The sequence below is a fragment of the Ceratotherium simum genome, chromosome 10, assembly GCF_057802395.1.
Source record: "Ceratotherium simum simum isolate JZ-2026a chromosome 10, ASM5780239v1, whole genome shotgun sequence".
In the NCBI taxonomy this organism is placed as follows: domain Eukaryota; kingdom Metazoa; phylum Chordata; class Mammalia; order Perissodactyla; family Rhinocerotidae; genus Ceratotherium; species Ceratotherium simum.
Window position 1 is genome coordinate 74,100,257 of NC_141909.1, and position 144,179 is coordinate 74,244,435.

Sequence of the window (144,179 nt, forward strand, 5' to 3'; positions counted from 1 at the left end):
AATGTTTCACTTGCTTTCACCCCAACAGTTAACACAAGATCCCCATCGAGAGCAAAGCCCCTCCCTGCCCCTGAGTGTTTCTGAGCATTCTCCCATGCTCCATGAGCTTGTGAAACAACTGAGTTGGATTTCAAGAGGAGGCAGTGGTATTCTTTCTTTGTTCCAAGCTCCCTAGTGTCCCGGCCCTCTCCTCCCCACAGAGTGCCACATCTGCAGGCCGGTGACCAATGGCCATGTCCACGAGTGCTGTGGCTCCCCCAGCACCCTGCCAGCTCTGCTGGTCACTCATGGGCTCTCAGTCTCCCACTTCACTGACACAAGTCGTGGACTTCTGGCCAGCACTGCCTACAAAATGAGTGGAAATACTGAGTCATGACTGAGCTGCAACAGTGGAACCAGCATAGATGGGAGCTATCATCCTGTGGCAGAGACTCTTGTCTCCCAGCATCTTTTCTCCTCTTTTTCCATAGTAATACAATCCATAATTTTTGCAGTGCAAAATAAAGACCACACTTTCCAGCTTCTCCTGCAGTTAAATGTAAAAGCACATGTCTAAGTTCTGGCCAATGAGCTACAAGTGAAAATGGAGGAGAAGGATCATGCCCTTCTTTTCTTCTCTCTCCTTTCTGTTGGTGAGAATGTAGATGCAATGGCTGGAGCTCCAGCAATAATCTTGAGCCATGAGATAACCTGGAGAATGGAAACTATGCATGCAGAAACAAGCAAACAAAAGCAAATTTGGGTTCTCTTGACGCTATGAGATAAAATCTAGCTCTGAACTAACTGCCTCTGGGCTTACAGAACATAACAGAGAAATAATCTTCTTTCTTGCTGAAGTCACTATTACATGTATGCACAGTCAATTTTAATGCTAACTATACGCTACAAATATAGAGCTAGCCAGAGTCAAAATAGTGACTAGATGAATTAATTTTTCATCTTCTGGGTCCTCTTTTATGATCTTTTTCCCAGAACTCACTGTCATCTGATGCCATCTGTCCACCTCTGCACCAATGCCTTCCACTAAAGCACCCATGCTCTGCAGTTTTTCTAATCACTCATCTTCTGTCCAGACTTACCAATCCTACATCCCATTCCCTCAGGTTCTGGCAGCTGACTGTCTAGGTAATGTGATAATTGAATTTACGCTAAGTTGTTCATGGGAAATCATGGGGGGTTTTATTCTAATACAGCATTCTAACTGGGGCTTGGGTGACCAGACCCAAGGAATGACTAATGTGGCACCCTGGCAGGTAACCATGGTAAGCATTTTTAGACAGGCAGGCTTTTTGACATTCGATATAAGAAATACAGTTGTGCAATCTGTCAGTCAGCTCCAGGTTTACACACTTTGCATGTCAGATTCAATTAGGATTCCCAGATACTTATCTCAACTTTCTCCTCACAGTGCTGTCTTGGGTAAAACCATACCGATGGTCTTCAAGATAAGATACATGCAGCCGGGGTGAGAGGAAGTGTGAAAGGTAACAGTTTGAAAACTTTTCAAGTTTCCAGAAATGATATTCTTTTGATTTTCCTACCATGGAAATTGGAAACAGTGTTTGAAAAAGACCCCCACTTCCAACATAACAATGTGTGTGGGAAAGTCTTAGGCTCCCCCATAATCTCCGTCAGCCAGTCCTCAACTGCCCCAAATAAGCGCACAGAAACAGTGTGCCCCGTATGGAAACACCGCTTCCAGACAAGTCCCGTGGCTCCCGTCCTGCTAACAAAATTGTGACCCCATCGCCCTTCCATTTCGAAATTACGGGGCTACCACTGATTGACAATATCATGTTTCTTACTTCTTCAAACCATCAAAGCCAAATCTACTAATTATTTGTGAGAACAGTAATGATTTGTTGTTATTTCAGTAATTTATATTAATGGGCTTTTCTCTAACTTCCTATAACTCATAGCTAGCTAACAGTCAGGAAAGTATCTAATAAGGAAATACAGGAGACCGCCTGAGTCATCGAATACTGCCTAAATAAACATCCCTTTTTTTTTAGCCTCTATTGGCATCACTTCTAGTAGAAATACAGTAATTTGAGCCTGTGTCCTGGACCCCAAAGCAACAGCTTATGATCCACGTGTAATTGTAAACCGACTTCCTTGAAGATAGCTGTGCCTTGAAATTCGAGGCTGGCCTTGGAAAGGGGGGAAGCAAGTAACCTCATGGTGATCTCTTATCTTGCCTTTCAGCACCCCTTATCTTACCATCCTCTTCCTTCTCCCTCTCTCCTTCCTCCCACTACTATTTGCAACAGTGGACCCCTGGCAGGAAATGAGTTTAAAAAAAAAAAACTATCAAAATATCTTATTACCCACAATAAAAAAAAAAAAACTCCTTACTTTCCCCCTCTTCTTATTTTCACTTTAAGAAATGTCTCCCACCCAGCAAAACTAGCAATTCAGTGTAAGTGTAAAATAAAAACATTATTTTTTACAGGCAAAGCATATTTCCCAGATACATGGACTCAGGCAAAACTAGGGAGTAAACTCAGAGAGGGATGTAGGAGAGAATGATCCAGTAAGGGGAGGGCTGAGGACTAACCACAAAGCCGGCTGGGGAGGCAGTAACTCAGAGGGAGCAGGGCGGAGGGCTCTGAAAGCAAGGTTACCAGGAAAAGGGGGAAATTTAAAAATGTGAATGATCAGACGGAGCATTTGGGGAGAAGAGAGGCTAACATACTACACAAGGGAGGCCATGAGGCAATCTGAGACTTCCACAAAAACACAGAGCTGTACTATAAAGACACTGTCGTTATGGTGTAAGTCTTGGCTCTGCCATGTAGCTATTTGTAGAACTATGACGTATTTGTAGAATTATGATCTTCTCAAGTGTATTGAGAGGGTGAAAGAAGAGAAGTAAACGTAATGTAAAGAGGAGTAAATGTTTATCTGTCAGGGAAGAAACTATTAAAGAATGTCTAATATTGAATAAGTAAATATATGAATATATAAAAAATGCCCCTTACTATATCACTGTGGTTGCTTTTTTACGCCTTTACGTCCTAGGCTCTCCAAGTTAGAGATCAAAGACCCAGACACAGAGCTTGGAGTGGGAGCACACTTGTTGAGAGCAGCGCCCTCCGAGGCCCTGTTCCGGAGGAGAAGTCATCTTGTGACATGACCTCCACAATTAACTGGGAAATCTTGATGTGGGAGACAAGACAGAGTGGATGAAACAATTAGAGAATGGTGTCAATTGGAGATAATTAACAATGGAGTCATGCTATAAATCAGTCCTTGAAATAACAACGTACATGCCTAAAAATAGAGCTCAGGTGAGTAAGGAACTGGGTGGGTAGAGAGGTGTAGGAACTGGAAAGGTCCAATGAGGGCTGTGTGAGTCACACCAACCTCAGAGAGAGTTTCCAGAACCGCTGAAGGCAATTGTTTTGGCCAGAACTTCATCCCCTTAAGATCTCTTGAGAATCTTCCATTTCAAGGCATTCAGCCCTGGTTAAAAGGAAAAGGACTCTTGCGTGTGCCCCTTCTTCTCCACGAGTGAGCGGGAAAGCTGCTCAGGTTACTGAGTAGGAATGACCCTCACCTCTCCTCTGTGCTCGCCGCCAGAGAGCCTGGGGTTTTCTTCTTCAGCAAAATCCTTTGGGATGCAAGGAGAGGAAGGAAAGAGACACGCTCCCGCTGAGAAGCTGTGAGGAAATAAGTGAAAATAAAATAAGGTTCTAATCTTACTTCTAAGCCATATTATTCATATTTAATGTATATTTCTAATCTTTTTGCAAAATGAGCAATAATTTAGATGCACTAAAGTCAATATTTAATTACCCATGAGTTCAACATAATTTGTCCCTTTGCAAATGTAAAATTCTCACCATTAGGAAGAAAAATCCAGTCTAAAGTGAGTAAGATTTTGCCTCTAATTCTAGATTTTAAATAAAGGTTGCCTTTAAACATGGTTTGAATTGTTGGGTTCATCAATTTATAACTTTGTGTTAAATGAGATAGAGAGAAAATGCCCAGCACACTGGCTGGCAATGGGGTGTGATGCTCAATAAATGTTAATTTATTATTTTTAAGAAAACTGTATAATTAAACTATAATCTGCAGTAATACAGATTCAGTGAGAATTCCAAATTTTTCATTAACTCACCTCGTGTTTTTCCATTTAGATGAGTTTAAAATGTACGGTGGGAACTATCTGAAAATATTCACAGTTTGTAAATTATACTGGACCATCCCTAAGACGCTTATCTCAAAATTCTGTACTAGAACTAAAATTCTCCTTTGTGTACTTTAGTAACCATAATACCTCAGCCCAGATCTCAGATTTGCAAATTATAATTATCTCACTATGTCAAACAGGTCTTCATTGACTGACGAAACTATTCTGCTTCTCCAAAGCAGGGATATTTTGTGCATATGTAGTAGAAGTCTGTGTGTCATTCATTTTTAAAGAAACTGCTGCTGCCTCAGTTGATCTCTGTAGGGGTTTTAACAGCCCTTGTCTGTCAGACTTTCTTTATTAAGTGGTTAGCATCTCTGGCCACTTGCAGGACATCATTGGCATTATCCAATAGAAGGGCTCTTGATATAAGTTAAATGTAGGTACACCAAATCATTTTAAATGCCACAGAACTTTCAAACAAATCGTCTAGTTGCTCCTTTGCAAAATGAAGGATTCTTTTATGAAGCCAATAATCACTTCCCAATGCACGGGTTTTGCAAATCTGGAATTTAATCCATCGGATTTACTTAAAACAGGTAGACCCTTCTTTATTTACTACTCTGAGTTGGTCCTTTGGCTTAATTTTAACTTAAAGAATAAAAGAATCAAGACTAGATTGCTCCAATCATACTCTGGTTTTGGCACGGTTGATGATTAACATGTAAAGAGCAATTTGGTATAAATGGAAGGGAATGTAGGGTACGGAGGTGAGCTGGGGCTGTGCCTCGGAGCAGTGAGGTCAAGATTCCAGCACAGCCAAAGTTAGAATACCTTTCATTTTCCTTTTATTTTTACCAGGCTGTTTGGGAGATTACATCCTACAAAAACAAATAAATGGAAAAAAAAAACAACAATATTGCACATAGCTGAAAACATAGGAATAAATCTACAACTGATTCTGTTCACGGAGTAGTAGCAACAGGAGTGGATAAATCCAGCACAAAGAGATATGTAGGCAGAGCAAGGAAATATCTCAGTTGATGTTGTAAAACAAAACCACAGAGATGGAAAAGGACAAAATTAGTTGAAGAAGTGTGTTTTCCTAACCTGGAGAATAGAAAACCAAAAATAAGACCTCCTTCCTATCAAGAAGGGCCGGACGATGTGCTTTACATTGATCCTTTGTGCCCCCCACTCGCAGGCTTCTGTCTTGAGTTGCCGCCATCCAATCCTCCAGGGAGAAAAAGAATCCCGCTTTGTCCCTGCCAGACCTTCAAAGCAAACGCAGCCCTTTGTTTCAGAGCTCCTTCACCTTCACGAAATGCTGATACCGTTTCTACAAATCAGAGGATATCTGATGGTGGGAGCGGGTGCACGTTTTGCAGAAAAAGGATTTTCCTTCCTGCAACCAAAACAGAATACATTTTAAATCATCTCCCCTGGGATAAAGACTGCTGTGTTGGTGGCCTAGACTCTATATGCTTGAAGGGCTCCTTTCTGGGACTCTGCCGAGCAATGTAAGAATTAGGGGAAAACAATCTATCCCACCCAAAGGCTCTGCCCCTCTAGCTATCTAAATTTTTCTCAAGATTTCAGCTGAATGTTCTTTAAGGTGATACATTTTCAGACAGAAACCTCTAATTCTGACTGCTCAGCTCAATCAACCTCTTTGAACTTCCCTTTCGGGTTCCCTAAATCCTCAGTGTGCTTTACTGCTTGAAATTGAGTGAGAGGACATTTCAGGGGGACCAGTAAAAAATAATAGGAGGGTTCTGTGCTGTTATAGTTTAAAAGAATGCTGTTTTCAGAAATTGTGAACAAGAGCACTATTATAAGCATTTAATTATTTCTATGAATACATTACAAACTCCTCCATCACTAGAATGTAATAACTAAAAACAGCCTTATAATGAAATTTAAATGAATTTCATTCCATGAGAATGAGACTTTAAAATCAGCCAGGCAAACAATGGCATTTATTTTTTTCCTGTTGGCTCCTCAAAACTGTTGCTCCGTCAAAACCCAAGAGGAATGTTGTTCCTGTCACGTAAGATGTGGTATTAACATAACTTTCATCATAGTTCCGAGACCCCTGTTATGTAATGTTCCAGGGCAACTCCAACTACTTCAAGGGTATTGTGAAATCCCTAAACAAAACAAACCAAAACAAAAAAAACTAAAAGTTTAATACACTTCAACTGAAAAAATAGGTGGTGTGGCATGAAGGATTTTTGGAGGGGGAAGCATCAGTCACCAATTACATAAATATATGTGCTCTACTGTGTACACAGTTAAAATGTAAATCTTTGCTAATTGCCAAGAGCCCAAAGGCCTGGGGTCTAAAGAGTGCCAGACAGAGCTTTAAATATCAAAAAGTAAGCAAGTAAATGAACATTTAAAAAAACTTCAACTTTGACTATTTAAGAGTTAATTATGTAGTTTATGGACCTTTTATTTTTCTTCCTGATTATACCTAGACCTTGGGCAATTGTTCCTTAGGATCTTCCCAAGATACTGGGTTTGAGAAGAGAGAGGATATGGGAGTCAAATTCAGGTAACTGTTCTGTCTCGGGTAAAAATGTTAAATGGAAATATATATATATGTTGTGACATGGCCTTATGATGGACCAATATGTGGCCATGATATTTACAGAGTTGTGATGCAGGCAAAGTGTTTTTGTTCATGAAAAACAAAGGCAAGATTCCAAATTTTATATGTAGTATGGAATTTATAAATATTCCAAATATGTAAAAGAAATGTAGAAAACAAGACTAATGGGGAGGTAGGGGTAGCAGTTAGGGTTAGGGTTATGGGTGGAATTTGTTTTACTGGCTTTATATCTTTTCACATTTTTCTAATGAGGATGTATTACTCTTGTATTTGTGATTTTTAACAAAGTTTTAAAAGACAAATTCATTTCTATGCCTTTTCTGGAGTCCGTCATTCTTAATTAACTCTTTTGTTATTTTTGCAAAGGTTGGAGTTAAAGAAGCCCTTTAGGTCTTGGTATAAATAGAGATTCCAAAGGATGGTTGTTGTCACGACCAGTTTCACCTAAAGTGTGGATCAGTTGCTAACTTACGCAGGGTCTGTGTAGACCAGTGCACAGTACAGTGTATGTATCTGTTAAATGGCTGTCATGATTATTAAGGGTTACCTTTTAATGAGCAAAGAAAAGATACTCTTTTTATTACGCCAGGAAAAACCAGATGGCTTAGAGTCTAGTGAACAACAGCTTAAAAGGGAACACAGGCAGAAAACAGAGGACAGTTCCAAAAGAGAGAAACGGTGTTCATTTCAGGAGAAGCTGAGCAAAGAAGAGACCTCTTCTTTGGGTCAGAGTTTATCTGGGAACTCTGCCAAAACTGGGACCAGAATCGACGGCCCAGCAGAAACACTGCTGTGGCATTCGGGAAGAACAGCTCGGCCTAGTGAAGAAGCGGACAGAGAAGAGTGGGACTTTGCAGGAGTCAGGCAGAAATCAGGATGACGCTAGATAAAAACAGACCTGACTTTTGAGGCTGGACAGAGCTCTCCACACCGTGGGATCTGAATCACCTGAACCAAACCAGGCTCTATGTTATTACCTATAACCACCTGCCCATGGACAGATTGTACCCTTGTCAATTATTACCTGGAGGAAAGTGATTTTCATCACCACACTCGAAAAGACTGGCCTGCGTGTGTGTTGCTAGCATGATGGTGACCTTTCAGGGAGAAAAGCACGGGGAGGGTGAGAGACTTTTGGCCAAGGGCAGAAAGAAGAATTTCAGGCTCTTCAGGAGATGAAAGCAAGGGCACAGAGGTCTGTGCTGCTGCACCGCGCTCCTGGACACCCCTGCCGCGAGCAGCAGTGCTAATTAAATTGGCATTCCTTATCGCCACTGCTGTAGTTCCTTGGGAACATTCCTATTTTGATATATAAGTTTGTCCCTGTAATAATATCCCTGTCTTTTTGGTAATTCTTTCCCTTATGTGACCACCTGCTGTGCCGCTGAAGGGGGGCAATTGGTCTGGTCCTGTCGACTCTACCTTAAAACATATCCTGCATCCAACCGCTTGTCTTCCTCTGCTCCCTCCCACCGAGATAGTCCAAGTCACCATCTTTTTTTTACCTAGATTATGGTAAAAATCTCCAGATGGATCTCCCTGCTTCTCCTCATGCCCCTCTATAATGCTTTCTCCATATAGCAACCAGAGCAGTTTATAAACCTGAGTCAAATGCTGACACTGTTGTGCCTGAATCCTCTGCGGTTTCCCCTTGCATTAACATCAAGCCACACTCTTTGCTGGGCCTCCAGAAACCTGCATGAACCCCTTATATCCAACGTCTCTAATTTCATCCCCTGCCACCTCTCCCACGTGCATCAGGCTCAGGCTACATCAACCCTCTCCCTGTTGCTTGAACTCACCAAGCCTGTCCCTGTCTGAGCATGTTGGCACTATGCTGGTCCCCTTGCTTGGAAAACTCTTACTCCTACTTTTTTTTTTTTTAGTTTGATTTTGTCCCAGATATTCATAATAACTACAAGTTTCCAAATACAATTACCATCCATAAAGACCATGTAAAATCACAACATTGTGCTAGGCAAAGTGACCACAGTACTTCGCAACCATGTCAAAGTCTGCAAGAGTGTACAGTGAGGGGGGGGTCAGGGGTCTGACCAGCCAGAGACTGGCCCTCCAAGAGACCTCTATGGTGACATCTCCTTGGTAACTTTGCTAAAACCCAGGTTCTGGACTTCAGTTTTCCCTCTACTTTTTATGTGGCTTTCTTCTTGCCACCAGGACTTAGCACAAATGTCCCTCCTCAGAGAGGCCTTCTCAACCACCCAATCTAAGTTAATCCATCTTCCTGTCACTTCGTCCCATCTCCCTGTGTCATTTTATTCATAGCACTTAACACAATCTGAAGTGGCCATACTTATTTCAGCTGTTGTATATTAGTTTTCCAGGGTTGCCATAATCAAGTACCACAGGTTAGGTGGCTTAAACAATAGAAATTTTTTTTCTATTTTTATTGGGGTATAATTGACATACAGCACTGTACATGTTTTTTTTTTTTTTTAATAATTTTATTTATTTATTTATTTTCCCCCCAGAGCCCCAGTAGATAGTTGTATGTCATAGTTGCACAGCCTTCTAGTTGCTGTATGTGGGACGCGGCCTCAGCATGGCCGGAGAAGCGGTGTGTAGGTGCGCGCCCGGGATCCGAACCCGGGCCGCCAGCAGCGGAGCGCGTGCACTTAACTGCTAAGCCACCGGGCCGGCCCAGCACTGTACATGTTTAAGGTGTACAGCATAATGATTTGACTTACATATATTGTCAACAGAACTTTATTTTCTCACTGTTCTAGAGGCTGTAATCCAAGATCAAGGTATGGGCAGGTTTGGTTTCCTCTGAGGTCTCTCTCCTTGGCTTGCAGATGGTGGCAGCTGTGTCCTTACATGGTATTCCCACTATGCATGCACTCCTACTGTCACTCTGTGTGTCCTAATTTCCTCTTCTTATAAGGTCACCAGTCAGATTGCAATAGGACCACGCCCTAAGAGCTTCATTTTTAACTTAAGCTCCTCTTTAAAGGCGCTATCTCCAGATGCAGTCTGAGGTCCTGAATGTTAGGACTTCAACATACGATCTTTGAGAGGAACACAATTTAGCCCATGGCAATTGTTTATTTGCTTCTCTGGTTAGCTAACATTTTTTGTGCCCCCACACTAGAGTTTCAGCATCACAAGAGCAGGGATTTGTCATTTGTTCACAGCTGTAGCTCTGATGCTAACACCATGTCATTTCATAGGAGGTGCCAAGGGTTTGTACTAAAGCAGTGAACAGTCAGAGGTTTTCCATAATTTTTTATTTATGCAAGTACTTTCCCCCATGTATCCCATTTTTATGAAAGATTTTAATCACCTAAACTGCATCTATTAGGTTTTTATTAATATATTTCCCCATGAGATAATCAATGCCATCACTTTCCAGCCCAAATCCAAGAAATCTGACATTTAAGTTCCCTGAGCAGCATTATTGGTCATAAACATACAATTTCTATTAATCTTTTTAAAAGCATTGAAAGTACCTCAAGAATTCCTCCCTCCTCTTTTCCTCATCACCATCTTTTCAGATCCCCTGCATGAAGAAACCCAAGCTGGAAACCTGGTGGATAAACCATAATGGGTTTGCTACCGTAAGTTCCTCTGATTCTATGAAGCACTAGAATTCATTGGCTGATCAAGACCTAAAAACGTCACCCTCCACCCAGGATCATGTTTTCCTTTACTTGTCTATGTGGGTAAAGCAAATTCCAGACCCACAGCCAGTCAGGTTAGCTGAGTTTAAAAACAAAGGCTGAAAGGAGACCATCTGCTTTAGATAAAGAATCCGTGGTGAATTGTCTCATAAAAAATGATCTGTTCCAAAAACGGTAAGTCCCTATCCTTGACATGGAAGCTTTGTCTTATCTTGCATTCAGCAAAAAGTTTTTACAAGAGTGAAAATAAACACACTGATGGTGCTATAAATAAAGGGTGAATAGGGAACCAGCTCAACAGCATCCCAACCCACTACAAGCACAGGGACTCCATCAGCGGGCAGCCATTCTGAGAACCACAGCACACCTCTGACAATGCAGGCACCCGCGGCTTATAATTAAGAATTTTAATTTCATGCTTAGCCTCGTAAGAATCATTGCTAACAACATTTGTTTGTAAACTTGAGACTTCATGCATTTGATTTACTACGGGAACTAGCACAAAATAGTGCGCGCCCAGGTAAAGAACATACACATACTCGAATATAATTGGAGTTTAAATTTTTGGAAGAAAAAAATTCCACCTCCAACAACAACCATAGCCTCCCCAAAGTATTTTTATAACTGTTATTTGACATATTCCAAAGGAATAACCTTATTCAGAGTAAACTAGTCTGTTAATTTAATGACTGTACAGCATAAGCCCCAAAGAACCACCAGCTGAGGGGAAAAGCACATTCAGGCTTCCAATAGAATCATCCTTCGCTTTGTTCAATGTGCAGCTTGGAAGAAAATTTGAATTTGAAATTTGACGAACACTTCTTTTGAACACATTAAAAAAAATGAGCTTTGGGCCGCTTGCTTACTTCCTAACGGGATGGAGCTTGCAAGAAAAAGAAGGGCAAAAAGTCATGAGATCTGTTCAGGCCTCCAAGCATTTTATAGCATCAGGAGATGTGTTTAAGCTTGCCATCATTTTAAACTAATAAATATTAGTGGTATGATTCATCTTTAAATAAACGGTAAAATTTGATTTTGATTTCTTTTACTATTTCATGATGCAGAGCTACCTGTAATCATATTTGTACAGAAAGTAGGAACACCCTTCCAGGAATAAGACAAACCCAAGAGTGGATTTGATGGATAAATTATATCCTTAAAGAAAGTAAACTCAAAGTCCAGCATTTTATTAAGCCAATAACTTATTTCTGGGTCCCTAAAGCTACTTATCTGTTTTTGCTGTTTATGGAAGAAAAGTGTATATACATAAGCTAAGGAAAATGAAGCTTATGTTCTTCTAAGGTTTTAACTCAACTCTGCATTAGTGAGTTCGTGCAAACCATCACATGGTACCTTTTCTAACTGTTCCCTGGCCTTCTCCTTAATCCTTCTCAGAATTAAGCAGACCTGAGTATGAATCCCAGTGACCTGGAGAAAGTTCTCTAACCTCTGAGCTCTTTTCTTCATCTGTAAAAATGGGCATAATGAAGGGACCTCATGAGGTCGTTGCGAAGGTTACATGAAATGAAGTATGTAAAGCCCCAAATGACGCCTGACACATGAGGTCACCTGGGGAGGGCTAGTGCAGTCCTGCTGCCCTTCTGCCACCACTTCTCTTCCTTGCTATTCTCCTCTTGTCTTTTCCTTCTCTTGTCCTTACCTTCTATAGCCTTAAAACATGCAGATATGTGGTAGAGTCAGGAAGGTTTATGGGGAGATAGTCCATGTTCTTTGCCCATTCTGATACCTGATTAAAGCCCCATGCAGTATGAAAAATTGCAAGTAAAAGATCTTCACAAGTTCATTCATGTCCATGACTTTGCAATTGGTGTAATTCCCCTTGGGAAAGCTAACTAAACAGCCCAGGCATAATTTACGAATGCAAGTGTTGAAAGCTACGAGGAGATGGAGAGGGGCGTGACACTTGCCCTGGAGAAGCAGAGCTGCCAAGGGAAGTCGCTGCCATCCTCTGCCTCTTGCTCAGGGTATGGCCTCTGTGCTTGTTGCTCCTTTTTCTCTGTTAACTTACTCTTTTGCAAACTTTACATCTGGGTGCACTGCTTCTGACTCTTCTGTTTCTGTTCTAAGTTTGACTTGTATTCTACATAGCACATAGAAGTATTTGGGGTGAAGGATGCTCTGAGCTCCCTAGGATTTAGGGAAAAGATGACTTTGCTAAAAGATAACAAACAATGGAGATTCTCAATGAGTACTCCTCATCATGCACGCTGTGAACATCACCAAGTGCATCTTTGTTCAGATTGCTGCCATGTTTTGAAGTACTTGCAAAATAAAGTATTTTAGGGAAATCCCACATGTTAGATTCTCTATGAGTAGGGAATAATCTTTTTTGTCAACTTTGAAGTTGGTTTAGAACCCATGTGTGTTTTAATTTTCAAGCTAAATCTGAGTGTTTGTGATTTCAGTTCTGTGTAAAGGTGGTAAGACACAAATTGCACTAAGTAGAGTTACGAACTACGCTTCTGGAGTTTTAACAAATGAGCAAAGGAGTTTTAACAAATGAGCAAATGACTTTGCTACTCTCTCTTCCATGGGATCCCAATCTCACTGAAGTACTTATATTCCTACTTTAATGTCACTTGGGTATAAGATCAGGGATGGAAAAGTGACAAAGGAGAAAACAATAGCAGGAAACGTACAGAGGAATATTCATGAAAAACCTACTCACAAAATAGAAAATTCCTCTCCTAATTCCCAAAGAATTTTGAAACTGTCAGAACTGGCCATACCCAGGAGCCAGGGACAAGCTTTGTTTACAAATCAGAAACACAGTAAATCCCCATTGACTCTATTTTCCTTGCTTACCCAAAACAATCCGACAAATCTTGTAAAGCAATATTTTCCCAACAGGGGGATGCCAGAAGAGTCCTAAGAGATGCACAGCCCAGCTGCTGAGCCTCCTTAGTTTCTTCAGCTTAACAATCCAACACATAGCATTTATTGAGCAACTGCTTTGTGCTGGGCTCCGGCGGCACACCAGGTAAGGTTAGGATTTTAGATGTTTATGCACGATACTTCCTTTAAGTGAGGAACCTTCTGCTCCCTAGCTCTTCACTTGGCTGGCTCCTTCTTTTCATTTAGGTCTCAGCTCAAATGTCATCTGTTCCAAGACCTTCTCTGACCATCCACCCTAGCGCTGTCCCTGGCCCCTTGCATCTTGTCACTCTTCATTTCATTACCTCGTTTTATTTGTATTTTCTTTAAAGACGTATGACTGCCTAAAATTATCTTGTATGTTCATTTGTTTATTTTTTGGGCTTGTTAGCTGTCTCTCCAACTAAAATACAAGCCGCATGAGAGCTGGGCCTTTTCTGTCCTGATCATGCGCCCCTAGGTGCCTGACACATAGTAGGCAAATGGAGGCAAAAGCAGAGCACATACCTGCTAAGACAGTGTCTTCAAGGGGTGCCACATGGCCAAGGCTGTCCCCAACGTCTTCACTTGGTCCTTCTGAGGCTGGAACTATGATGGCGGTTTGGGGAGGGTCATGGACTACCTCTGGGAGGGCACTGACTGTCAAAGGATGAGTAGGAGTTGGCCAGGTGATGACGCAGGGGAAAGATACACCAGGCAGGAGGAACAGCCCATGCAAAGGCACCGACCCCTGAAAGAATTTAGCAAATTCTCAGATTTGCAAGTTTTTTGGTGTAACTGAAGCAGGCACTGAAAGGTAAAAACATCAAAAAAGTGGGAGAGAAAGAGAGAAAGCAGAGACCAAATACTGAGGGAGACAAACTAAGGTATTTGGGATGTGACTGAAAGATTTTTAAGGAGGCAAAAAATATAGTGACAAAGACCCATCAGTGGCTTTTGAATGAATCAAACCCAGGTCCAAGTCCCAGTTCTACTACTTACATGCTTTGTGACCTACTGTCTGTGCCATCTCTAAGATGGCGAATAGTAGGATCCACCCCACACATTTGCTGTGAAGATTAAGGCGTGCAAAATTATTTCGCCCTATGCTAGGCACATGCAAGTGTGCAATCGCTTTAGCTTTGATGATGATTACTGGGGACAACATGATTATTTATACAGTTTAGAAAGAGCCCTCTGGAATCAGTGCAGAACAGATGTGATAAGCTTTCAGATTTCGTGAACTGAAAAACAGTTCGTTTGTTTTTTTAAAACTTTATTGAAGTATAGTTGAAGGATAATAAACTGTACATTTTAAGTATACAATTTGATGAAACATTTTTAGGAATATTTAGAGACTAACATAGGAATGCTAACTCATAAAAAAAATAATAATGATGATGATGACCTACTATCAACCATTTCAAAAGAAATTATTTTAATGCCAAAAACCTAGGAAGAATGTTCTCTCCAAACAAAAGGCGCACATTTAAATTAGAAAACATTGCTTCATGAAAAACTCACAGCGTTATTTTCAACTTTTTTCACAGATCAATGAAAGCTCTATCCTGCATTGGCATTTTGGAAACTCTGACATTCAGACTTTGTTAGAGGATATGAGCCTGGATGCAAAGAGGCAATCTGGTGGCAGATGGTCCCAGGAAGAATTTGTGAAGAAATGAACTAATGTTGTGGAATGGATACGGAGATGGGGGTGACAGATTCAAGAAATATTAAGAAGGTAGAATTAGTAGGAGTTGGATATTGGGGGTGAGTGATGGGAAAAAGTCAAGGACGGACCATGGGAAGAAGGAGGTACAGGGTTTTGGTGAAGAAGCATGTGATGCTTGGGTTTGTAATGCGTTAACTTTGGAGTTCCCATGAGACATCGTGTTAGAGGTCTAATGGGCAGTTGGGATATATGGATATGGAGCCCAGGAGAGCAATCTATACTTGAGATACAAACTTGGACACCATCAGCTTCACTGAGGTATTTGAAGCCACTGGAATAGACTGTGTGCAGAGAGAGGAGGGAGAACAGGGGAAGAAGAGCCCTTGGCATTTTTTAAAGCCTCCCAGGGAATTTCAATGAGCAGCCACGGCAGAGAAGCACTGTAGGAGAATGCAGGTGAGATGTTAAACTTTGATAGGAACACCTCATATTTGTAGAGGGATTTAGAGTTTACAGAATTATTTTGCCTATATTATCTTATTGAACTTTTGCAATCATACTCTGAGGTAAGAAGTATACCCAGGTAGGGAAACAAAAGGCCAAAACCAACATTTAAGGATCAGATATAGTATAGAAAGTAGTGAAGAAGATGGAAAGGAGCAAAGAGGTAGTTGGAAACCTGGAAAGGGTGGTATTATAGAAAACTGTGTGTGGTTTTTAAAAAGATAGTGATAGTGGGCGTTTCCAGAGTGCCCTATATCTGTCAGGCATTGTGCCAAGTGCTGTACAAACTCTCTTTCATTGGACGTCACGACAACCCTATGAAGAAGATACTATTATTAACCGTATTTCACAGTTGAGATGCTCACATTTTACACAGATCAAGTAAACTTGTCCACAGCGCTGAGTGGTGAAGTTGGAATCCAATCCCCCGAGGTCTAACGCCAGACCCATCCAAGAGCAAGGGCGTGGTCAGTTGCATCAAAGATTTGGAGAACTGGGCAAGGATGATCAGGCCTGAAGTGTGTGGATGGTATCTGGCAGCTAAAAGTCTTAGTTTGAGAGTCTGGGTGAAGTGTGAGGGAAAGCAAGAAGGACAAATGCCATATTGAAGTGGATAGGGCAGCCATGGGTGGTCTGGAGCAATGTGCATCGCCCAGCCGCAAGAGGCACCACTCGCCTCCATTACGATAGGAATCACTCCTTCTGGAGTGATGAGGTGTACAACCTGCACAGCCCCACGCAGCAGCCCTGAGTGAGGGTTAAATGGAGGATATGGGATGCACTCCCATATACCTTAAAGAAGCTGATGTTAAGGGAGGAACAAGATAGGGCAGGAGTTAGAGAAGAACACTGAGAAATGAGAGTGCCTTTTGTTTTTTTTAAGATGGGAAAGATCTCAGCATATTTCCATGGGAACGAAAAGTGTGCCTGGGATAGTCCCAGCTTCCCTGCGTAATTATCCACAGCACCCCCTTTCCTCTAACTTTTCCTGTTTGGGACAACAGAGAGAGAAGGGTTGTTTGTTACAAGGTTCTGGACACAGAAGAAGTGGCTCCTGGGCAGGTAGCGGGCTGAGTCTTGGAAGGATGGACATAGGGCTTCCCCTGAAGCAGGAGGGTGATGAGGTAAAAGTAAGTGTGAATGCTACTGGTTAGGGGCTGGGTACAAATTTGTAAGATTTCTTACTTGACCCCTTTTCTCTGTGAAATAAGTGGCCATGAGGTCAGAGTTTAAGGTTCCCATTCTATGTTCAATTTGTTTTACTCTGTTAGCCACGAGATCAACCTTTTCATAAATGTGGTTCCCTTGGTCTCCATAACAAAAGGCAGACAGTGTGGATAGATCTGAGCAGAGCATGAACAAAGAGCTGAAAACACACGCCCCAAGAGGAGTTGGTTTAGTTGTGTTACTATCGCATCTGAAAACGTTAGCGTAGCAGAATAATAGAGTGAGACAAATCCACACCACTAAGGCTCGAAGCGTCTGTCACTGTACCCCACTTCATTGTAATAGTAACATATTATTGAGAGCTTATTATGTGCTAGAAAGAGTTCTGTTTTAAATTTATGTATTTTAATGTAGTATTCTAAATATATGCACTTTTCTACTTTTATGTGTCCTTTTTTTTATAGATGAGAAAATTGAGTAACTCACCCAAGTTTACACATCTAATAAATGGCAGAGCCAGGAATTAAATCCAGGGCCCACACTCATAACCAATATATGTTATTTTTCCCTCTCTCTCTCACTATAATCTGTTGATTTAAGTTCATTTCAGGCCTTCTCTTTTATCTGTGGCATTAAGTCAAAGGTTGTCATTGTGATAAATTAACCACGTCTGAAACCCCCCCAAAAAGATGAGACGATAATCTGATAGGGAGGCTCCTGGTGTGCTGGACTAGACGCCCAGTTAAACAGGGTAATCAGTTCTTTGATTGTTGTTACCCCTGAGAGACAGTTAGGCCCTGGCTCCTCTGCGAAGCCTCTAATGGGCAAGCTGGAGGAGGCACATGCTGACTTGATTATTCAGTTTAGGAAACATAGTCTTGAAATTCAGCCGTATGGGCAGTTGTCCAATAAGGCCTGACTCGAGAACGGAATCAGTGAGGACAGAAGCCACTCTCTGGCTCCAGCCATTCTCCACCTATGGCGACCTCCCTGTCAGTGTGATACATTGGAAGCCTTCAAGAGCAAACAAGGCTTTGGAGAAATCTCTCCTTGATTCTTTATTCTGCTCTCTCAAATATTAATATAATATGCAATATGTTTATTGACAGACAGTGCCACTCTCTGCTTTGGTGAATAGAAAAACGCAATTTGAACAGTGTGGAATAATTATGGATCAATCAATCAATCAAAAAACTAGTGTCAAAAAAATGACTATGGTAGGGGTTAACGTGGTACAAAAGAAATAGAATTTACAGTTCATGCCACAAGACTAGTGTGAAGGAGAGTTCTCTTGCTTACACTGATGGAAATATAATGCTTATATAGGATTTTTTTTAAAAGTTGGATAAAGTTTTATTACTTTTAGAATTAAAAACTTAGTTTTCATTGAATAACCCTATGATGGTGGGCTGATTTCTACAACAATGAAAACCAAGAGTAATGTGTTTTATGACACCAATTTGATAATACATTTTATACTTATTTGGCATATTTGTCATGACAATACAAAATTATGTAACAAATTCAACAACAACATAATGCCCCTAGGAATCATTCTGTCTTTTTGTTCCTTGGAACATCTTAGAGGAAACTCATTCTCATGTGCATTTGAAAATTACAGAGAAAACGTGGCTGCTTCTCAAGAAGTTTCTATTTCCTCATTTGTTAAAAAAGATGGAGATGATATCATCTTTAAGTTTCCTTTCAGTTTTAGTGTGGGCAAAGGTGGGGTCAGGTCAGGAAGAAAGGCATCATGGGACATCAGCAGGAGGCAAAACACAAGTATGATTTTTCTGGTGGCCTGTGAAGACTTAGACTGCCTAACTCAAGTCGTCATATGTTTTCAAAAAACATGTTATCATTAAAAAATGTAACTCTTGTTTTTTCAAAAGTGAACTCCAGCCTTCACACAAAAATTGTCTTCCTTTCGGTTAGCATGTTCCCTTAGTCATGGGAGAGCAATTGAGCTAAGCCTTGCATATCATTTCTGTGTTAATAAGGCATACTTCTAGGTCTGAAGATAACATTGAATGGTAATCTCTGACTTTACAGAATCACAAAACTGGGAAGGGAATGTAAAAGTTTCATCTCTTTAATGCACTCATTGACAAGACTTTTTGGGTGCTATTCATTCACTATGTTAAGCTCTGGGGATACAAAGATGACTAAAACCCAGCGCTGGTCCTGAAGGAGTTTACACGTAGTTGGAGACCTGTGGCACAAACAGATGGAGAGGTGGATACAGCCTAAAAGATGAATAACAAAGCTGCCAGTCTAGGAAAACTGGTGTTGCCTCCTCCATTGCTATGTGGTAGCTCAAGGGCTGTATTATGTCAGTAGATTATTTGTAAATAAGAAAATAATTTCTGAATTTTATCAGATTGATATTTGTGCTAAAATGACCCTTAAAACTCCAAGGCCGAGACAGGTAGTCTAGAGTTGGAGATCAAGCTCCCGAACGAGCGAGCTCCTGGGGGAACCAGCAGGTCAGTGCAGAAGGGCTGCTGCTGGCCTCACGCCGCCCCCAGCGTCACGCCCATACCCAGCAGGCGGCCGGATGCACTCATCGAATGTGGGGAACTCCCAGGCTGCAGAGCAGGCCTCCCAGGCTTAGTCCCACACTGGCCCCAGCCTTTACTGCGCTGGCTGCACTGTTTCTGCTTGCTCAGGGTCAGTCCTTCAAATATGTTTGTTTCTTATGCACAGAAAAAAGGCTCAATCTGATAGAAATCATCAAAATGCAAAATAAACAACTATGAAGTACAGGGTTTTTAATTTAACCTAATAAATTAGTATACATAGGCAGGGATACCTCCAAAATTTCTTAACATGAGGGGTTTTCTATCTGGTTGGAATGTGTGTGTGTGTGCTTGTGCATGTGTATATATGAATGTTGGCATGGGTGTGTTGCTGAAGCTATGCGCTTGCATAGCAAACATTTGTTTTTACTTGAATTGTATCTTTACTTGGAGGAGAGAAGAGTTGATGAGATTATCGGAGGGGGCTCAGACCTCCCCCCTCACCACTGTGCATTGCCGCCGTATCAAGGGCATAAGTATATACAGTATTATAAACATGTAGATATAGCTATAGATACATGTAAGGGCTGGGGGGAGGTGGGTGGTAAAGTTGGTATTCTCAATCATAGATAACATTCTAAGAAGGTAAACTTTTTTAGAAAATAATTTGGCTGTGTAGTTCAAGAGCCACGGGAACGCTCACAGACTTTGACTCAGTGATAACGGGACACTCTCTGACTCTAGAAAGTGTCCGTTTCTAGACGCTCACTTAAACAAGTAATTCAAAATGCAGAAAGACTTAAATGCACAAAGAGTGAACAATTGCAAGCAATCTTTGTGTCCTCCAAATAGAAAATGATTGTGTAAATGGTAGTACATTGATGCAATGGAATAGTATGCAGCCTTTAAAAATAAAGAGTAGGAAGATTATGTAGCCATTTGTAAACATGCACATTTTTTATGTTTAAAAAGTGAATTTTTTTTTTATTGATGTTTTAATGGTTTCTAACATTGTGAAATTTTGGGTTGTACATTTTTGTTTGTCCATCACCACATATATGACTCCCTTCACCCCTTGTGCCCACCCCCCACCCCCCACCCCCACTGCCCTGGTAACCACAGTCCAGTTTTCTCTGTCCATGTGTTGGTTTATATTTCACATATGAGTGAGATCATGCAGTGTTTGTCTTTCTCTTTCTGGCTTATTTCACTTAACATAATACGCTCCAGGCCCATCCATGTTGTTGCAAATGGGACGATTTTGTCTTTTTTTATGGCTGAGTAGTATTCCATTGTATATATATACCACATTTTCTTAATCCAATCGTCAGTCGAGGGACACTTAGGTTGCTTCCACTTCTTGGCTATGGTGAATAATGCTGCCATGAACATAGGGGTGCATAAGCCTCTTTGGATTGTTGATTTCAGGTGCGTTGGATAGATTCCCAGTAGTGGGATGGCTGGATCATAGGGCATCTCTATTTTTAATTCTTTGAGGAATCTCCATACCATTTTCCATAGAGGCTGCACCAATTTGCATTCCCACCAGCTGTGTATGAGGGTTCCTGTTTCTCCACATCCTCTCCAACATTTGTTGTTTTTTGTCTTGGTGATTATAGCCATTCTAACGGGCGTGAGGTGGTATCTTAGTGTTGTTTTGATTTGCATTTCCCTGATGATTAGTGATGTTGAGCATCTTTTCATGTGCCTATTGGCCATCTGTATATCTTCCTTGGAGAAGTGTCTGTTCATTTCCTCTGCCCATTTTGATCGGGTTGTTTGTTTTTTTGTTGTTCAATTGTGTGAGTTCTTTATATATTATGGAGATCAACCCCTTGTCAGATGTATGTTTTGCAAATATTCTCTCCCAGCTTGTTGGTTGTTTGTTCATCTTGATTCTGGTTTCATTTGTCTTATAAAAGCTCTTTAATCTGATAAAGTCCCACTTGTTTATTTTTTCTTTAGTTTCCCTAGTCTGGGTAGGCATGTCATCCAAAAAGATTCCTTTAAAACCAATGTCAAATAGTGTGTTGCCTATATTTTCTTCTATGAGTTTTATAGTTTCAGGTCTCACCTTCAGGTCTTTGATCCATTTTGAGTTAATTTTTGTGAATGGCGATAGCACATGGTCCACTTTCATTCTTTTGCATGTGGCTGTCCAGTTTTCCCGACACCATTTATTGAAGAGACTTTCCTTTCTCCATTGCATGTTCTTAGCACCTTTGTCGAAAATTAGCTGTCCGTATATGTGTGGTTTTATTTCTGGGCTTTCAATTCTGTTCCATTGATCTGTGTGTCTGTTTTTGTACCAGTACCATGCTGTTTTGATTACTATTGCTTTGTAGTATGTTTTGAAGTCAGGAATTGTGATGCCTCCTGCTTTGTTCTTTTTCTTTAGGATTTCTTTAGCTATTCGGGGTCTTTTGTTGCCCCATATAAATTTTAGTATTCTTTTTTCTATTTCTGTGAAGAATGTCATTGGGATTCTGATTGGGATTGTATTGAATCTGTAGATTGCTTTAGGTAATATAGACATTTTAACTATGTTTATTCTTCCAATCCACGTGCATTTTTATTTAATATTTAAAAGAAAAATTTATGTATACCATAAATATGTGAAATCAGGTACACAAAAAATCTAAGAGGAAATGTATAAAAAAATGAAAATAGTTTTTCTAATTTCCAGAATTTCTATCATATTGGTATTACTCTTTATTTTAAAAATAAAAGAGAAAACACATACTGGATTGAATACATATTATGTAGTAGACTAAAAGTCCTCCTCATTTTTGTAGAATTTTGTTGGCAGGAGAGGGATAAGGGAACAAGCCCTGTATTAGGGGTCAGCATGCTCTGCCATTTAACTCATGTATTTCCTGATCTGCAAAATGAAGAGTTAGGGTTTGATCATCTCCAAGACCGCCTAAAAGTTTTTAAATTATGTGAGTCCAAGAGGTCATACAACATGACAACTAACCCAAAATATACACACAAAAGGTTACTACTAGAGTTCAGAGACCTTTTTCCATCCTTCTATAAAAACAAATCTTATGATGACACTCCTGTTTCAAGCCTTTTGATGGCTCCCATTTGCTGTCAGAGTAACCTCAAACTTCTTAGCCTAAATTGCAAAGCCTTTGGTGATTGGCCTCCAGTTTCTCTCTCCTGCCCTTTTCTTATCCCACCCCTGCCCCCAATCCCAAGCAGCAATCTGAGCTTCAGCCCACACCCCCCTCAAGGCTCCCCTCCAGCTTCTAGTCTAGATCTTGGCCCATGTGTTCTCTTCCTGACCACTCCGCCTACTCAACTGGCTGTCACTTTTTTCAACCTCAAGGCTGAATTTACTTTATTTCCTATGTGCTTTCAAAGTGCCCAGTACTGATTCCAATGGTGGCATTTATCAACTCATCGCATGGTATTTTAATTTTCACCTTACCTACCTCTGTCTCTTACTGGACTCTGAGCAAAGAAAGAAACGTCTTGAGATAAGATACTTGGGCTGTATCAGAGGAGAGGTTAATGTCTTGGTTACTAAATAAATACATCAGCGTGGGGGAGGAGAGAGCAGTATGACACGATTATTCCTTAAACCACTGTTCCTGTGGCCATAGTCACCTTTATAAATCACAGTAGTTTCAGGTTGTCACTCTTATCATAAAGGACACTTGACTAGGGAAAAGGAGGGAAGCTGGGCTTGAAGGAATTTGGCTTACAGTGTTTCTCAGTGATGGCTGCACATGAGAATTACTTGGGGAAGCTTTGAAAAATACCAGTCTCAGGTCCAGCCCTGCAGAGTCTGATTTAGTTGTTCTGGGGTAGGGTTCAGGCATCCATCTTTTTAAATGGCTCCTGGTGATCCTTATGGGAAGCGGGTTGAGAATCTCTGGTCAGGGGAGTATAGGGTTAAAGGGGCTGGACATATCTGCAGTGTGTGCATATGGGGGCTCTTCAGGAGTAAAAACAGGTCAGCCAATGTGTCCTATCTCTTCCCTTGCCTTACACAATTTAATTCCATTCTTCATATCTTAACCTCTTTCAGAGCACAATTCTCAAATCCACAAACGTACATACATTCATTCTGCTCTGGTGACAGTAAAGGCTAAAGGAGGAAAGTCCATTACTAAACCAGTAAGCAGATTATCTCTAGTCTCAAGAGAAAGGGGCTTGGCCAATTGTGTTAGGGAATTCACACTTCTTGAGACTCTTTCTATGTTAAGGGTCTTCACATAAGTATTAGGGGGCTGCACATAGATTTTCTTATAAGAAAGAAATATAGCATAATTTTATAAAGTAAGCCTTTGAAGTGACTCTTACACTGGAACCAAAGAGGGCCAGGCCAGCCTTGGACAAAACCGCATGGAGATGGCAAAGTGCTCTTTCTTCCACTTTCTGGGCAGTGCGTGGTGTATCCATGACCTTTGCTCCCACCCCCACCCCCCAGGCATTATTACAGACCTTTCTCTGCCTCTTGTGGCATTTTCCTACTCCCAGATCTTTAACAAATGACAATGGACGATGTAATGAGATAATCAGCCGAGGTAGTATCTGAATAAAGGTTACTGGTCTCATAGAAAATAATGCTTCTATCTAGTGTGAAATCATGAATCTCCTTGAGAACACCCTTAAGGAATGATCCTAATACAGAGGAATCATTTCAGACCCCTTACACGGCAGATAGGTGATATGTAATTTTTAATTTTCATTGAGATATAACTTATGTATCATAAAATTCACCCATTTTGCAATATTCAAAAGGTGGAAGCAACCCACGTATCCATTAATGGGTGAATGGATAAACAAAATGTGGTATATACATGCAATGAAATATTATTCAGTCTTAAAAAGGAAGAAAATTCTGACACATGCCACAACATGGATGAAACTTGGAAGACATTATGTTAAGTGAAATAAGCCAGTCACAAAAGGACAAATACTGTATGATTCTGCTTATAAAGGTATCTAGAGTAGTCAAATTAAAAGAGACAGAATGTAGAATGGTGGTTGCCAGGGGCTAGAGGGAAGCAGGGAGGAATGGGGAGTTGCCCATTGGGTAGGGAGTTTCAGTTTTGCAAGAAGAAGGAGTTCTGTGGATGGATGGTGGTGATGGTAGTACAACAAAGTGAATGTACTTAATGCCACTGAATTGTGTACCTAAAAAAGGTTAAGATGGTAAATTTTATATTATGCATATTTTATCATAACTTAAAAAAATAAATTTACCCATTTAAAGTGTACAATTCAATGGTTTCTAGTATATTTACAGAGTTGTGCAACCATTGCCATAATCTAATTTTAGGCCATTTTCATCACTCACCAGCTCCCCGCCCCCCCCAAAAAAAACCCCTAATACCCATGAACAGTCACTTGGGGGAGATATTTTTAACAGGTCATGGATGTCATGTGCTATTCTTCGGGAACTTGATGCTCATAGACTCTAAGAAGGGACCTGAGAAATTTCGTCTAACCTCCTCAGCTGAAGAAAATGAGGCTCAGAGAGGCAAAGTGTCTTGGCAAAGTTCACACAGCTAATTCGTGACAGAGCCAAGTCTTTTGATTTCCTGTGAAGTTATTTTTCCTAATACAAAAATGCTGTGTCACTCCCTTTCTTCATATTGATGCTGATAATAGATTAACAGTCTCAAGAAGATGTTACCCTTCCCTGCTGTGGACAGCTGGGCTCTTTCTCCAGCCTCCCACCTCACCTGCCTGGTTGGGAAGCAGAGAGTAAAAAGAGGAGAGTGGAAAAATCTGCAGCTGTGTTCAATAACGCTCTCTCAGGTCTTCACTCTGTTGCTGTGGGTGCCGTCCAGTCGATTCCACTCCTAGCGACACTGTGTACCGAGCCCTGCCCGTGTGTCTGTGCCATCCTCTCACCTTCTGGCGCTGCATCAGACAGTGCGCTGCTGCTATTCACAGGCTTTGCACGGCCAGGGGCAGAGCTTTCAGCATCACAGCAGCACGCAGCCGCCACAGTATGACAGCCAATAGACAGTGGTGTGGTTCCCTGACCGAGAAAGAACCCAGGCCATGGTGGTGAGAGCCCCAAATCTTAACCGCTAGACCACCAGGGCTGGCTTAATTCTGTTAGGAGAGTTATCATGAGTTTTATTGAGAATAATGTCTCAGCTTCTCTTAAGAGAGTGATTGGAAACACAGCTAGGTGCAGTGACTACTTTTGAAAGATATGGCCTTTTGTAGTGGTGGCAGGGGTAACTGGCAGCAAATAGCAACATCGTGTGTCAGAAATGCCAAGGTCTTGGGCTGGCGGTGGTCATTGCATCGCTTGCCATACGGCTGTTGGAAAGCAGCAGAGGAAGTGTGAGTTGATGTTTCTATTAGTCCTGCCATCTTATGTTTCTTGCCTTTCTACTTACAGTAGCACTTAGGCCCAGCAGAGCCTTGGCCAGGACAGTCACTGGGTAAAGTGGGGTTAGAGGAGGAGTTGGGGACTAACTTTGTGAGTGAAAGCCTTCAAAATGTGTTCCAAAATTCTTTCTGAACTCATCGGTCAAGTGAAGCATTTTCAATTGCCCTTATTTCCTGGAGGTCTGGTGGGAAGGGCTCTGTGGTTACTAAACAGGGAGAATGAGCAACCGAGTACCAGAGGCCATGGAAAGTCATGAGCTATGGACTCAGAAATATCTAGACAAAGTCCTGAAGCCTAATCGTGGTGAGATTTGGGCCTCTTTTTCCCTCTGTCCTTTGGTTTCTCTAGGAATTTGATCCATCCTCCTCCTCCCTGGTTACTACCCTAACTCCCAACAGGATGATGTAGCCCCCAAGGAGTGCCTGGAATTTCTCCAGCCAGGCTACTCGAGAGTCAGGGACTCTAAACGTCCTGTGAATGTCCATCCTGATGAGACAAACCAGACTGCAGAGCTTGCTGTTGGGAATTACATAGGCATCCAGACAATGAGTTCCCCGAGGACAGTGCCTGGATTATTCATTTTTAAACTCCTGGTGCCTAGCAGAGTGCCGGGCACATTTGTTTGCTGAATGAGTAGTGACATTTCATATCAAATGATGCATTATTATTTACAAAGTAATTTATTTCCCAAGCATGAACTCACCCTTACATCTGCCCCTGCTTTACTCCTGGAAGGTAGGCAAGACTGTTTTACAGATGAGGTCACATAGCTGTACGTTGGAGAGGTGCCTTCCAGACTGCAAATCCGTTGGCATTTTTATCCAGGTGTCTTATTGAGACTGCCCTTTCTAAAATACTCTGCCAAAGAGCTGAGAGATGTGAATAGGGATTCAGATGGACGTCGTGGTTTCTGCATTTTGTTCCTAAATCTGGGGTAGACATATTCTTCCTCTGAGTCTCTCACTAATGGTATTATTTGGTGCTATTTGCTAGTCACTGCCGGTGTATAGGTTTTCAATTACAGTTTGAGTTAAACAGAATTTAGGGGCTAGCCTGGTGAACTGGTGAATCCCCATATGGTTTGTAGTAGCTATTTCCTAATATAGATTTGGCATGATACACTATTGTATCTAATATAGTTTTTGGTAATTTCAATTAACTAGATTGTAGCTTTATGGCTCCAGGTCTTCAAGAAACACATGTCCAAACATTCTCCCTGCTTAATGAGATCCTTGTTCCTGTTGAACTTCTATGACCTTATTGGAAATCAATGATTGCTTCTGATCCTCCAAATGTAATGTTGAGGAGACCTAGATGAAATCACTATACAAAATGCTTTGAGATTGCAGGATGTGGAGAGCGTGCTGTCATTAAAATGAATGGCTCTGTTTGGAGGTAAACCATTTTTCAACTCTGTGTGTATATCGCGCATGAGGGAATTTCTCTGTGCAGAATAATTTTCCCCAAATAATTCGCACGATCACAGCGCTCCTGGCAGCAGGTATCACCTAACTCCATGGCGGCAGCTTGACTAAAGCGAGCTTTCCTTTCCTAGCAACTGTTGCTACGAGGGGCGTGGCTTCGGAGTGGGGCCAGGACGCGCTAGGTGGCCCGCTGCCCCCACCGCGTGGACTACATTTCCCGTGATGCTCGAGGGTGGTCTCCGTAGTGACGCACTTGGTGTCTGCGGAGGGGGGAGGGCGGGGGTGGTGGTTGCAAGGGGTGGCCGTGCTCTAACCGTGTCGCCGACTCGCGCTCAGGCAGCTGCCGCCGCCGCGGCTGCCGCCATGTTGGCTTGAGGCGATGACAGGAGGCGGCTGCGGCGTTTGGGACTGAAACGTGGAGGAGGAGGAGAGACAAAGCTCTGAGAGGAAACCACTCTCGGGCTGAGGAGCGGGAGGCCCCGGCGTCTTCCGGGGACCAGCCGAAGTCGGCGTCGCGGGGAGCTCGCGAGGCAGGGGAGGGGAGGGGAGGGGAGGAGAAGGCGGAGACGGGGGAGGCGGAGGCAGGAGAGCAGAGCCGGGAAGCCGGAGACGATGCGCCCCGAGCCCCGCTGCTGCCCGGAGGCGCCCGCGGCCTGAGCTCCGAGGGGCCGTGGGGTCTCCTACCCGGCCCGAGCTCCCCGCGCCCCGCGCTCGCCGCCTGGACTCTGCGCCCCGGGCTTTCGCTTTGGCTTCCAAGCAGTTAAATGCCCTTGAGCGCGGCTTTCCGCGGCCCGGCTCTCCGCCCCGGCCGCGCGACTTGAGCCTTCTCCCGGCGCCGTCGGCCCGCCGGCCCCCGCGCCTGCCACTCACTGCTCACGCGTCCATGTGTAGCTACATAGTTATCTATGTACATCCACACTCGGGCATTTTCCTCCTGCTTAATGAGGACTTGACTCGGGAGCGAGTGTGAATCATTGCCGGGCTGGGAAAGGAGGAAGGCGGATTTAACCCCCTCCCACCCCGCTCCATGTCCGTGTGTCACTCGGCTCGGTCCACCTGGCGCGGCAGGTCCTGGAGCTGCTGCTGCTGCTGCTGACGACGACGACGACGACGACGGGGGCTGCTGCTGCCGTCCCGGGAGTTCCCTCCGGCTCCGGCCACACTGCTTCTGGGGGTTGTTCCTCTTCGCACAGAACCTCGGCCCGGCGGCACTTTGACTCCGAAATAACTTATTATTTTCGTTAAGGTTGATTTCTGTGGCTTGAAGACTTCTGCTCTTTTTTGTTTGTTGTTGTTGTTGTATTTTTTTGCGTACACATCTGGGTATATATCAACCGGCAAGATGTCCAGTAATGTCCCGGCGGATATGGTGAGTGAAGGATAAGTTACGACACCTTTGATTTAATTGTGGTTTCCAATCTTATTTAATCAGAAAGGATGCAGGCGTGGGGTGAAGGTTTGCGGGGCGCTGTTGAAAAGCCACGGTGCTAGGAGATTTGGAGAAGTTGGAGGTTCTGGTTTCCTCCGTTTCGAAAGTACTGCTTTTAGTATGGGTTTTCTCATTTGGTTGTATGTTCTAAGTCATTAAAGACAGTGGAGAAGTAGGGACAGTGTAGCAAGGTAGCTTGAAGTGGAGAGAATATCTCCCTCTTTGCTAGAAGCCTCTGAACACTTGTATCTTAAAGCTTCTGAAGACGTCAGTGAGAGTGGGCAGAGCTGAGGACGGGTGTCCCCGCTGGATCCGGAGGTAGACAGGAAAACGGGAATCTTGCTCTGTGACACTGACGAGATCGTTAATGCAGTGGGTACGAACTTGATATTTTCAAGAACCGGACATGTATCGCTTCAAGAAAAAGTCTACTAGAATTTGCTCTGAGCTTTTTGAAATGTCTGGATGAACAAGTATGGCAACAGAAAGATTAAGATGTTTTGGAATTTTCACAAATCTAGGCTGACCGTATAGTGGCACTTTTTATGAATATTCCAGGACTTTTAGTACCAAATATTTAGCGGTATTACATCATTGGACGTTTAAAAGCTAATAAAACGCATTATGGAGCCTTGATCCTTGATTGTTGAGAACTTGAAACAAAAAGTACTCCTGTTTATTAACGCTTTTCTTTAAAGGTTGAGGTTGTCAGTTGACTAACAGTAACCGTGTAGGCTTACAGTGCCGAGAGGTGGGTTTGTGTGAGTGTGAAATCGCACTTTGCAGTCCTAGGGACAAACATAATGCAATTAACAGGAAGAGGAAACAATTCTTGCTTAGGAAAGAATTAAAGTTAACGTAGTTATGCTCACATTAAGTTAACATTTGAGTGTCGTGTGTTCCAGTGAAAAAGCGAAATTAAACTTTGCTGATGATTAAATTTTAAAATGTCGGATGTTTCTATAGGTGTGAACCTCATTTGTAGACTTCAAAGTGAAAAAAATTTAAATGACTCTAAATGGCATATTTTGACCTTGGTTTAAAGACATTTTGCTTATGTTTGATTTTCCATTTAATGTGCTATTTAAATGCAATGGAACAGTAATGTTCTGTCTCTTGGGTGGCCACACAGCAACCTTACACCCTCCTCACTGAGTCTTAAAACTCGTGCATTGCCCCTTTAGTTTTCCCTTCTCTCCTGGTGTGCACACGCATAAGAATAGTCTCCTGCCCGCTTAAGCATAGCTGGACGTGGTTTCCTCTGCTGTGCTCTTGAAGTTGCCTGGAGAGGTCTCTGGACTGAGCTGGGAAATGCTATTTCCCCTGTATGATGGATGCTCTGTGGGCTCATCACCTCCAGCAAAGATTTGCTGTCTATAAAGCCTCCATTTTCTATCACCATGCACACTGCAAGATATGTTCACCCTCAGTGCTATTTATTCTGTCACAGAAGTTGTAATGAAATAGATGTGTCTTTAAAACAGTGCCACTGCTTTCCTTAGGCCCAGTGATGAAGAAAAGCTGGAATGTGCGTAGCGTCAGTCACAAATTGCAGTGATTTGGGGAATGCTGTTTCCAAGTCAGAGAGAAGGTTTGGAAGCTAATGTTCAGATCAGGGGACCAGGAAGTAGTGGCAAGGTTTTATTAATAGCTGCAGTTATAAAATATAACTTTCTGTTTTAGACTGTATTTTAAGGCCTTGATGATTCTGTGGTGCTTTGAGATCCCTTGATTAAAGGTGATATACAAGGGCAAAGCAGTATTATGTAATAAACATATAATGCCCTGATGATGCTATTTCAGAGTGTGTCTAAGGTACAGCTCAGATTAGATTGTTCCTAGTATTTTTTATGTCTCGTTTTCTAGCTGTTCAACTTGTTGGAGGTCTCGAAGTTTTTTTCCTATGCTAAAGCCTTTTAAACCTTCATTTGCTCTTACTTACATTGCATTTTTGCTTATGAAGTGCCTTCGTTTGATATGTGCCTAAGATTCCCAGCTTTTTGAAATATAACATGATAAATATTGGTTAAAAGTTGTCAATTAAATGCTTAATATTGTTAAACTCTTCATATCAGTAATGGACAATAAATCTGCATTTACATTCATGACTTAAAGTGAGAACAATTTTACCACTCATTGAATCTCGAAAAGCCTCAGCCTCGCCACCCCCACCTCTTTCCACTCTGACATTTCCCTTGCAGCGTAACTCTAAGTTGGTCAGGATATATACTCTTGCAAGTATGAATTCATACATTTTTGCTAGGTGCAGTAAAATTTTTAAGTTTCTAAGTGATGACAGCTAGTATGTGTTATTCAGAAAGAAATGTTATGTTCTTTTACATGTTAATAATGCTTTTATTAATATAGGAAAATCTTATTTGGGAGATGAGGTGGGGCAGTGAAGTTATAACCCCTGCCGTGTTTTCATTAGAGATAATTCATTCTTGAGCTACAGTAATTGCTAAATCAATAGATTTTTTTCGGTAAAGTCTTCTTGTGGCAATGATTGTGACTCACTTTAAAATCGATTTTTTAGCATCTTTGTTTGTTTGGTAAATATAACTCACATTTAAAGTTTATTTTTAAACATTATGTTTTTTTGTTTACCATAAGGAGTCTCATTTTTTTATAATCCAAATTTATCAAATAGATCTTTTTGGAGGGGGAGTGGCACCCCTAGTGAATGGATTTGCTATACTCTTAAAAAATAATAATTTGCAGTTGATACTTTTCCAATTAACATTCTGTAAATATGTCCTATAAATAATATAAATGTATTGACATAAAATACTGGCTTTTCCTTTGCTAAGAGTGATTGAGTTTAAACTAAGAAATTTACTAAGATTCCAGTGTAATAACTTATTTGTGAAAAAAATCTGAAAATATCTGAGCAGAATATCGTTATAATACATTGTATTTAAATGATTCATTTCCTTTATTTTTTTCTCAGCCCAAAACATAGTTCATGATAGGGCAATATTCATTATTTATAGTTGTAGCATGAATTATGTTAATGACTGTAGGTCTTCTGAAAGAAAATGTTTATTCTTTCTGTTAGTAATAAGGCCTGAGGCTGGGTAGATAAGGTGGTAATTTTGTTTTCTGGATTGGGAAAATTATCAAGAAATAAATGATTGTATTTATAAAATTATTATACAAAACATTTGAGGTACTATTTAGAGCTTTGGATTGAAATTAAACTTTATGATATCTATAAAATTGAAAACGCTACTTAAGAGAGAAATTGACAATTAGTATGAGAATAATGGCAAAGCAGTTTTGGTATTTGAAACATTTTAGATGATAAAACATTTGAAGAAAAGCCCTGTATCTTTTTAAACTGTTAGTGTAGAAATTGTAGCAGATGTAACAGTTTTTAGTCTAGGGTTGGATGAGATAATGATCATCTGAGTTTTTTCAGTGCTTAATATTTTTATTGTTGGGTTATATCTCTGCCATTTGTGGAAGAAATATTGGAGCCCTCTGGTGGACAGGAAATTACTAAAATGAATTTCCTTTCAAAGTAAACTTTTATCACTTTTCCAAATTAAAGTAAAATGACAGATGTAGAGTATACCAAGGGAAAATGTCATGCTAGAAAAAGGTCCAGAGAACAGAAATTTTTTTGTGAGGAAGATCTGCCCTGAGCTAACATCCGTTGCCAATCTTCCACTTTTTGCTGAGCAAGATTGGCCCTGAGCTAACATCTGTGCCAGTCTTCCTCTGTTTTGTATATGGGATGCCCCCACAGCATGGCTTGATGAGAGCTGTGTGTAGGTCCAAGCCTGGGATCCGAAGCTGTGAACCCCGGGCTACCGAAGAGGAGCCCTCGAACTTAACCACTACACTACCGGGCCGGCCCCTAGAAAATTTTTAACTTTGAAAAAAGAGTATGTTAAGATCTAGTGCCCAAAATTTTCTCTTTACTTACAGCTCCTTTTAATTTTTCTCTTGCTAGAGCTCTTATTTCAAGTCTAAGTTGGGAGATTTTATGAAGCTAAAGGGTAGATAAGTACCATTTACATATATGTGTGTGACTTGATGAACAGCTTAGTAAAGAATATATCTCTAATGGAATGTTTCTCTAAATTGTTTTACTTGAATGTATCTTATATTTGGTGTTCTGAATTAGACATTTTTATTAAGAAAACAAATGACAAATTATTTCCCTCAGCTTTGACTGTCTTTTCCTTTCTAGCTCTGTACCCTAGTCCAGCTCATGTCCCTGTCCTGTGAAATTAGTTTTTAGTTCATTCTAGCTCAGGATCTTTCCTTCCTGTGAACCATTTTCTGTCAGTGTGTTTGAGATTCTTCTTATACGATGTCAAATGTATATGGATATGTGTCCTCTATTTGTTATATCTCCCGTAATTTCTAAAACAGAGTAGACATTTAAAAACTGATGAGTGATTTTCTTGACTTGTGAAGCTTTATCATCTTTGTTACATATGGAAAAAGTAAATATTGTTCCATACTGCTACTACTGATAATAGTAATAGTGTTAAATATGAAGCCTGTGATGTCTGCCTCTGTTACTACTTTGAATATGAAATATATATTTTTAATATTAAGGCTTGAAGTTATTTTAAATTAGTGGATGAAGTACTGATGGCTGCTAGTTTTCATAATATGGAATAGTAAATGTATTTTAGGAGACTGAAGTATATGCTTCTTAAGTATGCTCTTTAAAAATTCCTTTCATTCTGGGGGGAAAAACTGAAAGTGACTGTAGAGTTCATCGTAACTGGAATCCCTGGGTAATAAGTTATTCTGAATCAATAAATTTTCTGAATACATGAAGGTTGTTTTTGGATATATCCCAATCTAATAATTTTGGATTACTGTCCTATGTTTAAGGATAATATGCTATGCATAATTTAACTTATTTTTGGTAACTTTAGAGCCATCTTTTGAATAATATAATAATAATAACTGATTCAGCTCAGTGAGTGTTCATTGAGTACTTCTGTGTAATGTAGTATCATTATTCTATAAGCTACAACTCTCATACTCTCAGCACCTCATATAGGTTGTGAAGCTTTATGCCCCTTTACTAGATCAGTACTTTACAAAGTGAGTCTGTTGAGATGCGAAAATAAAAATATTAGAACTTCTATTTGTCTGTTTTGTGCTCAAAAAAGGGGGAGGAATTGAGCTTTTGTATTAATATATGGATTGGCTCTGAGTCCTTTCTAGGTCCACAGTCAGATGGTTACAATGAATGTGGTTTGCTGAGGGAAGACGTGGGAATTCTGTAAGGTAGAGGCCAACAGCAGCACCATGAGTTTCTCCAAGTGTTTGCTGTTTTTCTGTTATAGTATATTATATAGTTACTTTAAAAAATAGTTTTTAAAAAAACCTATGATACTTTGTATTGAGATGAGGAGCAGAGGTTCACTGTCAAAGTATTTAAAAGAGGTGTAGTACTCAAAGCTGAATTACACACTTTTATTTTACAGAAGATGAATGATTCCAGATGCCGATCTTTTCCGTGATAACAAGAAGCTATCTCTAGTATGCTACCTAGCAGATATTTTTGAGAAAAGCAACACTAAGTTGTTTCTTCAAGGCAAAATTGACATTTTAACCAATAAATGAGAAAGTACCTCCTTTTCAGAAGAAACTAATGTTATGGAGGGAACATTCTGGAAACATGTTTCGATATTTCCAGTATGTTGAAAAATCTTCCTTACAGAGAATTTCAGTGGACTTTGGACCCATTTATTGGAAGCATAAAAAGCAACACATTTTACTTAGTTTGCAAAAATATATGACTAACATCAGGAAAAATAAAATTTTAATAACATTGACATCAGATAACTGACTTTTAACAAAAACTTGTGCATATTTGATAATAGAATAGAAAAATAATATGATTTAGTAAACCAGTAAGTGACGTGTTCTTCTATATGGATCTATGCATCTTTGTGAACTAGGTTTTTCAGTTATGACTTATGACACCTCTTAAAACCAAGTGTTAAAATACGTTGAATTCACAAATTGGGAAACCAAGATTTTAAAAAATAAATAGGCATATTCAATAACAATGTTCTCAATACATTAATAGTAGTAGTATTTTTAATGAGTGCAAGATTAAAACAAATTAATCTTTAAAATAGTTAAAATTAAAACAATATTTTAATCTTTTAATTTGTTTTAGTATATGTTTATAATATATATAAAATATATGATTTATAAATGAATATACATGTATTGGAAGTATATGCTCAAATATTTTATAGTTGGGATGTTCAATCAAAAAAATTTAGAAGCCATTGCACAAGATGACTTCAGATTTCTGAGCATTTTAAGTTCTTGTGTTTGATATTTCTAGTTTTTCTGTCTCCTGCCTTGTTGGGCAATTATATTTTTCTGTGGTCAGTATGCCTACCTAGCCCTCTCTGAATATTTACACTTATTGATTCTAATTTGCTATGGGTTTGGAAACCAGATTTTCAAAAAGTTTTTTAGACTAAAGTGTGTTAAAAATTAGCCAATGGTGTTTGAGTAGGATTTTCAGGAGTTGCCCTATAATAAAGTACATGATCTTTATTCCATGGACTTGCTCATGTCTGTTTTGGTTGCTTAGAGTTCTGTTTACTCAAGGGGCTTATTTTCTGGCTCTTAGCTGTGTTTTCTAGAGATGTAGATTGTTGATAGTGAAGAACTAGGTAGTTTACTAAAAAAATAAAATTACATATATAGCTTTATTTTGAGCTCATAGGGGAGAGAAGCTAATATTTGTTGTGTACTTGCTATTTACCAGGCAGTTGCTTGGCGTTTTACATAACAGTTCATTTAATCCTCACAGTGACCCTGGATAAATATAGTTGGTATGTGGATAAAGAAACTGCTACTGCCCACCAGGTGGAGACCACCAGGAGTGCATCTGTAGTGAATCAAGTTAGGTTTATCGACTTGGCTGCAGCAGGGAAGAGCAGATGCCTGAGAGACCATGCAGAGTTGCAGTAAGGCGGAATGCAAGAAGTTTTTCGTAGGGTTGGGCTGTGTTGAATGATTCTGCTGAGAGACCAGGGGAAGTGGAGACTAGCTCTGGATTGAATGCTATGGTACAGGAAGTGGAGGGGGCTTAGTAATTGGATCTCTCAGTAGTCTTTGTTTGGGAGGCAGGAGAAGTGAAGGGGGCCGGGGGAGATTATTAGTCATTGTGGAGCTGTAGTGTGGCCCAGGGAGAAATTTCGTTACCTGTTGGTCTTCTGTTGGCCTTCTCTGTGTCTTTTAGAGACATCCCAATGTGATAACCAGCAGAGCTGATTTTTACTTTCTCACAACCTAGGTTCAGAGAGGGTAAGGAACGTGTTTGAGGTCATGTAGCTGTTACCGCCAACGTGGGCCTTCTGCTCGCCGCAAGACATGCCAGTAGTCAAGAGGCAAGGTGGTAGGAGAAAAAGGACTTTTTTTTATTACAGCTTGCTAGCAAGAGGGAAGATGGCCGACTCATGTCCAAAAGAACCATCTTAAGGGGGCATGAAATCTTACAGCAGTTATATAGGCCATTGGGTTATTGGGGAGGGGCTTAGGAATGTTGACCTTCTGGTGTTACAGACTGGGAGTGCCACGCCAGATCTTTCAGTTTTCACTGATGATGGCTGTTAGCATAGATTCTCTGTTCGGGGGTCATCACATTCCTAAGGAACTCAAAAAAGCAGTTATCATCTTATCGCAGCTGGGAGGTACATGCACAAGCAGGGGTTGTAAAATCTACAGAGCAGTTAGATTTCTTGGAGGGTGCATATCCAGCTGGGTTAGTTTGTCAGAGGTCATTCAAAGTTACAATAGAGTTTTTCTTTTCTACAATATGGCTTCCCTTATGTCAACTTTTGTCTTGAGCCGGTATCATAGCTGGTAAAAAGTAGAGCTAGGGTAGGAATTGGGGTCTGATGGCACTAGATAAACATACTAAACCCTTTCCCGCTACCATACCTGAGCAAACATTGCTAAATCCCTCAGGCACACTTTCCCTAGCAGAATGCCTGATGTTCCTTCCCACCACCTTGCTCCAGGCCGTCACTGCTGATGGGTCTGACGGGTCTGAGCTATCTGAGCTATCGTGGTAGAAGAGAGATGACACCTATTTATCTATCTTTGCAAAATACTGTGCAACCTCTGTGTTGGAATGATTTTAATGAAGGTGGATTGTCTTATTAATTGCTAAAATTAAAGGGAGTTTTCTTTAAACTTGTTGGAACCTTGAATCCTCTTCTATGTATATTATACAATAGAATTTTTTTCTATAAACTTGCCACTTTGAATGCTGAAACTATTATTGCTTTATATATGTAACACATAGATTGATTTGTAATGGATTTAGTGCTTTCAGGGTATTTTGTTTTTGTCTTCATACTATACCTGCTTATGTGTGATGCAGATTCTCTATTCATTGATTCAAATCTGATAGCATTTTTTTTATGGTCTAAATAAAATACATACGTGGGCAATTGTCTATGACTAGATTTTGAGAAGAAAATGTTCTTTCTGCTGAAGAAAATTGTCCAAGTTAGGCATTTTATCTTTTGTTGATGAACTTAAATTAAGATGGCAATTCGTTGTGTCTAGACAAAATGTTCTCTCATGATATATGTTTAATTTTCTTTACTTTCATAAAATTAGTGTTTTTGCCTTAGAAAAATATTCCGGTTTTTGTAGCCTGCTTTTTTCATTTAGTCATATATCATGAACACTATCCATACAAATAAGTGTAGAACCATATTATAATTTTGAGCTGATTCTGATAGATGTACATAAGTTGTTTAGCTAATTCCATATTTATGGGCATATAAAAGCTATTATAAACAATGATATAATGTATATTTTAAAACACATCTCTGTGCCTTGTCTGATTATTTTCTTAGGATAAAATTCTTAGGAATGTACCTAGTATGTGTTAAATATGTGTTAAAAATGTGGGGGTTGGGGGGAAGGATACATATTTACTAATTTTAAAGCATCCTTGAATTTCTGGATAAACCTAACTTTTCCATTATGAATTATCCTATCTAGCATAGTATGAATATGCTAGATTATATTTCATTTATGTTTGCATTTTTGTTCATGAAAAAGATTGACTAGTAATTTTAATTTTTTGTAGAGTCTGACAGATTTATGCTGACTTCATAAAATGAGCTGGGAAATGTTTTTTATTCTCTGGATGAGTTTGTGAAGATTGATTTTATTCCATCCATAAATGCTTGGAAGAATTTGCTGGTGAAGCCATCTGGTGTTTTCTTGTGGGGATTACTGATTCTGTTTCCTCAATAATTATAGGACTGTTCACATTTTCTATTTCTTCTTTGTCAGTTTTGACAATTTTGCTTTTCAAGGGTTTTGTTCATTTTATCTAAATTTTCCCATTTGGCTTAAAATTTTTCAAAATATTCTTTTATTATCTTTTTGATGTTTATAGTATCTGTAATTATACCTGCTTTTTTTTTTTTTTTTTTTTTGGTGAGGAAGATTGTCCCTGAGCTAACATCTGTGCTAGTCTTCCTCTGTTTTGTACATGGGATGCCACTACAGCATGGCTTGATGAGTGGTGTGCGGGTCCGTGCCTGGGATCCGAACCCGGGCCGCCAGCAGCTGAGCGCACGCACTTAACCGCTAAGCCACGGGGCTGGCCCTATAATGTACTTTTCTTTTGGCTTCTCTTTCCATCCTTTTCCTTGAAACCTTTTTTGTCTTTACACTCAAGATGAATCTCTTTAAGCATCAGATAGTTGGGTTTTATTTTATTAAGTTTGATAATCTGTATTGTTTTATATTTAATGTAATTACGTATTACATTATTTGGGTTTAAATTGACCATTTTACTATTTGTTTTCTACTTGTACCATCAGTGCTTTAGAACTTTCACCCCTCAATTCTTTTGGATTAATCAAATATTTATCTTATTCCATATCTCCTTTCTTAGCTTGTTTGTTTTAAATTCTTTTATTATCTCCTTACTGGGTTGGGTAACCTAGAGGTTATGATGTACATCTTTGACTAATTGAGCCTATCATACGTTACTTCCTTTACCACTTCCAGGAAAGTGAAAAGGCATTATAATATTTTAAGCTAATTTACCTCTCTTCCACACTTTGCTTTATTTTAAACCCCCAAAGACATCATTGTTGTTGTTGTTGAGATAATAATAATGGTAATAGTAGTAGCAGTAATAATAATGTTGTTGTTTCAACTAGCCATCACTCATTTCAGTGTGTCCTCATATTTACCCTTTCTGGAAGTCTTTATTTCTTCCTGTTTTACTGCATTTGCCTCTGGGTGATTTTCCCTTTAGTATTACTTTTAGTGCAGGTCTTTGGGTAATGAATCCCCTGTATTTGTTGCCTGAAAATGTATTTATTTCACCTTCATTTTTTTAAAAAATAGATCTCTTAACACCTTGAAGTTACTTTATAACTTTTGGCTCCCACTGTTTCTGTTAAGTCAGCTTTTGGTCTTACTGTTGCTCTTTTGAAGTTATTTTGTTTTGCTTTGGCTGTTTTTAAGATTTTATCTTTGTCTCTGGTTTTCAGCAGTTTTACTATTATGCGCTTATGCATGGCTTTTGTTGTAGTTATTCTGTGTGGAGTTTTTAGAGCATATTGAGTGTATGGCTTGCTGTCTTTTGTCACTTTGGGATTTTTCTTAGCTGGTATTCTTTAAATACTGTTTCTGTCCAATTCTCTCCTTTCCTTTTGGGACTACAGTTACATGTATGTTAGGTCATTTCACAGTTTCCATTCTTTTTTCCCCCTCTCTGTATCAGTTTTGATATTTTTTACTGATCTATCTTCAAGTTCACTTATCATATCTTCTCTGTCCAGTATCCAGTTATACCCAATTATTGAGTTCTTAATTACAGTTTTTATATTTTCAGTCCTAAAAATTTACACACATTCAAGTTCTCACAATGTTTTTGTCTATTTTCTTTTTTTGTTGTTGTTTTTTTTGGTGAGGAAGAGTTGCCCTGAGCTAACACCTGTTGCCATTCTTCCTCTTTTTGCTTGAGGAAGAATGGTCCTGAGCTAACATCTGTGCCCATCTTCCTCTATTTTATACCACAGCACGGCTTGATGAGCAGTATATGTCGGCGCCTGGGATCCGAACCCACAAACCTGGACCGCTGAAGCGGAGTGCACTGAACTTAACCACTATGCCACCAGGCCGGCCCCGATCTATTTTCTTGAGTATGTTAATCATTTTTGTAATGTTCCTGTCTGACTCTAATGCCTAGATCACCCTTGAGTCTATTTCTGTTATCTGGTTTATCTGGTTTTTAATCATTTGATGCTTTTTCCTAGGATGCCTGGTCTTGTTTTATTAACATTGTGATGAAAAATTATAAAGGATCTGCATGATATTGTCTTTCTCCAGATAGGATTTAATATTCTCTGGCAGGCAGTTAGAAAAACATTGATCACTTTGATTCATCAGTGATTGAAATGACACGAGGCTGAATGCAGGGCAATCAGGAATTTCAAATAGTCTCATTCCTAGTGCATAGCCCTTTTAAGGTCTCACTTGAAAGTTTGGAGTATTTACTAAGATGTCTCTTCATTGGCAAGTCCTGAATTTCAAGTACTGAGAGGCTGTTGAAAGCTCTGCTTAGCTTTCTAACCTCTTTGCAGCATTTTTTTTTGCTGGGTTTTTCTGCATTTCAGTCCATGTTGTTTATGATTCAGCACATTCCTGGAGGACAAAAATTGAGCAGAATGTTGGGCTCATTCTTTGAGGTTCCTTCTTATCTGGGTTCCTCAATTCCTGGCTACCGTGGTGGTAGAGAATTCCAGTTTTTGTCTTTCCAGCCCAGTGATACTGGTACAAGCTCCAGGATGCTGCTTTCTGCTTGATCTTTGTGTCCTATACTGGTAATTGGCAGATACCTCAAGGGGAGGAAGTGGGGATCTTCTCAGTGTGTTTACCTTCTCTGTGGGCTCTTGGCTCCTAATGTCCCAACTCTCTTGGTTGCTCTGTTTGTTCAAATAGCTGGGGGTTTTGTTTGTTTGTTTGTTTTGTATTTTATCTCACTATTATAGTTGTTTTCAGTGGGAAATTTGGTCTGATATTGCTGTTCCCTCATAGCTTGACCTAACTGTCCTTTCTTTTTGTGCTTTAGTTTCATTTTTTTTTTTTGCTCTTTTGGCTGTCGGATCGCTGGTTCTCTCTCTGTCTCTCTTCTAATAGTAGCTAAGAATAGCTAAAATTAATTAAATACTTAACTATGTTACTTACCATGGCACCATCAGCCAAGCAGTTGCTTAAATCAGACATCTAGGAATCATCCTTGATTGCTACCTTTCCCTCATCCCCTGAATTCAGTCCATTTCAAAATGTATGTGGAATCCATCAACTTCTCTTCGTCTCCATATTATCATCCTGTTGCAAGCACTCTCTCTCTCCTGGACTACGCCATTAGTCTTGGAACTGATTCTTCTACTTCCATTCACGTTCCCCGGTAATACATTTTCCAAAAATAGCTTAAGTGATTTTATCGGACATTAATTGGGTTATTTTTCCCTCTGTAAAACAGAAAACTTCAGCAGCTTTCCACTGAAGAATAAATTCCCCTAGAATAAAATCTCAAATCCTTACCATAGCCCTCCAGGGTCCTGCGTCATCCAGCTCCTGCCTGTCTCTGTGATCTTATCCCATTTGGCTTACTGTGCTTCTGTTATGCTGGGTTCCTCTCGGTTCCTCAGACAGGCCACAAGCTCTTTCCCACAGCTGGGCTGAGCCTTTGCACATTATCAGCCCCTTTGCCTAAAACGCTTGTCAGTATATGTCTATACCCTCTCTATATGGGTAATGCCTTCTTAGCTTTTCTGCCCTCAGAGACGCTTTTTCTGACCACATCTAAAGTTCAATTCCCTCACTCCCTTGGTTTCTGTCTCAGTAAAGGAAAAGTCTGAGGAAAGTGAGGCTTAATGATGTTTGGTAATTTTCCTGAAGCCAGCCAGCTAGGTGGGCTTTTTTTGTGTTCTTGGATGTTTTTATTTTTTAACTTTTTGACCATTCTTTACCTTCCTTATGTGATATTCTCTTCACTATGTCTTAAAGCTAACGGCTGTGGTTATACTTATATTCTGGTGTTTCAATTTTGGCTTCTTGCCTTTGCTTAACATTTAATAATAGCCAAAATGTCACAAAAGGAATTAGAAATTTGTAATGGAAGTTGAGAAAGTTTTAATAGGACTTAAATGCTTGAAGTGGTGGATTTGCTATGTGGCTGTGAAGTACTATGAGTGATTTTTCCAGCTATAAAATCTCTCTATTTTGTGACTGTAAATAGACTTTGTTACAATTAATTACATATATTTGATTATAATTAATTACATATATGTATTAAATGCATGTTTGAAGAAAACATTTTTGAGCTTTCCATACTTAAAGGACTGTTTATACAGATTTTTAATTTTGGAACTCAAAATAATCAGTAAAATTTCCGTGTTAGGTATCATTTTATATCCATAGTTATTAGTCTACATGTAATAATCCTGCTCTTTTAATTTCTTTGCGTTGTTCATTCAGTCAGTCAACAAGTATTTGTTGAGCACATGCTATGTGCCAGGCTCTGGTGTACAGTGGTGAATGAAACAGACAAAATTCCCCTCGTAATGGAGCTTACATTTAAGTAGTAGGGAGATAGAGAATAAAATAAATGAGTAAAATATATGGTATATTAGATTTTGATAAGTACTACAGAGAAAAATAAAGCAGGAAAGGGGATTGGAGAGTGCTGAGAGAGTATGCCTGTGTTGTTCGATTTTAAATAGTGTGATCAGGGAAGAGTTCACTAATATGTTGACATTTGTGCCAGGGTCTGAAGGAGATGGGGAGCAAGCCATGCAGATATCTTGGGGAATCGCCTTCCAGACAGAGGGAATATGCCTCATTTGATTTGTTTTTCAGTTTCTTTCAGTATTTCTTCTGCCAGTCCTTCCCTTGAATTTTTGTGTTTCTTGTGGTTTTTGTTTTCTGCCCTTCTGTGTGATCTAAGGGATCACTATCCTATCTTCCTCACTAATTTGTGCAACAAACATTTATTGGATGCCAGTGCACCAGATAGATCCTGTCAGAAATCAGAGCCAATCAGTTTTCTCTAATGTCTCTCAAATCAGTTTCCCCAACTTTATCTCCACTGCCTTCAACCAGGTCTTCATCCAGATGTTGTTCCCCTTTATCCACTACTATCTGCCTTTCACCCTTTTCCCAGGTTTGTGTTTTGAAAGTACAGATCTCATCATTTGACTATTCTACTTAATAATGGCTACCTATCACTTATAGGCCAATCCAGGCCAAAATCCACAGATGGTGGCATTAAGGCTCTCAGCAGTTAGACTGCAGTCCAGCCTCATCTCCTGCTGTTCCACCCTTGTATGTTATGTACCTGGCGTTTGAGTTGTAATGAATGCTCTGCCTGCCCACAGGTCTTTCCGTTGACTTTTATGCTTCTCTCTTTCATCCTGCTGATTAGCCTTCCCTTTCTGCTTAGAATGCACCTCTCCTTTCCCTTCTTGCTCCATTTGCAGCTACGACTTGTTCTCAATTGCTGTGTTAATTCCTTGGTAATGCCTTATAACTTTGTCAGGCACTTAGTCACTATAAGTATAGCACACGCTGGGAGCCCCAAACCAAAAGTGATAGTTGAGGCAAAGCTGTCTCGTGGGAGGGACCAAGGGAAAATAGAGTGGCAGGATGGCTTTTCCTTCAAGGGTTGCCAGCAGTGTAAAGCACTAGGCCCAGAGGGACAGAGCTAACTTAAATCCTCTTTAGGTCCAAGCATCTCTCATTCTGACAGCCCAGAGATTTGTGCGTAGTGGTGAGTCTCAGCATTACTTACCGCACCATTATGACCCCAGATGAACCAGGCCAACTCTGCGGAAAAGCTAGGTAATAGGATTGGAATTCTAGTTAATGGGTCTGGAATTCAGAGCTAGGCCCCTTAATCAGTTACTCTCTCATGAATGTTATTATCTCTACTCTAGCACGTGTAAGTATTTTTATTCGTTTCCTCCACTAGACAGATGATGTGCTCTTTGAGGACAGGGAGAGGGTTTATCTCACTCATCTTTCTATACCCCTGTACCTAGCACAGCGCCTATTACATAGAGAACACTCAGTGAATGTTGAAATAGCACTACGGCTTTGTCCAGTAGAACTTTCTGCAATGATTGAAATGTTCTCTATCTGTGCTGTCCAGTAAGGTAGCCACTAGCTCCATGTGGCTATTGAGCACTTGCAGAGTGGCTAGTGTGACTGAGAAACTGAAATTTTTAATTTTAATTAATTTAAATATAAATAGCTACATGTGGCTAATGGCTATTATATTGGACAGTGCAGTTATATGGTTTACAAAATTAATTCTTTCAGTGGACTGAAGAGATCTCTGATTTTTTTTTTTTTCTTGTAAGGAAGATCAGCCCTGAGCTAACATCCATGCTAATCCTCCTCTTTTTGCTGAGGAAGACTGGCTCTGAGCTAACATCTGTTGCCAATCCTCCTCCTTTTTTGTTCCCCCAAAGCCCCAGTAGATAGTTGTATGTTGTAGTTGCACATCCTTCTAGTTGCTGTATGTGGGATGTGGCCTCAGCATGGCCAGAGAAGCGGAGCGTTGGTGTGCGCCTGGGATCCGAACCCGGGCCGCCAGTAGCGGAGCGCGTGCACTTAACCGCTAAGCCACGGGGCCGGCCCGAGATCTCTGATTTTTTTTTGGCTTGTATGTCAAATGGTCCCAGATTGCTAAGCTTTTGGTTTTGCTTTTTGTGATTTTTCTGCTCTCTCAATGTCAGCATCCATGTGTTGCTACTATCATTATGTATACTGTTATTGGCCTTTCTTATAACTTTTCGGATTTTAGTCTACATGACATAGAAAGACATGTAATCAAGCTTATAGAATTGTCTTTAAAAAAAGCTAATATTAGAGGAACCTGCAAGTCATCTTTGATGTCTCTTTAACCCCAGTAAGAATGTGAAATTAGCCCTTAGGAAAGAAGAGAGGGCTAAAAATATAGATTAGTGTGGTCATTCAGTTGAAAAAAAAATATCAATATGAGATTACATGAATTCACCAAGAGAGTGGGGACAGCCCAAAAGTACAACACTTCTATTTAGAGATAGGACAATTTAAAAAGTGAGAAAAGGAACAGAGTTATAGGAAAATTAAAAAAAAAAAAAAGTTTGATTATCCTGAAAGCCATGCCAGGAGAGACTCGAGGAGAGAGAGTGGTAGCTACAGCAGCTGTTGCCGGGAGGGGAGAGTAAGGACTAGTTCAAGTCCATTCTGTGTGATTTGGTGAAGGCTGTATCGATCTTAACTCACTGTCACATATTTCCATGTAGTCAAAACAGTGTTTTCCTTATAATTCTCAGAGTTTTCTTCCATATTGAAGTGTGAGGCATAGAAGGATTCAGTATCCTTTTTTTGAAGTCATTACTATTTTTCAGTTTCTGTGTTCATATCTACCTTTTCTCAACCCTTCTATTTGTCAGAATGTTTTGCTTTGCTATTGCTATTTATAATCTGAACAAGCATTAATAGTACTTGTTTTTTGCTCTGAAATTGATCCTTTTTAATCCTGCACAGGTGAATTTCTCTTTTACCTAATAGTAGGGTTGTTGGTTCAGTAGCAACCACTCTTCATGCTCTGAGGCAGGGTTTACTAAGACATGATGTTTCTTGTTAAATTCTCCATACTGAGAGAAAGACAGTTTTACTAAAAAATTGGGGCATCTTGCCTCTCAGAGATGCTGTCAGACTCCCAGCTGGCATAGGAAGCAGGCAAATGGCTCTTTCATTTCCCATAGTGCTGTCTGCCTTACTCCTTTGGGACTTAGGACAGGCAGCCAAGAAAAATAAAAAACTGGAAAAATATTTTCCCTAATTGTCTTTATTCTGAAGTAGATATGGGTTCACTCTTAGGTTTTGTGTAGTGCAGAGTACAGACGTAAGCTTATTATTATATTTTTATTTCAAATTTTGTCAACACATGAGTCATTTCTGAAATCTTATTTCTCAGTTAGACCCACTAGATATACAGCTGAAGTTTTCCTGGAATAGTTCAAGTGGCCATCCCAGGTGGATAAAAGGGACAGCAGTCTACCCTGAAATTGTAAAACCCTTTTTTCATTTCCAGGTGACTTGAATAACTTATATAAGTTATAGTTACCTGAGAAATGTAGCAAAGATAATCACAAGTGCAAAAAGAGATGGCCCAGAATAAGGTACATCAGATGGCTCAAAGGGGAGAACAGTAGTACTCACTTCCACTCTATTTGAAAACATCATCAGATATTGTGGTCATATATTATTAATTTTAGCCAAGGAGTAACTTTCCTAATTCTACCAACCTTATTTTGTTAGTCTTAGCATCTAGTGTTTTTGAAAATAAACTATTTCGAAGGAAAGGTAATCATAATTATGCGTTATCAAGTAAGTTAATGTGATTGCCACTCGGCTATAAATGATTTGTAACTTACCTTCTGTAGTAAAATGAGTGACATGCTTTCTGAGATCTCGATGCACTTGACCAGCGTTTGCTAACGGGAAGTGTTTGTCTGGCTTGTCTTATTTTGCTCTTTCTTGGCCATAGTCTATTTATTTATGTATTTGCCTTTAAAAATCTAAACGTTATTTTTTTGTTAATTATTGTTTTATTCTAATTTTGTAACTGATTAGAAAAGTAATAGGATTATTATAAAACTTGTAAAATAGAAAACCTTTTTAAAGAAAATAATACCATTTATAAAGTTCTGTTACTTAGGTGTAAGTGCTGTTATGTTTTTGCTCTCTACCCTCTAGACTTTTCTGTGATGTATGTACGTGTGTGTTTGTATACAGTTGATGATTCATTTTGAAAGGTTCTGATATGGGAGGTCCTAAAGATCAAATTTAACTATGTGTAGGTGGTTTACATTCACGCATAAGAAAACCTTTACATGGTTGAGTTTTTCCAAAGAATAAAATAGGCTTGTTTTTTTAATACATCATATCTGTACCATTTTTCCTTTTTAAAATGCAGTCTTCTTTCTGGGGATTCTGTAGAGTCTAATATGGGTGTGCCAGTGACTAGAAACATTTTGCTGATTTTAATTCAGTAATTCCCCTCAAGTCAAAGCAAAACAAAAACTCACCTGAACCAGAGTACTTTTTTCAGTAGAATCGAAAGGAGGAGGAGTTTAAGTTTATATTGAGATTTGCAGGAATGCTTATTTTGAATTCTTTCTGATCTTACAAAAGGACTCAACTTTTTTTTTGTTAAAGCTTTTCCTCCTTCCAATTAGTACTTTGCTTTATCCTATTTCTAGGTTTGGAAATACATATATGGTATATAGATAATAACATCTATATACATCTTTATAGTATGCAAGATTTTTTAAAAGAATCTTATACTTTAAATTTTATTTCTAGTTTATTTACCCCCCCATTCACCTGTCAAAAATAAATGAAGTAAAAACAATTTTCTAAATGTATGATTTACAAAATTCATACATTCTGTTTACTTTTCAGATATCACATTTGTGTAAAGGTCATTGATTTACTGAATTTGGTCTCGGCCAGTTTATAAGTTACTTTGCCTGCCAGATATATTCAACCAAAGTAGCATATTCAAGTGATGGTATTGTTAAATTATGTCAAAATTAAGAACATTATTTCTCAACAGTCCTGAATGAGAGCAGATTTTTATATCTTCTAATTTAAGTAATTTCGCAAAGGGCTTTAAAAGACTAGTTGCAATCACCTGACAACTACTTATAATACACTTCTTAATTTCATCTGAATTCTTTGAGAGCCACTGTTTGTTGATGATTCTGTTTTGGGAATTTACGTGCAATGAGATAATTCAGATTATATATTTCTTTACAAAGTCAGTACAATGCCGTAAACCAAAAGTGAGTTTAAAGAAAGTCAAAGTTTTTATATGGCCTTGCACTAGAGAAATATAAATCAAGTTAAAAGGTTTTTATTGGCATACTAAACTTTGCTATCTGTGGAATACATATTCAGTGAGTAAAGATTGCACAGTAGAAAATTCAACCAAAGAAGTTAGCATGTTGTTTTGGAAAGGACAGTCTTCAAGTTCCAGGTGAAATTTAACATCTGCAAAGCAATGGTAGCACAATCTCTTACTTTATTTCAAGGGTTTTAAAGTGGACCTACCAATAAATTTTTGCAGCATGGCTTCCTGAGCAATTTGATTAGTTACCCAAGAACCATGATTACTATGAAATGACATAGTACAGCTGTAAATAATAAATACAAGTTCAGCCCTGGTATGTATACAGATTTGCTATGTCACAAGGAAAGTATTTTTTTCTCTGTGATGAATTTCATGTAATAAATCAGATATATAATCTGCTAATAGTAGGTATAAAAAAAACCACAAGTGTCAGATATATTGAAACATCGCTCAGATTTCAGTCTTCTGTAACAAGGTCCTTTTGGAGCCTAAGTCAATAAGCTTTCTTGTCTAGTTTGTGTTATTTTCAATATGTAAATACAATTTAGCTTAGCGTGTATTGAGTGCCCAGGTGGGCACTATTCTAAGTGCTTCACACATGTTAATTCAATAAAATTTCCTTACAATGCTATGAGCTATGTATTATTATTATCCCCATTTTACAGATAAGGAAACTGAAACATGGAGAAAGTAAGCAATTTGCTGGTAACTGGTACAGCCAGCATTCAAACCTAGGCATTCTGTTTCCAGAGCCTATTATGTGACAATGTAACATCTCTGGAATTCTGGGAAGGTGTACTGTATTATTAAATACCGCATATTAGAAATGAAGCAGTTCGTTTTATGTACACATGTGGTAAGATTATAGAGCAAAAGGCAGCATTTATTTAACAAATAATAGTAAATAAGCTAAAGGGTTGACTTTAATATCTTTAGTATGCAGTTTACTGTTTATATCATAGTTGTAACCTAATATGTTGATTTGAGCAATGTCCATAGTTGATTCTTTAGATTGAGAAAACAAAAGTAGAGTGGAAGATAACTCAAGAAAAAAAACCCTTAAATATAGTGTTTTTAAATGTCTAATACCATTTCAAATATAGGAACCAAGAATGTAAAATAAACTCCAGGACCAGAAGGAATCTAGGAGTAGTCTAAATCTAGAATTCATTCTCTGTTACTTTAAAAAGTCCGAGGACCTCTCAGTGAGATTTGCTAATCTCTGGTACATCTTTTTGGCAGGGTCTCTAACATACTACTATCACTAGGGTCTTCATTAGAGAAGCTTCTTCCCAGGAAAGAATGAAAATACCATGTGTTGGCAGTACTATAAGTTGAGACATTGTTAGGTTTATCTAAACACCATAGATCATTCTATTAAGCTTATTTGTAGAATCTTTTACATTTCTGAAGTGGTTGACATTTTATCCTTGCAGTTGTCTGTAGGAAAATTTTAGGGGTAGAAGGTTGGAAAAAGGGATTATTATCCTTGAGTTATCCCCTGTGATGGAGATCTCAGTTCTTTTAATCAGCCTTTGACATTAAATGAATGACAATGAATGTTGCTCATTAATTCTTTTGAGGGAGGTCCTTGGATTCTTTCTCAATTGTTTCTCTCCAAATGACTAATATGATTCTCTTTTAACTTTCGTTTTTCTTTTTTTTAAATGATGTCCTTTCTGGTGGAAAGAAGAGCACATTTTTATTTTAGAAAACAGCTCATAAAAAAAAGAAATCTACATAATTTGCAGTGCTCTAGTATTTTAATTCATTATTATAAGTAAACAGTAATTTTCCAGGATGAGTTACAGAAAATGTAACTGCTTTATTATATCACGTCTTCTAATTCCATGAATAGGTAGGTTAATTTTTTCCAGATTTGTAGAAGTACCGTTATAATGACCTCCATAGTTTATGGAGTTGGCCGAATCTCATATTCACAGATGGCTGTATTTCTTCTGAACTCTACAGTTGTGTTTCTTTATTCCAGGACTTGTGGTATGGATACCTACTGCAACAAAACAACCTTACTTGGCCTTTCTCTTCCATCCTACATTGACTACATAGTTTTCATTTTCTGTCCCAAAGCTAAATGACCAGCTTTACAGTTTGACTCAGCTCTTTTAGATTATAACATTGAGTCACTTAGGTGAGAATTTATAAGCACTTATTTTAAGTCTTATGAAAAATTTCAGACGTATGCAAACTGGAGAGACAAGTATAATGAAACCCCCATATATCCATATCCCAGCTTCAACAGTTGATCAATTCATGGCCACTAATGTTTTATCTGTAACTTACTCTCCTTGCTCCTGCTGGATTATTTTGAAACAGATCCCAAATATCATTATTTGATATATATACGAAATACGATATATATATGATGATGACTCTAAAAAAACCATAATATTCATCAGAACTTCAAAATTGGCAATAATTACCTAATGTTATAAAACATACAGATATAAAGCATATAAAGACAAATTTTTATGCTAGCTTTTAGCAATTTGAACTGAAGGCATTGAAAAATTAACATTTCAAAATGTGTTTAGCATTAAAGTAGTTTTTGGCTTATGAACATTGAGAAGTAGAGAAGGTATGGGAAAGTTCTTTTTTAATCCTACTTAAGACAATGTTCTTGGAGTTCTCGGTTTTTCTCTCTTACCTCTAAAAGAAGTAAAAAGTATTCTGACTTTGCTGTCAGAATATACAAACTATTATACTTGGCCACTGAATGTTGAGCACAAGCACACTTATGACATACATATTATGTGAAGTAAGAACTTTTTAAATAAGTAACAAACTATTTTTGAAAGGCAAAAAAATTTGCCTCAGGATTTAGAAATAATTCTTGAACAGAGAAATATCCTTCAGGTGGCTGATTGACTTTAATTTGGGAAATCATTAAATTGCTGTCTTCCTTTTTTATTGAAAGGAAAAGGAAGAAGATAAGTAGTATTCGTACCTCTGGTCAAGTGACCTAAATAGTTTGTTCTCTTTTTCCTTTGCTCTGTAATAGATTAGTAGTTATTTAAATAATTGATGTTAAGTGTCTCTCAATTCCTGTGGTTTGAAGGCTTACAGATACTATTAACTTTCTCTTCCTGACCAAAGAGGATGTGTACAATAGTATCTTTTTTCCTTAGTCAATCTAAATTTAGACTTCTTGATCATGAATTAAAAAGCTTATGAGTGTATGTGAACTAGAGGTGAAGTATGGCTGTTTTCTTATTTTTTAGCTCTTTTTGCTTCTTTTTTTCACTCCTTGATGCAGTTAAGGGTGAATGAAGAAATAAAAATAAACATTTGCAAACGGTTCAATCTAAAAGAAGTTATTTTTCTGTAACTCTTGAACTGAATAAAAGCAAAAGTTTAAAAATTTCTCTGAAGCAAATTTAATCTGGAATCCTTGGCTTACAGAAAAAACATTTCTTTATGTCTGGTTGCCATTTACCCAGCTCCCTGCTGTCCCATCTCTCAAAACCCTGGCCCAGTTCTGGATCCGAGTAGGGATTGGCCACCTGGGCAAGTTTATATGTGCATGTGTACATGTACATGTGAATTTATGCTTGAGTATCCTTTTTAACAAGCTTGATGATCTTTTGTTGACTGGAGATTTTTTTTTAATTATCTATGATTACTTTCTGCTTTTAGAGTTGGATCACAGATTGACATTTAAAAAATCCAAAACTTCTAGAAAACCTGTCCTTTCTAATACATTATTTAAGCTATTTTGTTTATGGCCCTTTTCGTGTTCCTCCTCTGACCCATTCTCCCATTCCCATCACTACAGCTAGCCTTATCATCATAACCCTACACCCCCTACCCCCAAGGGTGCGGAGGGGACTAAAGCAGTGATTAAAACACAAGAGCAAGCCTGGGCGGCTTAAATCATATTTTTAAAAATTCAAAGTTTCTGCTACCTCTACAGCTCTGTCAAACAGGAGGCAAGTAAACAGAGAAACTGGAATTTAGTTATTACAATTCATATTTTCATTTTAAAAACACTATAGCATACTGAGCTATAGTAACTAGTAGCCTTTCTCCATATTCACATTCACAATCTAAACTAGAGAATGCTTTTGTTCATTTATTTCAGAATGAATAACATATAGCAGACAAGAAATTACATTCATGTGTTCACCTTCTGCACGTGATTTTAGAGATTGAAGTGGTTTAGCATTTAGCGCTATAGCTTGGAGTTGAACAGTCCTTAGCACAAAATGTCTGGGGATAAAGAGGAAACAGCGTAGCAGCATTGCCACAGTTTTTTTTGTCTTGCTCTTGAGGATTGTTACATGCAGCCAAGATAACTTGTGTTCTTTATTTTGAATCAAGATATGATACAACATAGGATAGATAACCCCTTTCTTACCTAGTGGTTATCTATACAGCAATCTTTGCTCCCTAGAGCTTAGTCAAGACCAAGGAAATAACAATGAGAGTCTCCCTCCAAACAGCAAAAATATCACACCAATTCTTGTAACCAAATTGATAAACTTTATTCCTAGAAGATTTCCAGAGTTCAACATTGATGACATAGTTGCTCTTATTCTAGATACAGTTTAAAACCGATTATCTTAGCCCATAGCACAAGATGTACTCTCTAGGTAGCCACAACAGGCAGCTTCTATGATAAAAACTCCTATTAGTTGGTTCCAAAAGTACATTCCCTAAATTCTATGATTATATGTCATAATCTAGACAATTTCTTCAATACCACATTGCTTTAACTGAGAAGAAGGGACTCTGTACAAAGTAACATAATAACAATAAGATTAGTAATATTATTAAATAATACTGATAAAATTGCACTATATTTATAGAGTGCTTTACAGTTAACAAAATGCTTTCATTCATATTGTCTTATTTAAAAGTAGATTATTTCTTCTAAGTCAGAGTCTGCTGACTGAAAGCAGAAATCCTAAAAAGCGGCACAGTTGCTAGCGTAGCATCCTGCATTGAAAGTTTAGGGAAAAATGTCACTGAGCATCTACCTAATAGGTCCTAAAGGTGTCATTGTGTGATAAATGATATTTATGATGGCTCCATGCAGAGACTGATTATTTGATAGATGTTTTAGGATGCTAAACTGATCTCCATTAGAAACGTATAGATTATGCAGGTGTTCACAAGTTGAGTTGGCCCCAGAAGATAAAGCTAAGATAGGACTGTGTGGGTTCCATTTCCTTCCCTGCATTAACGGAGTTCTCCAGACATCTTCCATTGAGTGCTTTTCTGTTTGGATTGTAATCCGTTTAATCAACCTGTGAATTATAAAGCCAATTGTTTGCCCAGGTATGGAACCATCTGGTAACTTGGAGATAGATCTCTATGCCATTCGGGAAGCACACTGAGAATTTCTACAAAACGCGAGTAACATTGCCTGAATTTTTTGTTTTGTGGTTCTGAGTTGAAAAAATAGTACATATTTGTGGATTAAATGGCATTTAGAAGACTGAGAATAAAATGAGGATGTTTTTACTTTTGCTATGGGTTATACATATTCCTTGGCTTCTGGCCCTCTCAAATTTATTTGTTCAGGAAATTTCTAACTTGTTAATTTTAATGTTACTGTCTTTGATCCCTTTGATCCATGGCAGATTGGTAATTCACAACAATTTCACAAAGTAGGTGCATTTATAATTTTATAGCATCCAGACTAGAGGATCTCAGAAGTTTGAAGCAGATTTATTATAAATATTTTTCCCTATCCACTTCCCACTTGACTAATTCCTATTTGAGATCTCAGTTTAGGAGTCCCTTTCTCTGCGTTGGTGCTTGTGTGCCAGGTGACACAGGATTTCTCTTGTAGTATTGAGTCACACTGGATTGACATTTCAATTGCTACTTTGTTTTGCCCCGAGTTAGGTCAGTTCATGTGGGTTGGGAACTGTAATAATATTCTTTAAATATTTGCTCAACATATATTTAATAGAAGAAGGATAAACTGATTTTCTTTTCATAACATTTCTATGTAGAAACAGATACCTTACTGATTCATTTCTGCTGGCTGAAGCAGGGTCAATTTTCTAAAAATAGTTAGATGAAACATTTCCCAAGTTTTGGTAGTTTTAATTCATGATTTTTCCGACCCAGACAACTTCCTAAAGGGCATGTAAAATTTAGATGATAGCATTGATAAGTCCTGGTAAAAAACATCTCTATACTGTTCAGTTTTGGAACTTGAGCTGACTGCAGCCATACATGGCCAGCATATTCCAGTGGTGCTTTAGTGTCCTCTGTAGATCTGAATTCTTACACAACAGCCCACCTGGGCCATGCTTTCATCAGACTCGGGTCTCTCCAATGGGAGCATGGGACATGTGCATCGTATTCAACCTTGTATCTTGGGCCTGTTACAGTGCTTGAAAAATAGTGAGTGTTCAGTAAATATTTGATGAATTATTGAAAGAGTATCAGTTTTTCTCCTCTCTACTCGTGCAAAATTTGGCTTGGAATCTCAGAAATAAAATTTTTATTGCTTCTCATTACATTTCTCTGTATATTAAATGATCTATTCATGTGAAGTATAGAAGCTTTTAGCAGACTTTCAGGTTGTTGCCATGAATTTCTTTTCTAGATTTAAGTTTTCTGTTTGGTAGAATATAAATTTGTTTTCTTTGATGATGTCTGTAAGCTAGCAGGTAGGCTCAGTTTTAGTTAAGGACTGATGAGTTACATATTTTTATGTAACTACTGAAAGATCTTATTGCTGTTTATGACATTTGAGGTAATTAAAACAGTCTATATTTATTCATATTGGCTGTAAAATAAATGAGATAATTTCACAAACTCTATAGCCAAATAACATTACATACTTTTTTTTTTTTTTAAGGCTTCTAAGTTAGACCTGGAACTGCTGTTTCTTCTTAGGTTAGACTTAATCACTCAGGATAGGAATTAACTCCCATGAATAAATTCAAGGAGCCTGATTTGGATTCCTTCTTTGTGACTCTAAACATTATTTCATTAGATAAGCAGAATAGTGTCACTAATATTCACTAATGACACCTTTTTCCTCTAAGAATTTTTGTCTTATTTCAAAAGTGACTGTGGTTCTCCTTCTCCAGAGTATATGAGATTATTGTGGTGTGTTGTTTAAAAGCTGCTTTATTTTCATTGAAAAGAACGAATTATGCAGAGTGAATTAGAAAATGAGAAATAGCATTTTAAGGAATTGAATACAATTTTTTGTATTTTACTCAACTAAGTTTACCTTTGCCTTAAGTTGTTTTTAGTGTTTATCCAGGCTTTGCTTCTTATTAAAGATTATTCCCTACTCATTGCAGAAAAAAGATTTCTGACTTTAAAAAAGAAAAATAAAATCTGAGCAAAGAGAAAGTAAGGTAGAATACTAAGTAGAGCTAGGTTAGAGAAGTGTTCCTGAAGATTCTATACAATTACTAAAGTTTGGCTGTTATTTGGCTTTGAGCTTCCTATGGGCAAAGCAAGAAAAGATACCTTATTTATGGTAAAATTAACATTGTTCAAAAAATAAAATTGTACCTGTTGCTTAGGAAAAGGAAATTTCTTTTCCTGATACTGAAGTCTGAGAGAAATTTCTTACATAGGCCTTTATAAAGGAGACACTGAGTAATATAGTAAATAGCTCTCTCCCAGTAAATATAATAGGGAGTTTTGAATGGCATAACTCCTAATCACAATTAGACAAAAACGATTCTTTCAAGAACAGCACTGTCCAATAGAAGAAGTACAATGCAACAATGTATATAATTTTAAATTTTCTAGTAGCCCCATTAAAAAAGTAAAAGAAATGGATGAAATTAATTTTGATAATATATTTTAACAGTATATAGAACCAGTATATAGAACCAATATATCCAAAGTTTTATCATCTCAATATGTAATTGATATAAAATTATTAATGATATTTTACATTTTTTTATACCAAGTCATTGAAATCTATTTATAGCACATCTCAATTCAGATGTTAAATTTTCATCAGAAATATTCAGTCTGTATTTATGTTTCATAAAATTTACAGTTGAAAAGTAAATTCACACACCAAAGTTTCAAACATACTTAAAGGTTTCCAATAGCTGAATCTCACGTATCAGATTTTAAATTTAAATTAATTTCAAGTGCTCGATAGCCACATATGGCCAGCAGCCACCACTCTGAACAGTGCAGCTGTAGGATACATAGCGTAGAAAAATCTTACCCAGGGGTACACATCAAAATCACCTGGGGCCTTCAGCATATGTGCCCTTGGAAATGATTCAGTAGGTCTGGGGTGGTTCCTCAGCATATGTGTTTTGGAAAAGTTTCCCAGATGTATTTCGATTTATACTTTGGTTAAGAATCACTGTCCGGAAGAGAAAATGAGGGCATATACTTAAAGTAACGTAACCATGAGTAGTGGTTCTTGCAACTAGGATTTTGATAAGAGTTCAGCAGCAAGAGCCGGAGTGCAGGTATTCTGCATTCCCAGCCTGAAAACTCTTAGAATTGAATTTTGAGTTGACTAAATGCTATGCTGGTTTGAAAGGGAGGGTTTACATGGGGAATAAAATAAAGGAGGTGGAGAATGGTGTGTGTCAATAAGTGAATAGAAGTGTGGACTTAATCCCTATGCCTCTTTTGGAAAGATTCTTCAGGGATACAGGAATTAAGCTATGCCCTTTAAGAATTCATAAGATTTAGTTGGAAGAGCATTCCAAGGATGGGGACGTTAGTACAATTTCAACCTATATCGGAGAAGAAATTTTGAAATCAGATGCAAAGCTAGAGTAAGGGAAGAAATTTTGTTTATTCAGAGGTTAGCATGAAAACACTTGGATAATACAGAGAAGGTAGGAATTCCTTTACCTGAAAAAAAGAAACCACTCTTAAAAACATAATAATAGTGACTTTATCAATAAAGACATTTAATTATCTCATATAACAAGAAATCTGGAGAAAGGCAATCTGTGTCAGGTGTGGCAGCTTAATGACGTTATCAAGCAGCCAGGTGTTTTCATTATTGGAGATGGGCTTTTCATCCGTATGCTTGTTGCCCTGTAGTTTCAAGATGGCTGTGTGTCTTCAGGTATCACAACCAGTTCAAAGGCAGGAAGGACAGAGGGCAAGAGATGGAGTGGAGGGCATGACAGGGACAGCCCAACTACCATTTTCCTTCAGCAGCTTTCTCTTATCAGCAAAGGATTAAATTTCCTAGAAGCCCCCATCAGTCTTCCTTGTACCTCTTTGTTCAGAACTAGATCACATGGTCACTGCTAGTTGCAGTGGAATTTGCTGTAGTTCTAATGTCCTCTTGTATTCAACATTGCTTCGTTTAAAAATAGTCTTACTTAAGAAAGAATGCAACGAACATGGTATGTAACCGTTAGTATTGTGTTTAGCTGTTAGTAACAAAATCATACTTAGTTGGCTTAAAAGAAGTAAGCAAGTGGTTTACATACCTCCTGCAGCAAGAAATCCGGAAGGTGATTGTCCAGGGCTAGTACAGAGGCCTGAGAATGCCCTCAAGGTACCAGGCACCTCCTGTCTCCCTGCTCTACTGTCCTTAGCCTGTCGATTTCCTTCCTATGGTCCAAAGAGAACTATAATTGCAAACATCACAGTATGTTCCAGGCAGTGAAAAGGAAGAGCAAAAGGCTTTTTCCCTAGCAGTGCTGTATTTGAGAAGGGACCCTCTTCCACCCAGGTTCTCTAACCTACACCCCATTGACCTGGAGTGTGTCAAGGGTCCATGCATACATAGGTGCTGGAAATTGGAGTGTCTCTTTCAGGCCTTTATTGCAGAGGCAGGAAATTCGTGAGTGTTAACAGTGAATGAAAGAACACAACAGCAGTACAGTAGCCAGCCTGTGAAACAGAGGAGCTTTGTGTCCCTCCGTGTCATGTGTACAGCTACTTTTTCCTAGGTGGAGTGCTAGCTCCTAATCATAGTTTGCATTATAAACAATATTGGTTCAAATAAGGTAAATCATGTTCTTTAATTGACCTCAAAAGACGTAATTCATAGGCCAGCCCCGTGATCTAGTGGTTAAGTTAGGCACGCTCCACTTCGGCGGCCTGGGTTTGGTTCCTGGGCGCGGACTTAGACCACTCATCGGAACCACGCTGTGGCAGCGACCCACGTCCAAAAAAATAGAGGGAGATTGGCACAGATGTTAGCTCAGGATGAATCTTCCTCAATCCTCAAGCAAAAAGAGGAAGATTGGCAACAGATGTTAGCTCAGGGTGACTCTTCCTCAGCAAAAAAAAAAAAAAAAGATCTAATTCACATATAGAAAACTCACTTTTATAGAAAAAATACCTGTATCTTCACTCAGTGGAATATTAAGGAGTCATTAAATATTTACAAAAGTAGTGCTCAAAATATACTGCACATAGCTGGAAATATTCTAGGTTATTGGTGATCTCCACGTTATAAATCCAAAAAATGCTTCTCTGTCTTTTTCTTACTTGGCCTCGCAGCAGCACTTAAAATACTAAAACATCTGGCCTTCTTTTAAACACTTTCATCTCTTGGTTTCCATGACCCCACATACATAGTTTTCTTGCTCTCTCATTAGCTACTCCCTCGTAGTTTGCTTTGACAACTCTCTATTTGCTTTTTAAATGTTAGCCTTTTTCAGGGCTCAGTCTAGGCTCTCAACTTGTAATCTCATGAGGTACTTTATCCATACAGCACCCAAGGTGATCTTAGCTGTAATTTGGATCATGTGCTCCCCTGCTTAAAACTTTTTGATGGTTTCATAGTACACTTTGAGTATTACTCAGACTCCTTCCTGGGTTGTGTGAGACCTGGCCCCAGCTTGCTCTTCAGCCTCGTTTGTGCCGCTCGTCCTCGTTTACTGGTCTCTGTCCTTATTTGTCTTCTCTTTCCTCAAATGTGCAAGGTTTTTTCTTTTCTTCCTTGAAGTCTTCATACATGCTCTTCCCACTGCCTAGAATGTTCTACTACCTATTCTTTGCATTTATGGCTCAGTATAAGTCTCACCTCCTCAGAGAGGCCTTCAGTGAAGGCCTTCCTAAAGTTCTGTATTCTAGAGCCCGGTTGTGTTCTTATAGCACTTTCCCACAGGTTGTCTTGCACTTCTTTGCTTGTTTACATACCCAATATGTCCATGGCAGGTGCTAAAAATATATATATTTATATTTATATTTATTTCTGAATCCATGATTAATACCTTGGAGAGATTCTTGTATTATTTTGAGGAAAAGAAAGAAAGGAAATTTCTATTCTATTGAGCATGATCATACTATTTTAAAAATGTTAATAGTTTTTAGATAGTGGAAATCTGTTTTTTTAAATTAACTTTTCTGATAGCAAAAGAAAACTTAAAACTCTTCTAACTTGTAGTTTTACATCTAGACATAACTTTAGAGATCATTGAATACAGTCACTACCTGCCTAATAGGGGAACATGGATAATCATATGCTACTTTACATTTTTACAAGAAGTTTTAGAGTTTACAAAATATGTTCACACACATATTGTCTCATTTGAGGTAGGTAGGGTATTATCTGTATATAAGCATGTGGCCTTGGGTAAGTTATCTGCAAAATGAGTGGTGTGAGTATCCAGTGAATTAATACATATGAAATATTTTGCAAACTCCACATTATGAAACAGATGTTGGTAGTAGTGGCATTGTAACTGAGAAACTTCTCTCCCAGAACAGTCAAATAGCATGACCAGGATGTCACAGCTATTAAGTGGTAGGACTGATAATCAAATCCAGGCTGTATAGTAAACTGGAAAAATCTAGAGTTTTGAGTAGTAAGATATTAGAATGTCTTCATGAATCTTGTCTGTGTGTGTGTGTGTTTGGATAGGTGTGCTCTACTTTTTTTTACCATGTACTTTTCTAGAAACCATGCAATAAATTGGAAGTTATTTTCCTATGATAATGATGTCATATTCGGAGTTGCATCTCCAATTAAGGACTCAGCATTAAGTAAACAAAATATGGCCATGAATGTGTCCTAAAAGCTTATGTAGAGTAATTGAAATTCTGTATTTATTTAAAATAGTAAAATCTTGCTTTAAGTTTAATAAATGAGCATATATGCACTGTATGCATTGAGTATACATAGAGAAATAAGAAATATTTCTATACATAGAGAAGTAAATATCACATGTTTTAATAAGTTTGATATAAGGTTAATTTGCTGGATAATACATTAAATATTTAGTTAATAATATTTTTTCCATCCTAAAAGTTGTAAGAGCTTTTGGAAGATGATTTTAATGGTCTTAGAATAGATTATTAATTAAAACTGCCTACACAGTGACTTCTTTTCCCTCAATTTTCCCTTTAGCAAATAGAGGCTTTCAGAATTTCATCATATACACCTGATACCTCCTAGACGTACTATAAAAGCTGTTTAATGCATGTTTATTAATGATGATTGTGATTTTCACCCACTACAAAGAATTCATAAAGTAGTTTATTAATTGCATAATAATACATTTATTCATTAAAAAACAGTAGATAATATTTTTAAAAATTGGAAAATATAGAAAATATTTTTAAAGTGGCAGAAAAGTCACCCATATTGTTTTTACCCCAGAATGACCAGTGTAAATATTTTGGTTTATTTCTTGCTAATCTTACAAGTAATAGTTAAAAGTAAGTCTTGAGTCAACTTTTGCCATCTCTCCTTCAGAATTCCTGTTTTTTTCAGAACCATAAGCAAAGCTGATTATTATTAGATCAAATACAGCCCCCAAAGAAGTAATGATGCTATTAAGACTCTCCCCTTGACACTATGTTTACAGTTATTAGACTAATTTATACTTTAATGAACAACGATAAAAACAGTTACTGGATAAAAACAACTACTGGAGACAATAGAGCTTCAAAAATTCATAGAATTAATATGGCCAACTGGATGTAGAATTGTAGTTAAAACCAGTTATTTGGTGGAAAGTAGAAAATGAAAGGATAAAGGCAATCAGAATTGAAGTATGGGGTGCTCGAATGCCAGAACTCGGGAGCAATATAGGGAGCTAGCCCGGCAGTGTAGATTCCTGTCCACCTCCGTTTTGTGGGCTGGGAGTCAAGCCCTCAGCGTGAAGTGGTTTATCTGAGGTTGTATAGCCAGGTAGTATAAAAGCCAGGATTAGGAGAATCCAAGGCCCTGACTTCCAGTTTGTTCTTTCTTCTCTTATACACCAAGCAGCTAAAAATGGCCCTGACTTTATCAGTAATGAATTCTACAAAGGTTAACATTCATTATGTGAAGTTCGTGGTACCCATATTCTCTTTAACAGTAGTTGGCTCTCTGTGGAAAAGGAATGAGAATACCATAAACTTTCAGATTCAAACACCTAAATTCAAATTCTGACCAATTCTTTTTTTTTTTTTTTTTTTTTGCTGAGGAAGACTGGCCCTGGGCTAACATTTGTGCCCATCTTCCTCTACTTTATATGGGATGCCGCGACAGCATGGCTTGACAAGCGGTGCATCGGTGCGTGCCCGCGATCCTGCGAACCCCGGGCCGCCAAAACGGAGTGTGGCACACTTAACCGCTATGCCACCGGGCCAGCCCCATGACCAATTCTTTTTTGATATCATCAATCTTTCTTTGTGATTTCATCATTTTAAAGTACACTACATATTAGAATCATTAATAATTACAATTGAAGTGATATAGTATATATTAAATATCAGTTGGGAAATACAGCCCCACAATAGGGAAAAAAAGATAAAGGTTATTATTGTAAGACCTAAAAACTGCTCCTCTGACACACAAGCTACTGAATAAAGCACTACCAGTCACAAAAAAAATGAGTTATGAGCATGCAGACGTATCACTGGGTCAGGAGAGATGACAAAGCCAAGGCCAATATATCTTTACAGTCAATGGCCGTGTGATAGATATGCAGAAGCAAATTTTAGAATAAAGAAAATGTCTTTTAATACAATCTGTATTTAAGCTAAAGAACTTCTCACTTAGTATTCATAATGAAGCAAAGATCTTGGTATAATTTAAAAAGGCATTAGACTGGGGTCAGTAAATATATGGCACCCTTGCCCCTTTAGCTCTGCCCACACCTTTGGTTCTCCAGCCCTACCCTTTGCCCATGACAGACATGGATAATTAATCACAACTCATGTTATACTAAGCCCAGGGACAGCTTCAGAATCCTTCTTAATGGAGCATTTTGGCAGCCACCGTAAAATCAATAGGAGTTGGCAAGAGAGATAAACCTCATTTTCCAGCCTGGCATTAGATATTTTCTGGTTATTTTCTTTTCTAAAGTAGGCTAATGTAAAGGTTAGTAAGTCAGTCAGTAATCATGAAAGAGAAAATAACTGCCCACTAGCTGAGTAAAAAACTTTTTTCCTCTGTGGCATAATTTTATCTAACTGAATGACTTGAATGTAATTTAGTAATATAGGATTCAAGGTGCTACTTAGGATGCACACCAGTTTATTCTAGAATGGCATTTCTAATGCCCCTCGTTTTGTATAAACCCTTAGTAGTTTTCAAAAGAGGTGGAATTGCTTGTTAAGCATTTATTTTTAAATCTAGCCTGTGTATAATTTAATGTTGGGTTAATTACATGAAAATGGTATGTAATGAGTATTTAAAATTGTGCTTTATCATTTCAGCTTCTGAATATTGTGAAGTTTCAACCATTCATACAATAAAAAATATGAAAGGACAAATTATCTGAAAATATAAGAGCAACAAAATTCTTAATATTAATTCCAATTGTACTAAGGGAGTGATTTTTTTCTCAAATTAAAGGAGACTAATTTTTATGAAAAGATACATACCATATGTAGCCATGTTTCTCAAAGAGAAGGTAGTATTTGAGGGTGTTTTTTAAAATAGAGTTGCCTGTGATTTCGTGCAAGAGAACACATGCAAGTTCCTCAAGAAGGTTGTCCAGGCCTGTCAATATAGTTTGAAAAAGCTCCCCAGATGATTGTAAATCTTGCCTTCCCTGAGGGACTCCTGAGATTTGGGAACTTTAAAATTTAAGTGGAAAATTAAAATTTGAGTTTGTTTTTCAGGTAGACTTCTAAGGTGAGAATTACTGTGGAAAGCTGCTGAACCATTTAATTCTTCTATTGTCAAAAATGGCAGACATGCTTAATCTGATATATAAGTATATGTTTTACATAAATGTTAGTGTTTCAAAGATTTTAAATACCTTTTAATCATTGTACAGTCTCTTTACAGAGTTTTTTTTTTTTAATTGTTAGTTTAGCTTGATTGAAATGGTCCTATGCTTCTGAATCAGATGACGGTTTTGATATTTAATTTTCTGGTTCTTTTGAGTTAGTTCTGATGCCTGAAATACAAGATTATATGTTGCCAAGTTGTTATGTGTGTGCGTATATATGTGAGGCCACATACACATATGTTTTGTATGATCAGATCAATGCAATGTGGAATGATTGAATGTATCTTAAACTGTTTTCATAATTGTTTCTAAATATAAAAGTAAATCATGCACCTTGTAGAAATTTGAGAAAATGAGGAAAAGGATAAAGTAGAAATTTAAAATCACTCATTATCCTACCACAGATATCAATAGTATCACAGATATTCATAGTGTCTCAGAAATAACAGCTATTAATATTTTACATTTTCTTATTTTTCTCTCATGCTGTAAATATAGTTTTATCTTTTGCTTTTTAAAATTGCATTATAGAATGATCATTTTCTCAGGATATTAAATATTCTTTAAAAACACAATTATTGAGCCTTATCATTATCATAGAAAACGTATATAAAATGTCTAGCATAGTACCTGACACATTACTAAGCATTCAGCAAACACAATCTCCCTTCGAGTTGAAAGGTCTTACAGGATATCTTGAGTCTGGTCCAGTCTTTTACCCAGCATATCAAACAAGTAGTTATCTTGCGCTCTGCAAATGTACTTATCAGGATGGGAAACTCATTTCTTTATAAGCTAGCCTGTTTCTTTTATTTCCAGCTCTGATGATTTACTTTCCTATAATCACCTCCCATTGGTCCCAGGAATGCCCTGTGAACTACCAAGAATTAGTCTTTATACATTCCCCAGTGTGGCAGCCCTTCAACTCAATATGAAGGTAGCTCTCATGTCTGCTTTCCCCTGAGTTTTTGCATCTCTTGAGTGTTTTTCCCTTTTATTTATTGTATCAACATAATTTTTAAAAAAATCAAAGTAAGGTCAATTAACCCACAGTCTTCCTTTTTCCACAACAAATATTCTCCTTTATAGACTTTAATTCTTACATAATTTTAATCATAGCTTAAAATTTAAGATTCTATTTGATCCCAGTTCTAAGTTATGAGGTTCCCTTTCTGTCCTACCCTTCTTTCTTTGCAGAATACATCTTTTTAAAAATCATAATTAACTATTACTTTTAAAAGAGCTGAGTGTTTAATATCTGTAGCTGTTTATTAGTTTTACTTTCAAAGAATTAAAACATACTAAAATTCAATTTTTAATAATAAAAAATTTCACAGTTTTAGCATTTTCCTCTTTAGTACCAGATGAATCTGATTTGGTTCTAGCCTTTTCATTCATGGAAAGTTAAAAAAAAAATTTAAACCTTTTTTTCCTCCTACATTGAAGTAACTCATAACAATAAACTATTCACTGAATTTTTATGTTCAAATTTTTAAAATCTTGCCACCTAAACATAAACAGCGTAACCGTCCAGTCAGAGTTCAGGCTGCATTTGCTCATTGGTTCAAGTTGATTGCTGATGGCTTTCACCTATTACAATTTCTAACACATGCTAATTACACAGATGCAGATCACTAAATGTAAGTTAACTATGGTCATAAGCTAAAGAAAAAAACTAAAAAGAAACTTAGTTTTATAACACCAAAGATATATGATAATCTTTTTTTGGTAGTGGTCTTTGATGTCTGCCTAGAAATTGGTGTGCGAGTTTCTTCCTAAGCCTCTCAGTGCACTAATTGAAAGAGCACCATTTATTTGAATGAATGTGTGTCTGTAGGGCAGTGTTGCTCCAACAATTTGACAGACTGGCATGTACTGTCATACCAAAAAAATTGGCTTGACTTCTTCCATCCACATTTTCCCGTATTTTATAAATTTTTATGGCTGTGTAATATTCCATCAAATTGGTCTGCCATGTTTTTCTTTTATCTTTCTTTATTAAACCCACACTTTGTTTTTCATTGTTAGGGTTTTAGAAGTAAAATTTTTATATGTCATAGCTTTGTTTCTTCTGTTTTGTTTTTTTAATTACTTACATCAAATCAATTTCTAGGAGTGGAATATATCAGTAAAAAAGAGGGAACATTTTCTACAGCTTGTGATACTAATCACCAAATGACTTTCCAGAAGAGTTTACAACTGTCTTAAGCTCCTGTCTCTCCTGAAATCTGTCTGCCCATTGGCCATCAGAGCTCATTCATTTGTTTAATTAGGGTCAGAAGGGGAAATAAGAAGCTAAAATTTAAACCTATCAATCTTATTACTTTGTTGGTATCTCTTGTCATATATACCATAGAGGAAGATGTCAAAACTAGTATTTCAAAAGATATTTTAAAATTATTTGTGAAATTCAATGATTTATTGATTTGAATTGACTGTAGAGTATTTGGAGAAGTAAGACCCTTATATAATCATAAATATAAACATGACAAGGAATGACTATTCGGCAATTGGATTTTAAAATCAACTCTTGAAACCTTTGGGTATTAATATAGTCATTCCTTCCCCTTCTCCCTAGCCCTAGAATCATTTTAGGAAACTTTATCCATAATCCATTGATTCTGCCATCGTATAAAATACTTTCACTCTTTGGACTTTTTCTTTCAGTATCCAGAATTGTGGCAAACTTTGTCCTTTAAGATTTGGGCTTATTTTGAAAACAAAATATTCAAAACAAAGTATGAAATAAAATTATGATAAACTGCATAATATTGTTCTAGGCTTGAAAGAAAAAGCCAAATGTGATTTGTAAAATAATAAGGCAAAGTTTGTATATATGTGTGATGTGAAAAGGAGTTACTGAAGAACAAAAGAGGAAAGTAGTCCTAAACTGGGTCTGAAAATACTTCCAAAATGTAAATTTTTATTCTTTTTCCTCCAATGGCAGCAATTGTGTACGTCCAGTCAAAGGGACTACTTTATACTCATCTGCATGTAAAAAGTTCTATTTTTTATTACAGACTCATAATTTTATAGTCCTTCTATGTATGGAACCAAAGAAAATAATTTATGATAGTGTAATTTATTGAGTTTAGATACCATTAAAACATTTTTACTTAACCACGTAATATCTTCAGTTAGTCTTATTACAAATGATTTGAAATATCCTTTTTCACTAAGTGGTTTAAAACATGAAGTTATTCTGTTGCCCTAGATTTCTCCAAGAATGTGATCTTGATGATTCAACAAGTAAAAGTGCCCAGCCCAGTGATTCTCGACCAAGGTGATTTTGCCCTCTAGGAGACATTTGGGAATGTCTGGGGATTTTTTTTTTATTGCTGTGACTTGTTGGAGGGCGGGCTCCCAGTGGCATCTGGTGGGGAGAGACTAGGGATGACATTACACATCCTACAGTGTGCAAAACTGCCTCTCACGACAGAGAATTATCCAGGCTAAAATATCGATTATGCTGAGGTTCAGAAACCCTACTTAGCCTAAGATCTTGGGCTCAGAGATAGTCAGAGCTGTATTTAATCTTCCACTTAATTTTGGCGAAATGTTTAACCTCAGTTAAGCCTCAGTTTCCTCATATGGAAAATAAAGGTAATAATATCTGCTTTATATAATTGTAGTTAGCACAGTTTCTGATACATGGTAAGCAGTCAGATCTTATTATTATCATCACCAACAATAATATCAAGCAAGTCAAAATTACTAAAATGGTAAAGTTGGATGAGAACTTATAAATGTCTTACAGTTTTTCGATTTCTTTGCTCAATTCCCTCATTTGAGAAGTAATTCGTGTATACTTTGTGTTGTACTGTACTACAGCATAGTAAGACCACTTAGAAGTTTTTCTTTTCCACATATTTTCTAATTATACATGCTTCGGGCTACCTTATTCATATTTAAATTATCAAAATAATAATGGTTTAAAGACTGAAAAGTTAGTAGAATGATTGCAGACTTTCAGAGGACCTTGAGTCTTTGGAATAAAGATTGTTAGTAAACGTTATGGACTGTCGTTGTTTCTTTTTAGGGTTACCTCCTCAGTAGTTGCTATGGCTTGTTAAGAGAATGCGTCAGTGATCATGGTAATAACAGTATTTTTCTCTTCCTCTCTAATGACCCCCTGATGAATTTATTGACGCACTTTAGGGAGGATGATCAGCTGGTTCAGTACTTGTACCATGCCTTCATTAAGGATTTTTAATAATGCTATCACAAATACCCACTCTGAAAAACTGGCTAATGGTGAGAGGAAGAAGAAGGAAGTAAAAACAAAGAAGGCATAGAAAGCATTGTGATTCCTGCCCTTGAGGAGTTTACAGTCTAATTGAGGAGCTATAACTTACTTACATATTTAGTTAATACTCAAAGGATTTGTAGTCCTGAATGTGTGGCAGACCTCATATATAAGGTAGGAAATAATTGAGCAAGGTAGGATTTGATTGAAGTTAATTACTCCTTATATATAAATTTGAGACTAATAGGACTTTAAGGTCTTAGAATTTACAGTAAGCGTTCATACTTATTTTATTTGATCTTTGCAGTAGCCGTAAGAGGTAGCAAATGCATGTAGGTAACGTATGTAATGTAAATTAAATGATAGATTCGATAATATATTGAGGAATATCGTTTTGGAATTAGAAGAGTAATAGTTGTCTCCAGCACTGTCCTGCCCAGTGGACATAAACGTGTTAGGAGACCTTAAAGAAGATTAGGAGTATTCACCAGATAACCATATCTTGATGAAAACATCCTGTAGAGACATTACACTCCTTTAATTCTAAGATTCTGTCTGTACTCAACATATTTTACTCACCAACTAAGTCTGTTTCCCTGACTGTGAGTGTTACGTCTCTTTCAAAAGGTAACAAAGCATCTAGCACATGCTTTTTTCTCTCTCCTTTCTTTTTTCTGACCTGAAGAATTGTACAGTTTTTGATGGGGAGACAAAAACAAAAACAAATCAACAGAACACAGGTGCTAAAATATGAGGAATAAGAAAATACATTAAGAATTTTTTTCTTTAGAGCCTGTTTGATAAGGTTGTGTTTTCATTAGGTATTTCTACTAATTTGTAAATAATTAATTTATAAATACATTAACTGCTTGTTCCATGGCACTAGAATTGAAATGTCAGTGGTTAAAGAAAAGAGACACTTAACTAACAAACTGTGTTCTCTTTACTTGGCAGGTACTTCCTGCCCTCAAGTTTTTTCCTAAAATATTCCTATAATTTTCCTAAATCTAGAACATGAAACCCTTGGAGAATAGCAGCTGAATTTAGAACAGTACCTAATGAAAAAGCTGAAAGAATCTCTAACTAATACCTTTCAGTAGAGTGGCCTTACCAGTTGTGATCAGAATTCAGACCAAGTCATGAGAAAGATACAAGATTAAATTACTTATTTTATCACCTAAAAGAGTTGTGGTTCTAAAATATAGGAAATACATGAAATGGTGCATATTCTACCAAGTTCAAAATTCTTCTGTAATTATATGGGAAGACATTTACACATCTTAAGATTCAAATAAATACCAACTAATCAATGTTGTAGCCGCCTGAGTAAGGGTTATAGATTTCTGTGAGTAGGCAGAAAAATTAGGTAATATATACATTAATAATAAACTTGTATCTAAGGGTCAGAGTTTCTACATATGGTCATTCAGGTTGTTCTAACCAAGGTGGGAGCATGGTCCATATTAAATGAATCTTTGATTATCTTGGAAGTTTTTTCATATTTTTATTATAATTGTTGACTGCAAAGATGGATGGTTTGTATGTTTTTTGACGACTTTCTTTAGATGACAGTCAAGTTTCTCGTTTGGGGATCAGTAAGGCATCATTTAGGTTGGAGGCAGGCTGCTGAGGGACATATCTCCTTCTTTAAGTTATGGAGTCATTGATATAACAGCCATAAAATAGGTTCAGCCTGGCAGTTGTGGTTGGAGGCAAGAATCCATCCTTGTCCCACCAGGGCCTCTCTGATCTTGAAGAAACCTTAGCAGCTGAGAAGGTAACCCTAAAAGTTTCATGGGAAAGTTGTCCCAAAATTATTAGTAATGATATAATTGTTTTATTACACAAATAACTTTTACTTCCTGGAAGGTTTTAAATTAAATTTAAAACGAATGCATAAATAAGTAATCCATATTGGCAGTTTATGTAGTTTTCATAGTTAAGTGAATTTGACTTCTTAGAGTAATAAGACTGCCTTATAATTTTAAAAACTTTTCATTATAAAAAGTTTCAAACATTCATAAAAGTAGAAAAGATAGGCTAAAGGACTCCCAAGTACCTATCACCGTGCTTCAGCAATTAACAACGTGTACCATTCTTGTTACACCTATTCACCACCGTCTTCCCCAACCTGTTGTTTTTAATGGAGTATTTTAAAACAAATGCCACGTATCTTGTCATTTCCCCTTAAATCCTTGGGTATGAATCTCCAACAGATAAGAATATATATAATCATGATTTCATTACCACAGTAAATACTATAATAATCATACTAACATTTAATCCCCAGTCCATATTCAGATTTCTCTGATTTTACTTAATAGTTGATTTGTTCAAATCAAGATCTAAAAAAGGCCTGCATATTGCATTTGATTATGTTATTTAAATATCTTTATTCTCTGTGTTCCCTATTTACTCCCCTTCTCTGTCTCTTCCTGTGCCATTGATTTGTTGGAAGAACTGGACATGTGTCCTGTAGAATATAGTACATTTTGGATTTGGTTAAGTTTTGCTTTTTCACGTCATTTTATTTCTTCCTCTGTTCCTCAGTTTTCCAGTAAACTGGTATTGAAGTCTAGAGACTCAATTAGATTCAGGTTCAGTTCAATTCCATTTCTTAAAAATTGAGGTGTAATTCCCATACTATAAAATTCACCCTTTTAAAGTGTAGAATTCAGTGAATTTTTTGGAATATTCAGAGAGTTATACAAACATCTGATTAAGGTACAGTCATGTACCGCATAACGGCATTTCGGTCAACAACAAACCGCATATACCACAGTGGTCCCATAAGATTAGTACCGTACAGCCTATGTGTGTAGTAGGCTGTACCATTTGGGTTTGTGTAAGAACACTCTATGATGTTCATACAACGACAAAATTGCCTGACAATGCATTTTTCAGAATGTATCCCAGTCATTAAATGACACACGACTGTATCTTTAAACCAAAACACACATAAAATAAGGTTATGTATTTATTGGTTGATGAAAATGTTGTGACCAGAGGCTCACAACTTAACCCTATATTTCCCATTAGAAGTAGTGGTTCAGTATTCTCTAATTCAGTGTTCACAGGACTTTGTAGAACAGAACTACTGTGAATAATGAGAATCAGCCATACCTAGGATTGGAATTGCTGGGTCATTGGATAACTCTATGTGTAACATTTTGAGGCCCTACCACACTGTTTTCCAGAGCAGCTGCACCATTTTACATTCCCACCAGCAGTGTTTGAGAATTCCAGTTCACCACATCTTTGCCAACACTTGTTATTGTCTATCTTTTTGATTATAACCATCTTAGCGGGTTTGAAATGGTATCTCATTGTGGTTTTGATTTTTATTTCTCTGATGACTGACTAAATGATGCTGAGAATCTTTTCATATACTTACTGGTCAGTGTACTTCCAATTTAAAATATGTAATTGAGTTGATTTTGCTTGTGATTTTTAGGATAAACACTTATAAGTTTATTTACATTACTGTAACATTTATGAGAATTTAAGGTTCACCATTTTTATAAGTTTATTAGTTTTATAAGAATTATTAAGTAATTGGGAAGATTTGCCATCAGGTTGCTGAAATATCTGTGAAGGAAAAAGAGTCTAATTTATAATTGCAGTTTAAAATCTAAGAAATTAATCGAAAGCTGCTGTGATAAGTGATACTTTTTGACAGATTTGTAAACTGTATAAAAATTAAAGCTAACTTTAATAGCTAGGTCTAACTTTTCGAATTTGTAACTTTCATAAATCAAATTAATTTAAAAATCCAAAACTGAAATAAACTTCTAAATAGTATTTTCTGTGTACAAAAACTACGACTGGCACAAAAGCTACCTTCAAGGGCTCCAAAGGCAACTCACCTCTTTATTTTTATCTTCTACTTATTTCTGTTAGGCCAGCTCTAAGATACCGTTCTTCCTTTGCAATGGATTTTTAAAGCGTTATCTTCTGTTCTCTTTCTTGCCTTTTCTGTCTTTCTGTCGTAAGAATTGAACAGCAGAACTAAATTATTTGATGCCATTGAAAATAAAAACTTTAAAATTATTTCTTTTAAAAAACAAAACACCTGCCACCACTACCACCACTCATATACTCTTAAAAAATGGTCCTCAGTATTGATTTTACATCTAATTGGAAACTTTGACTTGGTAGAGACCTTGGAGTTTTAGTTTAACTTGTGTTTGGAACAATTGGAGCAACATTGGGGAAGTTATTTCCTTATAAGAAGTGCAATTTCAAGAATATCAGTATGATTCACAAGGAATTACATATTGTTTTTAGACAGATTTGATTACTCTGAAGTCAAGTTGCAAGTCAAGGGAGAAGGAGACATTATCCCTAATTTGAGGGTTCATATAATGTGACCACTGCCATGTGTCCACCTGGAAGGAAATTTCCACCTGGTCTGTTCACTTAACCTTGGTCAAGGGCAAGATTTTTCTTTCACGCTCCTGTTCCCACCCAAGGTGGCCCAAGTATCCAGGATTGTTGACCTCAATTGTCTGCAAGTTATGGGGTCAACAAATAGGCCACACTTCACCCCTGGTCTTTGAGTCAAAGGTATCTCTTCTTTTCCCTCTCTCTTGGATGCTCTGTCTCTTCATTTCTTTCTGTCTAGTTTGAGTCATCAGTGAGCTTTCTGTCCATCCTCTGGCCCTTCACCCCTGCCCCAGTCTTCTTGTCGTCACAGAAAAACTAGTCCAAAACTAGTCCTATACACATGTTAATGAATCTTTCTGATGTGAACCTATGTTAGTATTTTCTTTGAATCTTTGTTTCTTGGGGCGAGGAGATGCTACCAAGATTGGTATTGCCAGGAGCAGTGGTGGAGGGAAATTTATGGAAAATGAACAGATGAAAATATCAAGCTATAACCCTGCCCCCAGTAAATATAACATACAAGAACACTAAGAACTGGAATCAAAAGTTAATTCAATATACTTCTGGAGTGATTAGTAGAAGTCATGGCAATATTGGCACAGTTAACTTCCTGACAGAGATTTTTGGTTTTTTGCTTTGTGTTTTTGTTGTTTTTTTAATAGCCAGAACAACATGGATTTATTTATTTAGGAAGCATATATTTTGGAGACAAATGGGGCAGTCCAAGTGCTTTAGCTTACTCAGGGGCTCTGACCATATAGACAGATCCTGAAGTAAGTTAAATTCTATATATACGTATGTGAGCAATTCATTAAATAACAATGATTGAGTAAAGTAATGAAACCATTAGACTTCAGAAGAACCTTAAAGTATCAGATGAGTCATTTGAAGTAAAACTATGATATACTTTTAAAAATTTGGATGCTCTGCAGGCTAAACTAACAAACTTTTTCATGGTCGTAGGCAATTTAACATGGTGACTAAAAGCACAGACGCTGGAGCCAGGGTTGGATTGAAACCTGGCTCTGGCACTTCTTAGCTAGTGGACCTTGATCAGGTTATTTAGTCTCTGCTTTAGTTTCCTTCTCTGTAGACATGAGAGTAATAGTAGTAACTTTCCCCTAGGGTTGCTGTGAGGATTAAATGAGTCAATATACATAAAACACCTAAAAGAGGATCTGTCACATGGTTAGAGTTATATGTGTTTGTGCTTATTAATAGTGTCATTACTTTTCACTGCACATTAGGTATATTTTAGTCATATTATTAGATTAAATAGACTCTTAGTAATTCCCTGGGAAACGAAGTGCTATATATAGCCTTTTTTCTATAGAAATGGAATCCAAGTTCAAATGATGAATTTTCAAATGAAGCCTTAGGACATAAAAATTTAAAAATTAGAATTGGTTAGGATCCAAATTATAGTCGAGTTGTTCCTCGAAGGCGTTAGGTCCTGTGCACATAAAAGCTTATGTGTATGTGATCAAAATCACTAACTCTATTCATGAATGAATAGCCTGAATACTTGAATATGAAATGAATGTTTGCAATCTTATCATTTAGAAGTGCAAAGTGTTAAATAAAAATTCAACTGAGTAAAGTTTAAAGATCTCATTGGCTTTATTGAACGATTCATGAATTGGGCAGCATCCCATCTAGCAAGTTAGAAAGGAACTCCCAAGAGCTGTACAAATGGAAGGCTTTTATCTACAGAAGGGGGAAAAGAGTGGATTGTTTCAGGCTTAGGTAACCCACGTATGGGGGACGGAAGGGGGCTATGTGGCAGATTACCTCATTGGTGCTGACCAGAAGATTCCAGATTGACAGGTTAGGACCACATTCCTGGGGGAGGTTGTAACTGCAGTTAGGTTAGGTATTAAATCTTGGGTTACTGACGTGAGGCTTAGCACAAGTGACTCCATTTTGGGCCTGTTGTCTCTTCTTTAACACAAAAAAGCAGTTTTGGCTCCAGTAGGTAATAGTTGTAACAGTAACTTTGGGTAGAATTCTGCCTTTGTTATTTTGTAGTCTTGATGTGTTTAGTTCTTCCCCTCAACTGCTGCAAGAAAACATAATCAAATGCATAGCCAATTTCATGATCTTCAAAGCACATATTGAATTGTACCTGCTAACTTCTCTTGCTTTTCTAAGTCTTGAATATTTAAGCATTCACATAGTAGGTCTGATAAATGATAAGTGCCTGATAAATATTTGTTGCGTAGATGAGTTACCGTACACAGGATTAATTAGAGCAAGATGCATGGGAGAGAAGAGGGCACAGAATGCCCATTAGTAGACTACTTAACTAGTGATAAGGGTCTAAACTAGGATCTTGACAGATGAATAAGAGGGAAGAAAGAATAGATGCAGTAAATACTGCAGAAGAAAAATTAATAAAACCTGGTAACTGAGTAGCTATGGAAAAATGTTGTGATCAAAGAAAGTACCATTTAAAATCATATCCACTAGCAGCCTCTCTTGTTGAAGAATCCATGTTCTTTATATCTTCTTCTAACTTCTAGAATCATTATTGTATTCTCTAAATTAAAATAACCTTTACCAAGGTACTTAGTTTTCACCTAATAAACGTAACTAAGCTAGGCCAGAAGGAGTCAACATACATATGGTTATATGCATGTGCGTGTGTATGTAGTGTTATTACAGAGTCCCTCTTAGCATTGTTGAATTGCTTTTGAAGAAAACTGGGAAAAAATAATTTTATTATATTTCCTAGAAAAGCAGCTTTTATGCCATAGTCATGCTTCCTAAAACTTTGAAGATAGAGTAAGGACAATACCTTAGGAATGGGTAATTGTTCAAGCACTAATGTCATGAATATTCTGAAAATAAAAGAAAATCTGATATAAGAAATGAAAGTGATAGGAACACGGTCATTAGTTCTTATAATGAGAGGTCCAGAGACTCATTAAATATCTTTCCCAGACTTTTATATCTGTTTTATGGTGTTAGTTACTCTGAGTTATTCTTGATATAAGTTAGCAACTTCTGAAATTCCTCAATACTCTTGTGAATTGTGTTTAATAAACATGAGTGTAGTATATTTCATTGATTAAAAAAATAGAAGACTGCTTAGCATATAGTCAAAGTCAGAGGATTGTCATACTTAATTGACCTGCACCAATTTATCTGGATTCCTAACTGTCTTGTGGTTTCTTTATAACCTTAGACAATTTTTCTTTAACTCTGAACCTGAGTTTCTAAATTTGCAAAAAGTATAATTTGATATTTTCTAGCTCAGTGCCAGGGGTCTTTTTGTTCTTGAATTGTTTCTCTGGCAACGATGCATTCTGCTCCTTTCATGTCCATGTCTTTAGATAATTGTCTGATCTGCTCATAACAATCTTTCCTGTTTATAAATGTTTCTTGTTTTGCTGTCTGTTAGTCGTTTACTTTTTCCCAGGAGTTCGTTGTCCATTTCCCTAACTATTTCTCTGTAAAAGTTTTCCTTTTAGTTTTAATTTGTCCTTCACTACTCTGTAATTCTCCTCTTTATTTTCCCTCTTTGAAGCCATCTGCTCCCATTTGTTTTGCTTTCTGTATTGTAATACTAAATGTTTTGATGCTGTTGGATTTATATTCTGTAACAACTTTCTATGAACATTCAGGGTTTTTTTAAAAAAATTAATAATATGATGCATCCACCTCCAATGACTAGCATTCAATGATGATGTTAATTAACATTCTTAGCTGGGATAGTATATCCTGCATAGATGGAGAATTTTATGCTATATTTTACTGATAATTATATTTAATATTATATACTGACATTGATGCATTTATCACATTTGCCTCATTCTCTGTTTGTTATGCAGAGCTCTGCTGCTGAATAATTTGTTGTACTAATCCTAAGTAAACTAATAAGTTATTTATTAGGATTTTAAATTTTAATAAATAATAATTAATATAACAGTTGTATTCAGGTAAGAATTCATGAGTATTCCAGAGACATTAATTTATAAATGAGAACCTCAATATTAAGAGCACATGAGGTCATGGCTATCTGGGGCACCACTGAGTGACAGTATCACTAGTCACAGGTTGATGCAAATTGTCTGTGTGAGCTGAATAGGACTGCAAAGCACAGGCAGCCTGAAACAATCGTTTTCTTCATAAACAGACAGAATGTATTCTTCTTAAATAGGAGAGCTTGCTATCACTTTTGAATAATGAGTTGACTGACAAACATATTGTAAAGAATAGGATGATTTTTTAAATGTCTTTTTCTTTTTTCCCTCTTCAGGGCAGCTGTTTTTCATTATCACTGTGGTCTGTTTCAGGGCTTGTATTCCATGATAGCTGTATGTGGAAATAGTGAGTCTATCATCACCTAACTGTATACAGCAGTAAAAAATGTTACAATACATATTTTCTTGGTGATTGTTGGTAGATTCACTTCCTGGTTATACTTAAAATATCATGTTATGTGTATGTTATTGAAATATTTTAGGAATGTTGGCTGTAGTCTGACATATTCTGGTACATTATTCATTCATCTTCCAATATATACCTACTATTTCTCAGGCACAGTTAACTATATGAATTAATTTAAAATGCCTTTTTTTCTTATTTTCATCTAAAAGCAGAATTTTATTGGGAAACAAAACATAGCCAAAGGCACCTCATCTCCAAAATTTTTCTGTAGCCACATGCATAGAAACTGTGCTTGTTGATATGTTAGCAACTTCTGAAAGAAGACAATTATTAAGATGTTTTAAGATTGATTTTCCACCTTCAAGAACCATGATTTAATTGGAGAGTTAAGACACATATGTAAACTGTTTGCTACAATAAATGATATGATGTATGTAGGATGACCTTATAGTTTATTGTCTAGATATAGATACTTTTGAGAGTAAAAGGGGGCACTGTTCATCATAATAGTGAAACAACAAATATAAATCAGAATTTTCTCAGGCAAACGTGGACACACAGGCTCACTCCATTACACGCCTGTGATTGGATAGAGATTCTGAGAGGAATGAGCAGTGTAGGCTAGAGTGGTCACAGAGGCTTCAGAGGAGGCATTAGAGCTGAACGAGAGGAATCAAGAAGTCATTCTTGTGATTCTTGCCAGGATAGGATTTATAATGAATATATTAATTTGGCTGGAATTGAAATTTGGGTAGGGAAATAGTAGTAGTTGGATTGGACTGAGAAGTTTGGATTGTGAACTATATGATTTTAAGAAGTGACTTAACTTCAGTGTCCCAGTTTACCATCTACAACACCGAGCAGAAGTACCTGTCTAATAGGGTTGTACGACGATTAACTGTGTACCTCATGCAAAGTACTATGGAGCATTTGTAAGTGATCAGTAAATGTTAGCTGCCTACAGCACACTGACAAAATTTTAAATTGTTGACGGTGTTTGTCTAATGTGCAGGATGGATTAGGGGTGAGAGAAGTAGCAGAAAAAATTTGAGAGAATATAGTAGTTGAGTAAGGGGAGATGAGAAAAAAGGGTAGAGTAAGTAATGATTCAGCTCTCAAGCCTGAGTGGGAGACCAGGAGAATTTATCAGAAATAAATGTCAGGAGGGATACCTGTTATTTAGGCAGAAATAAGCTCAAATGTAAACATATCGATTTTGAGGGGCAGTAGGCTACGTAATTAGAAATGATCAGCTGGCAGTTGGAGAAATGAAAGTGGTGCTCCCTAGAGAATTAGTTTGAGAATGTTCCAAATAGGTAGCAATTCAAGCCTTGGGTGTGGAGGATATCTCTCAAGGATAGAGTGTTGGGGAAAGAAAAGATCGATGATGGAAGATTGATGATGAGTACAAGAGGAAAAAGAACTAAAAAAAAAGATCAAAGAAGCAGGAATAGTATTCCCCAAAGTATGTTTTACCAAACATTAGATCTGTGGGGTGGTAACAGGTAATATGGGAAAGGAAATTGGTTCTGTGGTTTAAATACTACAACTGTGTTAAAGTTAAGTGAACTTGTTCACTGCAGGAATTCTCTGGGTTTTTAATATGTTAACATACAAGGCAAAACTCCAAGAAGGGAATATATGAAGTAATGTTTTATTTATCTGCAGGTTTGTCTGATCGCTAAACCCTTTTCTCGCCAGAACACTTCATGGAGGCTAGTGTTCCAGAAAACACATTTTGGGAATTGTTGAAACCTAGTGAGGAAAGATTTTGAAGAAAGAAGACATTAAATTGTGTCAGATGTTGCAGAGAGACTAAGAAAAATGAGAAATGAGAAGAAGCTATTTGATGTTTGTTATTAGATGGTCATAAGTGACCTCTAAGAGTACGGTTCAGTAATGTGGCCTCAATAGGCACTGGTTTACAGGGAATGAAAGATAAAGAGTTCATGATGAGGACATGAAGACAGTGGGTTTACATCATTCCACCTCTATTAATTCAAATACAAAGTGTGACTGATAGGAATAATTTGGTCATTACTGAATGTTTATGTATCCTGTGTATATTTTTATTATACATAATAAAATTGTTATATTTCTAAATAACATGCCCTTTTTGTTTAATGCTAGTCATATGATATTAGAGCTGGAAGAGATTTTAACAGTCATCTAGGACAGTCCCTCAGAGAACCATTAGTTTCCCTTTCATAGGGCAAAGGCACACATTAAAATTATTTTGTTTTCTAGCCACAATCATTTTCCTCATTATTTTTAAGTATATGGGAAAGATAAGCCTTATCAATTGTGTGTTTTTAAGGTGTCCATCTCATATGAATTTTAGTCTAATATTAAAGACCATCTTTGGGTATATCCAGGCCTTTCATACAACAGTGATACAAATATTTAATTCATAGTTAGCCAAAACGAGGAAAGTTCCTGAAATCCTCTAACAATAGGTGTAAATAGATTATTTTAATTACAACTATTTCAACATTTTTTATGGTAAAATATTATGCTGTAGGACTGATGGCTGATTTCCATTACCTGCAAATCAGGTTCCACATCAATACACCATGCGCAACAAATTTGAAAATCAGTAAACAAACTTGAATTTCAATGGCCTGCTTTTGTTAGCCCAGCTGACTCCTGAGGTGGGTGAATGCTCAATAGCAAACCCAAAGTACTTATCAAGTTAGTGATTGTGTTTTGATCATCTTTGCATCTTCCACAGCATCTAGCCCAGTACCTTGTTTAACAAACGTTTGTATGTTCAGTCTTTGGAAGTGTCAGCTGAAAGTAGAACCATCTTGAACGTTCTGGTGTAGGACCCTCTTCCCCACGGAGATTCACAAATTCCTTTTGGCATATGACAGAGTCTGAGGTGATTTGCAGTAAAGAAACTTTGAATTTTTTTTGAAAATATTTTTTGGTTTTTAGATTGTAGTAAAATACACATAATATTTACCATCTTAACCATTTTTAAATGTATGGTTCAGTGGTATTAAAGACATTCATAATGTTGCAACCATCACCACCATCCATCTCCAGAACTCTTTTTCATCTTGCAAAACTGAAACTCTATACTCATTAAACAATAGCCTCATTCTCTCTCGCCCTCAGCTCCTGGCCGACAGTTGGTTTGAATTTTTTAACCTGGCATTTCCGAATTTATTTTACAGTAAATTAGAACTCTTTTTCTCTTAACATTTCCTTATATTTCCTAGAAGTTCCGTTACTCAAAGAAATGCAAGATTAGTTTTCAGTTAGTATGTAGCAAATTAAGGAGTATTTTGTCTCAAAAGTTGTGTGAATCCTAAGAGAAAAGCAAGCCCTTTTGGAGTGGCTATTTGAATAAGACAAAATCCAATATTTAGAAATATCTGGGGGAAGGTATGAGGGGGTTTTGGGGAGACATTGAAGAATGCTGGAACAAACCTTGACCTAGGAGGGAGAAAACCTGGGTGCCTATTCTGCTTTGCCACTAACTAGCTAGCCTTTCAGGGCCTCTTTTCTCTTGTCTTTTCCCTATGTATGAACTGGATGAATTTCTGCAAGTCCTTCCAATCTTAAAAGTTGAATGATTGAGAAATATTGTAAGAGGCGTGGAATTTAAAGTAGTATTGAGAATTTGATAGTAGCATAGAAGGAGGAGGAGGGAGAGAACCTGGGAATTGACACCCACAGCAAAAGGGCAAACACTTACCTTAAGGGGAATATGGCAGAAGCCTCAAACAATAGCAAAGCCAAAACAAATGTAAGAAGTATAGACATCTAAAAGATTCATCCTGTGTCATACCTGGATTTATTGGAGTAGCTAGGTGATTAGAGAGAAGAAAAGTACTATATAGTAGGTGCCAAAATAGGATGTGTGCTTGAACTACTTAAATGAGACAACATATGTAAGGAAAACTTCTGGTACAGAATTGGTATTCAATAAATATTAGTTTCCTTCCCCACGATTTCAGGCTGTTAGCCAAAAAACTTACACCATCATATTTCCACTAAGAGGAGATGGGCAGAGAAGAGAATTATCATCTTTCTGAAATACATGAAGATGTATTATGAATATAGAAAAAGCTACTCTCTCCCTTCCCCAGTTTCCTTTCTATTGCTTTGCCTTTGCCAATTCCCTTTCTCCTGTTTATAATTTAGTATCTTCAGTGCTTGGTTGACAGGAACAATTGTACTGAACTGTTGTTCTTAATTGAGTGAGTCAGAAGACCTAAAAATCCTCCTCAAAACAAAGATTTCCCTAGATGCAAATCTGGTGTTCCAGAGAGGGTGCTTTGGTTTCATTCAGATTTACCTTTTAGTTGATAGGATGTATAGGAAATTATACGTTGCATATTGAAATCCGGTTAAAGCAGCTAGTTTGTATCCTGTGTGCAAGTTTTAAAAGGATATCCTATAGTCGGGTTTTAAAGTGGTGCAGAACCATACTTTAATTTCAGAACCAACATGTTTTCTAAATTTGAAGAATTTGGAACTTGAAAAAAATATAATTTTAAGAATAATTTGCAAGGATTCTCAAGAATATATATTGTTCAGTCTTCTCATGGAATTTTAATTTTTTCAGAGTTCCCCAAACTTATTTTAAAGTAAATGTACATTATAAAGTATTTAAAGAAAGGGCATTATATAGTTAGTATTGTGTGATTTACTAAGCTGATGATGGTTATGATGATGATAATGATAGATAATTTGTGATAATAGCTAATTAGTCACTATGTGCCAGGCACTAAATGCTGTATAAATTTTGAGTTACATTATTTAATTCTGAATTGTACTTATAAGAACCTAACATTTCCTTTGTTTCTTCACTGATGAGAAAAAAAAATCAATCTGTGTAGAAAGCAAGCAGGCTAATTCACTATTACTGTTAATTCATTTTTATAGCCCAACAGCTTCTTGTTCATGTTTAGTGCTCAAAAATCAATTTAATGAATAAATAGTTGATGGGTTCATATAATTCAAAAAGCATTAACTGTTGCTTTGGAATGCAGTTCTTCACCTACATTTTAAAAAGAGTTACATGTTCTGGAAATTCACATTCCAAGCAAAATGAGATGTTGTAAAAGTTTTACTTGGGAACTGAAGCTCGAGAACTCTCTGACCTCCCCTTTACCTATCTTTCAGATTAGGTCAGTAAATGTTTCTATAATTAAAAATAAGGACTCTCACTGGGTTTTTACCTGTAAAGATTTAATATTTCATATATATTAGGATTGACATCATGCTAAGTGCTAAAAAGAATGTAGAAGAAGATCCCATAGTTTCAATCCATTTAGCAAATCTCAGTGTACCTTAGTTTACAATTCTATTATACAACAAAAATTCAGGTGTATTTTCTTAGAGGTTAAAATCTGTTTTCATGGATGCCTTATATAACTTCTTCACAAATAGAACTGCTGCTCCGTTCCAGTGGGGAATAGGAATGCTTTCTCGCCTTCTCTAATTCTACTTTGAAATTCTTTTCCTACTCTTTTTTCAAAAATTTGGTTCCATTACTTCATCCGGGATGACTGGGCTCGGGAGGATTTATTTATGCCGTCTCCGCTCAGACATATATAAGCCAGAGCGGGTGTGGACTGGAGTGGGGAGGGTGGGCACTGAGCATTCCAGGCGGAAGGAACGGCCTGTGTAAAGGCCTTGAGGCGAGTGAGAACTTGGCGGGTTTTGAGAAGCTGAAAGAAGACACCTGTGGTTGGAGCATAGTGGGGCGAAGGGTGGTGGAGATGAGAGGGAGGTGATATGGAGACCATGGGGAGGAGTTTGCTGGCAGCACCTGATGCACTTCAGCAGCGTGGTGAACAGCAGGTGTTGTGTTGTTAGCACACCTGGGTGTAAATCTCAGCTTGCCTACATACTGAAGTATCTCAACTCATTCCCACAACTCTAAAATGGGGATAGTACTACCTGCTTCAGAGACGGGCCAGGTGGAGTAGGAACTAAGGAACTGAAATATAGGAAGCCACACAATAAATGGCAAGCTGTTAGCATTTTTACTTTTTTGTTCGCTGTACCATATATACTGTACTCTGGAATTTCAGACTACATAGGCTTTCCTTTCTGTTATTTAAAAAATTTATTTAGCAAATATTTATTAGCACTTAAAATTTTCTTTTTTTTTTTTACTGTCCCTATCTCTTTTTTAATTTTATTTTATTGAGGTCATATAGGCTTATAAGATGTAAATTTCAGGTATACATTATTATATCCTAGATACCCTTCTCCCCATAATTATGTTTGTATGTCTCTCTCATAGCTTCAAGGTTGAATCTTTTATAATCCAGGCACCAAGCATAGTGTCTGTTTCAGAAAGATGTTTGAATAAATGAACTAAAAGAAAGTTTATGAAATATATAGTTACCATATTTTAGCACTGCAGTTGTTTGAATAATTTGTTTTATATTAGTTTTATGTAGAAAAATGAACATATTTCTCTTCTCCTTCATTCCATTTTTCTTTAACATTTAACAAAAATTCACAATATGCCTTTTACAAATCTATAACCCTAGAGAAAAGAAAATATGTGTATCTATTTTCACATTCATACATTGTCTTAAAATGTCACTGATAGATTTGTATCTTTTTTCTAGACCAAGTAGCTATTTTAATAGAATATTATTTTTTAAAAAGCACTATTCATTTTTAAATGAAAATAGGAAAAATAAGTAAAGACAGACATATATTACCATATAAATGTTTAGAAAGTTGAGGGCTTGCTTTTTTTAAAAAAATCTTTTTATTTCGAGATAATTATAGATTCTCATGCACTTGTAAGAAATGGTACAGAGAAATCCCATATGCCCTTCACCTGGTTTTCCCTGATGGTAACATCTTACATAACTGTAGTATAATATCACAACAGGAAGTTGATGCTGATAAAATTCACAGATTTTATTGAGATTTCTCCAGTTTCACATGCACTTGTGTGTGTGTGTGTGTGTTTAGTTCTGTGCAGTTTTATCACATGTGCAGATTTGTGTGACCACTTACCACAGTAAGATACAAAACAGTTCCATCACAAGGATCCTTTGTGCTTCCCTTTTACAGACACAGCCACTGCTTTCCCTTCCCCTCTTCCTAAAACCTGGCCGCCACTCATCTGTTCTCCATCTCATAATTTTGTCATTTCAAGAATATTATATAAATGGAATCATACAGTATGAAACCTTTTGGGATTTTTTTTTTAATTCGATATAATCCCCTTGAGATAAATCGAGAGCTTTTTAAAAATGACTTTCAAAGAAAGTCTAACATCTTTCCCACTGGCTACTTGCTTGCCCTTTAGCAGAAAAGGCAGGACTGAACCCTACAAAGGTGGAGATGCTTCACTTGAATGTGAAGTAGAGTACCCCAGTACTCATTTTATTCTTAAGAGACCCTCAGAGGAGAAGTTGGGAGTTCCTTTTCTGATCAACGTCTTGATTTCTTGTCATATTTCTTTTAAAGTCCATCTCCATAATTGTCTGTTTTATTTCCAAAGACCATTTCAATTTATTCTGTTGTCCATTCTCCCTCTTCCCTTCCTCTAATTTTTTCCATCCTGACCAACTGAAAACAAATTGTTGTGTGAATTAATATCTAGGTGAGATTTCTCCAGGTTGATATAATCTAACAAATAGATATGGCAGTTTGACTGAAAACTTTTTTTTAACTTGAAATTACATGCATAGAAGGGTTCTTGTTGTTTCCATTGGCCTTACAGGAAATGATCATGGTAGTCCTGTCTCACTAATGGTCTTGTTTTGATTTGTTTTGCCTCAAAAGTAATTATAAAATATATGATTCATTTGGATGATCTAAATGCCGTCCCTTGGGAATTTTATTACATAATAGGAGTTCCATCTCATATCTAGTCATTTGGAGTCCTGATTAACAGCTTTATTTTTAGACAAGTATGTACATGTAGTATATCTCATTTTAAGCTGTAAATAAGAGTCTTGTTTTTAACCCATTTTGATGTGTCAAGAATTTCACTACCTCTCAAGCAGAGGTTCTTTTAAGGTATTTTACAGATTGACTTAGTTTGGCTTCAAAGAAGTAAAAAGGTCTTTCATTAACAAATATTTAAATAATTGGTACATAATCTTTTAAAGGAAACTAGCTCACATTTATAGGAATTGCCATACATTTACTGAGAGGAGCTATAATTGACATTATTTATCTGAATAAGCCTGAGAAGATTCTTACCATAATATGGGAGCAATTAACTACTGACCAACCTGTGTATCCAGATGTTTATCTAGGTGATTGTTTTCAAGATTTCTTCTAAAGGAAATTATGGGAGTTCAGTGTTTTCCTCCATTGGTGTTACAGTCCTAAGGTACACCTGACTGCATACTGAGGCAGATTCATGCTTCTAGTCTAGGAGCAAGGTTGTCACATAGACAGAAGCATAGGAACAAGTCCAGACTCATCTGTTAATCTTCCATATCAATAACCCAGTCTTTATCTTCATTTGAAAACTAGGCACAATATACATGTTAATACGGTAGCTCAGAATTAATTTTATTTTTCAAAATGCCTTACAAAGTGATAGCATTTATATACACTGTGGTGTGTTGCTGACAGTCAAGATCCAGAGCCTGAGAAATTAAACATTGGGCTATTTACACGTTGTAACTGTCCACATGTTCATATCACTACTAAAAAATTATTGTTATCCATTCCCATTCTACATACTGCACTGGCCATTTGTGCAGTACACTGCACAGAACACTGAAGCTGGGATTTGAATCTCAGCGCTGACCTTTCCAGTTTACATTTCCACTTGCATCTTGAAACTGAAGAAACTGAACTATTAGCCAGTCTACAAACATTAGTTGAACACCTACTATGTGCCAGGCACTGAGAGTGTCTCAGACAATGTGTTACTTTATTCAGCAACTTAATTTTGTGGGTTTAGTGCTGTTATTTTTTATTTTAGACGTAAGCTTCTTTCCTGAAGCAGTCTTTAACTGTTATTGTCAGTTTTAGATAGTTTTAACTGTAAGATTTGACAAATTCTCAGATTTACATATTTATAGACTTGCTCTTGCAGTTGTCGTATTCTCCCCCTTCCCCACGCGGAGGAGTGATTTTAAAGATTTTAAACCCTTACCTGCTTTTCGTTCTCATTTTGTAGCCCAAAGCCCCTTCAAACTCCACCATGAATTACAGAGGCACATGTTTTCTGGGGCCAGGCAGGCATCATCAGTGTCTGAAGCAGACCAGTGCGAGTGAGCAGGGACTAGCAGGGTCTGTGTCAAACTGAAAAGTTCATGCCCACCTGCAAACATTTTACAAAATATTTTTTTAACTTGAGTCAAACACATCTAGAGGCCAAAAGTTTCCAACATTCTGAACATCCAGATAAACATTAATTTGTTAGACCATTGATTTGGAAATATGAAAGTGAAATATCAGTTTACTGGTGACAGTGATGTGTATCAGTTTTAAAATAGGAAATGCTGAGGACTTTGCAGCATGAACCCAGTGAGTGTCATGTATTTATGGGATGGGGTTGATGTATTATTTTGTTTTGTTTACTATATTGTGGAAACTTTCCACGTCAAATCAAATAGATCTATATCTCATGTCATTTAATAACTGAATTTCCAGAGAAAGGATGTACTATCACTTATTTTTCCATTTCCATAATGATGGATATTAGGGAAAATCTAAAGTATGCTTTGGTGTTGCCTTTATGGATTCTAAGGATTGTTTTTAAATATTATAATTTGAATAAAAGCCCATTGGAAATTAATTTTAAACTTAAAAGATGATTCCAAGAAATAGTAGGTTTGTATCATTTACATAAGTCTTAGGAAGATTGAATTTAATTATTTTTCTTTCTGGTTAAACAAACACATGTGGCTGAACCATTATGAGGGCCATAATTTCTTGGGCATTAATGACTAAAGGGCCCTTATTCAGTAGTTTGAAGCCATTAAAAGCGGCCCGGGGTTCGCAGGTTCGGATCCCAGGAGCGGACCTCTGCACCGCTTGTCAAGCCATGCTGTGGCAGGCATCCTACACATAAAGTAGAGGAAGATGGACACAGATGTTGGCTCAGGGCCAATCTTCCTCAGCGAAAAGAGGAGGATTGGCAGCAGATGTTAGCTCAGGGCTAATCTTCCTCACAAAAAAAAAAAAAATGTTTCCTTATAATTTCAGAGCATAATATATATTTATCATTATTCACACATAAAGAGACACCATAAATAGTGATGTACTGTGAGAATTAAAATTTGCATTATATTATATAGATGTTAGGTTCTTTGCTTTAAGAATCACTCATTACTTGTTTGTCATAGGAAATAAGTAAGATGGTGCTTTCTTACAGTTGAATCATTCTTGCAAACTACTTCTTGAATTTTGTTCAAATGAAACTTAGAAAGTTTTTGGATATTACTTCTTTTACAGCAGTGTGATTTCATCACATCTCTTCCTATATTAAACTGTTTGGTCTAATTTCATTCTAATTAGGAAAGACAGAAAGAAATTCTTACTGGACATTTCAAAAAGGCTTTTCACCTGGAATATAGATTTCTTTTTGTTTATCTTTTTAAAAACTTTTTCTTGAGATACAGTGTACATACAGTTAGAATACAGTTTCTAATATGGAATCCAGTTTTACTCCATCTAATATGGAATCCAGTTGCATCCCACTGAATGTAGAATTGTTTGTGTATGGCATTTTTCTAGAGAAGGTATTTTATAACTTTCAACACATTTTCAGAGTGGTAAGGCACTGGGAGTGGCATTGGCCTTGGTGGCGGTGGATAGTAAAATCAGTGCCCTGGTGCTTGATGGTGCTGTGAGAGGCACCAATTTATTCATTGTAGGCTTTGCCATCTTAAAGATTTTCTGGTATTTTTTTTTTTTTGTAAGAAAAAAACTGTTGGTAACTGAAGAGGAGAGCTTGGGTAACCTGGGACCTGGCACAATTCAAAATGGTACAATGACATTCTCTGTTCCTTATATATAAAGAAGCTAGGCTAGTCCCAGGGCTCAGCTCTGGACCAGACCCAACTTTTAGGAAGGTCTTATTTGCTCTCTTAGCAGAAGCCCAGGAGTATAGAAACCATACTTGTATTTCTGTAACGTCTAGGGAAATGAATGAATATTGTGGTTTTTAAAAAATCAGGTTAATTATGGATAAAGATAAAAATTAAAAAGTGAACATTTTGGAAAATGTGTTAAGAATGGTATAAGCAAATATTTATTGACTTGGAGATGTAAATCTAGTGGATCTCAAAAATTTTAATTCTGTTAGGTTTTTCACTGAATCTGTGTCCTTTGTCACACATAGCTCCTCCTCCCCCTCCCAAGAAAACAAATGATCATGCAGTTGGGATTAAAGTAACTACTATTATTGATTCCTTCATTGACCATGACAAAGTTCTTTAAAATTATAGTTTCTGGTTAATTTATTTAAGTTTGAATAATTCTTATATGATAAAAAGTTGTATATAATTTACTGTTTTCTCTTCATTATCAACTAAATTATATTTTCTACTTAGTGATGTGATCTACAAGGTCACCACTTTTATTAGTTTTTCAATGTAAAATTATGTATTCTGTAGTAATAGTGATAACCTGTAAAAGTCCAATTCTGAACATTGTTGGAGTAGTTCAATTTAAAAGCATGATGGATTTTGGTTTTCCTTTGTTCATTTAATATGGCAAATATTTATATAGGGCAAATATATCTGTTCCTCCCACATATATATTAAATAATGGAAATAAAATCATATACCACATTGTCATTCTTTAAAACAAATCTTTACAGAATTTAAGTAAACAAAAACCAGAAAATGGCTTTAGTAATAATTTAGAATGTGATTGAAATAAAAAACTTGAGTCATTTTTTTACATTAAAAATGTCAAGATTTATATTAAAAGAATCATTGTCTTCTTTCAGATAAATTTGCGCCTCATCTTGGTAAGCGGGAAAACAAAAGAGTTCCTGTTTTCTCCTAATGATTCTGCTTCTGACATTGCAAAGCATGTGTATGACAACTGGCCAATGGGTGAGTGGTGTTTTTCTCTTGAGAACAAATAATGTTAATTCTTTATGCCCTACCTTGTTTGACAGATGTTTTGAAAAAGTTATAAATATATAAAATATAAAAGAACAAACAAATAATTGAGGCTGCAAGGCTTACAGTTAAAGAGGATCCCTAGATTTTGCCCTTCAGCTATCTTATTGCAAAATAATAAAGGAACCAGTACGAAAAGTCCCTGTTTTTGCCTTAGAACTGTTTTATGTAAATTAAAATTATTTTTTAAAAGAAAAACACAAAGTAGTTAACTCATACACACACACACACACACACACACACACACGCTCACACTTTCGTATCAGTAAAGCTATTGACACCAAAACACAAACTGAAAGGAAAGAAAAACTATCTTTAACAAATTATAATTCATTCTCTGGTCTATTCTATACGTAGTCTATACATAGCCTATTTAAAATTGAGTTTGACACAAAGTTAGTTTCTAATTCAAGTGACTTCTTGTGTTCTCTGAACCTACTACAAGGTCAAGAAGGTATAAAATCCATTTATGCTTTGTATTTTCAAGCCAGTATCCACGACAAACAAAATGGTGATGTGTGTGTGTGTATCCCTTCCTTTCTTGGGTTCTTTTCTATGTAACGAGACTCTGTATTGCCATCCTAAAGTGAGTCTTTTGCTTACATTCTTTCTTCGAACTTTCCCCAAATCATCTTGACCCTTTTTATGGCATGTACCATAGTGATATGACTGTTTCAGCTGATTTCACTTAATTTAACTAGCCAAAGCAATTTGGACTTTTTTAAAGGACAAGACTTGTTTCAACACAGAACACAGTGTCTACAAAATGAATCAATTAGATGAGTGTTTCTCAACCTTAAATAATATATGAAACTCTTTTAAAAGAAGAAATTTCTTGTAGATTCCCTGGTGCTGACTTAAATTATTTTTATTATAATGTTTATTTTTAAAGATAGGAACGTAAAACCCAATTAAAACTCTTTGTCCTTATTAACTTGTATACAACTATAAAACTAAAACATCTGCAAAAAAAATGCAAATATAACTCTAAAACCAATAACATTCAAACTAACAACATTAATGTGCCAGATGATGTATTTTTGCTAAAACCAACTCACTGCTTGTACCATGAATATGGTGCTATTGATTTGGCATGCCTATGTTCCTGCTTGCTGTATGCGGACACAGTTACCTGCAGATTCACCAGAAAACCTTCATTCACACAGTGTACCAAATTGTCATTCAGCCTTCACATAACAAGAATGCATTGTTTATGTAGTAAGTCAACCTCTATTCTTTTCTTATGAGCCTCTCGACAGTTAAGAAGTACTGCTTGGGGCCGGCCCTGTGGCTTAGCGGTTAAGTGCGTGCGCTCTGCTGCTGGCGGGCCGGGTTCGGATCCCGGGCGCGCACCGACGCACCACTTCTCCAGCCATGCTGAGGCCGCGTCCCACATACAGCAACTAGAAGGATGTGCAGCTATGACATACAACTATCTACTGGGGCTTTGGGGAAAAGAATAAATAAATAAAAATTATAAAAAAAAAAAAAAAAAGAAGTACTGCTTGGCGCCAGTACAATGGTACACCTAAATGCGTACATGGGCACTAAGATCCCAAGGCTATACTTGGTTATAAGGTGATTATTTGAATTAGCTAGATAATCTCTTCTGGATTTTTCATTAAAATGAAAACACTAATAATTCTTGAAAAGGACTTTCAGACCCTAAGAACATGTCTTTGTGAATTCATAGACCTAAGTTTAAGAAACACTGATTTAGATAAATACTTTCAAGTGACTGGATCTTTCTTCCCATTGGTAACCAAGGGGAAGTCAGTGCTAGTTCCTAAGTCAGAGAGGGACTGAAGCTGAAGGTTATAGGTAAGAAGGAACTTCAGGAAAGCTAAAGTAGACTGAACTTGGGGCTCTTAGCATATTGGCTTTTCTTCATAGCTAGGCAGGATAAATAACTATCAGTGTGAAAAGCATTTTTAAATACCTGTCTAATAGTAATGTTGTACTAAGTCTGATATAAAAGATTACTTTTGTGATTTTGGTAGGGAGGGAGTCGGCAACATAGCTTTTCACATATATGGATATTGTAGAAAAGATTATGCAAGACAAAAAAGGGTAATCCCTCTCAAAAATTTATTTTATTTGGGCAACATTATAACTTGTGGTGAAAGAATTCGTTTTAACTTCATTAATTGTTTATCTTAGATATTAGAATTAGTTTTAATTCCTTAAAATATCCTGATTAATCGTAAACAAAGGTAAGACTGAATTGCAGGTCTTTGCCATAGTTTTCCAAATGAATGAACCAGCTACCAGTATTAGAAATTGATTGTATCAATCCTGCGTTACTTATTTTCACAAAAGAAGTTTTTGAACCCAGTCTTTCCTCAGGTTGCCAGTTCTACTCAGCAATTTTAGACAATGCAGGGAATAAAAATAAATAATTTTTATTTTATATAAAATATTTAAATTAGAAATCTAGTTCTACGTTATATTATGTAATGCACTAAAGGTCAGCAAATGTAAATATTTATTGGTGCTAATAAGAAAAGTGTAGTAAATATTAAATCAGTAGAAGAAAATACTTTGTGCAATATATTTTTGGAAGGAATATTTCCTTTTTTTATGCAGTTTAGTGCAATGTTGTTAATAGGTGGAATAGTCAGACACATAGCTGTTACTGGGTCAGAGGTCCAAAAAGTAATCCGCTAAATATATGTTACTAGTAGCTGAAATTCCTCCTTCAAGCATTGTTCTACAGGTCTCTCTCAATTTTAGATCCTCTGCGAGGAAAACCTATTAAAAAAGGTTTAATAGCATATTAAACCAATGAAGTAGGTGGAAATCATGACACTCTGTATAAGATAATGAAATATGTGGCTTCAAGTTTCTGCATCTCACAAAAGTATTTTTAGAATTCTTTTTCCTGTGAATGAGATAATTACTGACATTTGTCTTTATATCTATGGCACACTTCCATCTTGACCAGAAATATTCTATTAAACAATAATTTTGTATGCGGTGAATTCAAAGTATAATCCGTACTAAAGTGTTAGAGGTTTGTTTGATCTTTCTTCTAGAAGAATAGGGACGTGGGAGCCCTGGAGTCAGAAGGCAGCAAAGGCAGCCCAAGGGGAGGGAAGAGGGACAGGAGAAAAGGCACAAGGGGCCTGGGGGAGGCGGCAGAGGGAGGAGGAGAAATGGCTGAGATTAATTTCTTCTCTACCTATTTCTGTTGTGCTGAGTCACTGAGATGCACTGGTTTTTATCAAATTCATAGTCATCATTTTGAACACTCAAAAGAAAAGGCAAAAGGAAAAGTACCCTACTTACCTCCTTTCTCTTCTATCATTTACTCTTCAGGATATTTTAAACTGGTTTTTGTGTTGACAGTTATCTCCTGATAATAGGAGCTTCTGTAGGAAACAAACACATCACACTGGAATTATTGAGAAAGATGATGATGGAATTCTCAAATCTTTATCAAAATCAGAGCTTGAATTATTATATTTACAAGCTACTGAAAATTATCCCATACCCTGCCAGTGTCCTTAAACCATCATTTTAACAGAGTAGTGTTCATATTTTACTGTAACATAAGTGATAACGCTAAAATGAAATATTCTGTTACCCATCCTACCCACCACTTTGTCTTTTGATTTTCTTTGTCCACTTTCCTAGCTTTCATACCTGTATAATACCTTCTTATTTTTTTTCTCCCCAAAGCCCCAGTAGATAGTTGTATGTCATAGTTGCACATCCTTCTACTTGCTGTATGTGGGACGCAGCCTCAGCATGGCCAGAGAAGCGGTGCGTCGGCGCGCGCCCAGGATCAGAACCTGGGCCACCAGTAGCAGAGCATGGGCACTTCACCGCTAAGCCACAGGGCTGGCCCAATACCTTCTAATATATGTTATTTTTTGAGTTTCTTCTGGTATTTTGAGTAAAGTGAACTAAAGTTGTGTGTTCTGTAATGTTTACCAATTGGCTTAAAAAAAAGACAATAAAGTAATAAATCAACATTATCCAAAAGTAAGCACTGTTAATTTTTTTTGTTATTCTCTTTTTTAAATTTTTGTTCTCCAGTTTTATTGAGGTAGAATTTTTTATTCTCTGTATCAGTATATTAATTCTCTTAAAAATCTTTGTTAAACCTGTTGCTTCTAGCCTCAAATATATATATTTTAACAGGTTACAAATATTGGAGCATTATAGTATTCTCTGTTAATTACTGGTAATTGAAATTAATTTTTAAATACATTTCTCTTTACCTAGGATTAGATTTTTTCCCACTCATTTGTTGTAATTTTTAAACTTCAAGACTATATTTTGGCACATTTTAGCGTTCTTTAAGTAAAAACTTGTCTTTCTGTAGCTTTTACTATTTAATGAGAAGAACTAGCAAGAACCAAGGCTCCAATGACTGCATAAGTAGTGACTGTTTCAATTATTAGGAAACTCCAAGTGTCGTCTTTGATGTGTTCTACCTGATTTGGATCTGAATTTTCAGAACAATGCAGTAATATCTTAATTTTGTGTTGAAATATGCCTAACAAGTTCACTGGTTCTTTTCAGACTGGGAAGAAGAGCAGGTCAGCAGTCCAAACATTCTACGACTTATTTATCAAGGAAGATTTCTGCATGGAAATGTCACATTAGGAGGTAATAGTCACCTTTGTAACGGGATTTAATGTCTGTCTCATGGCAGCATTATTCATTTGTTTGTTTAGATGCTAATATCTCATTTTACTAAAAAATTATAATTCCAAACTCAACATGAATTCTGCCTATTTTTTTGATAAGTCTACTCCTTTACATTTTGCATTCTGTTCAATTTAATTTTAGCACTATGATAAGTGTTTACTACCTTATAAAACAAATTCTATCCCATTAGAAGTAGGATAGGAGTCCATACCTATTATTTTATAAATGTAATTTTATTGTACTTCTGGATAATATAATTTAGATATTTATAAGTTAAAGCCAGACCCACAATCTAGGAAAGGTTTATGATAATTGGTTTTCAAATATAATAATGAAGGAATGTTTTCAGTTTGACTCTAACTGATGTAATTGCCAGTCATGCAAGAATAAAGGTGAATGAGTGACATTGGGGAGACAGCAGAGTGTAGTGATTGAAAGAGCAGATTTTAGAACCAGACTGTCCAAGTTGTATCCTGGTTCCACTACTTACTGACTGTGTAAGTTGGGCAAGTTACTTAACTGCTTTGTGTCTCAGTTTCCTCATCAGTAAAATGGGGTAACAATAGTGCCTACCTCCTAGGTTAGGAGTGTTAAATTTATATATTTAAAGCACTTAGAACAGTGCTTGGCACCTAGTAAACCCTTTGTTAGCTCTCACTGCTCTTTACATGTGATTGGAGAAATGTAGCTCAATAGTACCCCCCTCTGGGGTACATTTCCTACCATCAGCAGGGTTGGTTCTGTTTTTAGCACATGTATTTCAAATATATTCTAATAATTAGAAATTTGTGGGCAACTAAAGTGATCTACTTTAATATATCTTTGTTTAAATGTAGTCTGAATTTTTTCTCAAAACCTAATAATGAAATATTTAATCTCTTTCTCCTTAAACGTAGAATATTTTCATTCATTCATTCAGCATATATTTATTTCTTACATGCCAACACTGTGCTAAACAATTGAACATGACAGAATCTCTTCCATCCAGATGCTCTAGTATTACATAGTACAAACAGATAAAATCCACTGTTAAAATACTGTGTGATAGCTCGCACCGACGCGCTGCTTCTCCGGCCATGCTGAGGCCGCGTCCCACATACAGCAACTAGAAGGATGTGCAGCTGTGACACACAACTATCTACTGGGGCTTTGGGGGGAAAAGTAAATAAATAAAATCTTTAAAAAAAAAAAAAAAAAAAAATACTGTGTGATAAGGGCTGGAGTAGATGATTATTATGACAATATCAAGTAGGTAGAACATTTCAGGATATAGTTTCACACATAACCAGTGGCAGTGTCATAATTGGTCTGAAAAGTACTGCTATCTCCTAAGAGATTGTCTGCCATTTAAAATATAGCTTTTTTGGTTTGTAGGTTTTTTGATAGCTCTTTGTATAGTTACATGGGCCAACTCTTAATGTAAGAATTGACTGTTAGCTCCCTGGCTGTATTGTACATTCATTAAGGATGGGGCCATGTTTTAGTCTTTTTTTTGATTGTCTATGACTCACATAAGCTCTTGTAATGTTGATCGGTAAATGTTGACTGAATTTAATCTATTGACTACATGAATGAATCTTGAGACTCCATTTCCCTTTGAGTATTGATCTATGTGAGCAATTTCCCACCAGCTTAATTCTCTAATTATCTTTCTGTTGTGGCCCCAAAGTTCCAACTTCATATTAAAGATCATGAAATTTGTGTTAAAATCAAACTATTGATTCATTCCCATTAAAGTATAAATTTTTAGCAATGTTTTTTTGGAATTTGTTTTTGAATAATTAACAGATTGATTTATTGTTAATTATTGTCATTCTATGTTGCTGTCAGTCTTTTCAAAAACAAAGTGAACCATCTCTGGCCTTAGTGATTTAGACAATAGCATAGGAATATAACTTAGATCTTTCATATTGATCAGTATATCTGGGTGTTTGATAAAAGTTAAATAATATACAGTTCTTTGTCTTTTTGGTCGCAATGTTTCGTTTTAGTCTGCCTGTGTCCTTGAGTGTGGATAATAGAGGAGACAGCACACAGGGTCTAAGCATCTCTCTTCAAATATTTGAATGGCTACTGTGAAGAAGGCTTAGGCTTGCTTTGCATGGCTTGAGACTTGCTCTGTATACCCTGTGAATTAGACTTAGGACCAACCAGCTGGAAATCAAAGGCAGACAGATTTCTGTTCAATACAAGAAAGAATATTTGAACATGTCAAGCTGCCTAAAGAAAGAACTGACCACCATGGGAAAAGAGTAAGATCTTTGTTATTGGTAATGTTCAAGCAGTGAGTGAATACAAAATAGAGATACAGCCATGGGTGGGGTTCAGTCATTATGTGGATGGTTAAACCAGGAGACCTGGGCATTCTCTGCCGCTCTTGAGATTTTGTGGTTCAGTAAATTTCAGGTTTAAATTTTTTGTTATCAGTTTTCTTAAAACATAGCCCTGAATTCCCTTTTTGATATATAACCTTTTACTTACATAGAATTTCAGTCTACTAAAGAAAAGTTGTGATAACAACCTTACTAATTGGAAAAGAAGATCAGCTGCAAGATTGATGTTCAGTACATTCCACAACAGTGTTTCCGAAAATATGGTTGAGACGATGGGATGAGAATCACCTAGGATACTTATTTAAAAATACAGAGTTGGGGGCCAGCCCATGGCCAAGTGGTTAAATTTCCACGCGCTCCACTTCGGTGGCCCAGGTTCATGGGTTTGGATCCCTGGCGCGGACCTGCTCCACTCGTCAGCCATGCTGTGGAGACATCCCACATAGAAAATAGAGGAAGACTGGCATAGATGGTAGCTCAGGGCTAATCTTCCTCAAGAGAAAGAAGAAGATTGCCAATGGCTGTTAGCTCAGGGCAAATTTTCCTCACCCAAAGGAAAAAAAAAAGCAGATTTCTGCATGCCCTCTCTCTCCAACTACTACTGAATTGAAACCCTGGGTGATTTTTGTGTGACAGCTGAAAACCTCTGTCCTGGATATTGTATAGAGTCATAGTAGATAGCGGAAGCATCCACAGTGAAAAGAGAAAGCATTTTAGATTCTTGTATCCCTTTCTTTGATACTGTTAGTATCAATATCTGCTATTTCTAGTTAAAATTCAAATGGAAAAGGAAACTAATAGTCCCCATTGATCAAATTTGTAGCTTCAAACAGTAAGCCACTCAGTAGCTTTCCCGGCCTGCCCAACATTTCTCTAAAGTTACATCTCAGTTCACTTACCTGTTTTCTGAGATCCATTTTCCTTGCTGTCTCAAAGTGACAATGACGATGATCATGGTGATATTCACTGCGTGCTTTCTTTGTGCCAAGCCCTGCACAGAAGCACTGTCCTTGGATTGTCTCATTTAATCAGTACAGCTTAAGGGGCAGGTGATAGAATTACTGTCTCCCACTTAGGTGGAGGACACTGAGGCTTAGGGAGGGTAGATAACGTGCTCACAACCCATTTCACAGTTGGTAAGGAGCAGAGATGCAGTTTTTAACCCAGATCTGGCTTACTAGAGTCAAGATAGTATGAGTGATACACAACTTGGTATGTGTACATTTTAAATTCAGTCAGGCTTTCCCAAAACATTTAGTGAAGGGTTTAATAATACAAGTCTTGTTTGCATTTTAATGTTAAATCAGGCATAGGAGATGATCCACAAAAGGCCTTCCTCTTTTTTCATCATAGTGTGTATTTATGGGCCGCCATGCTTCATTTGAACATCAGAAGTTAAGGGAATAGACCAAATAATGGCCAGCCAACTTTAAACAAGATGGAAACTAACCGTGATTACATGAAATATTAATAATATTGAAGATAATTAGGACTCTTTTTTAATCTACATGTTAACTATCATTCTGTAGAGCAAGATTTAAAAAGCAGGTAGCAGGAGGATCGTACTTGCTGAGTAATGATCTTAAGCCTCCCTTGGGTTTGTTATTGAGAGGAAGTAAGTTTGGGACTAAAACATCGCACCTATGGAGATAACTCGAGAAGTTAGAAACACTGGCTGCTTCTAATTTTATACACAGAGTAGCAAAGCAATTTACTACGAAACTTGATGTTTGTATTAAGTGGTTCATGAATATATGGGTGTATATTATATTCTATGTCTGAAATAGTTCATAATTTTTTATTTATGAATGAGAAAACTTGATTAGAACACAGTGATTATTAATAATGCCAAGATAGTGATTCTTTTAAAGTAAGCTTTTAAAGAAAATTATTTTCTAATTGAAGTGTCCAAAGTTGAGAATAAATGTTTAAAATTAAGTTCGTCTGTCTTCTACATTATAGTGGTCTGTTTGGTGCAGTAATTTTGTTAGGTGATACACTAGAAACAAATGTCTCTTAATCTAAACTTTTCCCTAGTCCAGAAAAAGTTTTCTTTTAAAAAATTTTACTTCCTTTTCTTTTCTCCTCCAAAGGTTATCTCCAATATTAACCAATTATGTATTTTCTCTTGTCCCTTTCCTTAAACAATATGGATAATATGTGTCAAGCTAATGGTCATAACTGGGAAGAACAATTTCTGAATTGTAAAAATTGTTTCTGATAATATTAACCTAATTTCATTTTGTAAGAGATGCTCCATCTGGTAAGAACGTTCTATTGAGGAAGTCATACAAAAAGCAATCCGTTTTTTAAATGGTTTTAGTTCTGGTTCGTGATTTCAATAGGTCGATGTATACGTAACGAATCGTCTTCTACTTTTCACGTAGCGTTAAAACTTCCTTTTGGCAAAACAACAGTGATGCATTTGGTGGCCAGAGAGACACTGCCGGAGCCAAACTCGCAAGGTAAGCCACGCACTAGGGAGGTTTCTCGCTTGAGCCACAGGGACAGCCGTTCAAATAAGGCTCAGTTTTTCTTGCATATTTTGAGGGAAAGCAAGTTTTCATAGTTTATGAATAGAGCTGTTAAGTAAATAACCAGACATATTTGGAAATAGGCTAAAATTAAAAGAGTATTTATTATAGCTTTTTAATTAAAAAAAATGCAAATATTGAAAAAAAAAAAAACTGTTCTTATGCTTGGGTTCTTCCTCTACCCCACGCCCCCACCCACCTCCAATTCAAGAATTTTTATAAATGAGACTTTTCTTCATTTTCCCTAGGTCAGAGGAATCGGGAAAAGACTGGAGAGAGTAATTGTTGTGTAATCCTGTAAACACTGTTTGCTAAGTGATGTGATGTAGTTTTTGTCTTTCATGCTGCTGGCACAGAAGAGACCCAACATTACTTCAGAAACCTTTAGGAAGAGTCTGCCTGTAAATCCACGGAACTGAATTATCACATGAACTCTGTCGTCTTTTCTCATGAAAGTAAAAAGAACCGAGCATTTTTCACTATGATTTTTTATTTCTAGTATTTTTGTTTATGTTGAGCAGTTTTAAAATGTATTGGTTTTTGAATGCAGTCAATCTCCAGGGGAAAAGTTAACAAGTTATCTTTCATAGCAGAAACCATTTTGCTGCCACAAAAATTTTCATCACCAGGACCAACAAATAAGGTGTTCCAAATACAGTTTGCACTAAAAAAGATTGACATTATTTTCTTCATCAGCAGAATTTATAACATGGTTTATGGTACCTAGAAATACTCATATATACTATTCCACACTGGAAAACACTTAGCAATTAATGAAGTCAATTACTGGGCCAAATGGAGAGGAAAAAATGGAAAAGAAACTAAAATGTTGGGTGAATTCTACCAAAGTCAGCCATGGTGGCTGCACTGGCACAGAATACTAAACTGAGTGTGACCATTTTCCCTGCAACAAATGAAAAAAGAAAATGTGCCTGTTGTTTAAAACACTCAGTAGAGGGCTGATGAAACGAATTGTTTTTCCTTTAACACGTGCACTCTCGAGTCTGCAGTAACTGAGTGCTTGTCACACAGCACAAGGGATGAGAGTGCGTTTCCTAGCCTTAATATGGGAGGGGTCAATTCCAGTCACTCATAGACTTCCATTATTCTGCAGAAATATTAGAAAACCTCATTTACTGATCAAGGTTATGTATTTGAATATCAGCAAGTTGAATTTTTTCATAATTATTGCTCATTGGTAACTGTGTCCAGTGTCACGTTTACTCATTAGAGTTCAGATGAATTCTTAAAATTAAAAAATTCTCCATAGTAACTAATTTTGTTTCTTTATGTAGTTTGCATTTGGTATTAGTGCTTGCAATTGTATTAAAATCAAAAGCTGATTTTTGAAGGCATACACGATTAAGGATGCCATTCTTTTGTTTTGTACCAATAATTTAAAAATTGATATGCTAAAACAATTTGCACAGCACTATAGCATGACCTAGTTTCATCTAAACCTGTAAAAATATAAAAGATTTTATATTTTTTCACTGGGAAGAAATTCTTCCTGGATGAAATTACAAATATGTGTAGAATATATTTAATAAAAAACTTATAAAATACCTAACTGTAGAACTTTAAAATATAGATTGGCGTATAGTATATAGAACAATATTCCATATAAATACCTTTAGCCTTTATAAAAATGAAGTTGCAGGCTGACGTTATGTTCTGTACTTTAATAAGCGTCCATGGCCCTTACAAACGTTAAGTGTAAATGGTTTCAAATGGTCAGCTTTGTTTAAGGTAATCAGATTATTTTATTCGTTGTTAATGCTTTGATGAAAAGGCTTTATATGCAGTAGATCTACGAAAATATTGTTCATACTGATCAGAATTAAATTTGTATAGAGCAGAGTTTTAAAATGAATGTAAATAGCACTAAACATTTTCTTTCTGCAAGCTGTACTTATAGATTCTTTCTGGAAACAAAATTAAAAAAACATCGTAGTGCATTTCGGCGGTAATTTTAAAGGTCTTGATTAGGTCGATAATTGTTTAAGACTGTCTTATCCATGTTAAAATTGTTTTATACTTTTATTTCTGAATCTTTTAAAAATTTGTTTAATTAACATTCTATTGTTAGTTTCGGGAGTATTCACAATGTCTCTTTGATATTTAACCTGGTTAATTTGTGCACAGTGATAACAATGAATAGAATTATGTAGTCTCTGTTATCACTAAAATGTTATATTCAAGAGATGTTAAATATTTATATGCTTTGTTGACTAGCTCAAATGTGAATTCTGTTAGTGTTGACTAAAGAAGAATCTGGTAGTTACTCAATTGGACAATTAAGCCATTTATGGCTCTATTCTTCTTTTGTAAAGCACATTACTGGTAATTATTTCTAATACCTATTTTAATTCTAATTACTCTTCTGTCTTTCCAAAGTTAAAATTATCAGTTAATTATGATTGAATTTTTATGGTAGTTAAAAATATTCTCTATTGGTTTTCAATATGTTTTTCTGTGTGTTCTCACATTATAAATTTCCCTTTCACAAGACCTCAATTTAGAGTTTGCAAAATGGATAAACTGGTTCATTAGTAGAGAAAGAATTGTCATTTAATACCTAATATCATTGTTATACAACATGAAAAAAAGAATAAAAAGTAGCAGTAAAATTATATACTGAAAACACCAAAAATTTAGATGCCTTAATAGTATATATGTGAAAATACTCAACTATCCCTTTTAAAATAGTTCCTTGGACTGCCCGGTGGTTAAAATATGGTTGATCAGATCCAAGGCTACTAGTGAAGATCCCTCTGCCAGCAGTCACAGCTCCCTCACCACAGGAAGCTGCCTGGATCCAGCACCGGGAGTAAAGCCTGAGTCACGGGCCTGTGACCCTGCCTGGCGCTTGGTGTCTAGCTCACCTCTTTTATCTAAATTATCCTAGACTTTATTAAGTGTTCTGGACAAGGCAAAGCTTTTCTTCTTTATTAAAAGCTCAGCATGTCTCCTTGACCTGAATTATTTGCTTTCTCTTCAAGATAAGTTGTATCTCATCCTGTCGTGAAAAATATAGTATCTAACGTCGTCATTCACATTAAATGAGTTTTTCTCGTAACATTTATCCTTAGTTTTATGTCATCTTGACCAATGTTACAGTAATTTCTGTTAGCTGATTGTGGTAAACAATGTTTAATGTGAAAAGAAATTAAAACTTTCTTCGTCTGTTGTAGAATATTCCCCTTCTTTTAAATGACTTCTGTTCATACTTCAGGTGTATTTTCCTATTCTTTATCTCTCTACAACTTTTCTCTTTTTTCCTTCAATTTATTTTATTACGTTCTTCAGTAAGATCAGCACTGTGCCAGCCTTTATTCTTCTATATTTTATCAAAATCAAAGAGAAATGAACAACCAAAATTTAGTGAGCCTTCATACCATCCTTGTTGGTAACTGTCACAGGCATGTCTTCAAAGTTTTTCCATTACTATTTTGTAATATAATCGCTTGTTAGCCAAACAGAGTTATTAGGGGTGGGAGGAGGTCTTGAGAGGAGAGTATATAACCTGTAATTACAGTCGAAACAAAACTGCAGACTGCTGGCCGTTATCTAGGCACAGTTTCCCTGGCCTCGGGGTGGGAATGCTTCTTGGACGTGGGCGGCGGGGGATTGGCTGCAGCTCCCCTCAGCTTGTCCTGGTCGTCCACTTGGTGTGCTTTCTTCAGAAGACTGTAACATGTATGAAGCTCTTTTACAGACCTGGGGCGGGCGGAGGGTGGCTTCTAAAAGAGTTCATGAATAAAATTAAGTGAGAAACATCTTGTTCTTAGATAGTCAAGTTTAAACCAGTACTAGAATATGAAAACAGATTTCATTTATTATTCTGTGGTCTTTGACAATGCTGTCAAATGTTTGTCCTTTAATATTATTTTTTATGTTGTGCTGTTTTTTCACAATGACAACATTCAAGAAATTTAGCTTAGACATAGTAAATCAACACTTGGGAAAAGGGAATGTCAATCTCCTATGATTCAACCAATAAAAAAGAAGTTGGGTAAACACACACACACACATACATTTCTTAAAATGGCTCTGGAAGTGATTTGTTTTTAAGAGTCTTTTAGGCAGAGAATCTAACTGGTTTTAAAGTGTATTTATTACACATTCAAATATTCAGTATGTGATTTTTGTTTTCTACAGACATTGCTTGAGCCTCATTTTGGTTTAGAGAAATGTAGTGAGAGAAACTTTGCTCTACCTGAAGGAGGGCACAGAATCTAAAGGGGACTAGTGACTGAGCATAAGCAGAGCTGAAACCTCAAGGTTCCAGTTGCTGCTGCTTTTAGCCTGTCCAGAAATTCCATATAGCAGCAAGATGGGGGATTTATTCAGTTCTCGGTTGTCTGCCAGATGAGATGGTTTTTCCAGGAATCTGGAGCCTGGCTCCCTCACAGCCCACTTCCTTATCTCAATGTTTTTTTCTCTGGGAGCATCACTTAACTGAGTTCCACTAATTTGTGTGCTACTCTCCCCCAGTGTTTCTCAGAAGCATTTTAAAAAATCTGTTCATTTTAACAGTCCATTTTGACTGATTTTGTCATTCAGGCCTCAGATTTCAGAATACCAGGAAAATAGCTAAACTTCGGAGTCAGGCCTGGCTTCAAACTGGGTAACTTTGTTGAACAAGTTACTTAATGTTTGGGCCTCAGTTTTTTCATATGTAGAATAAGAATAATACCTATTTTGTAGGGTTGTAAGGATTATTTTAAAACAAATATTTAGAACACTGATTTGCCCAAGAACTTATTTGACAAACTGGCAAATCTGTCAAAAGGCTTTATGTTGGAAATTAAGTGCTAGGCATCAACACACATTCTAAACTTTACGAAAATCGCTTACAAAAATGTCAGAAAATATGTGGATGATTCTATGTTGAAAGACTTAAAAGGAAAACAACAAGAAGTGGGGAGATCTTAAAAATAAGTCTTGGATTAGAAGAAAGATAGACCCAGTAACTCACCAATAAGACATGGCTTCAGATACGTGGATACCAGGTTACAGAGCTCAGACAGTAAACAAAGAACTGGACATGTGAACACAAGGACAGAATTCTGTCAAAATTTGAGGTGGGATTTGTTGACTAAGATATAAAAATACACATATATATTGTTCAAAAGAGATAGGTCTAATAAGGCTGGAAACATCACTAAGTCAAGAAGACACACACAGATGTTCACAGACCTGAGAGGTGAAGTGGGTGAGGAGCATCGGAGTAACAATGAAAAAGACAAAAATGTTATGGGGTAATACTGTACATTCCTTCAGATTCAGGCTACTGATTCCTGAGTCTACATCAGGAAGACAGTGAGGCAAGGTGTTGTAGTGACAAAACAGGACCTTGCTGGGTATCTTATTTGCTAAGAGGATCTGTGACTCTTGACCTGCTGATGATGGCACCCCATAGGTTAACAGAAGTAACAAAAGAAAACTGTTATTCTTGGATTAATTTTCACCTAGAGAGAAAGACTGATTCTCGTGGAAATGTTAGGAACCTGCAGAGAAAACAGTTGTGCCCTCTCAGATTTTTGTGATGATAAAACTAAGGCAGACACTGGCGATTCCTTCTCCAGCATACTGCCGGCTTCCTTGCTGGCTGAGCTCTGACTTTTGGAGGAGAGGGGACTGTTTGCCCCTCCCCACAGGTCATTCAGGGAAGGATGGCCCTATCCCTTTGGTGTGATTGGTTTAGGAAAGGTCATGGGACCATTCTGGCAAATGAGACTTGGGGGTAACTCTGCTGATGATCTTTCTGGGGAAAGTTCTCACTCCCAAGGCGACCTCAGAAGAGACTTTCGTTTTGCCTCTGGATGTTGTTTTGTCTGGATGTGTTGAGTGAAACTGCTACAGCCACCTAGGGGAGCTGGCCTGAGGGCAGAGCCAGCACCTTGAAGTTGCGGAGTAGAAAGACAGAAAAACCTGGCCCCCAGGACCACACAGAGCTGCTGACAGCCCAGCGTGGGTCCCCAGTGCTCTAGACTTCTTGATAGGCAACCTAATATATTTATTGGAGTTTTTTTCCTACTTCCACACAAAAGCATCCCTAATGATACATAGAAGGGAGTGCTAGACGTCAACATATACTCCAAACTTTATGAAATTAGCTTACAAAAAGATGAGAAAAAATATGAAGATGATTCTGTGTTCAGCTCTCTCAGAAATAAATCTCTGACCATATAGTCACAAATTATCCTGATGATGAAGGAAAAAAGAGATGTCTAAAGACACCATTGTAGCTACAAGGCAGCTCCCCAATCTCATAATTTTAAAAGGCATGAGCAGTAAATGAGAGTTTGAATATATAAATCAAGGATGAATACAGTGAGTGTCAAACACTTCTGAGAATAATGTTAGAAAGGCCTGGAATGAGCTGGAGTTGACAGAAAATAATAAAAAATACATATTTGCTGTATTCAAACAAAAAGAACAAAGCAGGGATACACTGCTTGTTGTCAACCCTGGCTGTACATTAGAATCATCTAGGGAGTTTTAATTTTGTAATTTTTTATTTTTTAATATTGACGCCTGGGCCTCTCACATCGGCTGAATTAAATCTGAACACTTGTGGCTTACAGCAGTTGCCTTAAGTTTTGCAGATGACCAAAAGCAGAACTCTTAAATACCAAGAATACAAGGGAATATAGTGGAAACATGGAAATAAGCATAGTTAAAATGGAATTGGAAACCAAGCAAGATGATGGAGACAGGAAAAGGTGCCCAGTTACTTTGGGTTCAAGTCGCCAGACCCAGATAACTTATATTTTAGGATTCTCAAAGAACCTGTGCACTCTCGTCCCCCCTTATCTGCTGGGGATACGTTCCAAGACGCCCCTGTGGATGCCTGAAACTGCGGATAGTACCGAACCCGCTACACACTATGTTTTTTCCTATACATACGTACCTATGATAAAGTTTAATTATGTTAGGCACAGTAAGTGATTAACAACTAATAATAAAATAGAACAATTATAACAATATGCTGTAATAAAAGTTACCATAGATCTTAGCGACCTCAGAGTACAATATTTTTTCTTGTAAGTTGAGAACTTGCACTTTTTCACTTGAAGCACTTCATGGCTTCTCTTTGGCATATCTGAATTGCCAGCATCACTGCTCTTGTGCTCTGGGGCCATTATTAAGTAAAGTAGGCATTACTTGAACACAAGCACTGTGATACCATGACAGTCGATCTGATAACCAAGAAGGCTACTAAGTGACTAAGTGGGGGGGAGCGTGTACAGCGTGGATCTGCTGGACCAAGGGGTGATTCACATCCGGGCAGGACAGAGTGGGAGGGTGCAAGATTTCATCATGCTATGCATGGTGGCGTGCAATTTAAAACTTATGAATTGTTTATTTCTGGAATTTTACATTTAATATTTTTCGGACCATGGTTTACCATGGGTAACTGAGACCGTGCAATGAGAAACCAAGGATAAGGGGGGACTACTGCAATACTGTCCCTCTGCCCACCTCCTGGACCCACTGTCCCAGACCCCTCTCCTTCCTACCGCCCGGCACATGCTCACCACCACCATCAGCTCTGTGACCACAGGAAGGCCCAGACAAGCAGGGCCCCTCTCAGAATCCTCACCATGATCCCCGGACCTGATCCTAGGGATGTGGCCTGAGCATGTCCACTTCCCATTCCCATTTCCTACCACACACCTTCCCCCTATTCCAAAAACCCTTTCACTGTGCCTTCTGGAGCTCAGGATCCAGCAGAAACCTGCCGTGTTGCCTCAACCTCTTCTCTGGAAGCTCCTTTCATTTTCTTGCCCTGACCCCTAACTCTGCTCTGAGGATACTACCTCCCCTGCGGTTCTGGGAGTATTGTGTTTTGAAAAGCTCCCATTTATTGAGTGCTTACTTGGTGACAAGCAGTGTTCTACGGTCATGACCTAGGCCTATTTTGCAGGTGATAAAACAGGCCCGGAGAAGCACAGTTTATTTTTTGAACATAAAAGTTTCATTTTCCCAGGCAGAGACTATCCTTGAAATTATTCTTTGTTATTTTTTTCTGCTTTACAATAGATATTTGCTTGTAGAACATCTCATGATTGTAGAAAAGTATGAAGAAAAAGAAACTAATCCCATCATCTAAAATCAACTATTATCTTGGTGAATTTCTTCTAGTCGTCTTTATTAATATATACACATTAAAATAAAAACAAAAGCATACTATATATACAGAGTTTATATGTTACTTTTTATCTTTAACGTATCATGAGCACATCCCCAGAACACTAAATCTTCTTTGAAAACACACTTGTTTGTAGCTATATAATACTCCACTCTGAGGCATATCATTTTCATTTATGCATTTAATGAACGTTTCATGTTAAAACTACAATGGAATAGCACTACACCCTCACCAGAATGGCTAAAATTAAAAGTGATACCAGGTAATGGGCTCACTCTGCTTGCCATGATCTGAGCCAATTAATCACGAGTTAGAGATCAAGAAACGAAATTTAATTAGATTAGCTGGCAAATCAGAAGACAGGTGACTAATGGCTCAAAAACCCATGTTCAAAGATTACAGAATCTTGAGGCAGTTATATAGGGAAAATGGGCAGTAAGGAGGGGGTCCAGGGATGTTGGTCTCCAGGCGCGACGGGCTCCAGGCATCACATTGTTCCATTCTTCTGTCAGCTGTAATGGATACCTTGTAGGTGTGTTTCCCGCCTGTGGTCAGCCTGTTCCTGGAGACAAACTCAAAGAACAAAGTTTTTAATCTATCAAGTTATTGAGGAGTACACACATAAGTGGAGGCTGTAAATCAGAAGAGCATGTGAATTTTTTGGAGTACGTGCAGAGCAGTGAGTAGTCACACAGAGGAGGGGCTGGGACCACTTAGTGTAACAGGATGGCCTCACTCATGCTCACTTACAAAAAGACTGATGATACCGTGTTAAGAAGGATGTGGAGCAACCAAAACGCTTATATATTCCTAACAAGAATGTAATTTAGAACAACTGTTTTACAAAACTATTTTGTAGTATCTACCAACACTAAAAATATGTATATCCTCTGACCCAGAAATTCTACTCCTGGGTAAATATCCAGTAGAAAAGAATGTGTTTGTCCATAAAAGACATGTACAAGAATCTTCATAGCCGCTTTATTCATAAACGAGAAGCAACCCAAATGTCCATCAACAGTTGAATGGATTTTTAAATTGTAATATATTCATACAATGAAATATTACAAAGCAGCTTAAAAACAACAAACTATTGCTACATGCAACAGCAATACTAAGGGAAGAAGCCTAATATAGAGCACATACTGTGTGAGTTCATTTAAATAAAGTTCACAAACAGGCAAAACTAGTCTATTGTGCTAGAGTCAGAATAATGGTCCCCCTTTGGTGGGAAGGGGTGCTGTTAACCAGGAGAGAGAAAGAGGGGCCCTTCTGGGGTGCTGAGATGTTCTTCCATATCTTGAAATTGGTGCTGGTTACATAGGGGTATACATACACATGTAAAAATTAACCAAGCTGTACACTTAAGATGTGCTTTATTGTATGTAATTTCTAGATATGCGTTATACCTCGGTAAAAACAAAGGAATAAGAAAGAAATATTTAATGAGCATCTACCATGTGCCAGGAAATATACACGGCACGAGGGATGTGAGGGCAGTAGTCCAGGCCACCTCTGCGCTTACTGTGTATTTCACCCATTCACCTAATTTTGGACATTTAGGCTATTTCAAATATTTCTACATATAAACCAACAGAAGAAATTATTAAGAAAATGACAAATGCTTGACTACATGAAGAATGTAAATTTAAAAAATTTCCTCAACTTTATATTTGAAAAATTCCAAACCTACAGAAGAGTTGCAAATATAGTCTAATGAGGGGGCCAGCCCTGTGGCCAAGTGGTTAAAGATCGGTGCACTCTGCTTTGGCAGCCCGGGTTCACAGGTTTGGATCCCAGGCACAGACCTACACCACTTGCCAGCCATGTTGTGGCAGCATTCCACATATAAAATAGAGGAAGACTGGCACAGATGTTAGCTCAGGGCCAATATTCCTCAGCAAAAAAAAAATAGTCTAATGAAAACTCATATATCCTTCATCTATGTATTCGTCATTTGTTAACATTTTGCCACATTTGTTCTCTTTATATATATGTAGAGAGAAATAGATACATGTAATATAAACATATAGAGATTTGAGGGGTGAGACTGAATCCTTTGAAAGTGCAGATCTCGTGTTACTTTACCCCGATAGCATATATTTCCTAAGAAATAGTCAGGAAATTCGTATTCAGGAAATTCACTTTATATTCAGGAAATTTAACATTGATTCAAAGTATATTATCTAAAATACAGCCAATATTGAAATTTCCACAATTGTCGCAATAACGTCCTTTAAGCTGTTTTTTTTTTTTTTCTCCAATCTAGGATCCAATCAAGAATCATGCATTTCATTTAAAGGCAGTGTCACTTTTGTCTTCTTTCCTCTAGGGGAATGCCCCTTTGTTTTTGTCTTTCAAGACACTGATATTTTTGAAGGGTCCAGGCTAGTTGTTTGAAGCTCTTGAGAGACTTCGAGCCTTTTTACTCCTACATCCCCGTCCTCCTTGCTCATGAGGGACCCTTCTCCCACCCCCAGCTCTGAATCTCATGTCATCAGACAAGAGTATCCACTAGCCTTTTTTCTTGTAGTCATCGCCTGACCACAGGCTGCTCCTCATTCCTTCCGTTTTAGCTCTTGGCTCCCTGTCACTCACTCTCTTCAACCCTCCTTCTTTTTTAATTCTTGGTGATTTCAGAATCCACATAAAGGATCCTCCCATTGCCCTGTCCTGTGCTCCCTGCCTCCTCAACCACTCACTCCCATTCTCGTACTCTTCGTCTTTTCATGATCAGTAAGAGCAACCCCCTATACTCTCAGTGTCAGTCCTCCTACTTTCCAGCTCACTCCATCCACCACTCGACACCAGCAGTCCTTCACCCTCACCTCTGTCTACAGTCCATTGATCCTACTACATTTTAGCTGTGCTTTACCATGTATTCACTCCCCCCACACACAGTGAAATCCAAGGGGCCCTCCTTAAAATCCTTCCTTTTGCATACACTCTCAACTCCCTTGTCCCTCTCCCGCTTTGCTTGGCCAAACCCTAAGCCTGGTTAAATCCAACTCTTCACCTGCTCTGCATGTACACCTGTGGAGCCAAACGGGACTAGAGGAAAATACAAACTATGCTGACTGGTTGTCTTAGTCCTTTTGGGCTGCCATAACTAGATACCATAGCCTGGGGGGCTTATCAACAATAGCAATTTATTTCTCACAGTTCTGGAGGCTGGAAGTCAGAGATCAGTGTGCCAGTCCACTCGGCTTCTGGTGAGGACGAGCTTCTTGATTCGTAGGTGACCGTATTCTAGCTGTGTCCTCACATGGCGGAAGGGGCAGGGGAGATCTTGGGGTCTCTTTTTATAAAAGTACTAATCCCATTCACGACAGCAGAGCCTTCATGACCTCATCATTTCCCAAATTCCCCACCTCCAAATACCATCACACTGGGGATTAGGTTTTAACGTATGAGTTTTAAGGGAATACAAACACTCGGTCTCAGCACTGGTCTAATTTTATATGCATGGTTACTAATTTCGAGAGAGTTCTCAGGGCTGCCCAGCAGTTACACGACCTTCTCCTCACCCATTTACTCTCAAGCTCTCGTGATGGCAGTTGTACCACTTCTCCCAAACTTCCTACACCTCTTCCCCCATCCTTGCTTTCTATTTCACTGAGTAAATAGAAACAAACAGAAGAGAAATTCCACTAGTCCCTCCTTCCCCTGCCGTATGTACAACCTACCAGAATCTGTAAACATGTGCTCCGCCTCCTCTCTTGGTATATGCTCCTATTGGGGGCCAACCCTTCGACATGTACATTAGATCCTTTTCTTCTACCTGCTCAAAGACATCCATCAATTTTCTATCTCATATGCATCATCATCTTTTCCTTTCTGTTGGATCATTTCTATTAGCATATAAACATGTCATTCCTCCCGTAACAAATAAATTAAAACTCTCCACTTCCATTTCTAGTTGCCACCTACTTCTTCCTTTAAATCAGCTTTATTGAGGTTAAATTTACATCTAATCAAATGCACCTATTTACGTGTGTAATTTAATGTGTTTTAACAAAGGTTTACATTCTTGTAACCATTGCCACAAATTACCGTTGGTATGTTCTATTTTGTCATGTGTCAATTTTGGTTACTAGTATCTTTCAAGAAATTTGTCCATTACATCCAAGTTGTCAAATTTATTGACATAAAGTTGTTAATAATATTTACTTGTTATCCTTTTAATGTCCATAGGATCCGTAGCAATATCAGCTTTTTCATTCCTGGTTCAAGTAGTTTATGTTCTCTCTCTCTCTTTTTTTAGCGTAGCCAGAGGCTTATTGATTTTATTGCTTTCAAAGAACCAGCATTTTGTTTCATTGTTTTTTTGTTTCATTGTTTTCTGTTGGTTATCTATTTTCTATTTCATTTATCTCCACTCTTATATTATTATCTCTTTCCTTCTACTTATTATGGCTTTAATGTACTCATCTTTTTTTTTAGCTTCTTAAGGTAGAAGCTTAAATTGATTTTTTTCCTACTAATTTAAGTATTTGAGGCATAAATTTCTCTCTAAGTACTGTTTAAGCTGCATCCCACAAACTGTGTAGGTTGTGTTTTCATTATCTTTCAGTTAAAAAAAATTCTAATTTTCCTGTGATTGCTATCCATGGGTTATTTAGTAATATGTAGTTTCTTTTCAAGTAGGAATTTTTCAGATATCATTAATTATTGATTTCCAATTTAATTCATTGGAAACTGAAAACATTCTCTGCGTGATTTCAATTCTTTTAAATGTATTGAAACTTGCTTCATGGCCCTGTACACAGTCTCTGCTGGTGAAAATTCCATGTGCTCTCGACTAGAATGTGTATTCTGCTATTGTTGGGGAAGTGTTCTATAAATATCAATTAGGTCGAACTTGTTGATAGTGTTTTCAGGTCTTACTGATTTTCTGTCTGCTTGTTCTATCAATTTCAGAGAGAAGTGTTAAAATCTCCAACTATAAATCTGGATTTGTCCAATTCTCCTTTTTGTTCTGTCAGTTTTTGCTTCCTGCATTTGAAGCTGTATAATTAAGTGCATACACATTCAGGATTGCTAAATATTTTTGATCCTTTTATCATTATAAAAAGTCCCTCTTCATTTCTCATATTACTTGTCCTAAATTCTGTTTTTTCTGATACTAATATCACCACTCCAGTTCTCTTTTAATTAGAGCTTGCATAGCATATCTTTTTCTGTCCTTTAATTTTTAACCTATTTGTGTTGTTATATTTAAAGTGTGTTTATTATAAACTCCACAGAGTAGGTTTTTGCTTTTTAAAAAAATCTAGTCTGACCACCTCTGCCTTTTAATTGGAGTGCTTATACTATTTATATTTAAGGTAATTATGGACATAATTGATTTAAAGTCTTGGCATTGTTTTCAGTTTATCTCATCTGTTCTTTGCTCCTTTTTTTCCTGATTTTTTTGGGGGGTTACTTTTAATTTTATCTTCAATGAGCTTAGTAGCTATACTATTTCCTTTCCTTAAGTGGCTGTTCCAGTGTTTACAATCTGCATCTTCGTGTTACCACGGTCTACCTTCAACAAATAACTTATACTACTTCACATATAATTCAAGAACCTGTAAACAGATTACTTCCTTTTCCCCATTTCTGTCTTTCATTCTATTGTGCTGTATATTTTACCTTTATATACTATAAATCCCAAAGTTCATTTTATAATTATTGTTTTAAATAGCCAATTATCCTTTAAAGATATTTAAAAATGACTTTTGAAACTGCTTTTATATTTACCCACATATTTACCCCTTCTAAAATTCTATTGCTTTGTGTAGTTACGATTTTCCATCTAGTATCATTTTCCTCTAGTCCTCTGTCTCTTTAAGATATCCTTCCTTGGAACAATAAAGAAAAGTTGGTAATGTTATGTTGGTGTCAATATTTTTTTAGCAATGAAATGAAATCCAAATAATCAGAGAGTCCCTGGAATATATGACCTGACCAGAGGAGAGAGTTGTGTTTTAGAACTGATTTTAGGCTCAGTATGGCCCAATATTGTTGAATGGCTGCCAGAAGGGAATTTCCATCTCAGGCTTCGTTAACAGAACAATAAACCTCAGAATATGGACAATAACCTTGTGCTCCAGTTTCATCAGTCCACGTGGAATGTTGTGTTCAGTTCTGGGGTCCACATTTCAAGGTTCGTTAATGCACTTGAGTGTGTTCAAAGACAAACAACCAGGATAATAAAGGACCTAGAGACGATGTCAGGGGTGAAACATGAGTGAGATGTTAAACCCCCAAAGAAAAATAAGAAACTGATATCTGTCTTGAAGGACTGTTGTGTAGAAAAGCCATTATACCTTTTGTGAGTTGCTGCAGTGGTAGAATTTGCAAGTAGGTGGATTTTGATTCAGTTTGGCTCAGGACTGTGCAAAAATGGAAGGAGCTATTTCTGAGTAGTGAGTTTTCCATTACAGGAAGTGTTCAAGCGGAGGCTGTCAGAAAGCACGAATGCCCCGTTGTAGAGGAGCGTTGTGCCTTGGGTACAAGGATGAATTAGTTAACGTCTAAGCTCCCTTCCAAATCTGATTCCATCCCTCCTAAATTTCTCTGTTCCTTTCTACTCTTCTTCCCTATGTAGTGTCATTTTCCTGCCTACATGTACTACTATTTCATTTTTAGGCAGCCCACTCCTGCCCTCTTTCTTCTCATAAGTCCTTCTTACCAGTGCAGGATGGTCTTGGAACTTTTACTTAATTACAGACTTCCTTACATCCTCAGTTTCTCCAAAGAACCACCTTCATGTTTTAACTGAAATGTGACCATCCCTTAGTATATTTTTCTGAGCCAAGTTTCGCTAGAGTAGAGAGGCTGAGGCAAAGCTTACGTGCTGAGGCTTTGCTGGTTGTCTCAATCCCAGGACAATAAGAATGAGAAGAAAAAAGGAAATTAGGCAGGAAAAGAGGGACAGGTATTTTGTTACCAAATTGGCCACAGCTTCAGGACAAAGCACAGCCAGCCTCACCTCTCCCCCCTTCACCTGTCCCACTAATCCTCACCAGTCCCCATACACCTGGACCTTTGGCCATTGCGCACCCCTGTGCATTCGGGAACTTCTCCCTGGATGCTCTTCTGCCCTTCCCCTTCACCCCCACTTCTCCCATTCTTTATCTAACAAGCAGTTGGCACATCGACGATGTCAATACAATTCCGTATTTTGGGGTCTATTATTATTTGCGTCACTCACAAGTTGTGTAATTTTGAGCAGGTCATTTAAACTCTGATCCTCAGTTCCCTTATCTATTCAAAAGGAAGAATGCCAATCCCACTTCTCTTTTAAGAATGTTTTAGGGACAAATGAGAATCTACATGTGAAAATACCTTATATTTATATTTATATTTTGTGTATATAATGACTTTACATTACCTGAATGGATAAGAGAGTAATGGCTTGTCCTGGCAAAGACAGCATGAGATCTGAGGCTCTACAGACCTGTATAAGTTCCTATGAGTGTTATAACAAATTACCACCAACTTGGTGGCTTTTAAAACAATGCAACTTTATTATCTTATAGGTCTTCAGGTCAGAACTCTGCAACGGGTCTCACGGGGCTAACATCCAGGTGTTAGTAAGGCTGCCTTCCTTTCTGGAGGCTCTAAGGGAGAATCTATCTTCCTGCCTTCTCCGCCTTCCAGAGGCTGCTCGCCTTCTTTAGCTCTTGGCCCCTTCCTAGGTCTTCAAAACCAGCAGTGGCAGGTAGAGTCCTTCCCACGTTCTTCACTCTGACCTACTCTTCTCTTCCACTTTTAAAGACCCCTATGATTACATTAAGCCCACCTAGATAAAACGGGATAATCTCCCTATTTTAAGTTCAGCTGATTAGCAATCTTAATTCCATCTGCAACCTTAATTTCACTTTGCCATGTAATGGAACATACTCACAGGGTCCATGGACTAGGATGTGGACATCTCTGGGGAGCCATTATTTTGCCTCCCACAGGACCAAACCTTGCACTCTTAACATTGATGAAAATAAATAGATGCTAAACCTTCTTACTGCTTCTCAGAAGGTAGCAGGATATGGTGGAGAGAACTTGAATTAGATGCATACCTACTTTGAATCCTGGCTCCACAACCAACCAGCCAGGGAAACTGAGGGGAGCACATAGACTCCTCTACTTGTGAAATGAGGAGGAGGATGTCCGTTTTACCAGCTTACCGGAGATGAAATTGTGCGACGCCCCCAGAATCTTAGCACTTGCTGTGCACTCAGCGACCGTGAGGCCCCAGCAACAGCTTCCTGAGGTCCAGGGATCTTTGCACAAAGCACTGTCCCCAGTGAGAGCAGATTTTTCCCAATTGATTTTCCCCACATTCTTCAAACTCCATTTTATTCACACACCTCTCCCTTAGCATAGCCCACAAATATTCCTTCTGCTTCACATGCAGTTCCTTTCTCTAATCTCCCAACTCATTTATTTGAATCATAGTTTACCTCATTCTCTGCCAGATTTTTATTTCTGCCTTTTTCAAAGAAAACATTATTGACCCTTCAAACTCCTAGAAGAAAAGATGAAACTTCAAACTTCTCCTGTCCACTCTGCCTCCTTTTCTTTAATTATAAAGTGGAAATACACACACCTCTCTCCAGGGGAAAGAGCCGGTTTTGTCTTTTCCAGTCTCCTTTGTCTGAGAGACAAATCAATGAATGGTTCACTCAGCGTAGATGCTCCACATCCTGTTGTCAGGAACCAACTACAGGGAAGAGCCTCTAGAAAGAAAATGTGTACAAACTAGGTTCTTTACAGAAGGCTGGGCTCCTTATATTCCACGGCTTTATTTTATTCTCACTTTTCTCCAGTTTTGCTTAACTTAATTTTAGAATATAGTTTTCTCAAAATAAGATTTCAAGGCAATAATAGTGTTTGGGGCACTTTGTTTCCTGTTTTAGATGTGCTTTGCTAGTCAGCTGTGTTCATTGGCCCTGGCCCCTAAGCCTGATGGTGGCCTGTGCACACAGCAGCGAGTGCAGACTGAGGATCCGTGATTCTGAGAGCAGCTCTCTCCACCTCCCAAGGGCATAGTCTAGTTTCCCTTTAATGTCATTTCCCTATCTCAGCCTCACATTGGATCGGAAAACTGGGCACATGTGTGACTTGGGAAGCTATGCGTGATGGCTAATTTTATGTGTCAACTTGACTGGGCCACGAGGTGCCCAGATATTCTAGGTGTGAGGGTGGTTTTGAATGAGATTAACATTTAAATCAGTAGATTGAGTCAACCAGATTGCCCTCCCTTATGTGGTGGGCCTCATTCAATCAGTTGAAGGTCTGAGTAAAACAAAAAGGTGGACCTCTCTGGAGTAAGAGAGAATTCTTCCTACCTGATGGTCTTTGAAATGGAACATTGGCTTTTTTCCTGACTTCGGACTAGAAGTGAAACATCAGCTCTTCCTGGGTCTCGAACCTGCCAGCCTTTTGCCTGGAACTATGCCATTAGCTCTCCTGGGTCTCCAACCTGCCAACTGCAGATCTTGGAACTTACCAGCCTCCGTAATTGCATGAGTCAGTTCCTTATAATAACTCTTTCTCTATGTATACACACCCTACTTGGTCTGTTTCTCTTTCTAATTCTCAAGAAATGTTCAAGACTCAGCAACATGGGTGTGGGTCTGCTACCATAATAGCTCCCAGGGATATGACATCTTCAGAGATCCTACCTCACTATTTCTTTGTTTAGTTTTTTATTTTTGTTTTTCTCTTTCCTTACCAGCTTTGAACTCTGATAGGTCTGCATGTTAGAATATCTATGGGATTCTTATGTTCTCAGACATTAGTGGTCCAGCTATGTTACTAGAATATGCTGCAACTCTGCCCAATAAATCTCTTTCCAAAATGTTATTGAGTGTTGCCTGAGTCCTAAGCATTAGGTGAGCCACTAGTGATTCTGAGTCAAATGAAATGATTCCTGCTATCAACAAGCCCATAGTCTACCGGAGGAAGATGATAAACTGACTTTATAAGGCAGCAATTGTAATATAATGTGACAAAAAGGATGGTGTATGCACAAGATATCATGAGAACACAGTGGGCAGGTACTCAACCCCAAATAAGTAGATTAGGAATGGCTTTTGGCAGAAAATGATGTTCAAGTGGAATTCATAAAAATGGGTAGGACTTGTATATCAGTGTTCATAGCAGCATTATTCACAATACCCAAAATATGAAAACTACTCAAATGTCCATCAATGGATGAATGGATAAGCAAAATGTGGTATATCCATGCAATGGAATATTATTCAGCCTTAAAAAGGAAGGAAGTTCTGACACATGCTACAACATGAAAGAGCTTTGAAAACGTTAAGTGAAATAAGCAGACAAAAAAAGATAAATACTGTATGATTCCACTTATATGAAATACCTTGAATAGGCAAATTCATAGAGATAAAAGGTAGAATAGAGATTACCAGGGGCTGGAGAGAGGGGGAAATGGGGAATTATTGTTTAATGGGTCCAGAGTTTCAGTTTGGGATGATGAAAAGAGTTCTGGAGGTGGATGGTGGTGATAGTTGCACAATACTGTGAATGTACTAATGTCTCTGAACTGTACACTTAAAATGGTTAAAATGGTAAATTTTATGTTATACATATTTTACCACAATAAAAAATAATAATAATAAAAATTTTTTAAATGAGTAGGCATTAGCCAGGAAAAGGAGCACAGTGGAGGATCAGAGGGAGGAGCCAAAGGGTGATGCAAGCAGAGCAAACAGAAAGACAAAGGCCCAGAAACGAGCAAGCGTGAACCCGCCAGGAAATTACGAGCAGCTCAATACGGCCAGAGCGTGGAATCCACGCTTCATGTATGAAGAAAGTTGAGGCTGGAGAAGTAAGCAGGGAGCAAGACATGAGGAACCTTGGAAGCCTTGCCAACGACTTCCAAGTCTGGACTTTATCCGAAGACAATTGCACAACTAAGAATCATCCACATTCACACCACCCAGAATGAACCCTAGTCATCATCTGGGCATATTTCCCTCCAGCCTTTCTATTGTGATAAATTATGTCACTTTATTGCTATTGTTAAAAAAAATGCTTATTATAAAGAATTCACACAGTCCTAAACATGAGGAGATGAAAGTGGTTTATATTACCCCAAGCCCGTAACTCATAAACAAAAACATGATCTGAATATTTACTATTTGTATAGATAGCAGAGACAGTTAATAAGCAAGATTGCTTTTATAAACTTGGAATCGTATAACAGAAACTGTTTTTAATTTTTTAGGCACTTTATTTTAGTGGAATTTAACAAAAGAAACTGAAGTGAAACTTGAAGAATCACTAAAAAAGTTTCTTCTCCACAAGAGGTTTGTTTCCTAAAGATTCCTTTTGGATTAAAGAAAGAGTGATTATGAAGAAGAAAGAAAAAAGAGGCTGGGGTTATTGTTTATTTTTATAACTTTACATATCAATTTCAGACAATACTAATGAATTCCTTTCTCTGAAAGATGAGAATGTTACTAATTCTTTCATTTGACCCCCTCTGATTTTTGTAGGTTATATGATTATTTTAATATTTTCCAGTTTTTTAACACATGCATGGTGCTCTATAACTATGTGTTCTCATAATTATTTAGTTAACTCTATATTTAAGTGGATTCCATATTCGCTTGTCAGTCTCTTATCAGAGATTCCCTACTTCCGATGGATTTTGTTTGTTTTCTAGTTGTGATTCATCTATCAGTCGGTAAGATTTTATTGTAAAACATTTTTTTAAGAAGACTCATGGGACTGTATGAAGATGTCTGTCTGTTGCCTGGACGTTTGAATGACATCTTGACAGGGTGCAACAGTCTTGGGTTGCACTTTCTTTCAGAACTCTGTAGACATTACACCATTGTTGTAAGGCTCTGATTGTTGTTGGGAAGAATTCTGAGGTCAGTCTAATCTGTTTCTGTTGAGGTTGATTTGTGTTTTTCTGGATGCCTGGAGATTCTTTGTTTATGCATACAGTTCAATAGCTTCTCAAGGGTATGCCTGGGCGCAGAGCCTTCATATCAAAATCTCCAAGAACACGAGGTGCTTTTATCTGCAGATTCAACTCTGTGTGGGAAATCTTTTGTGTGTGTATCTTTGAGCACATCTTCTGCTCCACTTGTCAATCCTCTACCTCAGGGACACCAATTATTCTTATGTTGGATTATCTTCATCTCTGCACCACATCTATTACCTTCTCTGCTTTCACATTTGTGTCTGTTCCATTTGCATCACTGAGATGACCTCAAGTCTTTCTTCTATGTCAGCATTTTGATTTTACACTATGTCTAGTCCTTTGATTTTTAAATTTATTCTTTAATTCTCTAATTATGATGTTCTGGAGTTTGTGGAAATGGGCGAGGGGAGGGGGGAATGGAGTGAATAGGGGGAAACTCAGCTGCAGTGGTGTGCAGTCTGTTGGAGAAGCTTCCCCCTGCTCTCTGCTTAGGCATTGTTGAGGGTCTGGAGTCGGGGTTCCTTCCCCTCGTCTGGCGGCTGTTCTACATTCCCCCGTGGGGTTACCCTCAAGGTTCAGATTGTTCTCCCAATTCATATAGTCCTAGAACCCTTGCATCTGCTAGAGAATCAGCTCTATCTTTTACTTTCTCCCATTCTGCTACTCCTCAATCTCCTCAGTCTCCCCCTTCACTCTTTGTAAAGTGTTCTTTCTATTTATTTCTCATGCTACTGGTGACCAAGAGGGGAAAAATAGCAAAATCAATTGACTCATTGTTTTCAATAGCTATTTAATCCCCTGCCTTTTGAAGATCACTTACCATCTCTGAATTGTTCTTCTCATTTACCCGTTAATCATTTATTGGGCACCTATTGTAAGCCATGCATTGGGGAAACCCGAGAGTCCAGGGACACGTGACATCGTCTCTGCTGACAGAGTTTATGGCTCATTTCATCACCCATCTCACCAGGCATCAAATACTCAATGCCGTTAGTTATCACTCCCCTCCTCTCTGCTCCTGCCACCCCTGCTCCATGCCTTCATTGTCTCTGACATTAGTATATTACAGCAACAGTCTCCTGCACATTCTTTTTTCCTAAGACTTCCTGGTGACAAATCTAGGCTGAATAATGTTTTTAGATAAATCTTTTCAAAATCACTTTCTTCACAACTTTCCTCTGGCCAAGAACTTATCAGTGACTCCTTACTTCTAACCACATAAATCCAAGTTCCCCAACACAGGTGTTGGTCCTGCGGCTCCAAGCTCTCCAGCTGTGGTGAACATAGGGGATGGGCTTGTTCAATATGCATTCCAAATTCTTTCTAGCATTCCTTCCTAAGCTGCACAGTGAAAGCTAAAAACCACATTTTCCTGACTCCTGTGCAGCTCGAGTTCTGGCTTTGGTTTCAGTTCCTCCTGTTGGATGCTGTCAGGTGAGATTTTGATTCACGACTGAGGTATGTGGAAAGAGAAACTGGGCATGAAGCATCCGTTTTCCTGGCATGGATTGTGGCAGGGGCAGTGGGTTCTGGTTTGGAAGCAGTGACTTCCTGGTTGGGGGGCAACATCTTAATCTGGCAGCTTCCTGATCATGGCGGAGGCCTCAGCTCTCTTGGCAGCCCGGTTTTGCAGTGTAGTTAAGGGAGTCATTCTTGGAGGCTCAGCTTAGAGACTATTTGTTTATCCTTCGCATTCTGTGAGTAACACATACTGCTAAGTCCTTTCTGCTTTACCGGCTAGCATGGACCCTGGTTTCTGCAGTCATTAACTCTGACCAGTATACTACCCAACTTTAATTCTCACTTTCCCCCCACCAATCAGGCTGGTCCCTCTGGCCCCAGAAGTACACCCTATTCATCCCTGCCCGAGGCGTTCCTCCCACTCGCCCTTTCCTCTGACCTGTGACTATCGCCTTGGGTTCCCGAATTCCAGGGCTACCCTGACCCCTGTGGTCCCCACTGGTCCTCTTCACCAGACAGGCAAGCACCCACGGAGGGTCAGAGCAGGCTTATGGTCTCAGCAATTCCGCGCCGACTGTGATCCTGAAGAAACTAGTCCTCAGTTTCCTTCACCATAAAGCGCTGAGGTCGGACCGTGTGAGCGCTGCCTTCTCTTCCGATTTTGAAGCTGTTCAGAGTCTAACCGCTAAGAAATGCCACTTCCCAGAGCCAAGCTGCTCTTAAACACATTATTATTTCAAAATCTGTGACATCTTTATTTCCTGACACCTTTTCCCCAGGGTTGACTGTGCACATGTGGATTGTTTATTTTAATTGCTAGGAAGAAAGTCCCCGCATCTGGCAGAGCCAGGCACTGAGTGATGAGGCGCAGGAGTCTTTTTTAACGAGACGATTCCTCCTCAGAGTGTGGTCACTGTTTTATGGACAAAGTAAACAACTTGCATATGTTCAATTACCCGGCTTGTCTGCTGAGACCTCCCGGCCGCAGCTAAGGCCTGACTGGTGAGGGGCCGAACAAGCTCTCGGGTCGTTCCAGAGGGGCCGACAGCCGTGCCCAGAGGACGGAGCTGCAGAGGCCCTGCGCGAGTCGGGCTGGGGAGCAACTGCCTGCGGAGTCCGGGGCTGACGCGCTTGGCAGGACCGTTAGGCCAGCGTGACGTCAGAGGCGGCCCGTCTGCCCCAGGGAAGCAGGCGGCGCTGACCTCCACAGCGCTGCGGAGGCTGCCGTGGCCACGCGGCGGACAGGGTTCCGCAGAGCAGACGCCGGTGCAGTGGGCATCCAAGCGCTCGGGAGCCCTGGGACATGCTCAGCCGCTTTTACAGTCCTTTGTCTCAACTATTCTTAAGCTGCTCTCCATCCGAGGGCTGCCTCTGGTGCTTGAACCACCGTAGCAATGCCTTCCGAGAGCTGGATCGTGGTCTCACCTTTAATCAAGGGATGATGTAAAACATGGCCAGCTGGAAGATGCTTCTGCCCGTTTCTTTAGACGTCCTTACACGTGCACCCCAGAGTCTGTTGGTGCTACTTTGAAAAATACACAGAGCACATAGCAGATTGCCCTTGGGTCAGGAATGACTCTAGATTTACCCTGTTTCCATCTGCTCTGACCTCTTCAAGCTTTGGTCCCTTCTTTTACACAGACACACACACACACACACACACACACAGAGCCAGGCCCAGACCCATGTGGCTTGGAGACCCAGCACTGGCCTGTTCGCTCTGACTCCTCACACTGCCCACACCTCCTGGACACCTCCCACAACTCCCACATCATCTTGGCCCCCACTTTCGAAGGGAGGAAAATGAGACAATTCGTGAATGGTAGGAGATGTTGCACATAATTATGTTGATCCCATAATTACAAAAGATCCTTGTAGAAAATTTCTCAGAAAGTTTCTTTTTCTTGATGAATTGCTCTGAATTATTTATCAGATGAGAGCTTGCAATCTGTTCCTGGTTGCCTGGAAACTCTCAGCTCTGTTTTATACCCATTTGCCTACATTTCTGTTTATTGTCTACACAGCCACTCCAGCTTTTTTATAACCCCTGTTGGTAATGTGGTTACAAAGCAAAGCTCAACAGTCAGACAGATGTGATTTTGAATTCCAGGCCTACTATGAACTAGTCAAATGCATGGGAGCCCACGATTTGACTTCTCTAAACATCAGTATCTCCATGTGTAATACCTAGTCTCCAAGTGGGTTTCATCATTGTTGAGATTCAATGAGCTTGTGTCTGCACAGCACCCTACACATGGTAAGTGCTCACAAGGTCTCAATTCCCTTTCCTTTTTCTCTTTTTAGTGGACCCATCCTAACTGTTTTTCGCTTCTACATCCAGGGATGCACTTGAAGGTAAGCGAGTTATCCATACGGAACAAAGAAATAAACATGAAAATTGGGGCCTTGGTGTGCCTGCCCCATAGCTGCAAGGACACCTGAATTTTAAGCAACAGGATAGTCAGAACCTAGCACTTGACAGGGCAGGGTAAGTGCATGGGCCACAAATGCAAATTGGTTCTCTGGTCTCACTTCCCCAAAACCGCTGTGGGGATTCCCAACCCCAGCTCCCGAGTAAGAAATGTAGCTGGAGCTGTAAATGGTTGAGCACGATCTCCAAGATCATAAACAAGTGTGACAGCCAGAGACGCACGTCACTGCACAACTTGTGCCTGGCCCGGGAACAGATACTGAGCTGGTTAAAAATGTGTGCCTGAAGATAAGTTTGTGCTGGTAAGTCTGAGTTGTGAAGCTCGTTTCTTCTCATCTGAATCTTGTTTCGTGTATGCATTACTTTAAGCAAATGACAACTTCAGCAGCACTCAAAAAAAGGTTTGCTTCATCAGAGGTAGAACGAGGACCTCTTTGTGCAGTGCAAGAAACGGGCCTTCTTCCTGCCATAGAAGAGCCTATGCAATCTTGTCAGGAGGGGAGACACATAAGGGGGATAAGACACAAAAGAGAATCAAATTCAACAAATATTTCTGGGAAGGGGACCCACATGTCCCAGTGATGGCTGTTGTCTGGGTGCAGTTTTAACCACACTCTTTTTCACTCTGCCTATCGATACCCGCTATACCAGTCTCCTAGAGCTGCCATAACAGAGTACCACAAACTGAGTGCCTTCAACACAGAAATTGATGGTCTCACAGTTCTGGAGGCTAGAAGTCCAAAATCAAGGCATCAGCAGAGTTGGATCCTTCTGAGGGCTGTGGAGGAGAATTTGGTCCATGCCCCTTGCCTGGCTTCTGGTGGTTGCTGGCATTCTTTGATGGTCCATGGATGTAGCAGCATCACCCTGATCTCTGTCTTCAAGTTCACATGGCGTTCTCCCTGTCTGCATGTCTGTGGCCAAATCTTCCCTTTTTATAAGGACATTAGTCGTATTGGATTAGGGGCCCACCCTACTCCAGTATGACTCTGAAATAACTACATCTGTAATGATCCTATTTCCAAATAAGGTCACACTCCGAGGTACTGGGGGTTAGGACTTCAACATATGAATTTGTGGGGGACACAATTCAACCCATAACACTACTATGTAGAACACCTTTGCTAGATGATGAGGGATAGAAAGATGTGTTGATACACAGTCTATGTTTGGGTTACCCACAATCCAGAGTGGAATACATCCAGTAGAGTATCCTGCAACCAGTTGATGAACAGGACAACGGAAATACGAATCAAGTTCCATGGGACCGTGAAGGAAGGAAGCTTAGAGAAATGGCATTTGAGTATTGGATTGAGAGGCACAACCTTTAAATTGCATCCTAGCGAAGCTGAGGGAGATTTTAGTTCTGAGACTATTTACCAGAATACATTTTCAAAGTCATCTTTAGTGTATCTTTAGCCATCTATAACGTAAAACTATACAGTTTTTGTTAAAACCAATATACTGTGGAACATAAGCAGTCTGGTCTAGAATTTTAAATGAAAATATTTGAAGTTTCAAATAATCAGTCATCATAAGACAATAATTTTGGTTTAAATTGCTTGGGAAAGTTATTGAATTAAGTCTGTAACCAGTGTTCAAGTGTTCATGAGAAATTGTTCTCTAAATGTGGTTTATTAAAATTGTGTTTTGTTTAATAAAGGCAGCATTAATTCCCATAAAATAAATAAATACAATAAAATGGAGTGAAAATACTGTGTTATGGGCTGAATTGTGTCCCCTCAAAATTCATATGTTGAAGTCCTAACCCCTAGTCCCTCAGAATGTGACTGTATTAGGAGATAGGGTCTTTAAAGAGGTGATTAAAGCTAAAAGGAAGTCTTTAGGACGGGTCCTAATCCCATATGACTGGTACCCTTATAAGAAGAAGAGATTAGGATGTACAGGGAGAGATACCTGGGATGCACACACACAGAGACAAGGCCATGTGAAGACACAGGGAGGAGGTGCCGTCAACAAGGCAAGGAGAGAGGCCTCAGGAGAAACCAACTCTGCCAACATCTTGGTCTTGGACCTCCAGCCTCCAGAACCATGAGGAAATAAATGTCTGTTGTTTACCCAGTCTGTGGTACTCTGTTGTGGTGGCTGGAACAGACCAATACATACAATATTAGTTTAGAATTCTCAGAGGTTTTGTTTGTTTGCCTGTTTGTATTTGGTTTTGTTTTACTTCTTTTTTTTCTATTTTGGGGAAGAAAGATTAGCCCTGAGGTAACATCTGTTGCCAATCTTCCTCTTTTTTTGCTTGAAGAAGATTAGCCCTGAGCTAACATCTTTGCCAGTCTTCCTCTATTTTGTATGTGGGTCGCTGCCTCAGAGTGGCTGACAAGTGGTGTAGATCTGTGCCTGGGATCCAAACCTGTGAACCCGGGCTGCCAAAGTGGAACATGTTGAACTTAACCACTATGCCATGGAGCTGGCCCCTTGCTTTACTTCTTAATGTTTAAGTTCAAAATAATACATGAATACGTCCCCTTTCTACCCAAACCTCATCTTTTCCCCATGTGGCCCTTGTTACAGTTTGAAATGTGCATGTATGCTTCTAGAGGATTCTTTTTAATAAATGTTATGGTATTGTACATATTATTGTGCAATTTGTTTTTTTTACTTAATTATATGGCTCTGAGATCTCTCTATATTTTAACATTTTTCTTATTGACATACTTTTAAATTGTTTCCAGTGTTGGCTAGTACAGTCTTTATTTTAAAAAAATAGCTCTTTAGGTCTAGTTGGCAGTTTAAATAGTCCAGTTTCTTTAAACTTGTATCAGGAATAGGAATGGTTATATTAGCTTGACTAAGTGGTCATGCCTCTGAAAATCACAAAAATAACCAAAGTCCTCAGTTCCTTAAGAATTCAGCAGAGACAAATTCTTAATGTCTTTGTTTCGATGAAAAAAACCCCAAACACTCCAATAGAACAATGTTACTTTTGCCAACACACAGAACTTACACTTGAACCTAAATGGATATCTGATTTATTAGTGCTTAATTCCCTAAAATGTCAATTGAATGTCGCCGATGAGTCTTGGTGGGACTCCACTGTTTTAGTCTTTAGCTACAATCCTGGGAGTGTGCAAGGCCTGGTGACCATTTGCATTGTATTGTAACTTGGTATGGATCCCAATTGTTTTGAGTTCAAATCAATCTCCAAGCTAAGAAAGGCTGATATAAGTTTTTTTAGGCATTGAGTGACAAGCCAGATGTGACAGCCCCTCTGATTTGCCATTACCTTTGAGAGATTTAACTACAAGTGTTTTACAATACTTTTGGTGCATATCATTGTTTTATTCTGTTTCCAAAGGATTTTACTTTAACCGTAGTCGTGAATTCTGTGTCAATTATTATTTGTACATTTTATCCATTCAATTTAGCAGCAAATAGCTTTTATTCAAAGCCTAAAACAATAGCAAACACCATAATCTGAAAGGGTGTGCTAATTAGAAAAAAATCTATGAATTTTATTTAAAAATCAATTTGAGGCAAACAGTGTACAGAATGTCCTAATGCAAGTTGATAATTAAGTACCTATTAGGTTGTGGTTAGAATATACAACTTTAAACACAGCGAGAATTTAAAGACAATTTTTTCAAATATTTACAGTACCGATTAAAACGTGAGCTTTGCGGTTCTGAACGCAAAAAGGAATGAAAGCTTTTATTTTAAATTGTGATCAACACTCCCATTCCTCCCTCCAGAGCTCCATCAGCTTCTCCACGGACGATGAATCCACTACAAAGCTGTAATTGAGGACAGTTGAGTTAGATCTCTGAAAACCTTAACCAGTGGGAGTAATAATAGTGGTAGTATTAACAGCAACAGCAGGAGGACTTATTATCTAACCTAATGAATGAAACATCTGCAATTAACATTTTACAGGATTTTTGGTATTTACAGGGAAGGTGTTTGAAGAAAGCCTCCATAGATGTTCTCAGAGACGAGGTTCTCCTCCTCTCTCCTCCTAGTGGGTCAACTGTTCTTAGAGGCAAGACTAAGAAAGAGACTCTCCTTCTCTGTTTTATATTCAGCTAGGAGCCAGCCACTGAAGGCAGGGTGCCTCTGAATGGTACCCAGCTCACTTGTTGGGACCGCTTTTCATCCTCTGCAGCCCTGGACTGGAGGGCTCTGAAACTCCATCACAGTTCTAGCACAACACAAAACTGCTTTGATCCTTCTTCTTTTTCTCTCAGAAAGGTTGGAGCTGGGTTCTCACAAAAGCACAATTTCGGTTGGTTCCTGCCACGAAGTCGGGAGGCAGAGTGGAAAGGGCTTTGGTGTCAGACTGGTGTGGGCTCAGCTCTTGGTTCCTGCACTCACTAGCTGTGGGGTCTTGGGGAAATTACTTGACCTCTTTAAGCCCTAGTGTCCTCAACTGAAAAATAGTACCAATGCTACCCACACCATAGGGCTATTGTAGTGATTAAAAGGGACACATACCACATGTCCCTTGAAGGTTCATCCTCTTCCCCTGGATGAGTAAGCACACGACCTCAGTTTGGAGCAGGCACACCAGCCCCATCAAGATCCGAGCAGGTGGGCTATGAACACCTTGATCATCAAACCTGGTCAAGGTCAAACTCCCCATCAACATGAAGCATCAGGCAGCAGACAGGACGCCCCGATGGCTGACCAGTCTCCGCCTGTAACCGCTGCTGGCTGCGGGACGAGGCAAGGGTAGTGATGGCAGAATTCAGACAAAACAATATGGGCGTGTTGTCAATATCTCTTTAGATTTATGATGAAGTATTGGCATTAATGCTGATATTTTTACGGGTGAAATTTATCAAATAAAAAATCAGTGAAAACAAATATTTAATACTTCACACATTACAGAAATTATAAACATATTACAAATAACAGGAAAAGTATTTATAATTTTTTGTTTTATCATTCAAACATCAAATTATTAGACAACCTCATCAACAATGAAGTGTTTGAAAAATAAGCAAAAACTACATAAAATGAAGAACACTTAATAGTAAATAATTGAAAATAAAATAAGGTTATTTGAAATTTTTTAGAGCTCAATCTTAAAAAACAAAATCGTTCAATGATATCATTGTTGAATGGTGAACATATTTTTGTTGAAAATTTTGCAGCTACTGAAAAAGCTCTTTTTCACCTTATGCTAGTTAAAGGAATCTTGAAGAGAGAGCTATAAGTTAACTCCTAATATCTCCTTACACTCCGTCTTCAAATAATTTAATTTCCTGCTTGATAATTCTGGAGAATTCTTTTAAAATAACTTTTGGGTTTTTTTTAGTGAGGGAGGAGGTAGTCAGGGCCTGAAAGTTTTTATTGATAGCAAGTTTAGTTTTCTTCCAAAAAAAGCATCTCCATTTTATCTTCACCCTTTTTGCTTTATCACATATAGAGATTCCAATGCAGAGCTTCCATATTAACTTCAAAGATATTCTGCTTATATCCTACTTACTAGGAAAGTTTTTGAATTGGAGCAAGAAATAGTCTTGCCATAGACGTTTTCCTCCTGGAATGTCTTCTAATGGAATGTAGCTTTGTTCTATTTGAAATCAAATACAGCTTGGAATCCTCTGAGTATATCTTAAGACATAACATAATCTCAACTCCAGGTTATTAAAATATTTCCAAAAAAAGTTTCACCAGCAAAAATATCTGTAGTTCAGTAGTCAAAATTAGAACCCTGACTGACATATTACCAGTTAATCATCGATGCTATCTTTATGCATTCACTCAAAAACCATTCCCTGAGCACATAGTATTGGCTAGGTCTTCTGCTAGGCATTAAGGACAAATGGAGAACATGACAGATGTTCTTATCCCTGTCCTCGGGGTGCTTACGGTCTAATGTGAGATGCAATAAACAATTAAATAATTGCAAATGGTGATTTGGTTTTTTTTGTGTGTGTTTTTTTTGTGTGTGTGTGAGGAAGATTAGCCCTGAGCTAACATCCATTGCCAATCCTCCTCCTTTTGCTGAGGAAGACTGGCCCTGGGCTAACATCCATGCCCCTCTTCCTCTACTTTATATGGAAGGCCTCCACAGCATGGCTTAACAAGCAGTGCATCGGTCCAAGCCCAGGATCCGGACTTGTGAACCCTGGGCCGCTGAAGCGGGGCACGAAAACTTAACTGCTATGACACTGGGCTGGCCCCGCAAATGGTGATTTGTACTTGGAGGGAAACGACTGAGTGCTAGAGCAGAGAATAGAGTGATCAGCAAAGGTCTATCTGAGGAGGCAACATTTAGGCTGAGTCACAAATGGTAAGAAAAAAGATAACAACAAACAAGTGAATGGAGAAAAGCAGTCCAGGCGGAGGAGAAAGTGAGTGCAAAGGCCCTGGGGTAGGAAAGAGCTTTGTGTATTCCCAGAACTTAGGGACAGCCCGTGTGCCTGGGGCAGAGCGAGAGAGCAGGAGACGGTATGGATGAGGTCGTAAAGTTAGGAGCAGCTAGAACAGGTGGAACCTGGTTGGACTTGGAGAAGATATTGGCCTTTATTTTTAGGGCAATGGAACATCACTGAAGGATTTTAAGTAGGGAAGTGACATTATCTGTGTTTCAAAGAATACTCTGTGGAAAACTACGTGGAAGAGGCAAGAGAGAAAATAGTGAGCCCGGTTAGGAGGCTGCTTGATCAACCACATGAGAAATGATGGTGGCTTTGGTCCAGGTGGTTGTGGTGGAGACGAAGAGAGATAGGCTCATACCAGATATATTTGAAGTATAGTCAAATGAACTTGCTAATGAGTTAGATAGAGGAGAACGGAATTGCAAGGAGTCAAGGATGGTACCCAGGGACTAGGGGTGTTGGTGGTCAGGTGGATGACGGTGCCTCTTACGGAGGAATGGGAGAGGATCAGATTTGGACTGAGGGAGGGGCTGCAAGGGTTGTGCTTTTATGTTAAGTTTGAGATGCCCAAGAGACATCTAAATGGAAATGTTAGTAAATGAGCCTACTGAAAGAGCAGGCATAGAGAGACGAGAAGAGGGCCCAGGACCAAGCCTTGAGAAAACCCAACATCTGGGGTACAAAAGGAGGAGGAGAAGCCAGGAGAAGAGAAAGAGAAGAAGTGGTCAAGGATGTCCGAGTACTGGACATATCACGAAAGAACCGAAGGGTCCGTTAGCTGGCAACAGGAGGTTGTTGGTAATCTAGCCGCGCGCAGCTGGAGAGCAGAGGCGGCTCTCGGGAGGGGCCGGCAGCTCCATGGGAGTGGGTGGGTGAGGAAGCAGATATGGCTTTTGTAGATAGTTCTTTTGAAAGGTTTCCCTCTTTGCCAAGCAGGGAGTCCAGGACAGAGCCCCACACCGCCAAGCAAGAAGACAATCATTTTTCCCAATTAATTGCTCTTAACCCTTTAGCCCAGACACTTTTCCCAAACAGCAAAAGCCTCTTCCTCCAGCTTCATCCCCACCTTCCTCATAATCATACAGGTAAGGGTGGGAGTGAGCAGGACCTCTATGGTGAATGTCTGCTCATTTTGTCGTCAGGGACCCCTCCCCTCCTTCTGCTACAAGCCCCAACCCCTCCCTCCACACCTTTTCCACTTTGGCAAGCTCAAGTTGAGTTTCTATCACTTATAACCAAGAGACTAATACACTCTTTCTTCCTAAATGGTCAAAGCCAGCTTTTCTTGGCTTTCTCACTTAGCCAATAATGAGGTAGGACAGGAAAGTCTAAGAAACATGGGAGAGTAGAAAATTAAGGAGAACTTGCAAGAATGCAATTGTTCTCACAAGATTTTGATTTTTCAAATTTTATTTTGTTAAACTAACCACATTACGGGGAATTGCCAATGGAGGAATATTGATTTTTCAAAGCAGAGCAGTGTTTTAGGAAGAGATTACATGGCTTTTCTTGAAATTGCAGAATAGCTTTATTCTGTAATGGCCTGGGGGAAAGGCTGTGTAATAAACGTAAGAAAAGGAGTAGAAGGAATTTCATTAAGGGTAGGATGCCAGAACATGAAGATTCCAGCTCTTACATAACTGAGCAAGGGTAGAAATTGGATATCAGGAACAAAAGGAAATAAATGAAATGAAAGAAGATGTAGCAAATTTAAGGGATTCTCGTACCACCAGGCAGTTAAACTCTCCTTTGCAGATCAGACGTCTTTTCTCTATTTGCAGCAAAGCTTCAAAGCCAGAGGCTGGCATCAGGCCATCAGTGTCGCAAACCACAATGATGACATTTCCTGGAATCTAGCATTTAACCCACCTCCCTCTCTCCTCTCATCTTCCCATGTCCTGTCACCAAAAACGACAAAAGATGGGAAAGGAGAATGTTGTTTCCTTTCCCTTTCAGTGCTCTCTATGCCTCCCAACAATATGGTATATTCTCCAACTTTCCCCAAATCCCCATGTGCCACTGCTTCCAGGCAGTTTCAAATCACGGGTCTGGACAGACCCAGAAGAATGGATGCCTTCTTCTCTAAAGCCCTTGTGGGAAGTTCCCACTCTTCTATGGGGTAAAAACAGTGTCTATTTTGTTCACTTTATATTTCCAGTGGCTAGCGCAGTGCTTGGCACATGATTGACAATAGCATTTCTTTAATGAATAAATAGATGAATGAATGAGGTTTTCCAAGAGGATATATTCAATGCTAACCACCTGGTCTCTATGGCCATGTGCTTCCTTTTAACTCTAAAGAAGTTTCTCCTGTTTGTTTTTGTATCCTCGTCCCTTGGGTGAATAACTCAAAACAGGGAAATGACTTTTTGCTGGATCATGAAGCATGAAAGAAAAAGGATCAGAGCTTTGCAAATCTGGGAATCTGATGACACCTTTGCTGTCTTGACTTCCCTTTCAGGGTCTCATTCACAATCTGCCTCCCTCCCCACCTCTCCATTTCTCTTGCTTCCCCATTCTACTCCCCCGGATTTCTAGGGCTCAGCTGTGAAGTCAGCTGTCTAAAGTATAGTTCATGAGGACTAAACTCTCCTAGAATTATTTGAATTTTAGTGGAAGATTCTTGAGGACCAGCCCAAAGAAATAACACTGAGTGGTCAAATTTCCAGAGGGTGGGAGTAGATGACTTGGAAGGACTTAAATTTTCCCCTCAAATTATCCCAAATAGGCAGCTAAGTATTCTGGCCATTTATAAGGCCATGTTGGCTCGTCGATCACTTTGATGAACCAAATTGGATTAGGACCCAGAGTTGCAAGATTGTCTCTAACGAGTAACTGCTATCCTTGCAGCCATTCGTCCATCCATTCATTCATGCATTCACTCACTGAGGGCCAGTGGTGGAAAAGACAACTCAGCATCTGTTCCCTAACAGCTTACAGACTCAGGGGGAGAGAGATAGTAACCAAATAATCCAGCAACTGAAAGAAACACCTCAGATAAAAGGAGTCAGACAATGGGAATTTATCACAGAGGTGGAGGGGCTCCCCAGAGGAAGGAGGAATGAGGGTCAAGGGTGGAGAGAGGGAAGACACAATGGGAGAGGGCGCATGGCTCCTCCAAGGTACAGAAAGCAGGCTGGTGTGGCTGGAGTTCAAATACCCAGGTGGGCAATTAGCTGGAGAGGAAGGCAAAAGCTCTTTGGGGCCATGTTTAAGATTTTGTTCTTTATCTTACAATCAATAGGAAGCTATTGAATAGTTTTAAATTGGAGAGGGGCAGTGACATTATCATACATTGAAATATTTCCAAGTACGTTTATGAATCGCTGTGCTTTTCTTCTTTCACACTCCTAAATCAGCACGTGGATCCCTGGCGAGAGTGAAGACGGTGCTGTCCTGGGGAGCAAAGACAAAGACAGGGTCAGGGTGCAGCCGCTGACTCCCACTTCAGAGATAACGGAGGTGAAGGAGGTGAAAGCTGCAGCTCTGGGTTGTCAGAGCAGAGCTTTTAGTGAATCAAAAGGCCAAGTCCTGAAGAGCGCAGGGGATGAAGCTCATCTAAAATGAGTAGATAATAAACTGCGCTCTAGCAGGGAGGCAGGAGGGGATGAGGAGCATGAGCACTGAGGTCAGAGGAACTTCTCTGCCTGCGGGAACCACATAGAGAGAAGAGCCGGCCCCGAGAGACCGCCCGACCTCTGCCCCAGCAAGCATCCAAGAGCCAGGTGGGGACCTAGCCGACCCCGAAGGCTGCCTGCACCTGCTGGAGGGCATGCTGCCTGAAGGTGGCCTGGGCCGAGGAGCCATCTTCCTCGCTGCCTGCATTTCACCCATCACTTGCTCAGCAGGAGTGATATCATCTTTTGTTCAACCCACACAAACTATCCCCCCCAGTTCAACGGCTCATGACAGGTGTAAGTCTCCTCCCCCGAGAGATAACAGTAAAATAGTAACCTGGATATACTTAAATGGGGTATAGTGACGCTGTGGATGAGAAAGCCCCCTCATTATCTGTACATGGGTGAGAGTAACAGAATCACCTCGGTCAAGAGAGCGGTGAAACCCATCACTGTTATAAATGAGATTAGCCTTTTTCGAAGGTCAATCTGGCTGCTGAGTAGAGAGCTGAATGCCAAGGGGCCAGAGCAGAGGTTGTGTGACCAGACAGGAGGTTACTGCAGTGGTCCAGGCAAAAAGTGGCCATAGCTTGGGCTAAGATGATGGTGGCACTGGAGATGGAGAGAGGTGATTGGATTCCAGAGATATTACTGAGATAAACTGACAGGACTTAATGAAGGAGCAGATATGGAAGTTCAAGATAATTATCAATTAACTTTCTACTGTAATGGAATAACAAGCAGTTATGTTGGTTTCTGCTGTAATGTTGAATAATAAACAACCCCAAATTCTCGGTGGCTTACAATAATCATTTGTTTTTCTTGTTATAGGTCTGCAGGTTGGTTGGGGCATTTCTGCTTCAGGTTGCTGTTGGTCCAAGTGTCTCTCATTCTAGGACCTGCAGTTACATGGGGGCAAGCTCTCCCGTGGTGGATGGCAGAAGGGCAGAAGCCAAAACACACAAGCACATTTCAAGCCTCTGGCTCCACAAGGCCTAAAGTGTCTGCTCATATACCATCAGCCAACCGATGCCAAGTGACAAAGCCCAAAGACAGTGGGGCAGGGGATTAAACTGTGCCCCAGGGGAGCCACGGCAAGGGTGAATTCTGAACAAATGGTGCTGTCTATCTCAAGAACCAAGGATGGCTCACAGGTTTCTGTCTTGCACAGCTGGATAGACCGTGGTCCCTTTCCCTGAGGAAGGGAACACCAGAAGTGGGACAGGTTTGGGAGAGATCATGAGCTCAGTTTTGGACATTTGGGTTTGAGACGCCTTTGGACACTAAAGTGGCAGGAGCTACAGAGAAGTCTGGCCTGGAGGTATGTATTTGGGGGATGGAGCAAAGACTGCCAGTTGTACCCTAACATCCATCCACTTACCCTTTCTTCTTTAGTATTAGAACACCTCATTTTTAGCTAGCCACTATATATTTCCAAACCTCCCTTGAGCTGGGGTGGGCACCTGACTAAGTTTTAACCAATGAAACATAAGAAGTGTCATGTATGACTTCCATAAAGTATCCTTAAAGGAAAGAGTGTGTCCTTCTTCCCGACTTATTCCTTCCTGCTGGCAGAAATGTGGTTGTGATGGCTGGAGCCCAAGAAGTCATCTTGGACCATGAGATAAAAGTCCTATGTTGAGAGTGGCAGAGCAACAAGACAGAAGAAGACTAGTTCCTAGGAAAGAAATACACTTTCATGGTATTTAAGTTACTTGGGGTTTTCTGTCATCTGTAGTCAAACCCAAATCCTAACTGTTACAAGAGTCATGGGAGCGAAGAAATACCAGAAGCCATTGAGTTTAGAATCAAGTTTCTAAGAAGAGAGTATGGAATGAGAAGTGAGAAGCGAGGAGTGAGAGGAGCTGAGGCCTGAGTTTGAGGAACTCCAACACATAACAGCCAAGTGGAGGTGGATATATCTACACAAGAGACGAAAGGCAGCAGGCAGAGAGGTAGAAGGAAAACGAGAATGGAATGTCACGGACATGAAAAAAAGGAGTATTTCAAGGAGGAGGGAGTGGTCAAAAGTGGGAATCAAGCTGACAAGATGTGAGGATGTGAGGATAGATGATGAGAGCTAAGGTCAGTACGTGACAAAGACATGAGGGCAGCACAGTCTTTGATCCCCAAACCATGTCCTCTGGAAGACTTAGAAAGAAAATAAAACTCAGTTATAGCTATTGCAACATAATTCCTAAAAAGAAAAACCATAATTCCTAAGAATTTTCCAAATAATCTTAAACCACTATCTGTCCTGAGCCCTGTCCAAGACACTTTAAGAAGAGAACTGCTTCGTGTTACCCTTCCAGTAGAAGATGCCAGAACTATGGAGAAACACATGAGCCTCAACATTACTTTTGTCCTTAAACTTGAAGTTCTCCTCCCCTTCCCTCTAGGTCTTCCAACGAGCCTGCGCCTCTCTGGCCTATCCCTTGTCCTGTCCCCACACTGCGTCTCATTATCTTCTTATGAAAGAGCTAATAACCTCACTTTCTTACTCAAAATCCTTCCAGGAATCCCTACTGACTATGTTTTAAAGTTCAAATTCCTTAATCAGGCATACTAATCTTTCAAGATCTAACCGTGACCTTTTCCTCTAGTCTAATATCTCTACATTATCCCTCAGCAACATCAAATTACAAGCCCCAGTCAACATCCAACTGCAATCACGTGAAGGACCCCAGTGAGTACCACTCATCTGAGACCAGTCAACCCATAACAGAATATTGTTGTTTTAAGACACTAAGTTTTTGGGTGATATGCTACACAGTACTAGATAACCAGAATGGAAATTGGTACCAGGAGTGGGGTGTTGACATTTAAAAACTTAAACCATATGGCGTTGGCTTTGGAACAGGCCACAGCCTGAGGAGTCTCAGGGAGATTGTTACTAGGCCTGTAAGAACAGTGAGGAAATTGTTATTGGAAGCTGGAGAAAATTCTGAGTGATGTCGTCACACAAGGTTTAGCAAAGCTGTCCCCTGCAGTAATGTGAAAATAAAAATATAACTAATGGATAGTGGATTTGGCTGAGGAAGTTTCATGCAGAATGTTGAAACTGTCAATTGATTTCTTTTAGCTATAAGTGATAAGGGGCAGCAGAGAGAAATAAGCCAAAAGAGGAATTTTTCAGTTTTCAAATATAAGCTAGAGAAAATATAAAGAAGCCAGGACTTTCTGGGTTCAAAGTTAAACTGCTTCACATCCCCAGCCTCCCCAGAGGGCAAATTATTCTCAAAGTTAAGACGGCGGCGTTAAGGTAAAAGATCCTCTCTTGGATGTGGCTCTATTTTATGAATATTCAAAAATATTTAAGGATCTGCCTCCTCGAGCTCTCAGCTAGTCAAAGACTTCTAAGGATCTTCAGGGTGTTGTCCACAGCATCCTAACTCCAATCCCAAGCCAGACAGGGCCTGTCTCAAAAATATTTGTGGGTGTGGCTTTTATAGATGCCTCATGATTCCTGGGAACCCATGCGTGTTTATGAGGTTTGAACTGATGGATGAGCCATCAGTTTGAACTAACAGGGGCAGAGGTGGTTCCAAAATGAAAAGAAACCTCTAGGCCTCCAACTGATATGGGCAGGAAGCAGGCTAAGGAAGCTATTCAGCAGCAAACAGGAGCCATTTTGAGCTTAGAGCGCTTGCCCGTGAGCGGCGTTGAGCCATCTCAGCACCCGTGTCCTGCCCCAGGGCCGGCCGACACCCACCTGGCCCGGACTACACTGACATGCGCTGTCCGGGAGATGTGGAGCAGCTCCAGCAAGACGCCAATGCAGAGCCGCCTACTTCTCACTCTGACGTGGCCTCCCTCTGCATCTTCCATCCAGCAACACAGGCACGACCATGAGGTGGGACCGTGAGTCTCATCAACCTACAATCCACAGAAATCCTGGAGTGGACCCAACGGGAAGAGAAGGCAGATGTGGTAGCTTTTCCTGAGCAGGAAAAGATGTCTGTCTCCATATAATAATCACTCAGCTCATACCCTGCACCAGGCCCTGCTGAGCGTTTAGCCTGCATCATTGCACTTAACACAACACCTGTGACATGAGCATTTCAGCTAATCATATCCCCGCTTTGCAGCGGAGGAAATGGAGCCCTGGGAAGGTTAGGTAACTTGTCAAAGGTCATGCAGCTAGGAAACAGGAAAGTCAAAATCAGAGCCAGGCAAATTTCCCCAAAGTCCTGTTTCTTAATCATTGGAATATATTGCTTGCAAAGAATCAGTTAGTCATCAACAGTTATTGAACACTTCCCTCTGTGGACACAGTGTGGTTGAGGTGACGCCTCTCTCAGAAGGGAGATGGAAATGCATTCCACACGGAGCAGACCTATCACAGAAGTTGGGGAGCTGGCATGATGGACAGTGGGGCTCAGGCAGGCCCCAGGCCCTGGGCCCTGGGAACTGGGCAGAGGGTCCCAACCCTCACAGCCTCAGAAACCCTTGCTCAGCACTGCTCAGGCTCACTCTCCCTGGTGCTGAGAAGAGCTGGGCTCTTTGGCAGCGGGTACTCAGGTCTTGTTATTTCACCCCACCTCCTTCCCTTACTCTGTCGTCAGCAAGGGCAGCTGCAAGGGCAGCACCTTCTGGAAATGGATCCTACCAGAGTCCTCCGCCTCTGAATGTAGCTGTGCAACGCACTGTTTCGGCCACTTTCTTGTCCACCTGGGAGGACAGCCCGGGCACAGCGGGTCTCAGGGGACTGATCCTTGCCACATCCCTGTTTCCCACCTTGAATGTTACAGTAATTATCTCTCCGTGTTATGTTTCTATCCTGAGTCTCTGACTGCCCACTCTAACATAAGCTCTGTGAGGACAGCATCTTATCATCTTTGTGCCGCCAGAGCTTACAGACCCTGGAAATATTTGTTGAGTGAATGAGTTTATAAGAAGAAGCAGAACGATACGGTAAAAGAGCACAGGATATTTATCAGGTGATCTGAGTGCCCACTCTGCCATGCACAACCGTTGTGGCACTGGGCAAGTCCGTTTTCTCAGCTATGAGACTAATAACACCCTGTCTCTCTCCCAAAGCTACAGTGTGGAACAGATGAGATCTGTGAACGAGTTCTTTCCGAACTGTAAGGTCTGATTAAATATGCGTTATAGTAATAGTAGTAAAAATCTGGAAACAACTGGGATGTCCTTCAGTGGGTGAACGGCTAAACCGCCTGTAGTACGTCCACACGTGGGACACTGCTGGGCAAGGAAAGTGAATGAACTATTGATACTCAACAACTTGGATGAACCTCGAGGGGATTATGCTGAGTAAAAACAGTCAGTCCCTGAAGGTAACTACCTTATGATTGCATTGATTCAACATTATTGAAATGACAAGGCAGAAAGCAGATTAGTCATCTCCAGGGGTTAATGAGTGAGTGGGGGGAGAACTGAGTAATCTCTCTGTATTATTTCTTACAACTGCATAGGAATCTACAATCATCTCAAAATTAAAACTTTAATTTAAAAATATGCATTATAGTTATTTGGTTGGATCTGGAGTTCATAAAATAATAACTACTGTTTATTGATTGCTCACATCATGCTGGTTTATCTGTTTAGCTCATTTACTCTTGTATGGTACCATTGTTGGCCTATTTTACAGAGGATAAAACTGGGCACTGGAAATATTAAGACCACAAAAGTGATATATCGAATTGCTGGGGTTTGGAGCTCTGAACCACTGCCCCACGGTCACCTCAGGTAAGGACGATATGGCACACTCAGGATTTGAACCGGGCGTAGCTTAATCTAACTCAAACCACCTCCAGGTCTATTTAATTAAGTGCAACGAGAAGACTACTTAAAAGGTCACTGGGGCCGGCCCGGTGGCGTAGTGGTTAAGTTCATGAGCACGCAGGTGGCCCGGGGTTCACGGGTTCGGATCCTGGGTGTGGTCCTATGCACCGATCATCAAGCCAAGCTGTGGTGGCATCCCATATATGAAACAGAGGAAGATGGGCACAGATGATATCTCAGAGCCAATCTTCCTCAGCAAAAAGAGAGAGACTGGCAACGGATGTTAGCTCAGGGCCAGTCTTCCTCACCAAAAAAGAAAAAAAAAAAGGTTCAGGATTCTTTTGGGGATGATGAAAATGTTCTGGAATTAGTGGTTATGGTTGTACATATCTGAGGATATATTAAAAACCCCAGAGAACTGTACACTTTAAAAGAGTGAATTTCATGGTATGTGAATTATATCTCAATTTTAAAATTGCCCCCTCCCCTCAAAAAAAGTTCTTGTGCTCTGGAAGTAAGAAATTGACCTCAGAGGGTAGTGGCAGTGGCAGTGGTAAGGAAATCTCTAAGGAAGAATTGACTTACTAAAGGAAAATGGGGACCATGGCAAAGACATTGAAGATGCTGAGGTTCTGAGCCTTGTGACGAGAAGAAAGGGGAAGGAGAAACGAGAGAACATGAAGATGTGTTGAATGTGAGGTGACAGCAGGCTCTCCTGGGGACCCCTAGTAGATGAACTTGGAGCCCCACGTCTGGGAGAGAAGTCACAGAGGTTTGGGATTCAGAAGTAGATGAGGTATCTCAGGGAGACAGGATCAAGACGGAAGATCATTTTTTAGGAGGAAGTAGGGTGGAAGGAATTAATCTGTACCAGAAAAATAAGAAATCAGCATGTGAAATCTGCCATCTCTAACAACACACTGAATTCACAATTTTTCTTCTGTCCTTCAAAGGCGAAACCACATCCAGTGAGAGAAGAACGTGACTCAGAAGAGCAGGATAAGAAAAATCATGCTCCCCAGGGAAGCACAGAGCCTGGTTTCTCCTTTCTGCCTTTGCTGCTGTAAGGTTTTGGTGTCCTGAGAGGAGACTCTGAGCACAGAAAAGACGACTTTGGTGTTAAAAATTAATATTCAATTTTTTTTAAAGTAACACATTCTGGAACCCAGGTTTTCTCAAGCTTTTAAGTTAAACTTAACAAATTTTATTATTTTACTTATAAATCTATTTAAATTCATGTAATTGTTTACAAGAGGGCTTTAAAACTTAATTAAATTCCCTCGAACATTTCATAGTACATTTATAATGAAAATCTATTTAATTTTCTTTTTAAGCACTTTGGTTGTCTAATAAACAAAACTTTCCCAAATACTTAAAAAATGCTTACAAAATGAACAAGTCAACCCTCAACTCTTATACATACGGTGAGAATTAAATTGTCTAGAACAGGGGCCACTGACTTCATCTGACAACCCCACAGAGCCAGCAGCCGAGGAGTGGCCTGTCCTGGCACACTTTTGGAGAGGGTGGGCACAAGAAAGCAGCTGTTCCCCATCAAAAGGAGGAGAACCAGCCCGGATGACCGAGGATGTGGCACAAACCTGCCCACGGGAAAATCCCAAGTTGTCCATAGTTGGCCCTGCCTTAGGCCACACCTTCCAACAGGAAGACCAGCAGAATGGCCTTCTTGTGCCTGATCCACACATCAGACTTAGACCATCATCCCTGTCTCCCCCTCTGACTGTCCAGATTCTGCCCACCACCCAAGACAAACTCAAGACATCTCTCCTTGACTACCAGGTCCTCAGTAATGGCCCCATCTCTGAACTTTGGTTTGTAGACTCCCTCTCTCTCATTCTTCTCTAAATGTTTCAGATGTATATATCTTTTCAACTAATTCACCCATTTCTTAAAGGTAAGTAATTCTTACCACTTTCTAAAGCCCCACAGTACTTATCACAGAGCCAGCCATATGGTAGAAAGAATACTCAATACACACTCATTTATTGATGGATCCCATGGCAACCCTTTGGTGTAGCATCTGTAATTCACGTTAAAACAGTTCAGCATAAACTGTATGATATTATGCAGTTGCTGGTTAATTCAAGCTGCAATTCTAGAAAAGAAAGTTGCCACTTTTTTTTTTTTTGGCTTCTATCTTTTTTTTTTAATTGTGAAATTTTTGTTGTACGTCATTGTTTATCAATCACCATATAAGTGATCCCTCCACCCCTTGTGCCCACGCCCCCCCACCCTAGCCCCTGGTAGCCACCAAACAGTTCTATCTGTCCGTGTGTTGGTTTATCTTCCACATATGAGTGAAATTATGCACTATTTGTCTTTCTCTTTCTGGCTTATTTCACTTAACATAATACCCTCCAGGTCAATCCATGTTGTTGCAAATGGGACAATTTTGTCTTTTTTTATGGCTGAGTAGTATTCCATGGCATATATATACCACATCTTCTTTATCCAATCATCAGTCGAGGGACACTTGGGTTGCTTCCATGTCTTGGCTATAGTGAATAATGCTGCGATGAACATAGGGGTGCATAAGCCTCTTTGGATTGTTGATTTCAGGTTCATTGGGTAGATACCCAGTAGTGGGATAGCTGGATCATAAGGTATTTCTATTTTTAACTTTTTGAGGAATCTCCATACTGTTTTCCATAGAGGTTGCACCAGTTTGCATTCCCACCAGCAGTGGATTAGGGTTCCCCTTTCTCCACAGCCTCTCCAGCATTTGTTGTTTTTTGTCTTGGTGATTATAGCCATTCTAATGGGTATAAAATGATATCTTAGTGTGGTTTTGATTTGCATTTCCCTGATGATTAGTGATGTTGAGCATCTTTTCATGTGCCTATTGGCCATCTGTATATCTTCTTTGAAGAAGTGTCTGTTCATTTCCTCTGCCCATTTTTTGATTGGGTTGTTTGTTTTTTTGTTATTCAGTTGTGTGAGTTCTTTATATATTATGGAGATTAATCCCTTGTCAGATGTATGGTTTGCAAATATTTTTTCCCAGCTGGTGGTTTCCCTATTCATTTTGATCCTAGTTTCATTTGCTTTGTAGAAGCTCTTTAATCTGATGAAGTCCCACTTGTTTATTTTTTCTTTTGTTTCCCTTGTCTGAGTAGACATGGAATTCAAAAAGATCCCTTTATGGCCAATGAAGAGTAGTGTACTACCTATATTGTCCTCCAGGAGTTTTATAGTTTCAGGTCTCACCTTCAAGTCTGTAATCCATTTTGAGTTAATTTTTGTGTATGGTGAAAGAAGATGGTCTACTGTCATTCTTTTGCAAGTGGCTGTCCAGTTTTCCCAGCACCATTTATTGAAGAGACTTTCCTTTCTCCACTGTATGTCCTTAGCTCCTTTGTCAAAAATTAGCTGCCCATAGATATGAGGTTTTATTTCTGGACTTTCAGTTCTGTTCCAGTGATCTGTGTGTCTGTTTTTGTACCAGTACCATTCCATTTTGATTACTATTGCTTTGTAGTATGTTTTGAAGTCAGGGATTATGATGCCTCCAGCATTGTTCTTCTTTTTCAGGATTGCTTTAGCTATATGGGGTCTTTTCTTGCCCCATATGAATGCTAGTATTCTTTGTTCTATTTCTGTGAAGATTGTCCTTGGGATTCTGATTGGGATTGCATTGAATCTGTAGATTGCTTTAAGTAGTATGGATATTTTAACTATGTTTATTCTTCCAATCCAAGTGCATGGAATATTTTTCCATTTCTTTATGTCATCATTGATTTCACTCAATAATGTCTTATAGTTTTCATTGTATAGGTCTTTCACTTCTTTGGTTAAATTTACTCCTAGATATTTTATTCTTTTTGTTGCAATTGTAAATGGGATTGTCTTCTTGAGTTCTCTTTCTGTTAGTTCATTGTTGGTATATAGAAATGCAACTGATTTCTGTAAGTTGATTTTGTACCCTGCCACTTGGCTGTAGTTGTTGATTATTTCTAGTAGTTTTCCAATGGATTCTTTAGGATTTTCTATATATAAGATCATGTCATCTGCAAACAGTGAAAGTTTCACTTCTTTGTTGCCTATTTGGATTCCTTTTATTCCTTTTTCTTGCCTAATTTCTCTGGCCAGAACCTCCAGTACTGTGTTGAATAAAAGTAGTGAGAGTGGGCACTCTTGTCTTGTCCCTGTTTTCAGAGGGATGGCTTTCAGTTTTTCCCCACTGAGTATGATGTTGGCTGTGGGTTTGTCATATATGGCCTTTATTATGTTAAGGTACTTTCCTTCTATACCCATTTTGTTGAGAGTTTTTATCATAAATGGATGTTGGATCTTGTCAAAAGCCTTCTCTGCATCTATTGAGATGATCATATGGTTTTTATTCCTCATTTTGTTAATGTGGTGTATCACATTGATTGATTTGCAGATGTTGAACCATCCCTGTGTCCCTGGTATAAACCCCACTTGATCATGGTGTATGATCTTTTTAACGTATTGCTGTATTCAGTTTGCCAATATTTTGTTGAGGATTTTTGCATCTGTGTTCATCAGGGATATTGATCTGTAGTTTTCCTTCTTTAGTATTGTCTTTGCCTGGCTTTGGTATTGTGGGAGATCAAAATTGCCCACCCTGAAATATATCTCTTTACCTTGATTATTTTCTCTGATGGACATTTGACCTCCCCCAAACTGCCTAAAGGAATTTAACTGTGGGTGTAGACAGACTGGCAGGGTCCTCACTAAGCCCATTCTTAACAAAGTTCTGTTTACCAAATATTTACATTTGTAAAGGTATCTCCCTCTGTGTAATGGGAAGAGGGGGGGATGACCTTATCTGTGAAAACTCTTATCAGGACGGAAGAAGAAGGCCTTAAATCTACATACCCTTGATTACTGTGATTTCTGTCTCTCTCCCCACCCCCAACATCCTCCTTTGTCTTTAGCTGAAGATGGTATATAAGACGAGAATTGCTGCTATTGTGTTGAGAAACTCAGTTTCCCTGGTTTCTCCCATGTATACATGTTATTAAACTTGGTATTATTTTCTCCTACTAACGTGTCTTTTTAATTATTTGGCCAGCCATAAGAACCTTAAGGGAAAGGGCAGAGGGGGATTCTCCCTCTTCCCCGACAGTATCAGGGTGATGTTGGCCTCTTAGAACGTGTTGGGAAATGTTCCATCTTCCTCTATTTTTTGGAATAGTTTGATAAGGATAGGTATTAAGGCTTCTTCGAATGTTTGGTAAAATTCTCCAGAGAAGCCATCTGGTCCTGGACTTTTATTTTTTGGGAGGTTTTTGATTACTGTTTCAATCTCTTTACTTGTGATTGGTCTATTCAAGTTCTCTATTTCTTCTTGATTCAGTTTTGGGAGGTTGTATGAGTCTAGGAATTTATCTATTGCTTCTAGATTGTCCAATTTGTTGGCATATAGTTTCTCATAGTATTTTCTTATAATCTTTTGTATTTCTGTGGTATCTGATGTAATTTCTCTTTTTTCATTTCTAATTTTATTTATTTGAGCCTTCTCTCTTTTTTTCTTGGTGAATCTGGCTAAAGGTTTGTCAATTTTGTTTATCTTCTCAAAGAACCAGTTCTTTGTTTCATTGATCCTTTCTACTGATTTTTTTTTTGTTCATTTCAATTTCATTTATTTCTGCTCTGATTTTTATTATTTCCCTCCTTCTGCTGACTTTAGGCTTTGTTTTTTCTTCTTTTTCTAATTCTGTTAGGCATAGTTTGAGGTTGCTTATTTGGGCTTTTTCTTGTTTGTTAACGTGGGCCTGTATTGCTATGAGTTTCCCTCTCAGGATCCCTTTTGCTGCATCCCATACGAGTTGGTATGGTGTATTTTCATTTATCTCCAGATGTGCCTTGATTTCTCTTTTAATTTCATCAATAATCCATTGGTTGTTTAGTAGCATATTGTTGAGTCTCCACAGCTTTGTCACTTTCCCTGTTTTTTCCTTGTAGTTGATTTCTAACTTCACGGCATTATGGTCTGAAAAGATGCTTGTTATGATTTCAATCTTCTTAAATTTATGTAAGCATGCCTTGTTTCTCAACACATGGTCTATCCTTGAGAATGTTCCATGTGTGCTTGAGAAGAATGTGTAGTCTTCTGTGTTTGGATGGAGTGCTCTGTATATGTCTCTTAAGTCCATCTCATCTAGTTTTTCATTTAGGTCTACTATTTCCTTATTTACTTTCTGTCTGGATGATCTGTCCATTGATGAGAGTGGGGTGTTAAGATCCCCTACTATTATTGTGTTGTTGTTAATATCTCCTTTTAGGTTTGTTAATAGTTGCTTTATGTACCTTGGTGCTCCTGTATTGGGTGCATATATATTTAAAAGTGATATGTCTTCTTGGTGGAGTGTCCTTTTTATCATTATATATTGCCCCTCTTTGTCTCTCATTACCTGTTTTATCTTGAAGTCTACTTTGATATGAGTATGGCAACACCTGCTTTCTTTTGTTTGCCATTAGCTTGGAGTATTGTCTTCCGTCCTTTCACTCTGAGCCTGTGTTTGTCTTTAGAGCTGAGATGTGTTTCCTGGAGGCAGCATATTGTTGGGTCTTGCTTTTTAATCCATCCCACCACTCTGTGTCTTTTGATTAGAGAGTTCAGTCCATTTACATTTAGAGTAATTATTGATATATGGGGGCTTTTTGTTGTTATTTTATCACTCTTTTTCCGGTTCTTTTGCATTTCTTTTATTTCTCGTCCCGTGTGTTTCAGACTACCAATTTAGTTTGGTAGTTCTCTATGGGGGTTGTCTTAGTTTTCTCTTTCTTTATCATGTGTGATTCTCTTCTGATTATTTGGTTAGTGGTTACCATGAGGTTTGTATAAAAAAAATCTCGTGGATGTGATAATCCATTTCTTGATGGCCTCTTATTCCCTTAGACTAAGTCGATTTGATCCCTTTCCTCTTCCCCCTCTAAGTTATTGTTGTCACATCTTATTCCTTCTTGTGTTGTGAGTTTGTGTTTAACATGGTGAGGTTATATTTATTCTTGATGCTTACCTTCCCTTGATCTTTGGTTTTATATTTAAGTGTTTGCTAATCTATTTTGATAGAGGACTGCAATTTTTCTGGTTTTTTCAACCTATTTACCTCCTTGTTCAAAACTTTGAATCTCCTTTCCTTTTTTTTTTCCTCAGGGATGAGGGCCTTCTTGAGCACTTCTTGTAGTGGGGGTCTTGTGGCAATGAACTCCCTTAGCTTCTGTTTATCTGGGATAGTTATTATTTCTCCATCATATCTGAAGGATATTTTTGCTGGATAGAGTATTCTTAGCTGAAAGTTTTTGTCCTTCAGAATTTTGAATATATCGTTCCACTCTCTCCTAGCCTGTAAAGTTTCTGTTGAGAAGTTGGCTGAGATCCTGATAGGAAATCCCTTGTATGTTATTA

The 144,179-nt window shown here is 38.4% G+C and overlaps 1 protein-coding gene and 1 pseudogene across 1 annotated transcript; one reads left to right on the forward strand and one right to left on the reverse strand.

Annotated features, from left to right (window-relative positions):
• Positions 1-27,044: 27,044 nt before the first annotated feature.
• LOC147916181 (uncharacterized) lies at positions 27,045-27,892 on the reverse strand (annotated as a pseudogene).
• Positions 27,590-100,148, forward strand: UBL3 (ubiquitin like 3). The gene is made up of 5 exons (XM_004435295.3): positions 27,590-28,286; positions 87,362-87,470; positions 92,070-92,156; positions 96,919-96,996; positions 97,314-100,148. Exons 1-5 carry the CDS (start codon positions 28,260-28,262, stop codon positions 97,364-97,366), a joined length of 354 nt encoding a protein of 117 aa, XP_004435352.1. The 5' UTR covers positions 27,590-28,259; the 3' UTR covers positions 97,367-100,148.
• Positions 100,149-144,179: the final 44,031 nt, after the last annotated feature.

What these genes read in the sequence shown, in the direction of transcription:
- UBL3 (XM_004435295.3), top strand. Translation starts at nt 28,260, where the DNA reads ATGTCCAGTAATGTCCCGGCGGATATG. An exon ending in GTAATGTCCCGGCGGATATG is followed by an intron (nt 28,287 to 87,361) that starts GTGAGTGAAGGA and finishes GTCTTCTTTCAG; the next exon opens with ATAAATTTGCGCCTCATCTT. An exon ending in GTATGACAACTGGCCAATGG is followed by an intron (nt 87,471 to 92,069) that starts GTGAGTGGTGTT and finishes GGTTCTTTTCAG; the next exon opens with ACTGGGAAGAAGAGCAGGTC.